The sequence below is a fragment of the Cheilinus undulatus genome, linkage group 10 (assembly GCF_018320785.1).
Source record: "Cheilinus undulatus linkage group 10, ASM1832078v1, whole genome shotgun sequence".
Lineage (NCBI taxonomy): Eukaryota > Metazoa > Chordata > Actinopteri > Labriformes > Labridae > Cheilinus > Cheilinus undulatus.
The window spans coordinates 48506521-48635138 of NC_054874.1; the positions used below are offsets into that span (position 1 = coordinate 48506521).

At 39.1% G+C, this 128618-nt stretch overlaps 2 protein-coding genes, 1 long non-coding RNA gene and 1 pseudogene across 4 annotated transcripts; all 4 read right to left on the reverse strand.

Moving 5' to 3' along the window:
• The window catches only part of LOC121516234, a 227414-nt pseudogene extending 189976 nt beyond the window's left edge, over nt 1–37438 (reverse strand).
• Nucleotides 37439–46802: 9364 nt separating this feature from the next.
• LOC121516848 lies at nt 46803–51911 on the reverse strand. The gene is made up of 3 exons (XR_005992515.1): nt 51876–51911; nt 50971–51047; nt 46803–47014 (listed from the first exon to the last, which is right to left on the reverse strand). It is a non-coding gene; the product is annotated as an uncharacterized LOC121516848 (long non-coding RNA).
• A 1530-nt stretch (nt 51912–53441) lies between these two features.
• On the reverse strand, nt 53442–76784 carry LOC121516347 (ubiquitin-conjugating enzyme E2 D3-like). 2 transcript variants are annotated; one of them, XM_041797592.1, is made up of 8 exons: nt 76408–76784; nt 61149–61212; nt 61029–61060; nt 60122–60199; nt 56651–56756; nt 56068–56161; nt 55677–55727; nt 53442–54049 (listed from the first exon to the last, which is right to left on the reverse strand). In XM_041797592.1, the coding sequence occupies exons 1-7, from the start codon at nt 76429–76431 to the stop codon at nt 55679–55681; spliced, it is 447 nt and encodes a 148-aa protein (XP_041653526.1). In that variant the 5' UTR covers nt 76432–76784; the 3' UTR covers nt 53442–54049; nt 55677–55678. The 2 variants fall into 2 exon arrangements, with proteins under 2 accessions (XP_041653526.1, XP_041653527.1); XM_041797593.1 differs by lacking the exon at nt 55677–55727 and having other exon boundaries at nt 76408–76781.
• Nucleotides 76785–78252: 1468 nt separating this feature from the next.
• Nucleotides 78253–121667, reverse strand: nfkb1 (nuclear factor of kappa light polypeptide gene enhancer in B-cells 1). The gene is made up of 23 exons (XM_041797788.1): nt 121398–121667; nt 118540–118583; nt 116930–117011; nt 109861–109901; nt 108180–108278; nt 94307–94458; nt 94063–94226; nt 93518–93676; nt 92511–92615; nt 88579–88670; nt 88042–88180; nt 87046–87186; nt 86817–86939; nt 86209–86370; nt 83639–83768; nt 83394–83508; nt 82824–83025; nt 82577–82746; nt 82395–82497; nt 82073–82212; nt 81053–81122; nt 79690–79853; nt 78253–79597 (listed from the first exon to the last, which is right to left on the reverse strand). The coding sequence occupies exons 2-23, from the start codon at nt 118576–118578 to the stop codon at nt 79391–79393; spliced, it is 2799 nt and encodes a 932-aa protein (XP_041653722.1). The 5' UTR covers nt 118579–118583; nt 121398–121667; the 3' UTR covers nt 78253–79390.
• Between the last annotated feature and the right edge of the window lie 6951 nt (nt 121668–128618).

Consider the following 128618-nt stretch of genomic DNA (forward strand, 5'->3'; position numbering starts at 1 on the left):
TTTTAAACTGGTATTCTGACTCAAATTTGAGGCTAAATAAATATTGCAACTTTGGCGATTTGAAAATTGCAGCAGGCCATAATGGGATTTAATCTAATTTTGATTTAATTGCCCAGCCCTAACCTTGACTGATTATTGAAATGGCTAATCCCTAAATACACAAGTATTCATCTGAAAAAAAAGTCTTCAGCTTGTTTTAAAAAGTCACATTTTTATGATTTACTTTTTCTAATGTACATAACCGGTGTCATGGTCTAACTGGTGTTGGATTTATTGATGACACTCTGATAAGCACACAACTAAAATGCTCTATGACAGCAGCATTTGCTTGATATTTTACTTTTTAACCCCAAAAATGCTGTCTAAGCAGCATTACTGTCTAAGGAATGCCAGTAACTGAAATCACAGTTTTGAATTAAAAATATGCAGGTGAATAATTTGACTGTTTTATCGTTGTATTAAAACAGTGAAGAAGATTTTAAAGTTTTAAAGTGTTCACAGCATGCTGAAGTTTTGTAAAGGCGGGTCTAGCGTGGGCGTTCAGAGGATTATCATGTTGAAATCAAGCTGAAACCGTCCTTATGTCTGCGCTCTCCCGGATTTTAAAATCAGTAGTGATCTGAGAATCGTCTCGTGTTCAGCCAGTTTCAGATCGGTGCGAACCCACTCCTGAACTCCTCAAATATCTGTCTTTTGCACTCTGCGTCGCCCTCCCTCCTTTATCTCCCTCTCTTCTATCTTTACGCCCCCTCTCTCCCCTTCTCTTTTCCTCTCTTTCTTCGTCTCCTCTTGTTCTCCTTTCAGCCGTTTTTTCCTCTGTTTTATCTCGCTCTGCTTTCTGTCTCCTTCGGCCGGCCGCTCGGTGCCAACGGTGCCCGGGAGTGTTGGCTCAGTCCCAGTGTGTGCGTTAGTCTGTGGTTGTGTGTGTTTGTGTGAGTGCTGGGGGATGTCGGGGCGAGAGACTAGAGGTCAAAGCCGAGGTGAGGTGAGCGAGTGAGTGGGTGGATCGGAGGGGAAGAAGCGGTGCCAGCTGGCAGCGGATCAAACGCCAACAAACTCTCCAACCTGTCTGGATATAATCACTATTACTGCTCCTGTTATTGTTATTATTTTATCATTATTAAAGGCTGAAGAGTGCCATTAATAGTTGTCATGTTCCATAGAGTGGAAGCTCAAAAAGGCAGGAGGGTGGAAGAGTTAAAAGAGGACTACTTTCAGTGGCGGATGAATCCCTGGGAGCAGACACAAAAACATCCTACAGTATCTACAGTGCTGTGAAAAAGTATTTATCTTCTTCCTGATTTCGTTTTCACATTTGTCACACACAAATGTTTCAGATCATAAAACTAATGTTAATTTTAGACAAAAAGTCAGTTTTTAAATGATGGTTCATTTCCTTAAGGGAAAAAGCCATCCAAACCTACCTGACCCTCTATGAAAAAAGTCATTCCCCCTTGTTAAATCCTGAATTAACCACATTTTTATGAAGCCAAGTTCAGTTTGACTATCCCCACCCAGACCTGATCACTGCCAGACCTGTTGAATGAATAAACCCCTTAAACAGAATGTGTCTGATAAAGTGAAGTAGGCTAAAAGATCTCCAACACATCATGGAGCCATCTAAAGAAGAACACATGGGAAACAAAGTCACTGACATCGATCAGTCTGAAAGGGTTACAAAAACATCTCTAAGGCTTTGGGACTCCAGCCAGCCACGCTGAGAGCCATTATCCACAAATGGAGAAAACTGAACAGTGGTGAACCTTCACAAGAGTGGCCGACCTACCAACATGACTCCAAGAATGTATGTATGACCCATCCAGGAGGTCCCAGTAGAACCCAGAACAACATCTAAAGACCTGCAGGCCTCACTGACTCAGTTAAGGTCAGAGGTCATGATTCAACGATCAGAAAGAGACTGGGCAACAATGGCATCATGGGAGAGTTCCACGGCTAAAACCACTGCTGAGCAAAAAGAACACAAAGGCTCGTCTCACATTTGACTAAAAACATCCTGATGATCCCCAAGACTTCTGGGAAAATATTCTGAGGACTGACCAGACAGGAGGGGAACTTTCTGGAACGCTAACCCCCATCCTCTACAGCCCCACCCACTTTTACTAAAGTTACCAACTATGGCGACTAGTGGGTAAAAATGGAGGGAAAAAGCCTCAACATGGAGCATTACATCATCTGCCTTTGATGATGTCATCCTTTAAAGCCTTGTTTTGTAAAGGTTGACATCGTCTTCAAAGGATGACATTCCATCACTTGCTGTAATTGATGGAACCAGGAATTCTCCTCTCCAGCAGAAAATCCTGAAGGAGAATGTCTGGTCATTAAGCTCAAGCACACTTGGGTTATGGAGCAGGACGATGATCCCAAACACACCAGCAAGTCCACCTCTGAATGGACTAAAGACTACATGAAGGTTCTGGAGTGGTCTAGTCAAAGTCTGGACTTAAATCTGACTGAGACGCTGTGGTGTGACCTTAAACAGGCCGTTCATGCTGGAAAACCCTCCAATGTGGCTGAATTAGAACAATTCTGTAAAGAAGAGTGGGACAGCACTCCTCCACAGTGATGTGAAAGACTCACTGACAGTTATCACAAACACTTGCTTTAGTTGTTGCTGCCAAGGATGGAACAACCAGTTATTAGGTTTAGGGGACGATGACTTTTCTCATAGGACCAGGTAGGTTTGGATGGATTTATCCTTAATAAATGAAATCATCATTTAAACACTCAGGGAGTAAGAGAATACGTATTCACAGCTCTGTACACCGCCTGTCTGAGAGGCGTGGTACTCCCTGGGCTCGTCCCCAGTCTACTTTGGTCATTTATAAATGTGCGTTACCTTGTCTTTCTCCACAAAGTCGACGTATGAAGTCCTCTCGATCTCCACAGGCTGACCCTGCCGGTCGTACAGCGCCAGCACAAAGTGGAAGAAGTTTGACTTCCTCAGATTGGATGGCGGCTGCTTCTCAAAGTGAGCTCGGGCTAAACCCACGCCACTGAAACACACAAAGACAGTATTTTCACATTGGACTACATAATCATACACATGCCGATAAATAAATATAAAACCAGCTCAGGAGAAGAATCAACCCGTTTCTTAAGGAGAAGTTAAAAATTAAAGTACAGAGGTTTAAGCATCTTATTCAGGAGCTAAAGTAAAAAGCCAAATGTGCAGAACGGCCTTATTAAAATGCAGAGAGCTTGTGTATTTCCCAGGAGATCAATAAAATGGTCTTAATATAAATTATTACATAATAGACCATATTCCCACAGCGGCCATGATCCTGTGACCTCCTACTCAGGCCTAGAAGCTCAAATGTTATTTTGTTTTAGTACATGTTGTTTGTCATGTAAACGTTCAGATTCTGACTGCTGTTGTTGTGATTTCACGATTAGAGGACAAACACTAATACTAGTGTGAGTATTAGACAGAGCAGACCATTGTTAATGTTAAAATGCATACTCTAGAGCAGTGATACTCTTTTAGGGATGATTTGTGGCTCTTTTAGAACTAATTTAAAGTATTATTCTCCCAGAAAATCTCAATCAAGGGAAACATTGACCTTTGAAATAATCCACTGCAAGTCACATTAATCAGTTTTGTTTCTCCCACTTATACAGAGGGCTTTAATCGTCAACCTTTATTTTTGCCTGTATATTTACATTGCCCTTACTTGCAATTGTTTACCTATTTTTTCCTTTTTTTGCCACTTTCAATCCATTTGTGGTGATTTTAACCCATTTTTGCAACTTCTTTTTTGCCATGCCCCACCAATTTTTGCCACTTAAATAAAATTTTTGCTCTTTTTCACCAGGTTTTCCACTTTTACTCTGCTTTTTGAAATTTGCATTTTCCCTATTTATTAATTTTGTGCCACTTTTTTGCCAATTTAAGCTGCCATTTGCCATTAAATGCTTCTTTTTCCCATTTTTGCCACCCTTTCCTGCTTTTTCGCCCATTTTAGTCACTTCACTCCGAGTTTTTGGTCACTTTTAGAACATTTTTGCCACCTGTTACTCATTTGTTGTCACTTTTCACCCATTTTTGTCACTTTTCCTCCCCATTTTTACCCCAGGTTTTGCTCCTTGATGCCTATTTTGCCCCTATTCACTCATTTTTTGCCACTTTTTTGCTGCTTTTTGACCTTTTTGCTATCTTTGACTTATTGTTATTGCCACTTTAAGCCGTTCTTTTCAAAGAAAAACTCCTCCAGCGACATAGGTTCTTTAGGGACGATGTCACGTCACAGAAGAAAACTCCAGAAAGTGGCAGGAAGTGGTTCATAGAGAAGCACCATCAAAATGCCAAGGTTTGGCATTTTTTATTACCGTGCCAACTGTTTAAAATGTGAAAGACACAATTCTGAACTCTGAAAAGTAGTGACAAGCTCAGATAAAAACAACAATAAAAAGTTTAAAAAGCTCATGGAGAAAAAGCAACGGGCACGAATATGAGCAGAGTCCCACACCGCTCACATATAGGCCAGTCTGGTTTGGTTCAGTCCAGTTTGTCCCAGTCAACCCTGATCTTCCTTGTCTTTCCATCCAGCCTCACTCATGATGGTAAACCTGTCTTTTGTCAGAGATCTGAATCATTTGTCTGATTAAAATGACAAAAATGGAAGGAAGAAAACTGGCTCTCAAACAGGAACCAGCTCCCGTCATTCATATATAAGAGCTGGCTCTTAGAACAGGCTCATTCATGAATGACACATCATTACTTGGCTGTAAACAGATATACCAACTATCCTTCCCTATGCTGACTGTCCTTTGTTGGCAGCTTCTCCAAAAATTCATTACTATAGATGACTGGCAAAAATGGAGGGAAAGAGCCCCAGCTGGACCAACATTCCCTCCTCTGCCTTTGATGATGTCACACCTTTGATGAGCTTTAGAGAGATGAGGTCATCATTATCAACATTCATTCCAGTCTAAAGGCCCAAACATACTCGGGTGGAACGTACGTAGGACAGACTCCGCAGAGGTCCACGTGGACGTCCGCAAGGCCTATGCATGCAAAGCTCAAATTTTACGACCGCGCCGACTCCACTCCAGTTTCACACAGAACACTGCTTGGCATGTATTTTTCACATCGACCCGCATTAAATGTGACACCGACCTGCATTTTGTTCCTCTGTGCAGCGCTGACGGATGAGCGGTGGCTCACAGAGTGGAGAAGGAGTGGGGCTAGGCGCCCAACTAGATCATCAAAGTTTTCATGTGTCATTTGGAAGTATTGAAAATGTTTTTCCATGTCAATACTTCGCATGTCCTTCACCAACATGGCATACTCCCCTTCCTCTTCTCTTGTGGCATTTAATGGCCGTACATACCACCGTCTCTTAATTTTATTGCTTTGCAAAGCCAGCAGGCTTCGTCGGTGTAGGACACCATGACAGAAAAATGTAAACAACTCCCAAGGATTGTGGGAAATGTAAGATTTCACGGAAATCTCACAGGAAACTGCTATGCGGCAGTGCGCACGACTACGGAAGCTCTGATGACTGCGGACGTCCCGCATGGAGTCTGCTCTGTTCACAGTACGCTCATGTATGTTCAGGCCTTCACAGTCCCACAGGGTTTACTGTCTCTAAGGTACATCAGTATTTCCTTCAAAACGTTTATGAAAAAACAAGGGAGAAAAGCGGTCAAAGAGTCTCAGCTAGTCTCTTAGCTCAGCCCCAGACTCCTCTACACTCTGGTCTCGGTCCAAGACTCCACTAGACTCTGGTCTCGGTCCTAGACTCCTCTAGACTCTGGTCTCGGTCCTAGACTCCTCTAGACTCTGGTCTCGGTCCTAGACTCCACTAGACTCTGGTCTCGGTCCTAGACTCCTCTAGACTCTGGTCTCAGTCCAAGACTCCTCTAGACTCTGGTCTCGGTCCTAGACTCCTCTAGACTCTGGTCTCGGTCCTAGACTCCTCTAGACTCTGATCTAAATCCTAGACTCCTCCAGACTCTGGTCTCGGTCCTAGACGCCTCTAGACTCTGGTCTCAATCCTAGACTCCTCTAGACTCTGGTCTCCGTCCTAGACTCCTCCAGACTCTGGTCTCGGTCCTAGACGCCTCTAGACTCTGGTCTCAATCCTAGACTCCTCTAGACTCTGGTCTCCGTCCTAGACTCCTCTATACTCTGGTCTCGGTCTTAGACTCCTCTAGACTCTGGTCTCAATCCTAGACTCCTCTAGACTCTGGTCTCGGTCCTAGACTTGTCTAGACTCTGGTCTCGGTCCTAGACTCCTCTAGACTCTGGTCTCGGTCTGTTCTCATCGGTATCACATGACTACAAAAAACCTATAAAAGAAAAAAATCTCTGGGGCGCAGGTGGCTGAGTGGTTAAGGCGCGCCCCATGTACGCGGACAGCCCGGGTTCAAATCCAGCCTGAGGCCCTTCACCGCATGTCTCTCCTCCGCTCTCATCCCTGTTTCCAACTCTATCCACTATCCTCCTCTATCAAATAAAGGCACAAAAATGCCCAAAATAAACCTTAAAAAAAAAAAAGACCAAAGACCAAAAAACCAGCGTCTCTGGTGGGAGGGGCTACAACACATGAAGAAGACACAAGTGAGGGACACATGATGCAGTTTAAGGGAACTGGAGTGGATAAAGCTTTATGATGAGCTTGGGAAATAATTCAAATGTTTGTTATTTTAAAGATAGAAGAGGGAAAAATATCCTTAAATAAATGGCTTTTAATTCCCAGTCTCGATGGTCGACCTTATAATGGCGACTATAGAGAGCTAGGGAGTGATCCGTCTTTGATTCAGAGGTGTAAACCACGCCTCAGCCTCATGTTTCAGGATGTAAAGACTTGAAATGAGAGTGTAAACAGTAAAACAGCCCTGAGTTAATTTTCAGCTGTTGATTTAAGGAGCGTCGGATGGAAATCCTGGCTAATCCTGAAATAAAATCGATGATCCTGCAGGAAGCGACCTCTGCTCTCAGCCCGGAGACGCTCTCTGAGTCCGAGGGGGAAACGCTCAAAGCAACAGCCGAATATTTTTACATCAATCTCATTTTCCCGCTCGTTTTGTTTCCTAAAACACTTTATGATCAATATGATGGCCCGGGCGCAGATAAATATTTATTCATGCTCTGGGTTTGTTTTTGGAAGTCGGCCTGCTCGCTCTCAGCGTATGTGCGTTTCCTGCTCTGGGGTGTATTCCCCAGACGGCAGATTAATACAGCCGTGACCTTTCTGCACCCCCATTACCAATGCTTAATGCCTCATTTGTAGGCCGGTTTGTTGGAAGCTAATTCTTCTGACTGTGTGGAAGGATGGTGGCGTAGAGGAGGAGGAGAGCAGCTCAGGTGAGTTGATTTAAAGGAGGCTTGCCGGGAGTAAAGTGTCAGAAAACACAACGGTGTTAAAACAGAAAATAACATCACAGCGCGGCAGCCTTCAACACCTCACAGCCGATACCTTCAACCAGGAAAACACATCCAGGAGCATCTGTTTTCATCAGCGCTGCTATTTTAGAGTAGGGAGCAACAGAACGAGACAAACAGGGGATAAAACAAAGAAGATTTCACTGAAGGATACTGGCACATCGTCTGCAAAATTTTCAACCATCATAAACACAACGTGAGGGTTTGATGATGCACTGATGCTGGGAAGAAGATCATTTTTACTGTTTTATTTTCCTTCTATGGCTCAGGTCAAGTTATGAGTCATTGAATAAAATACAAAATCTACAGACACTACCAACCACTAGGGGATATATCTGTGTTTAATAACTGAAACACATTCAGAAAGTACGTCAGAGTAAATTTATTTAGATCCCCTTCACTTTTGTTCTAATGCTACAGTTGTTCACATTTATTTTATTTTATTTTTTGCAAATGTATTAAAATAAAAACAGAGATATCTCATTGACATCAGTATTCAGGGCCTTTACTCAGCTCTTAGTCGACGCTCCTCCTGGAGTCTTTCTGAGTGACCCTACAAGCTCTGCACACCCGGATTGTGGAATTTTTCGCCATTCTTCTTTTCAAATCCTCTCAAGCTCAGTCAGGTTTGATGTGAATTATCGGTCATTTTCAGGTCTTTAGAGATGTTGGATAGGGTTCAGGTCAGGGCCCCTCTAGGACATTCACAGTTTTCCCTCCTGTGATGTCTTGGCTGTGGTCTTAAGCCTTTTTCACACCGCTGCGCAGCAACTCCAGTCATTTTAATGAGGGAAGGGCGGCAAACGGGAAGCGGTTTTAACCTCAGCGGAAGGACCCAGAAGCGGTTGCCGCCCACGTGAATGCACACAGATTTTGCCCTGCCGCTCGGACTTCAGATTGTTGAACTTTTTGGCGGCAGCCACCTGGCAGCAGCCAATCACATCGAAGGAGGGAGAGAACCCGGAAATAGCAGGCTTCGTGGGTCTAAGCAAACAATGGAGGGGCTCATAATGTTGGTGTATCCTGAATATCCTTAGCTCTACAACACGGCTCTACCGTCGTACAAAGACAACCAGAAGAAAAACTGTGGAACCAACCACTGAAACGTATTTTCTAGGGGAAATTATAGTACATTATACATGTTTTAAATCTACCTGGCTTTGCTGTGACATTCAACGTCATTGGCTTTAAAAATGCTCGGCATTTTGGGGGAGGGAGGCGGTTTTCAGGGTAGTTACCGCGCGGTGGTGTGTAACCGGCTTTAGGGTCACTGTCATGTTGGAAGGAGAACCTTGGACCCAGTCTGAGGTCCTGTAGAACAGGTTTTCATTGAGGATATCTCTGGACTTTGCTCCATTCAGCTTTCCCTCAACTTTGACCAGTCTCCCAGCCCCTGCTGCAGAGAAATCCCCCACAACATAATGCTGCCACCACCATGCTTCACTGTTGGGAGGATATTGGACAGGTAATGAGCGGTGCTTGGTTAGAACTGAGAACAAACAGTTTGATCTTGGTTTCATCAGACCAGAGAATCTTGTTTCTCACAGTCTCAAAGTCCTTCAGGAGCTTTTTAACAAACACTGAGGAGACACAGGATCTCTGGAGCTCAGTCAGAGTGACCATCAGGTGCTCTAGAAGAGTCCTGGTTGGTCCAAACTCCTTCCATGTGAGAATTCTGGAGGCCACTGTTTTCTTGGGAACCTTCAGAGCAGCAGAAATGTTTCTGTGGCCTTCCCCAGATCTGTGCCTGTCAACAATCCTGTCTCTGAGCTCCTTTGACCTTTGGCTTGGCTGTGGGGCCTTCTATAGAGACGTGTGCCTTTAGAATCATGTCCAATCAGTTAGGCTAAATCTAGCACAGGTAGACTCCAGTCAAGGTGTAGAAACATCTCAGCAACGATCAGAGAAACGGAGGAACCTTTAAGGGTCTGAATGCTTACATCAATGTGGTATTACGGTTTACATTTCTATTGAATTTGCAATAAATGTCTAAAAATGTGTTTTCACTTTGAGGAACTGAGAGTAGTTTTTTTTCTACTGTAGCATCAGGTTGAAACATGAGAAAACTGAAAAAGTGAAGGACGTCTAAATACTTCCTGAATGCCCTGTATTATTAAACACATGCTCTAAATTGCACAGTTAGAGGAAATGAACATTCGATTTTTTACAGTGCAGCTGAACGTGCCATTAAACATAAAAACATGCAGATTGGCCCTTTAATATCAGCATCATGCGGCTGCTGCTTTATAATAAATTCTCTCCGACTCTGATTTTTTAGTTGTATTTGTAATAAAACATTCTGCAGACAAAGAAAAGAAACAAACGGCGGTTTGGACAATAAAACAGAGACGAGTGACTTGCTGGATCTGGCACCTGTTTCATCACAAGCATCACTTCCACCACTAAACCAGCCCATTATCCCAATTACACACGCTGCTATCCAGCAGCCCATCGGCCGCCGCTCAGCCTCTCGTCTCTGCTCTGCCTCCACTCAGAAAGCTCGTTAGCATTATTATTATTTCAATTATGCTAATTGTGCTGCAGCCACTCGTCGCCGCGCCGCGTATCCGGCTGTTAGCACTTGGCACAAGGTGTAATAAAAACAGTATCGATGGCACACGGCGCGCTCGAACATGCCCGGAGTGTAAATCACACGCCAACAGGCAGAGAGGAGGAGAGTAACACAGACACGAAGAGAGAGAGAGAGAACAAACACGGGGAGGCAAACGAGGGCCAGAGATCTGCACGGTTCATCACAAAGCCTGAAATTAAAGGTCAGTGGGAGTCGTGTCGAGCACTCTGCAAACAATTACTGAGGGAGAAACCGCTGCTGTCAGTTCATATCACACTCCAACACTAGACACAATGAATGGATGAGCCCGCTTATGTTTGGGTGATCCTAGAGGGTCTCAGATTAACAGACACCCAGAGATCCCAGCAAGGAACCAACCAAACTGGTTCTACACCAGACGTCCTCCACGTCAAACTCCTGATGCTTCTCCCTAAAATTATTAAACCTACAAAACTTTATTTATTATTTCAGAAGACAATCCAAAGTTTCCTTGGACCAGTGACCTGCTCAACTGGAGAGTCACAATCTAAACCTGGGTGGGACAGGAGGCTCGGACAAGTACTAGATAAGAAAAAAAAAAATCCCAGTGAGCTAAAACTCACCTTTAAGATGTTTGTCAGATGTTTGTCAACTCTGTCAGATGTCTGTCAACTCTGTGAGATTTCTGTCATCTCTGTCAGATGTTTATCAACTCTGACGTTTATCAACTCTGTCAGATGTCTGTCAACGCTGTGAGGTTTTTGTCAACTCTGTCAGATGTTTGTCAACTCTGTCAAATGTTTGTCAACTTGGTCAGATGTTTGTCAACTCATTCAAATGTCTGCCAACTCAGTCAGATGTTTGTCAACTCATTCAGATGTTTGTCAACTCTGTCAGATGTTTGTCAACTCATTCAGATGTTTGTCAACTCTGTCAGATGTTTGTCAACTCATTCAGATGTTTGTCAACTCTGTCAGATGTTTGTCAACTCATTAAGATTTCTGTCAACTCTGTCAGATGTCTGTCAACTCTGTCAGATGTTTGTCAACTCTGTGAGGTTTTTGTCAACTCTGTCAGATGTTTGTCAACTCTGTCAGATGTTTGTCAACTCTGTCAGATGTCTGTCAACTCTGTCAGATGTTTATCAACTCTGTCAGATGTTTGTCAACTCTGTCAGATGTTTATCAACTCTGTCAGATGTTTGTCAACTCTGTCAGATGTTTATCAACTCTGTCAGATGTCTGTCAACTCTGTCTGTCAGATCAACTCTGTCAGATGTTTGTCAACTCTGTCAGATGTTTATCAACTCTGTCAGATGTTTGTCAACTCTGTCAGATGTTTATCAACTCTGTCAGATGTCTGTCAACTCTGTCAGATGTTTATCAACTCTGTCAGATGTTTATCAACTCTGTCAGATGTCTGTCAACTCTGTCAGATGTTTATCAACTCTGTGAGGTTTTTGTCAACTCTGTCAGATGTCTGTCAACTCTGTCAGATGTTTGTCAACTCTGTCAGATGTCTGTCAACTCTGTCAGATGTTTGTCAACTCTGTCAGATGTTTGTCAACTCTGTCAGTTGTTTGTCAACTTTGTGAGATTTTTGTCAACTCTGTCAGATGTTTGTCAACTCTGTCAGATGTCTGTCAACTCTGTCAGATGTTTATCAACTCTGTCAGATGTTTGTCAACTCTGTCAGATGTTTATCAACTCTGTCAGATGTTTGTCAACTCTGTCAGATGTTTATCAACTCTGTCAGATGTTTGTCAACTCTGTCAGATGTTTGTCAACTCTGTCAGATGTTTGTCAACTCTGTCAGATGTTTGTCAACTCTGTCAGATGTTTGTCAACTCTGTCAGATGTTTGTCAACTCTGTCAGATGTTTGTCAACTCTGTCAGATGTTTGTCAAATCTATCAGATGGTTGTCAACTCTGTCAGATGTTTGTCAACTCTGTCAGATATTTGTCAACTCTGTCAGATGTTTGTCAACTCTCTTAGATGTTTGTCAACTATGCCAGATGTTTGTCAACTCTTTGAGATGTTTGTCAACTCTGTCAGATGTTTTTCAACTCTTCTAGATGTTTGTCAACTCTTTTAGATGTTTGTCAACTCTGTCAGATGTTTTTCAACTCTTCTAGATGTTTGTCAACTCTTTTAGATGTTTGTCAACTCTGTCAGATGTTTGTCAACTCTGTCAGATGTTTGTCAACTCTGTCAGATGTTTGTCAACTCTGTCAGATGTTTATCAACTCTGTCAGATGTTTGTCAACTCTGTCAGATGTTTATCAACTCTGTCAGATGTTTGTCAACTCTGTCAGATGTTTATCAACTCTGTCAGATGTTTGTCAACTCTGTCAGATGTTTATCAACTCTGTCAGATGTCTGTCAACTCTGTCAGATGTTTATCAACTCTGTCAGATGTTTATCAACTCTGTCAGATGTCTGTCAACTCTGTCAGATGTTTATCAACTCTGTGAGGTTTTTGTCAACTCTGTCAGATGTCTGTCAACTCTGTCAGATGTTTGTCAACTCTGTCAGATGTCTGTCAACTCTGTCAGATGTTTGTCAACTTTGTCAGATGTTTGTCAACTCTGTCAGTTGTTTGTCAACTTTGTGAGATTTTTGTCAACTCTGTCAGATGTTTGTCAACTCTGTCAGATGTTTGTCAACTCTGTCAGTTGTTTGTCAACTTTGTGAGATTTTTGTCAACTCTGTCAGATGTTTGTCAACTCTGATGGTTGTCAACTCTGTCAGATGGTTGCCAAACAAAGACAGCCACTGAATTTCAAGCACTTGAAGTCAAACATGAGTGTAAAGGTACAGTCCAACTTTAAATCAGTAAATAATTCATATTAAATCTTACCTGCAGAAACAAAACAAAAATTCTTTCAGCACCCCGGCAGTGTTCAGGACTCATACACACTCACTGAAACACACACCGTGACATTAATCAGACTAGAGATGGAGTGTGACCGCCGTCTGAGTCTTTAACCAACACCGCACACCGACCGACTACACACTCACATAAATAAAACACACACACACACACACACCCACACACACACACACACGCACACAGGCCTAATGAGGCATAGAGCTCTGCACTAACATAAACACACACTAACAGTTAATACACACTCTAACAAACACACACTAACAGCTAATACACACTCTAACAAACACACACTAACAGTTAATACACACTCTGACAAACACACACTAACAGTTAATACACACTCTAACAAACACACACTAACAGTTAATACACACTCTAACAAACACACACTAACTGGCTGCTGCTGTGTTAATCAGATCAAACATAGATGTTTAAAATCTGACATTAAATCATCCTGACAATATACCCTCACTGACACTGTTATATGGTCTAGGGCTGTCAGTTTAAGGTGGTCTAATATCAGGGATCCAGGCCAGATCAAAGTCTACTTTACCCTAAAACCAGATTAATCTGGTCAATGTGAACACAAGCTGTACTTGGGGCCTGAATGCACGCTCTAATGTCAGGTACATTAACATGAAGAGTTAAAAAGTAAGCAACTAGATTTTCTTCCAAAATCGTTCAGCCCTGCCCGAGCTGAAAAAACATTATTCTAATAAGGCCAGCTATGGACACAGGCTCATGGGTCATGAAGCTATTTTCAGTGGGTTGCAGATGTTTTCTTAGAGATAATTATCGGGCAAAAAGTCTATGATGTGCTTTTTATTCTGAAGGATATGTCTATGTATTTGTCTTCTCACATCTTTTGTTCCATCTGAAGTTTAATCTGCCCCGTTTCTCATTAAAACATGGGGTCAGGGCAGATGTAGGTCAGTTAGTAGAGCAGTAGAGGCTGTAGTCCTCAAACAGCGATCACAGGATCGATTCCCAGGCTCAGCACGTTTCATCAGGTCTTCCTCGATTCTCTCTCCTCATTTTTCCTGTCTCTCAGCTGTCCTAAAAAAACCAAAGGCAAAATGCCCAAAAACAATATTTGCCAAGAAAAAAACCCCACTATGTTATGATTGAAGAAATTTGGGAGCTGATTTGTCGTTACGATGGCGGTGGCAAGTTCTGAAACTATCAGTGAAACTGCTGCTTTACATCTAAGAGTTTTTTGTGTCAGCATACAATAAAGAGAACTTTCTCTGATTTTAACAGCAGCTTTCTGAATTTAAAGGTGCAGTTTTAAATGTGATTCATTCACTCTTTATATTAAGAAATTAATTCAAAATGATTTATTTTATTTTGTTTGTTTGGCAGCCATCAGTGAGTCAAGGTTAGTTTTGAGTTTATATTATACAAGGTGATAAAAAATGTTTTAAAGCAGACGTCAGAACAAAACGACAAAAGGAAGAAAAAAACTGATTTATCCAACTTGAGATTAAATCTTAGACAATAATACAGCCGTCCTTTTCTGGCTCTGCCTGCCTTGTGTTTTTATATTTCTATGTGGGGGGAATAAATGATGGGAAATTCGATTTTTTATGTATTTTGCTCGTATTTTAGGTTTCCAAAATATGAATAGAATGATTTTTAAAAAGTCAATCTATATTGATATTTGCTCTGATGTCAGTAAAAACACAGATCTGATGAACTTTCATGTCAAATTTACAGACAAACTAAAATTCTTGTGGATATTTGGACACGAGGAACCAAGGAAAGAAGCGAACCAAAACCAGGATTTAAGTGGTCCTGGTTATTTAGTCCTCAGGAGGGTTTATCAACAGCTTTAAAGCGGCTCAAACAGACTCAGATCCAGATTTCCATCCACAGAGAAAAGAGGTGAAACAGCAGCCTTAGAAAAAACTTTAACCCAGTTTGACTCCACCAGTGAGGACGGCTGCACTCTCAGACACCAGAAGGTCTGCCTCACTAATTGCTGTGTTCGTCGAGTTTGGACAGTTAAAATATGCACATATTGTTCACGTACAGCACGGCGTGCTGATTTATGCAAGGTTGCACAATTACCCACACACACCTTCACTCAGTGAGGCCTCACACACTCACACACCTGTTTAGGTAGCTCTTATCAGGCGTGTAATGTAAACTAATGCAGGCTGAAGCACAGAGAAACCACTACAGGACCAGGACCATGACTGCAGGACCAGTCAACTCTCTATCAGACCATGTCAGACTCTCAACAAAGCCAAACCAGATTAGATTCTTTTATTTGAATGTTTAGGATAATAAAGAATTCAGAGTAGATCACATCCTTTATAATTCATCTGAAAACAAACCTCACAGTGAAAGTTTACCCAGAATTCACCTGAATGAAGAGTTTCTAACAGAGTAGTGAGTGGACGTGCAGACGTGAAGAGAACACATGCTGCAGCTTTATAAAGAGAATGAACCTGTTAACAGAGACGACAGACTCCGGTGTTGTTCACACACCTCGTTAGTAATCTGAAATCCTGTTTAAGCAACACACGAACAGGGATTTGTGTTAGTCTTGGTCATTCAGATATCAGGTTATAATCTTTAATGCTTCATATGGACTAAAGCACTGGTTCTCAACCTGGGGTCTGGGGACCCCTAGGGGGGCACGGGGCCCTGTCTGCTCTGAAGTAGTCAAAATTAGATGTTCATATTTTATTTTTAAAAAATCATGATTAGAACCCTAATGTAAAATGGCGTATGAGGGCCAACCTCAGAGATTAAAATATGACGAGAATCTGAAGATCTCTGGTCAAAATTTGGGAGGGAAAAATCCAAACTTTTGAGATTAAAAAGTTTTACATTTGCACGATTTCAGAGTTTCAAATGTCAGGAATTAACAAGAAAAAAACAGATTTCAGAGTTTTTTAAGTCTTAAATTCTGTTTAAGTTTTTTAAATCATAATTTTACTTCACAGTGTAAAGTAATAAAATTGGCAAGAAACCAAACAGACAGTGGGGCTAACCTGGGCACCCTAAATGCCTTATCAGTGACCGGCTGTTTGCCTTGTCATCCATTACTATAAAGATGTTATGTTTTGTTTTTTTTTACTCTAGTCAATAATCATAATTCAACCTTCATTAGCTCAGTATAACTAACTTTACTACACTAAAAGGGAGGGGTGTAAAAGTGACCCCATCAGCATGAGCCGAGTCTCCGTTTTCAAAGATATTATCAGTTTACAGTGACGAGGACGATGCTTTTTAAAAAGTCTGCACTCTAGAACCCGACATCAAAATGTCCCGTTTTCAGATGTTAAAAAATAAACAATTTTACTATTTTTGGCTTAAATTGTTATTATGCAAATATAACCTGAGAAAAACCTGTGTTTGGGTATATGAGCTTTGCTTTTCAAAAAGTTTGCACTTTGGAACCTGCTGTCAAAACTTCCTGTTTTCAGGCGATCAAAAACAAATCGAAAAAGCATTAGAATTGTACTATTTCTGTCTTAAAATTTTTTTATGCAGACGTAACCTGAGAAAAACCTTAATATAGGTATAAGAGCTGTGCTTTTTAAAAAAGTTTACAATCTGGAACCCATAACCAAAACTTCCTGTTTTCTGGCGACCAAAAAAAAAATTGAAAATGCATTTCAATTTGACTGTTTTTGGCTAAATTATTGGTTTACATGTTCACATTCAAACATGTGAATGGGGCCTGAGAAAACTGTGGATGGGAATTTGAGCCGTGCTTTTTTTTTTTAATTTGCACTTGTGATCCAGTTGTCAAAACTTCCTGTTTTCAGGTGCAACAAACAAAAAAATGCAACAGAATTCTACAATTCTTGGTTAAAATTGCTCTTAGTGTACAAATGTAACCTAAGAAAAATCTTAGTATGGGTATAAGAGGCAGGCTATTTAAAGAGTTTGCACTCTGGAACCCATAACCAAAATTTAAAAACTTCCTGTTTTCAGGCGACAAGAACAAATAGCAAATGCATTCAACTTCTTTTTTTTCTAAAATTGTTAACGTACAAATATATGCTAAGAAAAACCTGTGATTTGGTATTTGATATGTGCTTTTTCTTTAATTTGCAGTCCTGACCAGATTGTCAAAACTTCCTGTTTTAAGGCAACCAAAAACAAACAGGAAATAAATTAGAATTTTACTATTTTTAACTAAAACAGCTGTTATCCAAATGAGGCCTGAGAATATACTGTGTTTGGGTATAAGAGCCGTGCTTTTTTAATTCATTCTGATGATGTATGATGAGGTTGAAGCTTTCAGCTCTCTCTTTTGTATTAATTCATGCCAATTTTGTGATTAAAAGAAGCTTTCTGGGTTTATTTTGGATTCAGGACAGAACGTTCTGCAAACACAGGGACTGTGTCAAACAGAAAAAGACCAGAAACCAGTAAAACAAAGTTATCACTACTATCCCGACTCTAACTCTGTCAATAAGGCTCTTATTATAAATTTTCTGTATATCATAGCGGCCTCCTGTGAAGTCTGGTCTGCTGTTCGCTGCACTGTCAGACTGTAAACACGTCAAACAACGAACTAATTAACACACACTCGCTCACACACACACCATCTCTCTCACACACAGACGGCAGCAGCGAGGAGCGCGTGCAGAAGGCCCTCCGTCTAAAGACTAATTTGTTGGTAATTGCAGCATGACAGGAGCAGCCATTCCAGCATCGAGCCACCGGTTTCCCAGAGCCGGTCGCCCTAATTAGGAATGACACACACTATTAAGGTGCACAAATGGAAATCAGTCAGCGGGCGTTTCCTCCCCGACGGTACCGCCGCCGTTGAGACCACAGCGACACAAACCTCCCACAATGCATCTGTGAGGGAAAACCTGATAACTTTAACAAAGTCTCTGAACTTTTTTTGAATTTTAAAACAACAGAGAAGAATCACTAGATCATCATTTAAACACCAAATAGGTTTTAAATCGCAGAATTCTGACTTTAAAATGTTTTCGTCACTGGCCCTAATCATCTCCCATAGATCTGAGGGTTTTAGCACCACACAGTTTTTTATCTGATAACTCTGAGTTTATGTTTAACCTATAAAATTGACTGATAAACGGACCCTAGGATATTCAGGTGTTCTCTTTAAGTTAACGACATTAAATTAATGATTTTTAAATGGAATTTGGTGCATAAAGCTGTCAAGTCCTCAGTCTTTTCTCCACTCTGGTCCCTGAGGTGCATTCTAGGTTCAGTAAATCTGGTCCAGGACTGTGACCTGCTCTCTCTCCTGTGGTTAAACTATCTGACAAATAGAGACAAAGTTTAAAAACTGAAGAGAAAGTCTTCATCAGGTTGTAAAAAGGTGGATTTGTCATAAGGAATGTGGTGCTAAAGTCTGTCTGCAGCAGTAAAAGCAGCAGAAAACTACATTTCCCTCATTCATTTATCAAAGTCTGGTCCCTGTGGTGCATTCAGGGCCTTGTAAATCTGAGTTTTCACATGTTTTCTGGGTCTTTTCTGGCTTCACACTCTCCTCTGATTTATTTTTTGAGGTTTTGTTGTGATGTTTTAATATTTTACCCCTCCGCTGGTAGGATGGATGGAGAGCCGAGCGATTGCAGCTGCGTGTTTTCTCTACTCAGCTGTTTCCTGCTCCACACATCCTTTACCCTCACGCTGCCTTCACAGGCCTGGCTCATTACTGCGGTCACCTGCACCTCTCAGACGAAGCTCGGGGTTAATTGTTTGCAGCTTTTTTTTGATGCGTCGCTGCTTCTGATTAGCCGAGCGGCCGCAGACGTTCAGCAGAGGCTGCGAGGAGACGGAGGAGCCGTGCTCGAGTGTCGATGGTTTATTTACAGAGTCAGCTCCACTTCCATCACCACAGTGACGAGGGCGGGAATTTACAGGCAAACACAGCATCTGCTCGCCGTTTAATCACAGAGCGGGGTTTTGAAAGCTGCATTCAGGACAGGTAAACGGCTCCTCCTTTAACAGCTGTTAAAGGAGGAGAAAGTGTATGGAGTCATTGTTGTCACAAAACTCAAAAGTCGTTTTTTTTTTTTTTTTTTCCCTCTGTGGCGTACGAAACTTTCTCTGCATACTCAAACACATTTCTGCTTTAGGGTTTTTCTGATGAACTAACCAATAAGAAACAAGTAGAGGATGGACCAATCACGTTAACTCTGCCTTGTTTCGTTTCAGTTTCACATCCGTCAGGAAGTGAGGTGGAGTTATAGGAATAGAAGCGGACTGAGATGATGTGTGTGTGTGACAGAATGTTGGGACTCAGTGAGATCAGAGCAAGCGTCTCCTGGAGAACAGCATAGCAACAACGGGCAGAGGTAACGTGATTGGTCCATCCTCTACCTGTTTCCTTTTGGTTGGTTCATCAAAAGATCAAAGAGCAGGAAAAAAGTTTAGAACTCAGAGAAAAGTTTTGTATGTCATGGAAAAAATTCAGAGAGTGTCAGCTTCGGAACAAGCAGAATCAACCTGAAAACAAAGAAGGGTCTCTGTAGCTCACTGAAAACATTTTTCTTTTACTTGAAATGAGAAATTTTAAAAAGGGTAAAAATTGAGAAAACAAAACTTAGAAAAAACTACCCTCAGCCGGTCAGTGGTTTTCTGGCATTTTTCTCTCAAAAAAATGGGAGAAACTGTCGTTGTTCCTGTTTTTGTTTTGTTTTTTTCGTTTTTGACCAAATACTCAAAAAATGGCAAAACAAGCAGTTTCAGCATTTTTTTTTACATTAGTCACAAAAAAACGACAACACAAATAACGACATTTTTAAAAATGGGGTCAAATTTTTGTTTTTTTTCAACTCCATTATTTTGTTTTCTTCATTTAATGAGCCATCCAATGTGTTTTACAGTATGAAACACAATGAATGGCTCTTGTTTTCACCTGGAGGCTTTTATTTTGAAATGCTCAACTTTCCCAGTGGTCACATGATCTCCTTTTCTTCAAGTATTTCATCAAATGAAGAAAACAGTATAATGAAATTGAAAAAAAAAATGGACCCAATTATTTTTTTTAATGTTGTTATTTGTGTCTTCATTTTTTGTGACCAAAATGAAAAAAATGGAAAAACGCCTCATTTTTCCATTTTTTTCCATGTTTGGTCAAAAATGAAAAAAAATTGATTAATGGCTTGTTTTTCCCATTTTTGGTCAAAAACAGAACAATGAGAGCTTCTCCCATTTTTTGAGTCTGGTTTCAACCAGGAAATGGATCTGCCAGAAAATACACTGCCCTTGGCCGTTTAGGCAGATTATATTAATGTGGGAATAAAAATATGGAAAACAAAAAACCAAAACAAAACAAAAAAAATGTTTTTATTTTCTCTTATCTATTTAACGTAAGGATTGTAAAAATGAAAAACAGTTTTTTTTTATTTTATTGTTTTTGTGTTCTGATTAAAAGGAAGATCAATGAATGGAACATTGGCGACATGTAACATTTTTTTTCCCTATAAATGGGGCCAACTGCAAGTGTGTAAAAAAAATGTTACATCACCAGTGTTCCATTCTTTGATTTTCCTTTTTTTGATCAGAACATAAAAAAAACCATAAAATCCAAAACAAAGCATTTTTCATTTTATGGTTTTTGTGTTACAATCTAACATTCTTTTGTTCTCCTTTATATGTAACCAGCTGCAGGTGTTTTGGAATAAAGAATGTTACATCTCCAGTGTTCTGTTGTTTGATCTTCTTTTCTGATCAGGACACAAAAAAAGGAGATGAAAAATAATACGTTTTTGTTGTTTTTTTTTTTTTTTTCAAAAAATGAGGGGAAAAAATTGTTCATTCTTTAATTCCCAACTAAACTTGATATTTGGATTTAATGTGGTGTTTTATTTCATTTTTTATTTTAGATTTCTCATTTTAACGTAAAATTCTGTTGGCTGTAAAATTCAACAACCAAGGAGAAAAGTTTGAGCATGAGGAAATTTAAGCAAGCAACAAAGATGTGAGAGCTAGTCATGCTTTCAAAACGCTAAAATACGCTCTTGAGTTTGCAGCAATAATGACTCCATAAAAGAGGTTTGTCTTGCTCGGTCCAGGGGAGTGAGATGTTAAAAGAGGGAGATAAAAACAGAAAGTGATCGGTTGAGGCTACGGCTGACCGTCGCTCTGATTTACACCTCTCTGATAAAAAGTCTCCCTGCACTCACATCCATCACTGCCAGACTCCACTGATCTGCCTCCCCCGCCTCACCCGCCCTCCCACCCGCCACCGGGGAACGCCGAATGATTGAGCCGATGACAAATGACGCCGCCGACGAGGTAGGGAATCCCCCGATTGACGATTACTCACCTCCTCCAAACACTACCTGAACTCCCCTGCCTCCCCCGCCAAGCCTGGGAACCTGTACTTAATAACCCAGCATCACCCCCTCACCCCCCAGCCTCTCTTTAACCCCGCAGGACAAAGATAGGGCGTGGAGGGCAGGATCACTCACTCTGCTCACTATTTTCTCTCTTTTTTTACTCTCTCTGCAGCAGAGTTGGGGGAGGGTCGGGGGAAATCTGTTCACCTGACGCTTCATCACACAAACACCTGCCAGCACTGCATCTTAACAAATTTCTGCCTCTCATTGAGTCCAAAAAGCCTATTTTTTTCCCCTAAAAACAAGCTCAAAACGGCTGCAGACAAATTCATCCTTAAAGCGGGCAGATTTCACGTCTTGAGTGATTCTAAAAACATGGGAGACATCGGACAGAAGGAGCTACTCTCTGTTTTAATTCACAGTGCCAGTTCCTCTGAATTTAAAACCTATTCATGAATCTCTATCACCTGTTTTGTCCTGACTAGTTCATCTTTGTAAAATTCTATTGCAATGCCATACTGTCCCTGTTTTTATGGGAAGAACTCGGGGCACGTAAAATCCTTGAATTGAAGCATTTCGGGCTGCATTTGTTGTTTTACAGGTGAGTTTATTATAGGACAAGCTCAATCAAAATTGATATCTCAAAATTGATATCAATCTTCTCCTTTTCTTATTTAAAAATGTTGTGCTAAGTTTCACGGCTGTGTTTTGAGACTGGAAAAAATACTTCCTAACCTTGCAAAGCAGATGGATTTGCCCGTTTCCGTGTTTCTCACTGGTGAATCTGTCTTGCAAAGCTCCCGTCGTGATGTAGGCAAGCAGCAACAAGAGACCGGTGCAATTATAGCGGAAGACATTAGCATGGATGCTGCTAAAGCGCCAGTTTTATCAAGACTTGATGTCATTTCATTGTAAAAAGAAGAACACAGAACAGCAGTGAGTTGTTTTCTTTTCAAAAACCACAGAAGTCGTGGCGCGCCGGTAGTCGAGTGGTTAAGGCGCATGCCATATACGCAGGCGACCCGGGTTCGAATCCGGCCCGTGGCACTATTTCCTGCATGTCTCTCCCCGCTCTCTCCCCTGTTTCCGACTCTATCCACTGTCCTATCAAAATAAAGGCAAAAAATAGATCTTTAAAAAAAAACAGAAGTCGTGTACTGACATGTCTACAGTCGCCATAGTTCACGTTGTGCTGTTCTCTATGGAGTTTACTCCTTGGTAACGGCTACATCACGTGTTGTGTTGATCTGATTGGCCCGTAGAGATGTGACAGACAGAACGTTCATCCAATCAACCTCTGAGTTTTTTTTCACAGGCTCTGCCCTTTCCCAAATGCCGTCTATGAGAGGTTTTCCAGAGAGATGTGTGAAACACATCCATTTGGCGTGTCAGGTTAAATACTTCCTGTTTCATGGCGAATGAAAAAATTGCCATGTCTGTGTTTTTTATGTGACTTGAGGTGACAACAATGACTACAACTGTTTTTTCCATATTCACATTTATGGGAAGTTATTCCAGTTTTTACAGGCAGACATTTTTGCCTTCCCACAAACGTAATAAATTCAGGCAAGAGTCATTTTTATTTAGTTATTCGGTTTGCAGTTAGCATCTACGACGTTTGTAGGCAGTTATCATGTTTGTAGGTGTTACAGGGTCAAATAGTGTCGCAAATATGAAGCCAAGGGCCGAAACATCAAAAGGGTTTTTTACTAACTGAACAAAGAAAAGTTATATGGATGTCATCGCCGCTTTAATTTCTCATTATTTTATCATTATGATAAGAAGTTGAGGTACTTTAGTAATTCGATCCTCACATGCCACAAAGAAATGTTCCACTCATCGGCTGACTGATTATTTCCCTGATAAATTTTGATGCAAAAGATCCAAATCTTTCATGCAGCAGTCTAAACGTAAAGATTACTCTGTTATTGATGCCATTATTGTAGATATTTATACAAACATGTCTGAGGATCATGAAGTTTCTGTTCTATTAACACCGAGGATCCCTGATTGTTTTAAAACACACGGTGTTGGAGACTAAAGAACACTGTGATGATTTCAGCATACAGAAATGTCACCTTTGCTGTGTAATGTGTGTGCTGCTGTGCTCGAGTTTGTTAGAAAAAAAAACCTACCAAACACCGGGTGTTTTCATTTCCTCTCTGTCCGTATCCCTGGATCAGGAGTCAACATCAACCCTCTCTTTTCTTTTCTCTCATTGTGATTCAGCTTTCCAGAAAGGAAAACTCAGTTTCCAGGATTTCCAGGATGCTTTAAAAACACAAACACATCGACTGAATCTGCAGCTGATTTTTCTCCAGAGAAACAGATTGATGTGGAGTCAGCAGCACAAAGAAGCAGCCATAAAATACAATCACATAAACCAAAACTCTGTCTGCAATCTGATTTTCACTTTAAATGCTTCATCTGCCTTAAAGACACAAAAGGACTTCAAATCCCTTTTTAAAGGAGCATTCTGGAGCCTAAACTTGCTCCAGATGCAGATGACTTCTGCAAACTTTGTCACTGATTAAAACTCACATTTTTTAGGCCTTAAAGAGTTGAATTATCACCCTTCATATACGTCTTTATTTATAGATACCTGTCCTTGTAGTTATTTCCCCATCTGCCTGGATTATCAGAGCTAATCTTCTGTTTTCTGCAGCTTTTTAAACCTTTTCTGCTGCATGTTTGCTCGTCTGAATCTGATTTGACCTCAAATATTTCTTATTTATCTTGTGCAACTCACTCTTGCTCTGCAGAAGAGTTTCCCACCACTGAGATCTGTTGTTTTCTAGTTTTTTTTTTTTAGAGTTTTTCAGAAACAATTAAAGCAAATCATAATCACCAGTTTCATCTCACAGAACAAAAAGTACACTAAAGAGTACAGGAAAAATGTGAAGGCCATTTCTGTCGTGTTGTCTTGATGTTTGTAATATTTTGGTGTTTGACACCGTAGGGGCCATATGGAGTAAAGCAGGGGGCCACATGTGGCCCCTGGCTGCCACTTACCCACCCCTAGGCTATGTGGCGAGGGAGCAAACAGGCGTCTTATACTCTTATGTTTTTAAAAGTCCATCGTGCATTTTTGCATTTTCCCTCTGCAGGATAATTTCACTTTTTTAAAGTATTTTATTGAATTGTGATGCAGACGTCCGGCAGCATGCAGATAAAAAAGCTGCATTTATTCTACATGTTGACAGGAACTAACTCCCTGCATATCATCACAGCGCTGCAGGATTCTGCTGCACATCAGCGAGGAAAACTGTTAACAATTGAGGACAAAAATGTTTGCACACAATGATGCTAACTAGAAGACGCCTTTCTCCCCTCTCCCAAACCACTTGGTCCTCCCCAGCACATTAACCTCTGAGGCAGACCCACCTGGTGGTTGCCACACACAATTTCTACAGAAATTGTTTGATATTTTCAACATTGTACGAGTTATCATGAATTTGCATGATTGCATGAAAGATTAAAAACACATGGGCATGAAATTTTGGACCTTTCAGAGAAACAGATCAGTGTGACAGTGGCAGAAATCTGAACAGATGCTCACGTTTTGAATATTCTGTGCAACAATTCAGTTTTTTTAGATTACTTGTTAGTATTATTGTAATTATTAATAAATGTAGTATTGTAGGAAGAGCCTCAGAGGAAAGCGCTGAAAGTTGTCTTATTAGTGGACGTCTGCGTCTCTCTCTTCTGAAAACTTTCCCACATTTTTGTCTCCAAAATGCAGATAATTTTCCTTTTATTTGCATTAATCTTAAATTTGAAACATGCACATTTCTGCAGTGTCTTGTGCAGTTTTGACTTTGTCCCTCTGAATCCGTGCTGAATGTCTAACAACTTTGCATTTTCTCTCTGCAGGACTATTTCACATGATTTAAATCTGTTTTATTTATTGCAATACAGATGCTGTTTAAGGAGGTTGCACTGACTCTACATATTTAAACAGATTTGGTGCATTTACACACACAGCTGCACGCTAACCAGAAAGTCCTCAGAGAAACAGCAGAAGAACCTGACTCTGATTGAAATAAATGTGAAGTTTCTGAGTTTAAAGGTGATAAAGTCTTCTGAGCCTTTGTCTTTAAAAGTTTATTTCTGATTTAAAATCTCCTCATTAATCAGAGCTTTGAGGGTTTGAAGGGAAATTTAAATCGATGCAGATTGAAGCGATGTTTCCGCTGCTGAAGCTCTCACACGCTGATGAATGAACACATCCGTCAGCATGCAAACAACCTGCAGCTCATCCCATTCACTCCTGTTCATGGAGGAATTCAGCACCAAAATCTGCACAGTTTTAAGGTTTTTAACTCTAGAATCTGCAGATTGAAGCTATTGAATCAGGTCATTTTTTAATTTTTCAACTTTTTTTAAACATGCAGCTTTTTGTGCATTAATTTAAACTAGATCTTGCCCATTTATATGAAGATTTTAGGATATAACATGACATTCTTCAGTAACCTGTACATAACTGTTTGTAAATACTATTCATAATTAGTAAGTCAACATTTTTATAATCCATATTTTGTATTTATTAGTGCTCTTGCAATACTACTTTTATTTCTACTCTATTTCTATTGTGTTTGTATCACCAATGGCCTGCTTTGTCTAAGATACTTTTTGCTGCTGTAAATTGGAATTTCTCCTTGTGGGACTAATAAAGGAAAATCTTATCTTAAAAATAGAGTCAAATATTATATATATAAATATATATATAAAACATTTATATTTATATATTTATGCTGATTTAAATAAAATAGAACCCAGGACTAAAGTTGAGAACAAAAAGACATCTTACAGTAATATAATAATTAATTTCCTTTTATTTAAGTGTATTTTTATTGTTAGTTCAAATCAAACTTTATCGATACTACAGCTACAAAACGAGACATCTAGGCAAACAAGACAGGACAATTTGTTGTTTTTAAATCATCAAAAACACTAAAGAAAAACTTCCTCTGCAGCTCTTTACTCTTTATTAAAAGTTTCAACGTCTCTCTCTTGTTAAAAATCAGACTAAAGATTATTAAAACAATCAAGATTTAAACATTTTAGATGCACTGGTGTTTAAGAGTAAGGAGCAGTTTTTAACAGCAGTGTACAAAAATGTTGGCAATGTTTTTGTGCAATTTAGACTGCGTGTAAGAAATTGTTAGAGTTTTAAATCTGTCATGCAATTTCATGAATTTGTTCTGCTGAGAAGCAGCTATAAATTCATGTTACATGAAGACTCTCAGCAGCAGAGAAGTGGCTGCATTTACGCTGCATGTTAACAGATCCATCACATTTCTGCTGCTGCTGCATGATAACCAGAACAACTTCATCTCCAAAGCACAGAAATAAACGTGGCGACGACAGGAAGATTCACTCATTATACATTTGATGCAAAAAAGAAAAAGCTCCAAAATGTCATATTCACATGAAAATATCTTACTTATTCCACTAAATATTTGTAATTCTGCATTTCAAAGATCTGCCATTAAACTGTTGATTTTCATGGATTGATCGGCTCATAAAGACAGCAGATCTGAGCGGTTTAAAATATTAAATTACACAGACAACAGACAGAAACAAGGCTGCAGGGAACAGTGAGGTTTTCCATTTAAAGTCTACAGATAGACAACAAAAAAAGTCCAAGACTTCCTGTTCAGATGTTTAAACCTCCACAGAAACCTAAACTCTGAGATGACCTCATTGTTACATATATTAGAGATTATTTTCTCTTTATAGCAATCATAAAATTAAAAAGAGTGGAGATTAGGGCTGAATGATTTGCAAAATTAATGTAATCGCAATATTTTTCCCAAATATTGCGATTGCGATTTAATATACGATTATTTTTGGGTTAATCTTGTGTATTTTTCGACAGATTCAAGCAATAAATTGTCACTTTTTTTGTCACTTCTCACCCATTTTTGCCACTTTTCACTCACTTTCTGCCATTTTTTACATTTTTTGGCCATTTTCACCCTCTATGCCACCTTTTTGCTGCATTTTGCTCATTTGAGTCACTTTTCACTCATTTTTTGCTACGTAACAACGACTTTTTGACCATTTTTTCCACCTGTTACTCATTTTTTCTCACTTTTCCCCCATTCTGATCACTTTCTGCCCTTTTCTACACCCAAATTTTGCCACTTTTCACCCAGTTTTTGCCATTTTATGCCTATTTTGGTCATTTTCACCCATTTTTGCCAGCTTTTTTGCTACTTTTGATTAAGAAAAACATAAAATATAAACAGGAGGATTTTTGTAAACCGTTTTAAAAAAACTGACACTTGAATGTTTGCATGATGTGCATGAAATCTCTGCCGCTGCACAAACATTGATTTATTAAACTGGTATTTTCCACACATTTCAAGTTAAAGAACTATTGCAACTTCTGCTATTTGAAAATTGCAGAAGGCCATATTGCAATTTAATCTTATTTGCGATTAATTGCCCAGCCCAACCAGTCGACTCTGATATTAACATTTCCATCACATGCATAAACATCGCACCGGTCGTGTGCAGAATCTCTGTCGAAGGACATAAACCTAACCACCCACTGCTGCTCAAATCTGGTGAAACTTCTTCAATATTTCCTGCAGCTCATCTCGACTATGCATGACAAATTTATTAGGAGGCTGGCAGGAAAAATCTCAAAGTCAGGGAAATGTTCCTGCTGTTCACACATGCAGAAATGTTCAGAAGTTTTCAGGAGTTTTGCTTTGAAAGGCCCGAGGATCTGGACAGGTGCATGGAGGAGAATGTTCTTTAAATTTGACTGGATCTGCCTTAGAGCCGGGACAAGTTTGGTAGTTTGGCCTTAAAAGAAGTCAAGCAGATTAACCATAGATACAGATGAATAGCTGTGGTTGCTGCAGCAGCGGTGCTGATATGTAATGGATTTATTCCTGTTAACACTGGCAGTAAATGCACCTTGCTTTATCTGCACACTGCTGCACCGTGTCAGTGTTGCAGTGAATTAAGATATCTTTAAATCATGTGAAATTATCCTGCAGAGAAAAACCACAACGTTGCATGACGGACAATTTAAAAACTATGGATCATACTCTGATTTACAGGAAGAAACATGGAGCCAGAAAGGTTCCAAAACCTTCAAATATTTAAAAATGTCAAATATAAGATTTATACAAATAATCCAGACTCACTGGAAGAGAGAAAAGGAAAATTATCGATGCTAGGAGACATAAATGTTAGAAATATAGAGGAGAATCATGCAAACACAGCTTAAAAGACACCTTTCACCCCTTGCCCCTAGCGTCACCTCTACATTTTGCACACTCACGTCCAGGTTCCCAAAGTGTGGGTCAGGAACCAACCAAGGGTCATGAGAAACTAAGGTGGGGTCATGACTGCCTTCCAGGAAACATAAAAACAAAAAACTGCTAGTGATTTTAGACGGTAAACTATCATTTCTGTTAAATTTAAGCATAAATGAGTTTGACAAAAAAATGTTCAGAAAGTGCTGGAATAAAAGTCAAGTGTTTGCAGGTGATGGCGTGAAGATGCACGCAGCACGTCTCTGTTATTAAATTCAGCACTAAATCAGGATATAAAAGGGATTTTCTTCAGGCTGTAGTGTTCTTTTCTCAGTGATAGGTGAGCCCTTAACTACCTCCAGGGACAGCAACAGGTCCCCCGTCTGCTTATTGTGAGGGGCCCAGAATTTCAGAGCTTCTGCTCTGCGTGTCCCAATTATTGTTGGAACGGAGGGTGAAGGGTTGCACGGCCCTTTAACCCAAGATTTCCAGGAGGCAAATGCCAAACTGAGGGAACAAAGAGGCTCTAAAACAGGAGTGAAATTAGCAAAAGTCTTCTGAAATCAGAGCTGGAGTTCTCCGAGGATGCAGAGGTTGTCTCAGCGCTGATACGTCTCTGTGATGGTTTTGTATTTTTTCTTTTGTTTCTGCAGAAAAATCTCTTTAACTGCACACTGCATTGATATATCAGCAACAAAAATCTTTAAATTTAGCATTATTAATGAGATCACCTCAGAGTTTAAGTTTCTGCGAAGGTTTTAAACATCTGAAGGTAAAATCTTGGACTTTTTTGTCGCCTATTTTCAGACTTTAAATCAAAAACCTCACTGCTGCCTCCACCTTATTTCTGTGTCTGTTTTATGTGTAATAAAATATTTTTGCTATCTCTAAGAGCTTAGAGTCACTAATAGATCCATGGACAGATTAACAGTTGGATAGTCTATCCTAAAAAGGAAAATTGTTTCTAATAAATTGATTTTTGCATTGTTAAATGAGAAATGCTTCAAGGAAGATCTAAAACATTTCAACGTGAAATTTTTCAGCTTCCTTTCTCTTTGCATCAAACATTGAATCTTTCTGTCATGTCTGTGGATTTCTCTGATTTGAAGAAGTAGTTCTGGTTAACATGCAGCAGAAGTCTGCAGCAGTGATATGTGTTGATTTGTTTCTGTTAGCATGCAGAGCAAATGTAGCTCCCTTTTCTGCTGCAAAAAGTCTGCATGAAACATAAATATATTTCTGTTATTTTGCACAACAAATTCAGGAAATTGCATGACAGAGATAGAGGTTGAAGACAAATTTATCGTGTGCATCTTTGGGATTTTGTCCTGCAGAATACTTTCATATGGCTTTAACATATCTTTGTTAAAGGCAGACTTTGTGCAGCAGCATGCACTGAAAATGTGAACAGAGACAATTCTATCACACACTGCTGCAGCACGTTAACTACAACCACGTACTCTTCTTTATCAACTCAGACGGATTAAATGATTAATTCACTGACGCAAAAAGCAAAAGTCTTAAATTTCATGTTCAGGAGTTTTCAGCTTGAAAAAAATGACAGAAAATAATTCAAACCAGAATTAAAATAATAAAAATGTGTTAGAAAAGCAGCAGGTAGAACCCCTTCCTCTCTGTTTTCTTCTTTGAGCTCAGATTATTTAAACCAATCTTACATTTCTCCACCATTAATGCTGCTGCACAGAAACCAGAGCAACTACAACTTTAAATCCACCGATCAATCAGAGCGAAATAAACCAGCTACTCTTTCCTTAATGACAAACTTATTTTTAAACAAAATTATTCTCTAACATATTTATGAAAGTCATCTCTCTGCTTTTGTTACAGTCTTTCCGCTCCTTTTGTCCCATTTGGGGTCTCAGGGGTCTGGAGCCGATCCCAGCAGTCATCCCGGACTGGTTGACAGGTCAGGGTGCATACACTCACATCTACGGGCAATTTAGAGTCACCAATTAGCCTGACAGTCTTTGGACTGCAGAGAACATGTAAACTCCACACAGAGAGACCGTGTCTGACGAGGATTCAAACCGTCTTACAGCAAGACGGAAGCGCCAACCACTGCGCCAACCACTGCTCCACCGTGCAAAATAACCTGCAGCAATAACGCTGACATCTTCATGTTTGGGTTGGTGCATGTATGAAAACAGCTGATTGATCATTTCTGGCATTTGCATTGATCAGTTATTAATGAGTTGACCATCTCTGTCTGATTCATTCAGGTCAGTGTTACTGAGGCTCGATCCCTAACCGGGTCCAGCTGGCCCTTCTGGATCAAGTCTGAGAGAATCATTCATATGTGATCAAGCTCTGTAAATATCCATCAAACCTCCGACTTGCTGTCTTTTTAAAAGTGTCGGCATTAAAACAATAAACGTAGAGTTTAAGGAGAAGTAACTCTGACTTTAGCGCTCCTGCTTGTCTGATGGGAAACGTGTTTAAAGTCGTGAAATCCAGAGGATTTTTGCAGAATCAGAATGCAGAATCTTGGCCAGGCAATATGGACAAAAGAATATAATCTAACTTTTTTCAGCTGAACGTCGATGCAGAATAGAAATGTGGATATATTTTAAAGAAATTAGAAACAGTTGTCAGAACAGCAGACTGAGAAACTTTGAGACTATTTTGGAAAAATCAAACAAACCTGTTCAACCTGATACCGGGACATTTTTTTATCATCCAAGCTGTAAGCAGACTCTGACTCTGTCTAAATTGTGCAACAGTGTTGGCAACGTTTCAGTATGCTAATGTTTTCGAACATCTTAAACACCAGTGTGTTTTAAAATAAATCTCCATTACTGTCCTGATCAGTGTCAACAAAACTCTCTGATTGTCTTCAGTCAGAGTTTTAAGCAAAAGAGAGAAATGTCTAAATTACACAAATACGTTGGAAACATTTAGAAAAGAGGAAAGAACAGGAGAACAGAGTTCGTCTCAAATCTGAGCTGGAGTCACCGTCTCAGCGCTGATACGTCTCTGTCATTGTTTTGCATTTTTCTTTTGTTCCTGGCTGTTTCTGCAGAAACATCTTTAACTGAACATTGCACTGATAAAAAAGAAAAAATTCCACAATATATAAAATAGGCTGATTTTTTCCAACATATTTGTGCAATTCAGAAATTGCTTTCTCTCTCTTTGGTTAAAAACTGACTGAAGATTATTTCTGATGCCACTGATCACTAAAATAATGAAGTCTGGGGTTTAAGAGTCAGGAACAGTTCCACAACTTCACTAAACGGCAATGTTGCCAATGTTTTTGCACAATTTAGACAGTGTGTTAGAGTTTGCCTGCAATTCAGTGATTTAGTTCTGCAGAATGACTGAAATGTATTCCTGTTCCGTGCAGAAAAGTGAGCTGCAGCTACTGCACATATTACATCCTGTACATTTCTGCAGAAAGATCTCATCTCTAACTGTACATTGCGTTTATAAATGCTACAGAAAGATAATATCCTGCATCATTCATCTGCTAATCTCAGAGTTTAGGTTGTGACAACTTCAAACATCAGAATATGAAAGCTTGGACTTCTGTGTCGTCTGTCTGCAGACGTTTAATCAAAAACAATCAGGATTTAATCATTCTTAAACTTTCTGACATCTGCAGATGGAAATGTTTTAGTGCAGTTAAGAAAGTGTGTGAGAGATTGCATGCAATTTTATGATTTTGTTCTGCAGAATAACTGAAATGTTTTTATTTGATAGGATGCATTTGTGCAGCAGCGTGCAGAGAAGTGAGCTGTAGTTTCTCCACTCCTGAACAGAAACTCATGCATGACCGTTGCAGACTTCTACTGCTGCAACCAGAACAACTTCATCGCCAAAGAAATAGAAAAACAACTCTAACAAGACGATGGCGGGAAGATTCACTGACTATGTTTGATGCAAAAAAAGAAAAAAAAGGTCCAAAATGTACGCTCACAATCCAAATGTGCTGATTTCATGATGCCAATACTAAATAAATTCTGCCTTAAAAAGATTCCACTATTAAAGTGTGATTTTTTTCTGTTTCATCAGAGTTCACAGCTCATAAAATATTAAATTACACACTAAAAGGACAGAGATATATTGCCCAATGGCTGCAGAAGGTGAAGCATGTTTACATGTTAGTTACAAATAAAAATGCCCCCTTCTTGAGTCGATAGACACCAGTTACTGAGTATCTTGGTTAAAATGCTCACACCCTCATCAGTCAATTGTATCTGAATAGTCAACATTATTATTTGATTAAATAGGTTACGTGTATGATTTTTATTTATTTATTTGTTTACAACTTTGGAAGCGATTTATTTTTGTGAATATCACTTGTGCTCTATTCAGACGGTGTTATTGATACATGATGAAGGAAGCCCATCTCAAGATGTTTTTTTGTTCCTTTGTGATGTTAATTGCCTGTTAATACATCAATAAAGGCAATAGAGTAAAAAAAAAAAAAAAAGACAGATATGAGGCTGCAGGTAGCAGTGAGGTTTTGATCCAAAGTCTGCAGAAAGTCCAAAGATGTCACGCTCAGATGTTTGAACTCAACAATGATCTAAACTCTGAGATGACCTCAGTAATGATGCACAGTTTTATATTTTAGAGACTTTCTTGCTTTATCATCAGTGCAACGTGCAGTTAAAGACGAGAAGTTTCTGCAGAAAGAGCCGGAAACAAAAGAAAATGCAGACAGAGACGTATCAGCGCTGAGGCGGTGACTCCAGCTCTGTCACCCCTCTCCTCTTTCTTTTCTTCATGTTTCCAACATATCAGAGCTATTCGGACATTTCTGTCTCTCTGCTAAAATTCTGACTGAGAGCACGAGGGAAATTTAAAACATCAACAACAAATCTGTACAGTAATGCTGTCTTTTCTTAAACACCAGTCTCCATGGCAGTAGTTACAAACAAGTAATTCAGGCACCAGTTCTGTCACATTTAGATTACGGAGCGGTCATCTAGTCAAATACAACACAAAGTAATCTGCACAAGCTACAAGTAGCTCAAAATAAAGCAGCTCGTACAGAACGACATCAATGCATCATCAACTCATCTGGTTAGATGTTAAAAGTAGATGACATCACTCACTTTTATCTGTCATAAAACATATAATTATAAAGAAAATCCCAGAAGTGCTCTCTAATAAATGAACATCCTTTTCTGTAGTCGGCAGGCGTCAGAGGGCAGATTTGGGCTGCAGGACAAATGTGATAAAAGGAACGGTTCATTACAGAGAAATGGTGGCATGGAATTTATTACCAAGCTTTTTCATCTCAAATAGTAACAGAAGTCACTTTAACAAAAAGTCTAAAATGCATTTGTTTACATGTGGGATAATGATGTTAGGTGCTTCTCACTGCTGGTCTGACTTATGAGGAGAGTTCTGTTTTTTCTCTATTTCTATTGATGCATTGGTTTTTTTTTCTGCAATCAAGAAGTAAATAAGAGAGCTGCTGTATGGAAGGACTGTTGGTGTGAGTGTTGTGGAGGTGGTTTACGTTTAACATGGAAATAATTTTAAAATGTAATACGAGGAGCCCAGGAAGAATAGCTACTGCGTATTAGCTCTAAAGGTGGATCCAAACAAACAAACATTATTTTAATCATTGGTGCCATCATACATGATCTTCAGATTTTTAACCTAAAGAGACAGCGACGTCTAAAACGCACAAAAACGTCACAAACATTTAACTGGTGAGGTTTTGTTCACTTTAAGGATTTCAGGGAGTTTTCCTTAAATTTTTAAAACAATATTTTACCCATTTTAGTTTGTCTAGGATTTCTCTTTTTATGCTGTTGTATCAATAAAGTTTGATTTGAACTCTTAATATAAATACTGATAAATGAATGTAATTAATAAAGCTCAGCTTTAGGCCTGGTTTCTACTTCCCTTTATTAAATCAACATAAATATGTAAATAAATGTTTGACCTGTTCTTCCATGTAGAAATAGAATTCTATAATCTCTATAAATTAACAAGCTCTAGTTTAGATTAATGCATAAAAAGCTGCATGTTTAAAAACCCAAAAATGACCTGATTTAGCTGCTTTCTCTCTGCAGACTCTAGAGTTAAAAACCTTAAAATTGTGCAGATTTTGCTGCTAAATTCCTCCATGAACAGGAGAGACTGGGATGAGCTGCAGCTTGTTTGCATGCTGATGGATGTGTTCATTCATCAGCAGCGGAAACATCGCCTCGGTTTAAATTTGATTCATGAGGAGATTTGAACTGAGAAATAAACATTTAAAGACAAAAGCTCAGAAAACTTGATCGCCTTTTAAACTCAGAAACCTCACTTTTATTTCAGAGTCCTTTCCTCTGCTCTGATTCTCATATCAGGACATTTTAGACTCAATTCTTACATCCAGGTCGTGATTTTTTTTTTCTTGGCCTTTATTTTTGAGTGAAAGTTGATTCCTCTGAAGTCTGCGTGGAGGTTAAAGGTGAAACTCTAGAATCACTTTAACTGGACTCATTTCCTCCATCAGATGCTTTATAAATTAAAAATGACTTTCAGAAATTCCACTTTTCAGGATCTGTGTGGGTGTTCAGGAGGAAATGTCCACGCGCCTCTGAGGGAAATGAAACCTAAACAGAAATGTGTTCCTGCTCTGTTCTCAGATCTCTAAATTAATCAGGGATCAGGGTTTTCTTGGAATAATCATCGAACTGAGCTCCAAATCTTCCGCAGAAGAAGCGCGTCCTCCCGCGGACTCTGCGCTCTTTACGCGCGGCGTGGCCACCCCGCGAGTCTGATCTGTTTCAGTTACGGCTGAATTACAGGAAGAAGGGACGATGATACAGTTTTACATGAGAGTCACTGGAATGACAGGATGCTGGAGGGAAGCTCCAACAGTCCGCGGGCGGCTGGTGAAGCTGAACCCGGCGGAGAGGAGGAGGGAGCCGGCGTGAGGAGGCTGCCGCTCAGCGCTCTAGGTGCAGGGAGAGATCGGCCATTAGAGGAGGTTTGTTTGTGTTTGGTGACTTTATTTTATCTCTGGAGTTCTCTTTCATTTTTCCTTGATTATAAATGTTTGGGGGTTTTTTTTAAGTTTTTTAGTTTAAAATGAGTGAAAACCGGACAAAAACCAGGATGCGGTTTATAAGAGCGCCTTTCTCTCTCTGCATGTTTTATTCTGCAGGTAAAATCATGCAGACTTGTATGTCTTCATTTAACTTTGCAGAATTTCTCTCTGGCTGCTGTCTGGATGAACGTTGGCGCGTGCATCCGGCTGTGATTGGTTTGTTTTTATCGCACAAGAAGAATTTCAACGTGAAAATAAAAATCAGAAAGTGTCCGCGCGCTCTGCTCCGTCTTTGCTTTAAAGTTTGGATGAATGTGCGCAAAGACTCCGGCCTCTCTCTGCAGCAGCAGCTCTGGTTTTATGGCTCCAACTTTAATGAAGACAGAACTCTCTCTCTGACCCGGACCTGCAGCCCTCCATGGCTCTGCTGATGTTACTGCAGTGAATAAACGCCTCACAGAAATCAAACTACACATGAAGATGTCTGTGATACTTTTCATCTTTGATCAGTTTTCATTTTCCTCATCCTCGCCTTTTTGGTTCAGAAATAAAAACATGGGGACTTTTAGTCCTACAAAAATTCTCTCCAAACGCATCCAGAGTCTCTTAACTCCATTATTTCCCTCATTTTTATTTAAAACAGCCAATCCTGGAACATTTCAGCCCCTCATAAACAAGTTTATCTCTAAAATGCTGCAGAAACTCCCTGAAGACTTCACTTAAATGTCACCTTCACGTTTTCTAAATTTGGGATTAAAATCTGCACTTTGACCTTTCTCCTGATCACCTGGAGGGTCTTAAAAATGTCCTGGAACAGTCAGGATAAATCCTGGACCAGCCGGGATTTATCCTGGATCACGTTTACCCCAATACAATCCTTGAAATCTCTGAAGTGTTCAAGGAAGTTTCTCCAAAATGCGCACGCAAGATTTCTCTATTTTTGATTTAAAAATTGAATTTTGATCTTTCACTTCCTGACCTGGAGGGTCTCAAAAATGTCCTGGAACAACCAGGATAAATCCTGGACCACGTTTACCCCAATAAAATCAGTGTAATCTATGAAGTGGTCAAGGAACTTGAAGTTTCTCCTTAAATGCGCACTCAGGATTTCTCTATTTTGGATTTAAAAATTGAATTTTGATCTTTCATTTCACCTGGAGAGCCTTAAAAACGTCCTGGAACAACCAGGATTTATCCTGGATTTATCCTGGATCACGTTTACCCCCATACAACCCTTGAAGTGTTCAAGAAACTCGAAGTTTTCCCTCAAATGCGCACTAAAGATTTCTCTATTTTAGATAAAAATCGGCTTTTGGAAAGCACTCGCTGGGGTTTAGTTTGCTTGATTTTTTCTCCTGGAGCAACGACAAGTAATCCTGGACCTAAAGGGACCTGCAGGACTCGAACCTGAGCAGGACTTGGGAGTTTTCTAAGTGTGGCATTAACGCGCCGCTTGGCACCGCGGTGCGCGCAGAGACGCGCGGTTTTCGGTGATATTTTTTACCTCTGGGCCGCCGTGTTCGCGTCCAAAATCCCTGCGCCCTGCATCCAGGAGCGGACGGGGGTCATGCCAGTGGGGAGCGGCTCCTCCTTCATGGTCAGAGCCCCCCTGGGGAGGCTGTCCTGGATGGAGAACATCAAAGTGTCCTTCTGGGAGCTTCGTCTTCACCAGAAACAAGAAAAGAGAAGAAGAGTAATCCTCCCTGTAGCAGCCACTCCAAAAAAGCCAAAGGACCACCTGGATTAAGAAGAGGAGCGATGAAGAGGAGGAGGAGGGACACACAGAGCGAGCGAGCTTCCCCAAAGTACCGATCCAGAGAAGAGGAGCGCGGAGCCGGGCATCAGAGGGAGGCGAGCAGCCGCGGAAAAGTGGGATAAAAAAAGAGGCGAGCGCTTCAAAAAGGAGAAAAATGAAATGATTAGCAAACAAGAGGGAGGGACGGACCGAGGAAGGCTGCAGCTCCCGGGGGAGCCGAGGGATTGGGCAGCGAGAAATCTCATCCCCCTCCCTCCCCGGCTCTTTATGGCTCCTCTGTCCCGGCGGAGAGCTCCTTCTCCCGGGGTCCGAGGCTCGGGAGCTCCCGGGGGACCCGCGTGGACCTGGAGAGGGCGGAGACATCGCCAAATAAGGGCAGCTCATTTGGATGCTGGTCACACCCCTGGAGCCTGATTGGTGGAAACGACCTGTGTCGTCATTGTTTACTCCAAATAAGGGTTTCCGCGTGTTCGGCTGTGTGCACTGTAAAAAATGAGGCTTCAGTGAGAGATAAAAACAGGAGAGAGCTGATGGAGGTGTGAAACCGCTGCAGCGTGGAGGATTTAACCAAGAGACCGAGGAGGGTTAACGCTCCAGAGCCTCACAGATTCATGAAGCTTCACACCATTCACAACATTATTTTCCCAGGATCTTCAGCGGCACCTGGGTGTAATGCTGCAGGACCTCCAGGCGGTGGCTGTAGTGTGCATGTGAGCGCTGTTAGCAAAAACAAGAGAAGAAGAAAGCGATGGCACTGCCCAGATGGTGAAGGCGCCAACTTCACTTCTCTGAAGAAGAACAACCCGTTTATTTTGGAAACGAGAGGGAAACAGATCAACAATGCTAAATCTGTTAGCCTGTCAATAGCAATCTCCATTATGTGTTAGCATCAAGCTAATAAACGCCATTCTGTCAGTGTAGAGTATTTGCACTTCACTTCTGTCAGCAATTTTCCTTTAAATTAATGTTGACGGTTTGAAAATCTGATTCTACGAGAACGTAGAAATTCATCCGGATCGCCTGGAGAGTTTTGACGAATTCCCCAAACTTCCCTCCAAAAACCTGGAACATCGGAAAGAATCAAACACGGATAGAACCGAAAAGAAAAGATCCTCAGAATTCAAGGAACGCCCTTGGATTCAAATCCGTACCAGTGAGAACATTTTACTTCCTGTGGATCCCCTGGAGAGCCTTAAAAATTCCCACATTATATCCAGTAAAATCCTGGAACAATGATAAGGAATCCTGGAACGCTTTAACCCTTCATTGAAACGTCTTCAGAGATGAAGGACGTCCCTCCAGAGTTCGGCTGCACTGTAAAAATACCAGCTTCAGATTCAGTTTTAGAGCGGATGTTGTGGAATAATCTCAAAAGGCTTACCTTCTCATAACCTGGGAACTAGTTTGGAATATTGGAACTTTTTTTAAAACAGGAACTTTTTGATGATACAGAACCTTAAATAATGAAGACAAAGATTTATTGACTCTGGGACAGATATTGAGAAAATTCAGAACTGGTTTAGATGTGCATCAACTGAAAACTGGAATTTTATTTAAATTCTGGAATCTTCAGTTAAAACTGGGATCGTATCCTGGAAAATTTAAATGGCCTTGAAAATCGGGACCTATTTTTGGAAAACTGACAACTTTGAACATTTCTCAGGAACTTTAGATGCTTTATGGAATATCTGGATCATTTATAAGACAACTGGGAGCATGATTGGAAATCTGAGTTTGGTTTTGGAAAATTTGGGACTTTCATTTATCTAAAAATCGAGAATTTTTTTTGTATTGGGAATGTTTTTAAAAAGATTGGAACTTTATTGGAAACTTTGGACACTTAAGAGGGAAAAAAGAACTTTTTTTTGAGATCAGGGCCATTTCTCGGAAAATTGCTCACCTCATTGGAAAACTTGGGATTTTTCTTTTAACCTGATTAAATGCTGGAAAATCGTAATATGAGAATTGGGACTATTTTTGGAAAATTGAGACCTTTTGAGAACTTTGAACATTTTTAGGAGGAATATGGGCCATTCATGGGAAAACAGAGATTGGGTTTGGAAAGTTAGGGACATTTATTTGAGAAGCTGGGAATTTTTCTTTGAAAATGGGTAAGTGTATTTGGAAATTGGGAATACTAATTGGAAAAGTGGGAGCTTATTGGAAAATTTGGCCATACACTTGATAAATGGTGACTTGTATTGAGAATTTGGACCATTTTTGAATGTTTTCTTTTCAGTTAGAATTCCTCTGTAAACACAAACTTTTGTGAGGATGTTTTTCACAAATGGGATTTTTTTTGGGGGGGGGGGGTTATGGAAAACTCGGCCCTTGAGGAAAAACAGGGAGATGTTGGAGATTGAACCTAATCTCTGGAAAACTAGAAACTTTTTGGAAACTGGTAACTTTCAAAGACTGGGACTATGTCTCAGAAAACTGGGAAGTTCAGTGGAAAATATTTTATCCTTTTTGGGAAACTGGGAAATACTGGAAAAAATAGAAACTATATTGTAAATTTCAATGAGAAGGTGGAACTCTTGAAAATCTGGTGTTTTGCGTTCATAATTAGGACAGTTGTTATTGAAAATAGAGCTTTTTTTTGTAAAATTGGGACCATTCATTGAAAAACTGGGAAAAGTATTTTGAAACTGGAAACTTTTTAAACAAACGTAGGAATTGGAACCTATTTTTTAAATAATCTTTTAATAGTAAATCAGGAATAATTGTTGGAAAACTGGGAACTTTTTTTAAAAATGGGACTCTACTTTTGAAATTTGGGAAACTTTATGGAATATTTGGGCCCTTCAGAGGAAAACAGGAAGGTATCTGAGATCGGACAATTAATCCTAGACTTTTTGGAGATCAGGAACTTTTCAGGATTGTGACAATTTCTCTTCTTAAACTACAAAAATCATTGAAAAGTTGGGGACGTTGTTCAAAAACTGGGATAAATGCTGGAAAATTGGTAACTTGCGTTGGGAAGTGCATTGGAAATTTTCTGGCAAACTGAGACTTACTAGGAACTGGAAAATTGTGATACTTCATTGAATGTTGGACCATTTAAAGGAAAACTGGGACCATTTATTCGACAACTAAGAACGTTACTAGAACAGTGAGATTGGGAATTTTTGGATGACTGGGAAAGTTATAATTTTTTTTAAACCTGGAAGTCTCACCCCCTCCCTCCCTGGAGAGCTCCTTCTCCTGGGAGTCTCTGGAGCTCCCCTGGGGCCGACATGGACCTGAAGGATTTGAATACTGCTCAGACCTCTGAGTGTGATTGGTGGAGATGAAGCACTTTAACTGGTCTAAATAAGGGCTTACTCTGTTTGTCTCTGTGTACTGTAAAAAATGAAGCTTCAGTTTCAGGTTCAACAGGACGGTGAGGGAAGTTCTCTCAAACACTCAGACATGTTCGAGTGTATTTAACCTGCAGAATGTGCAGGAATCTGTTCACCTGGTGAGTTAAAACCACTTCCTGTTAGCCTGAGCAGATTTAGACATCAGTCTTTCATTCCTGCAGAAATCCCTCGAACACATCAGAGCTGACTCCGTCACGTCGGTTTTAGAAAGTCCAGGCCTGTATTTTTATGCTCCTATCTAACCTACGCTGATGTAGTCCCACGTATTCTTAATAAAAACAGGTTTTCTCATTAAAATGCTTCATCAATGACATGATTATAGTGATATCAGATATGTTCTTTATTCTGTTTTATTAGGCTGTTGAAAAGGATTTTTGTAATGTAAAGGGGAAGAATGCATTCACTTCAGAAAGCATAAATTAGTGTTGTATGTTTTTTGTCGTAACAGGATCAGAATCTCAGGTTTAGAGAAAGCATTTTGCTATGAAAACCTGCATTCAATAGTTAATGAAGTATTCTGTGTATTCAGTGGGTTATAAATATTTCAAGCGTGGAGAGATAGTAGATGATGTTCATTTTGAGCTGCAGCAGCTCCTGCTAAATGGCGTCATTCTTGGTGTCTTTCACCTTCAGATATTATCATAAACTAGAGGAAAAGTGTGCATTTGCGCCAAATGAGGAGCGCGTAATATGTACAATAATTTACAAGTTTTCAGCATTCGATACTCAGCCAGTTACAGGAAGATGGGGGTATGTCGCCACTTAGCAAGATGTTGACATGCTCACCTCTGGTAACCTTGCACAGCAGATGGATATGCCCATTTCCATGTTTCTCACTGGCGAATCCATCTTGCAAAGCTCCTGTCTGAACCGTTTGGATCCGGTTAGAAAGTGACAGGACCAATCAGCGACGAGGGGCGCGGTGGAGTCGTGACGTAAACAAGCAGCAACAAGAGGCTGGTGCAACTGTGCATGGATGCTGCTAAAGCGCCATTTTGATCAGAACTTGACGACATTTCTTCTTTTAAAGAAGAACAAAGAACAGCAGTGAGTTGTTTTCTTTTCAAAAACAGCAAAAGTCGTGTACTGACCTGTCTACAGTCGCCATGGTTCGCGTTACGCAGTTCTCTATGGAGTTCAATCTTCGGTAACGGCTAAGTCATGTGTTTTGTTGCTCTGATCGACAGAATATTCATCCAATCACCCTCTGAGTTTTTTTCAAAGGCTCTGCCTTTTCCCAAAAGCCGTCTATGAGCGGTTTTCCTGATGGATGTGTGAAACAAATTCATCTGGCATGCCAGGTTACACCTCCAGCTGTTTGGCGTAGATTCTATCTTTTGTCTTCAGACATTATAATAAACTAGAGGAATATCTTCTATTGCATTTGTACCAGAAGTACATTTTTAAATATGTACAAGATGGACAAAAATGTGCATGTTTCATGTTTTCATTGTTCCATATACAGTCAGTTAAAGGTGGTCCCAAGTAAAGGGGGCATGTCGCCACTTAGCAAGGTGTTAGGTGCCCCCATGAATAAACTGATACTCAGACCATAATTCAGTTAGATATTTTTATCCAGCTATAACTGCAGCTGGACTAAAAAGGAGTATTAGGGACTTTCAAACAGCAGCTTTGATTGGAACTACCATCCCACGACCTGTTGTCATCAACTTGCAACCTCCCACCATGATAAAGCAGTTAAGTAGTTTATACAACAGTCTTTAGATAAAAAAAGCATGCATATGCCTTTTTAGGGTGTTATCAGTGAAACGATTAAAATCTATGTTGATTTTTGCTAGCAGTGTGTCACTTTTTCTTCTCTCTTGGGTCCTGGGGGGGCTCAGCTTTTGTTAGGTACATGTAGGGGGATCCTATAGTTGGGAAACACTGAACCAGAGGAATGGCACTGCATTTGTACCAAAAGCAAAGTCTGTAATATTTACTAACTGTGTAAAACTTTCACAGTTTTCATGATTTTAGTGTTTGATATGAAGCCAGTTATGGGAAGGTGGTCCCGTCACTGTCGCCACTTAGCAGGGTGTTGACATGCTCCCTTGAGTTAACTGATTCTCTGACTATAATCCAGTTCAGAATATTTATCGAGCATTAACACTAGCTCAACTAAAAGGGGAAACCGCAGCTTTCGTTGAAACGACCACCCCTATCCCCCACAGCCCACTTCTGGGCCCCGACCCATCCATTGAGAACCCCCGCCGTAGAAGCCGTCAGGCTGCAGCAGAGAGCGAATCTCCTTCATCCAAACACTCCGGATCTACGAGACTGTAATACTGATCTGATCAGGAACACGGATCTGTATTCACTTCCTCCAACCTCACAGACTTCTGCAGATTTTGGAGGATTAACTGGTTTCATGTGGAATAATCTCCTCTGTCATCCCGCGTTCAGGCTGACTGACACCGGAGGCGTGTAAATTTGGCACCAATTTGTGCTCTTTTTTTTTTTAAGACGCACGGACATATGGCGCTCACACGCTCACATTCAGACACGGGGAGGAAAGCTGCTAATAAGACGGGTTTAAATCATACTGATGTAGAAAATGTGGCTTTAATTCTAGGACGAATGAAAAAAGAGAAACAGTAAGGCCTCATAATAATACTATTACTAATAACAACAATAATACTAATAATAATAAAATATGTGCTGTTTTGGGGGTTGGTTGTCATTTCTGTTGGGTTTCGTGGCACGAGCAGAATTCCTCTAATTAAGCCCAAACTCTCGCGCAGCGCTGATTAAATATTTATCCTCCTTTAGCCCGCCGCCTTCCTCAGGGGACACAGAAACGTCTGGAAAGCCTGGAAAAATATCTGCACGCGCGGAGAGAAAAAGTCAATGAGACGCTGCAAACATGCTGGAGATGAAGAGGAAGAGGAGGAGGATGAAGAAGGTCCGGATTAGAAACCAGACGGCAACAGGCTTGAGCTCTGCTAATGAGATATTATTTTAATATTATTAATCAAACTTCATGTCTTTAATTATTCTAATAACATAAAGTCAGTAATAACACTCCTAATTAATACAAATACACTCCATGATTTTATAAAATGAAAATGAAAATGTGGTCAGAAAAAAACATCAATTTAAACATCCGGTGTGACTTCTCAGCTTCTTCAAATAAACTATTTTTTGTTTTGTTTTTTCTGCTTTATTTCTATTTTTGATTGAGTTTAAAATACTTTGCACCTGTAGCTTTTTACCCTTTAACTTCCTTTTCTATTTCACTCTGAAATTGACTCAAATCCTCTTAATTTGGGATTAAAATCTGCCTCTACAAGAGGATTTAACCTCCTCTTTATCACCTTCAGACGCTTAAGAACGTCTAATATCTTCCTTGAAAATCCTGGAGCAATCGAAACAGTCCTGGAGAAGTCCTGGAAGTCTTGTTACACCGTATAACCATTGATAGAATCCCTTAAAGGAAGTTCTTAAAAAAGTTCTCAAAAATACTTTGAAGGTTTCTTTATTTTTCATGAAATTGTGCATCTACTTGAGCATTTAACCTCTGCTGGAGAACCCTAAACCTTCCTTAACATCCTTGGAACAATCGGAGTTAGTCCTGGAAAACTTGTGACCCTTTATGACCAAGCTTTAATCGCTCAACTGCTGAAGGATGTCTACCAAACCGCCCCCAAAAACTGCATTTAGAGACCTCTCAAAAACTTTAAAACTTCAAAAGACTTCCTTAAAATCCCTGGAACAATCCCAAATAATCCTGGAACACTTAAACACCCCTTTAGCCATCCTTGAAATTCCTTAATTCCACTAGGATTGTCTTTCAATCCACCCATGAAGTCTTAAACACACCTCAGAGCTCTGTGTTCTGTTTCTGGATCCTTGAAAATATCAGTTAAACGCTGTTGAACCAACCTGGAACACATTGTGCTTCACCTGAACCCTTTGGAAAGCTCCTGGAACTCACTTAAGAACATTTAAGTAAGCCTTAAAGCTCTGCCTGCCTTCTCTAGATCTCCTGGTCTCTTTAAAACAACCAGATCATCCATATCCCTTTGTAGACCCTGAAAAGTCCTGGAACATCACTCACCACCCTGTGGAATACACCTGGAAATCTCCTAAAGCCTCCCTGGACATCTTTTAAGGCTTTTAAAATCTGCTAAAGAACCCAGAGAGCTCCTTAAACTCTCCCTGGAGCCTCCATAGAACCACGACACCTCTTAAAGATCACCTTAGGCCTGTTAAACGTGATCTAACTCTGCGTTTAAAAGCCTTACATCTCTTTAAAATGCCCTGAAAGCTCCTTGAATTGAGCCTGGAACTTCCATCAGGACACTGAACTCCATTACCACCTCCTGGAACGTTCTTTAATTCCCTTCTGAACCTCTTTGACATTGTTAAACACAAACAGGGCCTCCCTAGAAAGTCCAGGCTATTTCTGTAAGGCCATGAATCTAAAAACAACAGATAACAGCGAATGTAGCTCAGTGATTGTAGTATAAAGACACCTGTGACTGGAAGGTCCAGTCACTGGTTCATCAGTATTCCTGGCTACCATTACACCATGAATACAAAAGAACACTCTGAGAAAAGGTTACACAAGGTTTACACATAGTGCATGTGTAAATCTGCCTAAATCAGACCGTCCTCACAAACTGAGCGGGCGTGCAAGAAGGAGACTAGTGAGAGAGGCCACCAAGACACCTATGACTACTCTGAAGGAGCTCCAAGCTTCAGCAGCTGAGATGGAGAGACTCTGCAGACAACAACTGTTGGCCGGGTTCTTCACCAGTCAGAGCTTTATGGGAGAGTGGCAAAGAGGAAGACACTGTTGAAGAAAACTCAGATTCAATCTGGACTAGAGTTCACCAAAAGGACTGTGGGAGACTCCATGGTCAAGAGGAAGGAAGTTCTTTGGTCTGATGAGACCAGAATGGAGACGCCAAACACTGACATCACCACAAACACACCATCCCCACTGTGGAGCACGGTGGTGGCAGCATCATGCTGTGGGGACGCTTCTCAGCAGCACTAACAATGAGCCGAAGCATACAGAGAGAGCTGCACAGAAATGGTTACAGACAGCATGGGGAAAGTTGAAGGGGTTCAGTAGATTTTATAGGGGCTGTATGATTTCTGGTACTTGACTTGTGTCTGCAACCCCCTTATGGAAAATTAGTCCATGTACTTTATTCGAAAAGGTTTACTTTTATCCTGTTTTTGTGTGTCTGCACTTTGTTATATTGCCATTTTTTGTTGTAACCTGCTGAGGGAGTACAGACGTAAACTAGAAAAGCACTCAGAGAGTGCAGACCTCCGCCATTAGCCCTATCTCCCAGTAGTAAAGAATCCTTTAAACAATTCCTGGATCCAGACGGTGATCCAGATCAGTCCCAAAGTCTAATCAGTTCTTCCTTATGCCATATCTGACATTTCCTGAAAATGTCATCAAAATCCATCCATAACTTTTTGAGTTATGTTGCTAACAAACTAACAAACCCTGCTGATCACAGATCCTCCTTGGCGGAGGTAATGAGCAGTTTAGCATGTTTGTATTTCTCTTTTATACGTGTGTTTATAATGTGCACCATCCCATTAAATAAACTAATAAATAAAAACCAGCTGATACTGAATGGACAATAAATAAAGACAATAAATAAAGAAACTGCTCTCCTACATTGGAGGATTCAGATTAGTGATTTTTCGCTAACAACTTTCTGATAAATATTTAGTTTTCTGGCATCACAGAATGTATTTACATTAAATTATTTTTCTATTTCAGCACATATAAATGTTTTCTTTGTTTGAGATTTTCCTGTGTATTTACATTATTGGAATCAGCTGATAGATTCTACAAATATCAGCTAAAAGCTGAATTATTTAAATATTTATTTTCCTTTCTAAAATCAAATGATAACTAACAGGATGAGAACAGAATCAAATCAGGAAATATTGAAGGTTTTTCACCCTTAATTTTCCCTCACGAAACATTTTTGTTTGCTTAACATTTTTATGTTTTAAAGTTGTTGGGGTTTTTTTCTGCTGTTGAGAAAATATTCTTCTGTTCCGTTAAATGTTTTTGCAGTGGGCCTTCAGGGCCACCGTACAGACACCTAACACAGACTGGGATTTTATATAAATCACAGTAAAGTGTCCGTGCTTCTCTGATGTTAAAAGAGCATTACTTCTAAAATCTGACCTGCGTGTTGAGGAGCATGATGAATCTGACAGGAACACCTGAAGGAGCTCTTAATCCGGATTAACCTGCGTTTTAAATTCTTTTTCTGGATGACTTTATTAATTTGGAGCCGGGTGATGAAGAGCGCGCTCTGTGGAGTGTAAAAACACAGATGGCACTTTGTTCTGTTTCACTGCTGCTGCAGATAAATCCGCCCGCTAACAGCTGCAGACAGCACGCTCCGTCTGCAGGAGGAGGGCGCCACCCGGTGGACAAAGAGCTCAGACAGCGTGCACGGACAGAGACGGGTCTAAAGAGGAATCAGAGAGAAAAGAGTGACAATAAAAACACAAAAACATGAAGAATGGTGCAGCTGCTTTACAGGGTAGCTGATCTTAAATAGACTCAGAGAAGAATTATTAAAGACAAAATAATCAGCATGAGAAAAAGATAAAAGGTCTAAAACTGAAACGTTTTTAAATTTGATGCCCTGGTTGTTACTGATTTATAGAAATAAACAAATCTGCCGTCCTTGAACATCATGAGAGCAGAAAAAGGAGAAATACTATAGGAGCAAAGAAAAGAGACATAGCAGGATAAAATAAGAAAGAGAAAAGGCATTTAATGCCAAACTTTTGCATCATTTACTAGAAAATATCTACGTGTTTACATCTATAATAGTGCTGCAGTAAATGTCGAGGTTTTAGGATGAACAGGATGTAGGGAAACACTAATATTCACATATTTACAGCTGTGTTAAAATAATAACAAACATATCCTCTTACTTTTATTCGTGAGTGAAATGTTGAATTAATGGTTCAAAAAATGTCTGCCTAGAACTAAAGCTGAGTAAAAAGTCTGTTTAACCCTTTACCTACTGCCATAGCACCGGCGATGTGTTTAATATGTCCCTAGTTTTATTACCCGAACTCCGTCAAAGTTTGTCCGATCAGAAAAATTCCAACAGTGTTGGAAAGCTGAGAACTGTGGCCATGCGCACATATATGGCTCATTACAGTACTCGCAACAATATAAGATATTCCTTTATTAGTCCCACAAGGGGAAATTCCAGGGGAATGACGTGGGAATTCATAGCAAAACACCTGTTTTTTATTGTTCTTCTTTTAACTGCTGACAATTCCATATAATGTGCAATAATCATTACTTAGATGTTGGAAAGTCAAGTTCAAGTACTCCTGGGAAAAAAGGGACCAAAGCTCTCAGACTTACAGCCATAATAACAAAATATGGCCAAATCACCATTTTAAACTCAGTAGGTAAAGGGTTAATAGTAAAAATGCTCATCAATCACATGATAATCATTGAAAATGTTTACCATGAAGACAGAATCGTGGGTTTCAGGGTGTGCAGATGGTTGAGTGGTTTAAGGCGCTACCCGTGTACACAGGTAGTCCGGGTTTGAACCCGGCCTGTGGCCCTTTACCGCAAAAACAAATCTTAACAAAAATAATAATACAGAAAATCTGATCTAATTCAATGTGTTAACTATTTTTATATTGTAGTTTGAGCTCTGACAAGTTTGACTAAAGTTTGTTTTTTATATCATTTGTCTACTAGGGTGAAACTTCCACGTCTATTTGTCGGTTGAAATATATCAATGATTTCATTTATTGATCAGAAGCAGAAAAAAAAACTTTTCACCAGCCTCAAAGATTTAGGCTTTTCAGAAAACATTCAGGACTTAAGACCTGTAAGAAAGGTTAGAATACTTCTGGATTTTTCATTAGTTTTTATTTTTATTTCATTTTCACTTCCTGTTTTAGTTTTCAGTTTAATTTTAAATTGTTCTTACTGCCAGTCTGTTAGTTTAGTTTAGCTTTTATTTAGCAAAATTGTTTAGTTTTTATTCATTTTAGTGTTTTCTGATACATGTCCGGGCTGAGTGAGTGTCATACATTTCTAAAATCATATTCTAACAGGCTTTTATTCACTTATTTATTTATAGATGATGTTTGAATTCATCTCCAGACTTAAACTACCACTATGTGAAGTTTTAACCAATCAGATCAGGCCATTTTACCCCTCAGACCTGGCTGTAGGTGCCAGGCAGTACGGTTGTGTCAAAAACTAAAAGCAAGGATGCTTTGTCTCGATTTTTATTTTAGTTTAGTTAGTTTTGTAATTACACTTAAGAGTTTTAGATAGTTTTTGTTTTCTGGTTAAGCTCATTTTTTTTAGTTTCAGTTAACTAAAACGATTTTTGGATTTGAGGTTTAGTTAAATAGTTAATTTTAGTTAATTGGCTGTACTCTGCCTTTGCTGTAAAGGTTTACTAAATACCTGCAGAAAGGCCTTTAAGTTTACAGCAGAGCAATACTGACCTTTATAGAAGTCTTTTATTTTCAATAAGAGAAAATATGAACAGCACTGTAAAAACTTTTATTACTACATATTTTTATAATTAGAGTTGATAAATTCAGGTTTTTAAGCTCTCATTATTCTCTGTATTTCACCAATAACCAGGAAAATAGACTCATGATCACATTTATGGATAATTTCTTATTACCAGCACGTGCAACACTAGAGTAGACGTGTTCATGTGACAGTGATAGAGGCTCAACTCCTTTACATTTTTCAGTTTTGTTATTTAAAAGACTAAATAAAGGAAATATCTCCTCCACTCGCCCACAGGTTAACCACTAAGGACTCGTGTTGATATTAAATTCCTGTTTTATGTCAGAGGGTCATGTGACCCAGCCAGTGATTCATACGGCCTTTAATACATTAAAATAATACTGAAATATAATCGTATCATAAAGCTGTGAAATCAGAAGCCAAGAGTCCGCAGACACAAATAATCCAGATCTCTAAAAAAGACAGACTTCCATCACTGCTGCACATGTTGCTCAAATACATCGACAACATTTGGAAAAGTGAGAGAAAGTGGTGAAGAGTCTGTTCTCTGTGCTGTGGTCAAAAACCAGACTGAAGATCAGGAAGGTTCCAGACTTCCTGATAATATCTGATCATTGATCAGGGAATGAAGAGCATACAAGATCTGGACATCCTTCACATGTCGTCAGAGTTTTTGTATAATTTAGACTATCAGAGAAATGATTCTTTCCCATTATCGAGCGTCTCTGACCTCTACTTTCTGCTGCTGTGGAATCAAACAGGTTTCAGTAAGTTTGATTTTGACTAGAATCATTAAAAAGTTTTGTTTTATCATTGTGACAAACATTTGTTGTTTCGTCGTAGAAAAAAAAATCCAGATATCACGTATCATCGCCCAGCGCTACTACATACTTTTTAATGTCTGAATGTGGTTTTTATACTGGAGATCAATTAAAAACATTTTTTATCTGTTTGACAATATCCAGCAGCATGAAAACAACCCTGCATTATTTTACTGCCAGAAAGAAAAAAAAACTCAAATTCAAGAAGCTGAAGCCCAAAAGTGAAATTAATAAAAATCACTAAAACAGATATTTGATCAGCATCTTTAGGAACCATTTTTATTCTATCCACTTATCTGTCAATCCCTGCAGCTTAGTAAACATTTTTTAAAAAGTAAAAATACTTCAAATATATCCTAAATAATTCAAGGTTGAATGTGATAAAGTTAAAATAAGAAAAGAGGTAAGAGTTTGGAGGAAATAAACATCCTGATATCAAAAACAACAATGAAATCTGGTTCACCAGGCAGCCTGTACACAAAAGTCAACATAACATCATAAATACAACATTATCTTTTTTAATAAAAATGATCAAAATTATAAAGAACTATTTGAGGCTAAATGCATAGACTATGATAACACTTTTTAAATAATAAACTGCTCTAAACAACTGCGGAGACAATGGAAAGACGACTCTGGATGTCAGACGTTTAACTGAAGGATTAGAGCGCCATCTAGTGGAGGAAAAAAGAGACTACACCCATCTAACAACAGCTGCTGCAGCTGTGACAGCGCTGCTGATGTACAACCTATGGCATTATAATAAAAACATAATAATAATGCATGTCTACATTTCTTCATCATAAATTTACCTGCTAATCTGTAAATACTTTCAGTGGAAAACTCTTTCAACCTAGATTTTGAAAAAAAATACCAATTTTAATACTGCATCTTTTTTCTGTTATTTTACTATATATATATATATATATATATATATATATATATATATATATATATATATATATAAGTATGCATTTGTATACTGATTTGGCAACGTTAACATGTTTTCCACCTCACTGAATTGTCTATAGTCTATTTAAAAACTTTGGTTTAGTTCAATCTTTGGTACCTGAACTCTGGAGTAAAGGTGAGTGAAGTCAGTCAGCGATTGAGGATTTCACACAAACTCAGTCCTGGATGTTCATCCTGGAAAAGAAGTTCATTTTAAAAGAGCCAAACACACACGTTCACACATCGGTGTTATGGTTTAAAGGGTGACCGTGTTGACTGGTGACTTGGCTGTGGTAGTCACCACAAACCTGAAGATTTTGAGTGTTTTTATTTATCCCACTTTGCTAATTCTTTAAATTAAGTTAGATTATCATGTATCAATCACAGTTTCAGGACATTTACCGTCCTTAACATCTGCTGTATCCATGTTGACCGACCGCATACACTTGCGGCCGGAAGTAGCTAGTCGACACGGTCACTCATTAATCCGTAACACCGGATGAGTTGATGTTCCTTTTTGACAATAAATCCCTCATCTGATCCAAAATAACTCCAGTCATGACTCAGTTAACCCCCTTTTATTTAAAAATAAGCATGGTCATAGTCATACAGGCTATAAATAAAGTTTTAGATGGACTATTAATGACAAACAGCTTTTATTGTTTGCGTTAGCTCGTTGGCTAATGTTTAGCTACAGAGCTGCTGAAAAACTCAGGTTTTAAACTCCTACGAGTCTAAAATAAACAAGTAGGTACTTTTGTAACTTCATTGAATAACATTTTACTTGATAACACCGTATTTTCAGAGTATTAATACTATACTGAGTATACTGATGTCTGTGAGGAAGTAGCTAGCAACAAACGGAATTTTCACTTTAAAAATATCAAACATTTAGGAATTTAAGAAGACAACAAAAAACATAATGCGACTCTGTGACGCAAAAAATATACCAGAAAACTCTATTAAGACATTTCTATGTTTAACAGCACCACTCCTGTTGTACTTTGTGTCAGAGCACCTCACCTTGTCCTGGTCTTCACTTCCGGTTGAAACTCCCGCCGAAAACACCTTCTAATGTCAGGATGAACTGTGAAAGTTTTCAGGTTAAATCCTCTAAATGTTCATATTTAACTTTCGATAGACCTTTAAAACACGTTTTTTCTTAGTTTAAATCTCAATTAATCCATTTTTATTGGGAAAAAAAAGAATTTATATTTTTTATGATTAGATTAAGACTTTTATATTTTTCTGCTGACATAGTGATAAATATACGGAAGCCCACGTTTGCCTCCTGTAAAAGAAAAAAAAAAAGTTAGGCAATTCTTAAAAAAAATCTTAAATCAAAATCATGAGAAGGTAAATCACAATTATGACATGTACAGTGCTTAACAAATTCATTAGACCACCTGTCATAAAAACGAGAAAACGTCAATATTTTAGAAATCTTTCAAAAAAACTGGTAAAACTTAAAACTAAAACTAAAAACGTTTTACCATTTTGAACAGGAATGAGGAATTTCAAACTGAATTCACCTTTTTATACCCAAATTTGTGCCGGTTCACTGGGCTTCTCTGAGAAGTCAGAAATTTATCAAGCGTAACATTCAACCACTAAAACTCATTTTTCTCTTCAGGAATGGCAGTAAATAACTATAATTTGACATATTAATCAAGAAATATTAATGTGCTTTACTATTTTTTTCAGTTGTTTTGTAAATCAGTAAATTTGAAAATTCATGGATGACAATAATAATTATATTTTAGCATTAAAAATATCATTTGGGTTAAAGAGCTTCTACATATTGGTGTATTAACCATTGCAGAAACATAAAAAATGATTCTGGTAATTACCAATGCTGTTAATTTTGGGCAGCTGTGGCATAAACCTTACTTTGGGTGGTGGTCTAATAAATTTGTTAAGCACTGTAAGTCATAAATTGTTATGAGATAAAATTCAAAATGAGATGGAAAGTCAAAATGATTAAAAACTCAAAATTGTGAGATAAATTGAAATTATGAAATTAAAGTCAAATTGAGTTAAAGTAAAATTGAGATTAATAATCACAATTATGATATAAAAAGTGAAAGTTATGAGATGATTCAAAATTATGATCTAACATTATATCAAAAGTTAGCTGAGTCACACAGATAAATGAGAAAACAGATTAGATAGTAAGTCATGATGTACAAAAAGGTAAAATTGTGATAAAAGCTCGATTATGAGATATGTCAAACTATGTTGACTTCTTTGACAACTTACCACCATGTACCATCTTCTTTACCCCCCCCCCCCAAAGTTCCAGTTCCAGCAACAGGAAGTGATGCAACACGTTGACTGTGGTACTACGTAACAAAAGCATTCGACCAATCAGAAGCACTCATTACTCAAAGTTTAAAGGTTTTGGAGAGTACAACAGGTTTGGTTTTCTAACCCAGAACTAAACTCAGGCGCTGGTTCCTAAAAAGGTTCCTGGGGACATTTCCTGCCGTGGAAAAGTTCCCAGCAACTAAAGTCACACATAAACACATTTTTATTCTTAAGTTGCAGAACAAGACGCTCATAAATAAAGACAAGCACATCCAGGGAAAGTGCAATTTGTCCAACTTTATTGAGAAAAGAAAACATCACAGAGCTATTAGTTGATCAATCAGCCATTGAGAGCTTTGAGTTTCATCTTCAGTGCAAAAAGAGGAGAACAGTGTGTGGATGATGGATGAACTAACGGCTCTCTCGTCTAAAAACAACAAAAAAAAACAAGAAAAACTGAATAAAACCAAAACGTCTTTTCTTTTTTTAAAAAGGTGTACAGATCTCAGCAGCACATGAACCAATCACTGACATGCATTAAATTATTTATTGTAACAGTTCTCCGTCGGCTCCGCTCCGGTCTGAACGAGTCCGCTCCGGTTTGTGGTTCGTTTTTGTTTTTTTTTGTTTTGCAGTTGGCACATTCACAGCAGATTCAGAGTCCTCGGCCCTCACGGTGTTTTAATTTATCTTTTTTTGTTTTTAGAAAGCAGAGAAAAGGGCAAATCAAGAATTTAAAAGCGTTTAAAGGTGAGGAAGAGGACAAACAGAAACGTGAACAAATTGCTGTTATTGGCTGATGAAGAGGAGGAAATCAAAGAGTTTGTTCCAGCAGTAAGGAGCATCACATGGCGTATTTATGAGTCCATTCCTGAGCTGTCCTGTTGTACCTGCACACACAAACAAACACAGGTGAGTCCAGGTGAGACCACAGGTGAGCACGGAGCAGGACGATGCCATGCCTGGAAACACACTCACTCAAAGCTGCAAAAACACACGTCAAATTCAGGATCCAGACTAAAACGCTTCTCTGCTACGATCTTGTTTTATATTTATTTTTTTTAAAGCTACATCGCTCTAATACAGGGGTGTCAAACTCAGTCACAGAAGGGGCCGGATTCTGAATTTAGGTCTAACCTGAGAGCCAAACAGGGTCAACATTCAATCATAAATTAACAACCTCATTTTCACCATTCATTAATTACAAAAACAAAACAAACAAAAAAAACTTTTGAGATTAAAAGGTCAAAATGAGAAGCTCAAACTCTGAGATAAAAAAAAACAAATATATGTGTACATTATTAAATTCAAAATGTTTTAAAAAGCAAATGTATGAGATAGAAAGTACAAAATTGTGAGTTTAAAATGTCAAAGTATCAGTTTAAATTATACATTTTGAGTCTAAAAGGTAAAAAAAAAAAAAAAAATATGAGATTAAAAGTCAAGTAAGGAGTTGGAAGGTCAAAACATGAGATTAAATTTGAAATATTTTGTTAAAAAGGTCAAAATATCATTTAAAATCTAACATTTTAAATCCAAAAAGGTTGAAATATGTGAAAAAGTCAAAATTATCATTTAAAAGGTTAAGATATGAAATAAAAAGTCAAAATCATAGGTTTAAGTCGTAATTCTGAGATGCAGAATTGAAAATATGAAATGAAAACAAATTTTTTTTCCCCACATTCCTGACTTTTTATGTGATAATTTTTACTCTTTACTTTTTAAAAATTTTTTTTGACTTAACAAGGATATTTTAAATAATCAGGGTTAAATTTATATCTTTATTGTGGAGGGAATTTGCAGACCTCATACCGGTGGGCCAGTTATAATGAAAATAAAATACGATCACGCGGGCCGGGTATAATTGTACCACTGGCCAGATTTGGCCCCCGGGCCTCAAGTTTGACACTCCTGCTCTAATGTATTTCATTAACATGTCAGGCTGCACTGCTGTTGGGATTCTACAATATGAATCAAAGCTATCAGGCCGATTCTGTTGCTGATGCTCGCTCTCACAGCGCTACAGTCATGAGCATTTATTTATCATTTATTTATTCCACCAGAACACGACTTAGCAGTGTGAGTTTTATGCCAGTTCCCAGGCCTGACACCACATTTCTTTGTTGTTTGAGTTAAATTACACCCAACTCCCAAGCAGGTCCAAATCTGACCCATGGCTTCTCTGCTGCACCGCATTCCCTAGACTCCCAACACTACCCACATTCCTGTCCTCTACAATAAAGGCAAAAAAAAAGGCCCCAAAAATAAATCTTTAAACTGGAGCCAGTGCATTATAGATTTCAATCATTTCCTCAACAGGTTTAAAAGTTTCAGTCACCAGTCGTCTGTGTTTCTGATTTTTTCCATCATGGAAATAAAGATTTCAGTCAAACACATGAAACAGCAGCTCAGGCTGCGTCTTCATAATCCGAGCCATGCTTTGCATCAACGTGCTTCAGTCCGCTCAACATCCACACGTTTCTGACAGAAACATCCGGCAGGCAGCTGAGCTCTTACCCTCACAGCATGGCATACTTCTCTGTCCACTCTCTGGCTAGTCTGTTATACCTGAGACCAACCGGCAGGAGAGTCCACAGGTTAGAAACCTCCCTAGCTACTTTCATTCTGTTAACCTTTACAGGGCCCTGCAGCCAATCAGAGCCAAGATTTCGGTCTTCATGACCATCTGAGTTTTTATAAATCAAATTAATGTCTATTTAAATTAAGCATCTACCTCCAGAGCTGTTGAGAACAGCAGAATTTTAGATTTTCTCCTTTCCTCTCTTGGTTAGGTCAATTAGAAGTCCACACTACTATACATTTTCTGTCCGACTACTCTCTCTACCTTTGGTTTGACTCTTGTTTCCAGTCTCGGCTGTGATTTTATATTTTACAATCATGGACTCACTTGGAGGGGTCTGTTTTGTAGATGCGGGCGATCTCTGGCACTAGCGGGTCGTCAGGGTTCGGGTCACATAACAGAGAACAAATGGACAAAAGGACTGTGGAGAGAAAAGACGGACACTGTGAGGCATCTACATTACTTTTAAATTAAACATCACATCAATATCAATCAGGCCTTGATTTCACTATTTAACAGCCTTGATGTCCATGCAATCTTCTTTAATAACACATAAAAGCCTGGAATTAACCAGCTTCTGCAACAGCACCATCTAGTGTTCATGTACTGGCATAGTAAAACCTGATTCTACCAAACTCCAATGTAAATAAAACATTACGTTCTTATTTCTAATCAGAAAACATTTTTATTTTTCCAGCCATGTTGTTATGATTTTTTTTCTGAAAGCGGTTTGGATCTTGGCCCTTAGATAAAATACTCAGGGACCCCTGCACTAGTCAGTGTACATCTGGGTGCTTACTGGCTGCTGGAACACACCTTGTGTGTTTCTTACAGGAAACTCCATTGGCTGGCTGTGACCGTTAGTACAGTTTAACCAAGTACAGTGAAAAACCCTCAGTCTATTTCTTACCTTTAGAGATAGTTAATGCTGGAGACCACTGGGATCTCAATATATCCAAGCAGATGCTGCCATTACTGTTAATATTTGGGTGATAAATTCTTGTTGTGAAGGCGACCTGATGGGAGACAACAAACAAAAAACAAACAGTTTAATTTAGCAGCCCCTGAATCTCTGCAGAGTATAAAATCTATGTGACAGATTCTAACCAACACTTCTGCACTGAATCTATGCCTTGGTATACGCTGCAGGTTCAATATTTATCAGCTCCAGCTCCAACACATATGCTGGAACAAGCAGAGCATTCTCAGAGTTTACCTGGCGTACTGCTAAGCTACATGGACTAGCTGACACACCAAAAAACATTTGCAAGAGCCACAATCTAAGTGGTGAAAAGTGACAAAAAAGGGTAAAAGTGGCAGTAAAAGAAAAGTTAAAGGTGGAAAAAATGGGTGAAAAGGGTTAAAAAAAAAAGAGGTAAAAAGTGGTTAAAATGGGTGAGAAGTGACAAAAAAATGAGTTACAAATAGGGCGGGGTAAATAACTGCAAATTAGATTAGATTTTTAATGCTGAAATGTGTCAAAATACTGATTTGATACAATTTTTTCGTAGCAGAAATTTCATGCTTTACACATTGTTCATATATAAATGTGTCTTTTTTTCCAAAATAGTTAAGTTAAATCCTACTTTTCCTGTTCGTGTATATGATTTTCTTAATCAAAATGAGAATAACAAAAAACTATCTTAAGTACAGCAATCAATACCAAATTTGCAATGTGAGCCAAAATTACAATTAGATTTTTTTCCCAAATCTTTTTTCCATAGTTTAATTTATCTAGTATTGCACTGGTTATAATTCAGAATGACTTTTTGCATACGTTTGTTGAATACATAGATGAGGAACCTTAAAGTAATCACATCACAATATTGGGGAAAAAATAATTGGCATCATATTATTTTCTCAAATCATCCAGCCCTAGTTACGAGTGGCAAAAAAGCGGCAAAAACGTGGCAACAAAGTTTGTGAAAGGTGACTAAAATGGGCAAAAAGAAGTGGAAAAAAATGCAAAAAGTAGGACAAAAGCATCAAAAACAGGATTTAAGTGGCAAAAATATAAAGTATCAACAAAAATGGAAAAAAGGGGAAAATTGCTAATAAGGGCAATGGAAATATACAGACAAAATATCCAAGTCATCTAAGACAATTAAAGCCAACTGTTTCAGTGTGGGAAACAAACTGATTGATGTGACTCGCAATAGATAATTTCAGAGGTCAAAGTTTCCCTTTTTCTGATGTTTTCTGGGGGAATAATATTTCAAATTAAGACATAAAAGAGCTACAAATCATCACAAAAGAGCCACATGTTGAGAAACACTGTCGTAGGTCAATACGGCGAGGATTCACTGCAGAAGTATAAACCAGGCTTTAAAAACAGAGCTTGAGATGTTACAGCTTCTCTCTTTCATTCAAAGACTAAAACAGTTACTTATTTTTTTAAAAAGTAATGACTGTGCTTCAAATTGAGCATTAAAATAGTTTTTCAAGTGTGAAAACATTTCAGCAGTGTAGAACAGCTGAAGTTAAGACTGATCACCATGATTACTGTTAGATTAGACAGGGAGTATTAGAATAAAAATAACATGGTTTGTAAATCTCAATTCAAGCATAAAGAAACAACAAAGAGCCAAACACCAGGAAGCTCCTGTTGAAGAACTTTTTAAGCAGCAACGTCACTTGTGCTGAATAAACTTTGTTCAGGAGCTTCCTGGTGTGTGGTCAGTCTAGTTTACAGCTAACAGACTTTTAATGTGAATTAGTGCTGGTAAAATTAGATTAAACCACAATATGACCTGCTGTAAAATGCAGACCATGCAATATTTCTTTGACCTGAAATGTGTGGAAGTACTAATTTGAAACCATTACTTTACAGCAGGAATGTTATGCTCTACATATTATGCAACACTCAATGACTTTTTTAGTATGACTCACTAAAGTCCTACTTTTCTAGTTCATGTAAATGATTTTCTTGATCAAAAATAGCATAAAAATGACCATGCACCTTTAATATGGTGATTAATGTCAAATTTATTGTATGAGCCAAAATCACAATTAGATAGTTCTTTCAAAATCAGTCAGCCCTAGTTTAATTTACCCATCAAAGTGCTGGTTATAGTAACAATGATTTATTGATTGTGTTTGATGTCAAAATATAAGATGAAGAACCTAAAAATAAAAATATATTAAATTGTTTTTGCAAATCGTTCAACCCTAATATGAAAGAAGAAATATAAAATAATTTGTTTTTAAAAAGCAGTTTTCCAATTACTGTTAAAAATAGAAAACAAAACATTGTTAAAAACCTGAACATGGTCCATTTAGGCAGTTCATAATAAATCGGGAATAAAAAAGGAAAACAAAAATAAACATTTTTTCTGTTTCAGAAAGAATATTGAATGAATGTAAAATTATTTATTTTTTGGGTCGTTTTTGTCTTCTGATCTTAAAAAGGAAAGGGTCGTCTGTATTCTGTTTGAGATTCATTTTTTGATCAGAACAGAAAAAATAAGGTTATAATTTTTTTTTTTTTTAACAAAACAGAAATTAAAACAGAAAATAAAAAACAGTCAAAGTGAGTTGAATTAACATAAAGTTTGTTTTCATCTTACTGTTTTTGTGTTCTGATCAAAAAAGGAAGATAAAAAATGGAACACTGGTGATGTAACATTCTTTTTTCCGTTATACGTTCAGCAGGTCACACATAAAGGAAAAAGAATGTTACGTCACTAGTGTTCTTTGATCTTCCTTTTTTGATCAAAACACAAAAATAAGATAAAAAAAACTGAACCTTTTTTTAGATGAGTTTCTTTTGGAATGGGATAAAAGAGAAACAGATTTTTTTTTGTTTTTCGTTTTATGTTTCTCAATTTTCTATGAACTGCCTGAAAGGCCACAGTCAGGGTTTCTTTTGTACACCATGTTTTGTTTTCCTACTTTCAGACAGTAGTTGTTGGATCCAGCACCCATAAAGGGATGTTTGAGTCTTTTTATTAACCACTTACAGCTGATTTCAAAATAAAACTTTCTGAAATGCTTTGATAAAGACAGAACCCGAACCTGGCTCATAAACGAGAATATGAGGGCGCAGGAGAAATGTATAAACAGAGAAGAGAAAGAGTGAAGACGATGAAAAGCAAAGAGGAAACATGAAGAGCACTGAAGGAAACAAAATGAATCCAGAAAAGAGGAAATAATGTGCATGGAAACAAAAATAAAGTCAAAGTCAATAAGGAAAGAAACAGAATCCTGTCTATGTATACCTGCTTAAATGCTAAACTTTTAAGCATCATAAGTCTGGTTTAAGAGAAGAATGCATTCATAGATCACACTCAAACAGCAGGCAGATGTTTAAACCTGAAATAAACAAATATTGAGAATATTTCTGGATTAAAACTGTATGTTTAGGATACGGTGGAGCACTGACCTTGGGTGGTTTGAAGGGATAATCTGTAGGGAAATGAATAGTCAGGAAAAAAACTCCGCCCTGATAGGGACTGTCAGGCTGCAGAAGGAAAAATAGACAGCAAAGGGCATTAATTTACTTGTTTACATAACTAAGAAGTACTACTGTGGTAACTATCGGAGAAAAAATGCAAATAAGAGGAGCTAAAAGTTCCAACTAGATTCTTTTCTCTTAAATATTGCAGCTGATGGCCATACGGTGATAAATCTACTGTTCATGTTCTTCTGCTTCCATCAGGTACACCTCATGAAATCACTGAGCTCCGAGTGCTGAGTACTGGACGGTATTTGGTTAAAAAGCCATAGTAGTACTTCTAAGGATGCACAGATCTAATCCTGGTCTTAGATAGTATCCTGGTCCTGGTATATGAATTCAGTTCTATACTGCTCAATTTAAACAGCAAGCATACACGTGGGCTACACCGCTATAGTATCCATCACTTGGACTCTGTTAAGTTCACATCTCCTGGTCATCATCTCTGATTACATATGGACCATCTCAAAGACCAAATTAACTGAACTTTGGGGTTAGGAGTTCTCAGATCTGGGCCTGAGTCCCTGATGTGAAACAAGCTTTTCTAGGTTTCTTTTTACGGTTGCATCGATGTCTAACATGACTGTAAACTTTGTTGTTCCCTTCACAGTGACAAGACAGATTCCTTCCTAACTTAAATGTAAAGGTGTCTTCTAAGTCTGATTTTCAGAATAAAACTTGATGACAAACATGACAGCATGTTTGAAATCTAATCTTGCTCCTTAATGTAGTGATAATTTCTCTACAGTTTTATTTCTGGTTGGATTTTTTTCACTGAATGTTAGACTGTATTAATTTTGCAGAAACTGAGATGTGAGAGCGGTTAGATACTCACAGGTCCCATAATAGTAGCTTGCCAATGAAACACTGCAAAAGGAAAAAGGGAGATTAATTATATCTATTCTGTTACAGCTTGTCTTTGTTTGTCTTGGTGATTTTAAATAAATCATCTTACTGTCTTCACCGACAGGCCCGGCGGAGCACTGAGCCGGAGGATCTCTGGACAGATCGGTTAGTTCCTGAAAGACAAAAAGAACGTACGATTAGAGGCAGAACCACCACCTGGTGGTTAGAAGCCTCAATGAGGGAAACAGGTAGAAGTACACAGGTAGGTGAGGATGGAGGACTGGGGTTTTTGACCTTGTACCTCCAGAATCTATACTGTTCACCCTTGAATCAGGATGGTGCTAAATCTGAAGAAAGTCTCTTTAAGTTTTCTTGAGGTATTGAGTTCACAAGCAAGGGGACATGAGGAACATGGGGCCCAGTTACCCTGACCTTTGACCTCCAAAACCTTAGCAGATCATCTCTGAGTCAGAGTGGACCAGGTTTTACGTTTGCTGGTACTTGCCAGCTTTTAGTCCGTTTCACAGGCAGTTGTCCTACAGATAAAGTTATTAATGGCTAAAATATCCGGCTGAAAGATATACCAACCATCAAATAAGTCAAAAGTGAATAATTACATATTTTATATTGTTTTATCTAAAACAGGGATGTCAAACTCAAGGCCCAGGGGCCAAATCCGGCCCGTGGTGCAGTTGTATCCGGCCCGCAAGATTATCTTTCTATTATAACTGGCTCACCAATATGAAATCTGCAGATTTACTCCAGTATAAAGGTGAAAACTGTACCTGAATGGTTTAAAATATCCGTGTTAAATTATAGAAATCTGAAAAAGTAAAGAGTAAAAATAATTAGATAAAAAGTAAGGAAGGTGGGGAAAGAAATTAATGTTGTCATTTCATATTTTCAATTTTGCTTCTCACAATTCTGACTTTTTTCATGTTTTACCCTTGTCACATCATATTTTCACCTTCAAGATTCACAATTTAAAATTCTAAGTCATATTTTTACCTTTTGAACTTGTAATTTTGACTTTCTATCTCAAATATTTGCCTTTTAAAAACAGTATTTTGCCTTTAAATGTTGTGTTTTGATAACCTTGCAAAGCAGATGGATACACCTGTTTCCTTGTTTTTCATTGGCAAATCCATCTTGCAAAGCTCCCACCTGAACCGTTTGGACCCGGTTAGAAAGTGACAAGACCAATCAGCAATGAGGGGCAGTGCTTTCAGGCGCAGCAGAGTCGTGACGTAAACAAGCAGCAGCAAGAGCTGGTGCAGTTATGGAGGAAGAGATTAGCGTGGATGCTGCTAAAACACCAGTTTTATCAGAACTTGACGACATTTCTTCATTAAAAGAAGAACAAAGAACAGCAGTGAGTTGTTTTCTTTTCAAAAATGACAGAAGTCGAGTACTTATATGTCTATAGTCACAGTGTTTCGCATTATTACTCAGTAGCAGCTCACGCGCAGCTCAATAGCAGCTATATCACGTGTTTTGTTGCTATGGTTGGCCCGTAGAGATGTGACAGACAAAACATTCACCCAATCACCCTCTGAGTTTTTTTCAAAGCTTCTTCCTTTTCTCAAACATTTCCTATTGAAGCTTTACCAGATGGATGTGTGAAACACATCCATCTGGCTTGTCAGGTTAGTGTTTTGACCTTTTGAACTAATAAGTGTGACTTTTTATCTCAGACTTCAAGCTTTTAAACACAGCATTTTGAACTGTTTTTATCCCAGAATCATTTATCAGCGATTATTTTTTAATATATTTTACTAATTGTGAAAATGAGGTTGACAGTTTATGCTTAAATGTTGACTTTGTAAGGCTCTTAGGTAAGGCCTGAATTCAGAATCCGTGATTGACTTTGTCACTTCTGGCCTAAATAGTCCGGCCCTCAGGACTTCTCATTGGAGCAAATCTGGCCCCGGACTCAATTTGAGTTTGACACCCCTGATCTAAAAGACACTAAGGAGTCAGAGTGGGAATTGCCCCCCTTGCTGCCCTAATGTTTGAAAAATTGCAGCTGAAGAGCCCTTTAGTATGCTTCTATGGTAGACAAACAATCAAGTGCCCATTTTGGTGCCTTTTGGGTGAGCAAAATTTGACAAATTGCCCTCTCTGTGCCCAGAAAGCCCTACTACCCACCATTACGATACCCTAGGTCGTTCTTACTCGTCACATTCGCCCCTTACTCCACCATAAAGGTGTGAACTTTGTTATTTTTTCCAACAGATTATTTTCCCATGTCCCTGGTTATATGATAGGTCATCCGGAACATGACCAAGGTTATGTCAATCCTCCTTCACCCCCTATGGTGCCCTTAGGCAGGTTACTCACTACACCTACATCTTACCTCAGCCCCAGTTTGTGGTCCAAACATGCCTAAAGTTCTGCACAGGACTCTATGTACAAGTGAACTGAAAGATAACCCATTAAAAATGCTTCTGGTCTTGGCCATTACTGGTGTGGATGCAGAAGATCAGTTTGTCCACAAAGCCATTTCTTCTGCCCATTATAAAAGCCTTCTCTGAAACAGCAGTTAAGTTCATGCCTCGTGATTTCTGATGGGCAGTTGTCAACGGGGCCAATATTAGCTGATTTTAACTGATGAGTTGGTGCATCACTGAGGAAAATATTAACCAAAAAAATCGTATTAGTATTAGTTATCGTAGTTTTATGTCAAGTAATCTGGGAAATCAATGCTATCACTATGATTTTAGTTTCTAACAGAGCCATTTAAACATCAGGATTCTGCACTCATGAGAATGTACTCTCCTATTTATCCCCGTCTATATTCTGCAGGTGTTCTTGTTCCTTCTCTTCTTCAAACAAATCACTCGTATCATCACATGATACACGTGTGCATCAGGTGTGTCCGCTGTGGTTATGTTTTGCATTTTGTTCTGCTGGTCTGTTTCCTGTTTGTGACAACCGTCTGTTGATGATCAAACACAACACGCTGCTTCCTTCAGCTGCTCTGAGGAAACACGACAACCAAACCAAACGGAGGGAAAGTTTAACCACCAATGCTCATCTCCTTAGTGTCACTAACAGCTGTCTGATTCCCCTGCTGCTCTGTATGGCTGATGGAGTATTCTAATTTCATACAGAGAACATGATTATTATATACACAACACTTTTAAAATTCAAACAGCTGCCTTTCTGTCATCTTTTCTCGCCCCGTCGTTCTCTAGCTAACCAGAGATGGAAGTAATGGTCTCCTCCTGCTCCTCACCTAAATCAAAGTGAGAGCTGGTTTGGTGGGAGGGGCAGAGCACAGAGCTGCTGTAAAGGACTGAATGGAGGGTGGGCTCCATTTACCACACAAGAACACTAACAGACAGGAAGAGTGCTACACAGCATGCTGCAGGGGTCGTTTAATCTTGTTTTCATCAGTGGTTTAAAGAGGGAAACAAAGGCCAAAGGTGGAAAAAGAAAGTTAGAAATGGGGATATACTGGTTTTGAGAACTGTAAAAATGGGCAGAAAGTTGCAAAATGGGGTTAAATGTGGCAAAACGAATTTAAAAATTAGGAAAAAGGGGTTCAAAGATTTAAAAAGGTGAAAAAGAGTAAAAAAAAAAATTGTACCCACTGCACCACTTTTTTTTTTTTTTTTACATTAGTATCCTAGTCATGACCGCTCTCCCCCCTACATTTACTAAATAGAAGTCATGCAGTATTACCCAATAAATAAATATTTTCTCAGGAAGTATTACTGTGCACGCCTCGTATACTCATGCTTGTAATGGAAGGCTTTACAAACACGTTAAAATAGCTTAAGCTGCTAAGTGAGCTTTAAAAGTTTTAATTCCTCTGGTTTGTAAGTATGAAGACAATGGAGAAAATCCAGTTTGGCTGCTCGAGGATGCACCATGTCTCAGATCTGACAGAGTTAAAAAGACTGTTGAATCTTCATGTGTTCCAACACATGTTCTATCTACAGGCACGCCGTCTGTTTGAAGCAAACCAAATGTCATCTATAAAACCCACAGAAACTACAAAAATCAGAACAGGGCAATAAGAAGACAAGACAGCCTCAGTGTACCAAATCAAGGAGGTTTATATCCATGATGATAAGACTTCAGCTTATTCTGTCAAAATAGTCATTAAAACATGAGAAAACCTCCAGCTCAGAGCTAACTCTGCCCACTTTAGACTTTGGAAAAATGCACAAAAATGAGCAGTTTGGTAAAAAGAGGGGGAGGGGAAAGGGCAGGGTTTTCCAGATGAGGAGGGAGTGACAGTGACGTCCCCTTGCCAGAAATAGGTCGTTTCCACCAAGCAGTCCGGCTCAGTTCAGTGTGGTACGGCACACATTTTTTTGCGTTTCCACAGAGCAAAAGTTGGAAAGGGTCCTAAAAAACCAACCCGTACCGTCCCACTTTTCGGTACCCTTCCGTAGGGGTGCCAGTCTTACCTATCTGTACCAAAAAGGTGGAGCTACATTGACGTCACGTCAGCGCACGACTCAGCTGCTCGCCTCCAGGCTTCAAACATGGAAGTCTGCGCTGTGAGGGGCAGGTAAAAATGGGAGAAAAATGGACTAATATCTGCCTAAATGGGAAATATTTGGACTCGACGGCGATCCAAACTGTTTCCTAGTCTATGGATACTGGTATCTGGCCACAAACCAAGTTTCCTGACATTTATCCAGACCTGATTTTAAGAACACAAAGCAGAGCCCAAAGGCTCACAGCCTGATCCATCCGCGATGGATGAGAAACTAAATTCATGCTGAAGTTTTGTGAATACGAAGCCTAAGAACAATTCATTCTCATCTGTGGCTAGTTGTTAATCTACTTCTTACGTTAGGTAACCTGTGAAAACATCACTCTGTGGTTGTTGAACGGGCTCGTAAAACTTCAGGCTGCAGCTTATTTTAAAATGAGATCAGCACACCCCGGATTTCTGACTTAATCTAGCTTGATTTTAACACCAGCTGAACTTTAACTTTATTTTTAATGTGGCAAATTCTCACAGTACAACTCTAAACTTTCATATTTTGTCGTATAAACTTTTCTAGACTAGATATATTCGCATATTAACGTAGCGTTATGACTCAAACCGTCTCTGTACACAAATTCATCAGCTGAGGATCTGTACTGACAGCAGTTAGCATCATTAAGATGTAGTTATTTTTTTAAAAAAGCACTTTCAGCTAAAATAAAGCTGTTTACTGCTTATTCCCGACTGATTTCTGTCACTCATCCTTTCTATAACTCTGCTGCTGGACCAGCAGACCCGCACTGTCTGTGACTTCACATTCATAGCTTTTACAGCCCCGCCCACCCAAGCGAGGGCACGGGTGTCTGTGGAAACACAAACTATTTGGGGGTTTAGCGTACCAAACCGAACTGAAACGAACCAGACCCCTGATGGAAACACGGCTAAAGTGACACAGAGTCCCGGAGCACTGCTGCCTCAGAGCGATCTTTAGAGGTGGAGGATTTTTCCCCTTCAGAGTCCCCTGAAGCAGGCTGTCATTTGGTGGTGGACTGTGGTGGTCCTGAGCACTATCTGTTTAGGCCATTGTCTCCAGCATCGGCGTTACTAAAGCCGGAGCTCTCAGAGCCGAGGCAGGAGAGGATGGGAGTGGTCTCTGAATGGTAAAGATGCATAAAGGCGGTAATGTTCTACCTTTTATATAAAGTTTGTGATGTAGAAACCTATGGATAGTAGGCCACACCTTGTCAGAAAAGAGTTTCTCAAAGCAGATGTCCATTAGAGCTACTTTAAAGCCACAAAATGCTGATTTTTATCAGTTCGGTACAAATGTCATAAATAACACCAGCATTGATGTTTTATCGTAGTTCAGTCAGATACGTCAGTGTGTACACTGACGTATCTGAAAAAAAATGTTCAAGTGTTACTACCTCTTTAAAATATTAACCAACACTTGTTAAGCTTAAAAACAGGGATCTGAGCATGCAGATGGCCTACCTGTGGCCCATTTGCATATCATTCTTTATCTGGATGAACGATATCAACATGATATCAGTATATTTGCTTAGTAAGTCAAACGTTGGTATTGACGGTGACATTTCTGCCCATACAGATGAAATGAACACAGAGCTCCACAGAGGGCTCCATCTATACCACATGTATTTCAGGAGTAGGACACGAATGATTTTGAAGTTATCGTTTAAGTCAACTGCATGTAAACAACAGGACGTTAACTTGTTTTGTTGCTGTTCGGGTATTTGACATTTAGGACACAAACAACCCCACGTGCATTGCCCTCATCATCAGGACTTTTTTCTTCTGTCAGCAGCTGCATCAACAATAAATATGATATGTCATGAACGTAGCATGCTTAGAGAGTGTCTGAACATGTGAAAGATGAGGAAGATGCCTGAACTGGTCTGTTTGTGTGTAAAGTTCTCCATCAGCCAATGAATGAACAACAAAACAGAGTCGAAGTGGAAGTGAGAGGATTTAGCAGAAGTGAGTTTGTGTAAGAAAAGAAAAGTAGAGCAGCAGAGGTGAACAATGCAGACAGAGAAGTCTAGGCCTGTTGTAGCCTGAGATAACTTTGGACAACTTTAATAAAGACTTCCTTCATGTCGTTGTTTTGTTTCTGCTGTTATTAAAAGGCCATGTTTCTCTCCATGTCCCCTGCACACGCCGCATGCATGAGGCAGTTTTTACCAGACATGTCGGAGCTTGAAAATAGTCGACCCAGTAACTGTGTGGGTCAGTGATGTCGGGTTTCAGCTTGGCAGGCACTGAATCAAACTCTAAATACGACCCAGTCCTTCTCCAATCAGCTCAGACACAATCCTTCGAGAACATTAAGACTCATTTCTTACAGGGAAATACCAAAACATGACCTTTTATATTTCTTCTTCACTTGTTTATGTGAAGAAAGCAGGTTTTTCCTGCTGTTGGGAGTGTTTTAATCTCATAATCCTGTTTATTTTAAAGATTTAACTCCTAGAAAATAGAAGCTGCTGACTTTAAATCCAGCAGCTTTAAGATGAAAATGTACCTTCTGCAAATATCTGTTATGTTTGGATTTTTGTCATGTTTATTACATGTTTGGAAAGCATTCAATGTGGCATTCACAGAGCAGGTAGTGCACACAAATGTGATCAAATATCACAGAGCTACCGCAATAAAATCACATTTTATATTGAGGTTTAATAATCAATTCTCTTTTGGGGAAAACAGCAAAATGTTCAATATAGGTTTTGATGTGGACTTCTTTCTTTCCACTGACCGAAGATATGACATATTTGTTAGTCAAATATAAATCCAATAGATGTGCAGTATCCAACTTTGAATACTATTAAACCTTCCACAAATTTTCCTGCGTAAAGGCATTACTGCCATGTCAAAATAGGAGGAAAAAAAAATCACATTATAAAAGGAGCCGTCCTGATCAAGTACTTGGTTCAGTCCTTTTAGAACATGCTACATATTTTAGGTCAAAAAAACACAAGGACGGGGCGCAGGTGGCCGAGTGGTTGAGGCACGCCCCATGTACGCGGACACCCGGGTTCGAATCCGGCCTGAGGCCCTTTACCACATATCTCTCCCCCACTCTCATCCCTGTTTCCGACTCTACCCACTGTCCTCTATCAAATAAAGAAAAAAAAAATAAACAAAAAAAAAAACAAACCAAAAAAAAAAAACACAAGGATACCCGGTGCTTATTACATGGACACTAAAAGTGGACTATAGTTGCAATGTTGTTCACACACTCCATTAGTAAACTGAGTTACACTAGAACAGACATTCACATTAGTTTAGATTTATTTTTTCTCTCCCTCTGTATTCAATGGCCTAAGTGTGCAAAAATGGCAGTACTAATGCCAGAACCTCACATCTTTTGAGTGCAATCAAGGTAAAGACATCTATTTTATCAGGAAAACCTGGACTACCAGAACACACATGCTGCAAAGACGTCAGATGATTGACTCAAAAGCTATACGGAAATCACAAATCACATCCAAATCAAAAATGAACAAGCCTTTTCACATCTTTATTTAGTTCCTACAGGCCTTTAACCTTGCAAAGCAGATGGATTCACCCATTTCTGTGTTTCTCACTGGTAAATCCATCTTGCAAAGCTCCCGTCTGAACCTTTTGGGCCTGGTTAGAAAGTGACAGGACCAATCAGCGCCGAGGGGCATTACTTTTTGGGCGCAACAGAGTCATGACGTATGTAAACAACGAGAAGAGGCCGGTGCAGTTATGGCAGAAGACATTAGCGTGGATGCTGCTTAAGCGCCAGTTTTATCAGAACTTGACAACATTTCTTTGTCAAAAGAAGAACAAAGAACAGCAGTGAGTTGTTTTCTTTTCAAAAACCACAAAAAGTCATGTACTGACATGTCTACAGTCACCATGGTTCATGTTATGCAGTTCTCTATGGAGTTTACTCCTCGGTAGTGGCTATGTCACGTGTTTTGTTGCTCTGATTGGCCCGTAAAGATGTGACGGACAGAACGTTCATCCAGTCACCCTCTGAGTTTTTATTTTTCTAAGGCTCTGCCATTTCCCAAACGCTGTGTATGAGAGGTTTTCCAGATGGATGTGGGAAACAAATCCATCTGGCATGTCAGGTTAACAGGCCTTATCGATCAGAAATTACTTACTGACAAAAACACAACAGAAACTACAACTATTATTTATCTCTGTAAAAACAATTAGCATTTTGCATACATAAGGTATTCCAATGTGTAAAATTCATGTGAAACCCATTTTAGGAGCGCATACATCCTCTTTTCATTATTTGGGCCATAGTAGACTATTTTTTCTTTCTTGTTGTGCTTTAGCTGCTCCTGATTGGTCACTTCCACCAAGAAAACAACAGGAGAAATTGGAGCACCATCATTGGCCTAAAGGTTGACAGGAAGTTGTTTCGGTTTATTTGCAGTATCAATGTGGAGAATGGTTGAAGCATTGCCAAGTTTGTTCATTGTAAAATCTTAATAAATAATCATATATTCATGGATTAAGCTATGTAGATTTGTAGTAGTAAAGCCCTGAAAAAACTATAAACTATATGTTTTGGTAGCTCACATCACAAATAGGGATGGAGATTGAGACCAAGGTTCTTTCAGACCTGATTCTACATTTTGTAAATCTAAAAATTGACTAAATTTTAGTTTATTGCTACTGCAATCAAGTCTGGATGGTTCTGTGACAACATCTGATGCAAAAACAAATCAGTTCTTGAGAGGGGGAACACATGCTTAAAGGACATCAAGACTGTTCATCAAATCAAAAATGCCATACCTTCAACTGTCAGCTTTAAACCCTAAACCCAATGTTCTTTGCTGAATTTTAAAGCTGACAGGCTGATGTTTTCAGTCAATATAGACTGGTATTCAAAGCTGATATAGAACAATATTTACAGTTGATACTGCAGATTATTACAACAGATATAACCTGATTATTACAGCAGAGACAGACCGATATTCATGGCTAATACAGGCTGTATTTTACAGGAGTTTTAACAACAGAAGATAGTACAAACTGGAACTGTGACTATTGCCAGTTCAAAATTACCAATAAAACAAACCTATAAATATGCATTCACTACTTTATGGTGCTTTTTCCAGTTGAACTAAACCCTTACTTGGCAAAACAAAAGGTACAAACCAAACCATGACCTCTGGGAACCGTTACACCCCCAATCAGTCTCAGTTGATTTTAACTCGAATCACATTAAAGTTTTAAATTCTATTATTGTGACACCCAATCTCCAGAGACAGACTTTTATTCTGAAGGCCAACCTTTGTGCTGCTGACTTGTAAACGCAGCATCAGAAACAGACAGAGACACACGGTCAGTTCTGATGTGTAAGCAGAGGATCTATTTTTACTGTGGACAGCAGAGTCGGAAAGATCAGGATATAGCAGCGCTGCTTATAGAACCAACGGTGGGTTTGTGTTTCAGACCTGCAGCTCTTTGCCCTGCAGCCAAACTGGCCCTCTGAGAGAGAGTGTTGGTATGTGACATACAGGCTCTGCACACACGGCTCATCTTTCAGGTTTGACTGAGTTTAGGAGGCGAGAAAACGGGCAGGAATTCAGAGAGTGACGGTGACAGAAGCAGCTGTGGGGGTGGACACGAAGCCGGGTTAAAGTACAACATATTATTAGTGGTAATTACTGCAAATCATGTCCCGGTAAAAACACCCACGGAAAACCTCCAACATTCACTGGTTCTCCGATCATTGCCTGCAAGACTGACTGAGATCAAGAGAATCTTCTGAATATCAGGCCACATTTATGCAACACTGATTTGATCTGAAACTTCAAGTTAGTGGGAATCTTTTAAAACACTTACTTCTTTGGAATACAGAGTCTCTATAAAAACAAAGACTTCGGCACCTGCTCACAGTTGTTCCAGGCAGGATGCATGTGTGAGTAGGAGGACTACAACAACAACAATGGAGGCCTCCAGAGTTCTTTTTGTGCTGCTCACTACCAGATAAAACTTTGTTCAAATTCACTCTGTAGTTCAGGCCCGTGGTTCTGGACTGGTGGGTCAGGACCTCATACTGGGTCACAGACCTCTTTCTAGTGAGTTGTGAATGTGTGCCAGTAAAAAATATATGCAAAAAGTTCCTGTACAGAAACAATCAAGTGGATAAACAGTAAATTCATATGTTTTCTATGACTAGCTATTAAGTAGAATTAATCTCAATATTTACTAATCTCATTTCTTTGAATATCTAATTTGGTTTTTCTAACGGTGAAAACTCCTTGAGAAATTACAAAATTGTCTAAACTGGTGGTGGGCAGGAAACCAGTATTAATACCATCACCAGTAAAAGTTCTGCCATCGTTTGGATTTTTGCAGCAAGTTTTTTGCTGATTATTGAGTTTTACTGCTAAATATTACAATAGTAGTGTAGGGGGCTGCATCACAGGCTCTACGCTCTATCCGAGCAGCGTGCCGTAATTACGGAACAGCCTGCTATTGGCTGACAGCCCTCACAAGGGGTAAGCATTCTGGCAGTTAGCATTCGAGCTAGTGGTAATAAATGATCGTAGGTCGAATAAAATGGATAAAAAGACGTTCAGTATGAGGTTTACTGGTGTGGATTTAATCATTTATGTCACAAAAGTCACCCACGAGGGATTCAAAGGCATCTATAGCGTCAATGGGAAGGCACAACGGCTAGCTTCACCAGGAAAAACAGGAGAAAGAGGCAACGATTTATGGTTCAAGCGTTATCTAACTTCTGATAAACTGTGTCACTTCTTGCCATGTATGACAGCCTCGGCATTTTTACAATCACACTCAGAAAAAAACTGTCACACAGACACCATTCTTTGCTGCTGCAGTGGCTCCTTTGCTTCTTCTTTGCTGCTGTAAAAACTGTAGCCCCTGAATGCAGTGTTTTCTGGAAGCAAAAAAAAAAGAACTGATTTCTGGTTTATAGCGCTAACATTTAGCATGCTAAAGATTGGATCAGTGCATAAACGTGTGTACTCACCGGTACCAACACCTGCATTTTAAGCAGTAACGGACGTATTTCTGATACTGGTATCGGAATCGGAACAACCCTCGCTTCAATGCTCGAATTGTACCAAACACAGGTTACATAAAAAAAAAAAAAAAAATCACCCATTTGTGTCCGTGTGAAAGGTTAGCAATTTTCAGGTTCTGTAAAATGCATAACCAGCTCATTCTGGAACCAACTTTCTACCTCCAGCTCTACTCGTGTTGTTGACAAAATTCCACAACTCGCTCCTCTTTCTCCAATGTTCCACTGGCTCTGAGCAGGCTTGTGTTTATGTAAAAGTATACGGCATCTGTTTGGAGACGCTTCCCAGTCTGCTCACTCTTATTGGCTGTAGACGGTATTCAGTCTGCAGCTGAAAATATTACTTATGTTTGATATTTACAGGATCGGGGAGGCTTCAACTATCAGGAGCGGTAAAATAATCGTACTTGCAGAGATAGTTAAGATTCATCCCCTACCCTGCACATCAGCCATCTGACGATGAGAATGAACTGAACTTTAAAATATTGTAATTGATGGAAATTTCACACCTATTGTGATTTTTATAAAATCTTAAGACATTTTGCAACCATAGGTCACTCTAACCCAATTATGCTGTTTGTGATTATGTACTGATATAAAAAATATTTTTGGTCATTTCTTCTGCAGAGTTCATCAGGGTGACCCTTGAACCACAGGACGTAAAGATTTTCACCGTTTTCTGAGAGGAAAAGCCTCTTATGGTTCCCTAATTCAGCTAACTGGAACACTGAACAAACAACAATAAGAAAACTAAACACACATTTAAAAAGGTAGGGCTGCATCAGCGCATGGAGCATGGTTAAACATGGGTGGCGGCAAAAACCAGCCTTGCTGAGAAAGATCGGCAGATATCGTGGCATGAACCGATGTCAGTAGCCGATGTTTATCTGTTGTGTACAATGAGTTTAAAGCTGCCATCTGGTAAACCTAAGTGTTAAATCTATGAGATATTTTTACTGGACAAATGAAGTCGCCTGCTGTTGCAACACTGATCTGTTGTTTTGATACTACAGGAGAAAATAATATAAGAAGTGATGGAAAAAAATATATGTAGCAGCAATCAATTATTAAAGTTTTTGAAACCTCAGCAGAGGCCGTAACAGCATCTGCAGATAGTAGCAGAATAGTTCATAAAATCAGGTGGCAGGTATGAAATTTTCAGCTAATATTTATGAATAATAAATATACTATTAACACGGTAATACCGTATACCAGGGTATTAAAAAATAGCCACAGTATTGCTTTAATTACCCTCATTAAGACGGTGCCAAGTAATAAGTGGCTGTTCTTAATACATGTCTTGAAAATATGTGTCAAAGTGTGAAACGTGCACCGCTCGCTGTAATGTGATCCATGCTATTGCGATTTGAAAATCATCGTAATTCTTCTTTCTGAATTCTTTTATTGATTTTATAAGTAGTCATGGTCAAATAAGTTGGCTTTTTTAACCAAAAAAAAAACTCCATCATGGTTAATAAAATGTGACATTTTTAACAAAAAAAACTCTCTTTAATATCAAAGTGAAAATAGATTTCTACACAGTAATGTTGATGAAATTAAAATCTGCATGAATATTCCCCCCTTTAAAGTGACTGACTTAATACAACAGAGGTCCAGACAACTGGAGATATTAGTCTCAGTTAGTGAAATGGGGATCAGCTGAGTGCAGTGAATGTGTCTCAGTGATTGTAGTGTCTGGAAGGTCATGTCACTGGTCATCAGTATTCCTGGCTACCATTACACCATGAAGAAAAAAGAACACTCTGAGCAACTCAGAGAAAAGTTTACTGTGAAGTCTAAGTCAGAGGATAGAGACAAAAACATTCCAAGTCTCTGACCATCCCCCAGAGTTCAGTTAAATCCATCACGAAGAAATGAAGGAATATGTCACCTGTAAATCTGCCTACATCAGACCGTCTTCACAAACTGAGCGAGCGTGCAAGAAGGAGACTAGTGAGAGAGGACACCAAGACACCTATGACTACTCTGAAGGAGTTCCAAGCTTCAGCAGCTGAGATGGAGAGACTCTGCAGACAACAACTGTTGGCCGGGTTCTTCACCAGTCAGAGCTTTATGGGAGAGTGGCAAAGAGAAAGACACTGTTGAAGAAAACTCAGATTCAATCTGGACTAGAGTTCACCAAAAGGACTGTGGGAGACTCCATGGTCAAGAGGAAGAAAGTTCTTTGGTCTGATGAGACCAGAATGGAGCTTTTAAACCATCAGACAAGACGCCAAACACTGACATCACCACGAACACACCATCCCCACTGTGGAGTATGGTGGTGGCAGCATCATGCCATGGGGATGCTTCTCAGCAGGCAGCCCTGGAGGGCTTGCAAAGGTAGAGGGAAAAAATGAATGCAGCAATTTCGGAAAAGCCTGCAGGACAACCTTGTTCAGTCTGACAGAGAACTATGGCTTAGAGAAGATTTATTTTCCAGTTAGACAATGAGGCAAAGCATGCAGAGAAAGCTACACAGAAATGGTTTAAAGACAACAAAGGGGATGTTTTAGAGGGACCGAGTCTAAGTCCAGACCTTAATCCAATAGAGCTTTAAAAGGGCTGTTTAAACCTGATTGCCATGCATCCTACATCATTTTTGGTGTTTCCCGCAGTCTCTTGTGAACGAAGATCGTTTTGGAAACGTTGCTGTCTGTACGTGGAACTTTTTGGAAACGAAAACGGAAAACGAAGCAAAACGTTGTCGTATAAATGGGGCATAAGATCTATCCACACAGACTCAGAGCTGTGACTGCAGCCAAAGGTGAGTCTACTAAATACTGACTAGAAGGGGGTGAATATTTATGAATTTCTTAAGTCCAATTAAAGATATTTACAGATTTTTTTAGGATGTGCAGCAATACTGTATTTCATCTTTTTAAGCAATCATTTTAAACTAGTTTTCTTTCTTTAAAAAAGCAGGAAATGCTCTGGTCATTTTAATGTACGTGTTGACATTGCACAGCTTAAGGTGTCTGTGTGACATTTGGCATTCAGTCCATGCGGATTCACTTTAAACTGACTTTGTTTTTGTTCTGACTTTACAGTAAAAGTAGTGACATACATGTGTATTGGTATGATTTTTGGTCCACCTTCCCCAGGGTTAAATCTGTGTTTTCTGCTCAAAAAACAAGATAAAAGTTGTTTTTCATGGCTACAGCATGGGAAGAGCACTAGATGAATTTCACACATGATGGCACAATTAATCTAATCTGAATCTTGAGATTTTAAAAACATCAACTATAATACTTTATCTGTTAGTATAGTTTTCATTTAGGTACAACAATCCTGTGTCAGAACACCAGTGTAAAATAAACCTATGGCTTATAAATGGTGGAAATTTAAGTTATTCAGTGTGAACTTGAGAATAGTTTCAGCATGAAAACGGCTGATAAAAACATTAAAAACAAATGCTAAACACAGACAAAAACAGAGTTATGTGAGGGTAAAATAGCAGCAGGTTTGTCAGTTATTTAAAAGAGCAGGAGTCAAAATTAACCTGAACAACATTTAAAGGCCCGAGTCTGAGACAGAGAGGCTAAAGCTAACGTCAGGTCAGTGAAGTGAGCCATTGTTTTATTGAGATGATTACACACGGAAAAGGAAGAGAGATTAGCACAAATATATACCCTACATACATGAAGAAGACACTATCAATATATATAACATAAAGGTAGCTTAGTAAAAAAAAACGGTTCAGAAAATTTAACGGTTTTTGTGAAGCGTTGTCACCTAAAGCAGCTGTGAAGAACATGCTAACGCTGCTAGCTGACATTAGCTGCCAACAAACATTAGCTCTAAACAATAAATGTCACATTTTAGCTGCTATTGGAGGGTTAAAATGATAGTAGTTACCTTGCTGATTCGTTTTAAAGCCATTGTGTCGGTGTGAAGGGACCGGCTGTCGAGGAGGAGGAGAAGGAGGAGGAGGAAGAGGAGGAGGGCAGGCCAGCTAGCTGATGCTAACTACCTAGCATCTAGGACTGTGCTAGCTTTGTGGTTAGCTCGAGGCGCTCAGCTAGCTAGCTGTGCTACACATACGCCGGTGAACCGTTTTCTGTAGATCTTTAAAGGCCTTGTTCTTCGACTACAGCTCGGGTGTGGAGACTGACTTCTCAGCAGGTCAGCCCAGACTTCAGGCTGACACTCGAATAACGGAGTGGAGAGACCGCAGCGGCTCAAAATGTCTTCCGTTACACAGAGAGCAGCTGTCACAGCACCGGGAGCAGGAGGTCTCACTCCGATTCGATTTCAAAGCACCGAAAAAGGACCTGAAACAACATGGCGGCAGGAAATACGACCGAGTTGTAGTCCACTGTACAGAATGGAAGAAAAAACAGTGTCTATTTAACCCTGAGATTGTGTAAAATTAACTGTTAAACTCAGGGTGTTTAAATAAACAGAACACATATACAACGATAAAAAAATAATATATAAAACCTTTTTTTTACCCACTTTAACATCATTGTCAAAATCAAGACTACTCGCCCAATCTGGTACAATTATGTCTTCATTTACTATGTGTGAATTTTGCAGACTGACCCGTGATAAATAAACCAAACTTAACCTGCTCATTGATATCAAATATTAATACTTTTCTTTATGAACTGAACTATTTGAAATCCAGTTTGAGTGCAAAAAAATTCCTGATGGCTATAATCTAAAAACTTTTTTCATATACTACATGCTAATTGGACTTCCTTGAAGGGGATTATCACAGCCTTGCATGTGTTAATGATCAACTTTTGTTTTTTATGTCTTTTCTTTCAAGATCTTCATAAAATTGATGCATACAAGATGTTCTAGACCAAAAATGCCATAAATACCAATGAAAATGCAATACACAACAAAATCATTTTTTGCAATATTTTTTTTATATCAGACCTGCTCTTTAACATCAAATATTGATTACTTTTTAGGAATTTAACCCCTTCAATTCAAGATAAAGAACTGATGCTTGTCTCTTATAGAACCCAAACCAACAAAATATTTTCATAAACTACATGCAGTTTGGATTTCCTTGAAGAGGATTATCACAGCCTTGAGTATGATCATAATAAGCAACAACTTTGATTATTATGCACTGCCAAATATGGTAAAATGGCTGACATTTGGTGATGAATGGGAAAATCTGCAAATTTATAGCAATGACCCCAAATGAAAGCCCAATACCATAAATGCTTAGCACCGCCTAATTTTTTTATGATTTTGAAGCTTAATTTTTTAAACTTAGAGATGTTTCTCATGACTGAAATTTGGACTGGTAGTTCATAGCATAGTAGCCTGTCATACAACAAGTCTAAAATACAGATTTATCATCACTTTACAGGGACTTTAAAATTTTAAAAATCATTGTTAATTGGCATCTTTTATATGAAAATTAAAAGGATTTTTTTTAATTGAAAATTAACAGTTCCTCTCAATGTGGTTTTAAGAGTGGCCCTAAGCGCCATTATAGCAAAGTATACAGCATCCCCAGGTTTAATTAGACCAGCATGTGTTCATCAAACTGTTGTTGCAAACACCTAATAAGTCAAACACAAAATTAAATCCTTTTTTTTTCAGTTTTGGGTTTTTGCTAAAAAGATGAAGAGACTTTCAAGTATGAATTAAAGTTAAATATCCAGGCAATTTTACTGCACACTAGTTTAAGATCAGTCTAAACAGAACACGTGAGCATAATTAAGAAAAACCGTAAAATCTTAAATATAAAAAAACACTTTATTTAAAAAATAACAACTGAACCAAATAAAGCTGGTGTTAAACTGTACAGCGAAGGGCAAAGATATAAATATCATCAGAAGATTTGGTTTTAAATTGAACTTCTTTTCCCACAATGCCTCATGTTTCTTGTTTTCTTTTTACTAAAGAAGCCAGGCTCCATGTTATCAGACTGAAAGAGACGTTTTAAAACAAAGATCAGAACAGTTTTCTGAGTGGAGGCAGAAAAGAAAACGCCCTTGGAACTGAAAATAAAAAAACACTAAACAAATAAAAATCAAACATGCACACTTTAGAAGGACAGTTTCACATTCTTTTAGTCTGAACACATGAATTATATGTTTAAACTGACATGTGAGGATATGAAACCATCCATGAGGGCGATCAGCCTCTCTACAATCATTCAGTATTTATAGCACCTTTCCCTGCAGACGCCAAACATCTGCCACACATAAAAACACATTCAACTCTGAATTTAGTTTATGTTCAAGAGTCAATGAGGGTTCAACTCAATTACAATCCCAGTCAACTCTATTCTTTTTAACAGGCTGATTTTTTTTGTCAATGTCTTTAGTTCAAAGTTTGAATGGTTGTATTTCTTTAAAGAAACATTATGTCAACACTGGTGTATCTGTGATTACAGCAGTCTTCTCATGACAGGTTTACTTTAACCCTGGGCCAACAGTTTGCCTGCAGAGCCATACCCTTCACCATTAATACAGACCCTTGAACATTCCTGCTCTATAAAATCACAATCAGCTGTAGGAACATAAAATAATTTGGACTGTCTTGAATGTGAAACAAAAACCCGATTTACATTCTTGTTTGAGCTGTTGGAGTGTAGTGTGGGCTGAAAATATCAAACCAAATATTTAATTTTTAAATTTCCCGTCAGTTAAACAACTGTGAGTTTGTCTTAGTTGCTAAAAAAAATAAACGTTTCCTGTAACATGGGGTTAAAAATCAGACCTATTTCATTAAAAACATATTAAAACCTTTGTGAGGGAAAACTTTCAGCCCTGAAATCCAACATGGAGAGAAGAAGAGACCTCTGCTGGACCGCAGACGTCAACAGATGGATTACGAATATCTGGATTCAGATAAACCCATGATGTCATCATGCCGTAGAGAGCTCCACCCCGCTGTCACAGACCCCGCTGTCAATCTGAACGTCCACCTTCAGGTCCTGAACACAAGCGCTCAGAGCCCCAGTTGCCACATGGTTATCATGGCAGCCCAGCGCCTCCTCAAGGATACTCAGTGCTCTGCACTCCCCAACTGACCTCAGACCAGCCAGAAGGTCGCTGACGGTCCCACCTGAGACCTGCAGGAGAAAATAACAAAAAATCCTGTTAGAGTCCTCGGCCCATCATTGGCCCCCAGTGTTAGAAAATGTGTATGTTTCTGTTTCTGAACCTCGTAGCTGTCCAGCAGTGTTTTCGCAGGGGACGGGCTCAGTCTGAAGGCTGTGTTCAGGATCCCCAGACCCAGACTGTGAGCCAGATTCTCCCAGCATCCTTCACTCTCCAGAGAGCGACACACTTCCTGTCTCACCTCCATGTCCAGACTCGACAAGTCGCCTACACACAAGCAACAATAATATACTTTATTATAGAGATGCAAGATCAACCATACTGTCTGAACTTTTTACTGTTCCATTCAAATCTTTTAGTCATGTGACCAGAGTAGAGGCCTGGTGGTGGGCTGGAAGAGGACATTCTGCACTGATATGAAGTAATGTGCCTTAAAGTTCCATGGGTAAGAAAATGTGAATACCACAGGGCTAACTTCAAAGAACAACACCATCTTTATAAATTCTATAAAAAACTTCAAATGATGACTTCATCTTTGTAAATTCTATTTAAAACTTCAAAGGATGACATCTTCTTTGTAAAGTCTAATAAAAACTTCAAAGGATGACATCATCTTTATAAAGTTTGTTAAAAAGTTCAGTGACATCATATTTATAAAGTCAATTAAAAACTTCGAAGGATGGTATCATCTTTGTAAAGTCAATGAAAAACTTCAAAGGATGACATCATCTTTGTAAAGTCAATTTAAAACTTCAAAGGATGACATCATATATTTAAAGCCAATTAAAAACTTCAAAGGATGACATCATCTTTGTAAAGTCTCATTAAAAACTTCAAAGGATGACATCATCTTTGTAAACCCTATTAAAAACTTCAAAGGATGACATCATCTTTTAAAGTCTATTAAAAAATTCAAAGGATAACGTCATCTTTGTAAAGTCTTTTAAAAACTTCCAAGCGTAACATCATCTTTATAAACTTTGTTAAAAAGTTCAGTGACAACATATTTATAAAGTCAATTGAACACTTCAAAGGATGACATCATCTTTGTAAAGTCCAATAAAAATTCAAAGGATGACATCATCTTTATAAAGTTTGTTAAAAAGTTCAGTGACATCATATTTATAAAGTCAATTAAAAACTTTGAAGGATGACATCATCTTTGTACAGTCAATTTAAAACTTCAAAGGATGACATCATATTTGTAAAGTCAATTTAAAACTTCAAAGGATGACACTGATGATGATTGACATGATTTCTGTTTACTACCAGAATCCCAGACCACCTCAGCTAACAGGGGGGTGTTTAATGTATGCCAGTACTCATTGCATCTACACAACAAATCCAGTAAAGACATCCCAGACCACCCCTGTATTCAGGCAATGAATGTTATTCTAACTGTGTGGCAGTAAGACAGAAATGACCCCTGCATAGAGAGAGCTTTATTATATAAACATGTAACTCACTTTGAGTAGGGCTGAAGTCTCTCTGAGGAGTTTTTGGTTTGTACTCTTTCCCATTCAGCAGCTCCAACACCTACAAACACACCAAAAACATCCCATCGCAGGTTTTTATTTTACTCAGTACATTTTTATGATGTTAATATGTTGTTTTAGTTCAACTGAAACCAGACACCAATGAACAAACCAACCACACTAATTCTATCGACAGACTGCAGGTCGTTTCAACAGACCCAAAGTGAGGTGTTAGAGGGTCAGAGATTCAGAGAATCTTTAATTTGAAATGAGAAATCCAAAATCAGGAAACGTGCTATTTCCAAGCAGTTGAGATTAATTTGGAGTAAAAAAGAAAAGCAAGTTTTCATTTGCTGTTTCTTGTTTTGTGTTTGCTGTTTCTCTTTATTCATTCTTCAGAAGAAATTAATAAATGAAAAAGGTTTTATAAATGTCTTTGTGTTCTAATCAAAAGAGGATGATCAAAGAACAGAACACTCGTGATGTAGCATTCTTTTTTTCCCCAACACCTGCAGCAGGAAAAGAAAAAAGAATGTTACATCCCCAAAGTTCAGTGCTTTCTTTGATCTTTCTTCTTTCTTTTTAGGTCAAAAGACAACAAAAACAAAGATTAACAACCATTTTTCAATTCTAGAGAAAATAAAAAATTATAATTGAAAAACAGTTCAGTTTATGGTTTTCTGTTTTTTGATTCCTAATATAAAATGAACTGCCTGAAAGGCTGAAGGGTGTGGTTTTCCACATTTTGTTCCCTTTTTTAAAACTATAATTAAGAAATAATTTGTTTCTTGATTTTGGATTTCTCATTTAAATCAAAAATCCATTGGCTGTGAAACACACTGACCTAGGACACCTGAAGAGTAAAAAACCTCCTCCAGGCAGCATGTGGATCGGTTTCTCACTGGTCTTTTTCTCTTCAGACTGAAGTTTGAATGAGACTTTCATTTTAAACCAATCAAGACTGATCTAAACCTAGAAACTCTGCAGCGTCAGTCCATGATGGCGCTGTACCTGCGTGTTGGCAGCCATGTTGAGGGGAGTCGTTCCTGGGATGTAGCCTTCATCTTCCTCCTCCTCATCCCTCTCCTCATCACAGCAGTCATTGTCTCTGAAGAACAATGGCTCAAAGTTCTCTCTGTGAGGGTCGGCACCTAAAAGAGATGAAAATGTTGGCGTAAACTCTGGCATTGTTAAAGATATAGTGAGAATATTTCTGTTATCTAAATCCTCTAAATCTCCATAACTTCCCTTCCTTCCAGTGTTTATGCTAAGCTAACTGCATCCATTTTTCTGCTCTCTGCTAAATATGAGGACCAGAGGATCCTGGTCTCACCTGCAGCCATGAGGAGAGCTGTTAGTTTGACAGAGCTCCGCCCCGCTGCGATGTGGAGGGGGGTGGAGCCGTTAAAGGTGCAGCTGTCCACCTTGGCGTTACCCTGAAGATAAAAACACATTAGATCATCACTGTTCAAGAAAGTTGCATCCATGCTGTGCTCTTATTGGTCCACATCTGACCTCCAGCAGCAGGCATCCGGCCAAAGACACGTTGTCTGCCTCGGTGGCGAGGTGGAGGGCGGTCCGTCCACAGCTGCGTTCCTGAGCTTCCACGTTAGCCCCGCCTTCCAGGAGCTCCCTGAGAGAAGACAGCTGATTGGACAGAATGGCCAGGTGGATGGCACACAGACCTGTAACCATGGAAACAGAGCTTCATCAGACGCTGGTTTTGTGTATGAGGGCGTGTCTAGCATGTGCGTTTGTGTACCCGCTGTGTTGGCGTGCTCCAGCAGCCCTCTCAGCTCTCGTTGTTGCAGTAAAAAACGGACCATCCCTCCGCCCTCCAGCTGGGACGCCAGGTGGAGAACCGTGTTGCCATGACGATCTGTAAGCGTAGGGTCGGCGCCGGCCAATAGCAGCGCTTCCACCGTCTCCCTCTGCTGGGTGATCACGGCCAGGTGCAAAGGAGTCTGGGATACATGGAGGCAGAGAGGTCAGCCTGAACTCATTGTTGACTTATTTTCTTTAAACAATAACTATCGAACACAAACATCTGTTTGCTTTATTTCTTCATTTTTTATCAGTATCTGAAAATGTCCATTTATTGAAGACTAAAACTAAACTTTAAAATATGAGTAAACTCATTTTTTTAAGTCATAATAATACACTTATTTGCTCTATCTGATGGGACACACCCTTGCCTACGGGATGCGATTTGCTCCCTGCGTTCTGTCTTCATAGAAATAACATCCTTGTTGCTAAAAGCCTGAAAAACCTCACTGAAGGAGTTTTTCTTCTAAATAAACCACAAAAGAAACTGACTGTTGAGGTTTAGTACCTGGTAAAGATGGTTCCTCATGTTGAGCACCTCCTCGCCCGGCAGAGCAGAGACGACTTGGGCCAGACTCTTCAGCGCCTCCTGCTGGCTGTGGAGAACTGCTAGATGGAGCCCACTAGGGGAGAAATACAGAAACACAATCAGAGATTTGAAGGATGTAAAAACATTAAAGATACAACTTTAAATAACCTCTTAGTGCTACATAAAGACTCAAAGTTTAAAATATGTGTCTGATGTTTACTGACGTGTCTCCATCCTCGTCCTGGGCATCCATCAGGGGGCGCTGTGGAGCCAGGAGGTACGCTGAATCTCCAGTAACTGAGTACTGAAAGAGAGCCTGCAGCTGTCTGCTGGTCTCCTCAAACAGACGCTTTTCTGAAACAAACATATTTAAAATAAACGTTTTCAAACAGAAATTATACTGCATTCCACATTATTATGCAAATGACACTTTTCTCTTATTTTCCTTAATATTAATGCAAATGACATAATATTTTTCAAGTCATCAGCCGTTAGAGCATAATTTAAATTTTTTTGAAAAAACTTCTTAATGATAACCATTATTTAAAGAATGAAAACATGGGATTTTCATGAAAAATTAAGCATGATCATCGTACTGTGAAGAAATTTGTGGCCGATCCAGAGCACAGATGGGTTCATGCAGATAAAGGCATAATGAGGAAAGTTTCTGACGGACAAATTCATGGGATTAAGAGAGCAGCGGATAAAATGCAATTACAAAGCAGCAAACAGGTATTTGAAGCTGCTGGTGCTTCTGGAGTTCCACCAACCCCAAGGTGGAGGATCCTCCAGAGGCTTGCAGTCATGCATAAAAATACTATTCAGCCCCCCCCAACCAATGCTCAAAAGCCAGAAATACATGAAGACTCATTTTCAAACTGTCTTGTTTACTGATGAGTGCTGTGCAACCCTGGATTGTCCAGATGGAGGAGTAGTGGATGGTTGGTGAATGGCCACAATGTCCCAACAAGGCTGTGATGTCAGCAAGGAGGGGGCGGAGTCATGTTCTGGGCTGGATTCATGAGGAGAGAGCTGGTAGGCCCCTTTAGGGTCCCTGAAGGTGTGAAAATGACCTCGGCAAAGTATCTAGAGTTTCTGACTGACCACTTTCTTCCATGGTACAAAAAGAAGAACCATGCCTTCTTAGAAAAATTTTCTTCATGCATGACAATGCACCATCTCAAAGAACAGCTCTGTCATTGGCTGCTATGGGCATAAAAGAAGAGAAACTCATGGTGTGGCCCCCATCCTCCCCTGACCTTTAACCCTATTGAGAACCTCTGGAGCATCCTCAAGCTAAAGATCTATGAGGGTGGGAGGCAGTTCACATTAAAACAGCAGCTCTGGGAGGATATTCTGACATCCTGCAAAGAAATTCAAGCAGAAACTCTCCAAAAACTCACAAGTTCAATGGATGCAAGAATAGTGAAGGTGATATCAGAGAAGGGCTCCTATGTTAACATGGAACTTGGCCTGTTCAGATGTTTTTGATTGAAATAGCTTTGATTTCAGTAAATATGACCTCCTAATGCTGCAGAGTCAACAAATGACCATTTTCAGTTCTTTACAACCAATAAAATGTTCTAAAACTCTCTCGTACTTAATAATGTGGAACAGTGGATTTTGAGGTTTTTATTTTAAAAAAATTACAGTTATCATTAGGAAGTTGGTTCAAAAACATTTGAACTATGCTCTAACGGCTGATGACTTGAAAAATATTCTGACGGTCATTTGCATTAATATTAAGGGACAATAAGAGAAAAATGTCATTTGCATAATAATGTGGAACGCGGTGCAAATTCATCTTATATAAATGAAAATCTTATATTCTTGAAAGTTTATCTTTTCCTTAATCGTCATTTTCTGAAGACAGGTTCTTTGAACATTCCCTTTTAACAGACAAAATTTAATACAAATTTAGACAGCATCACCAGAGATAAACATTTGAGTTATATTTATATTTGAAGTTTATTATCGAGTCCTACAGCTCTTAAACTCTTAGAGCACACTGAGGCCATTTTTGGTCCTTGTTTGTTTGGCTTTCTTATTTTTTCCACTGTGTTAATAATAAAAACATGAATTTTGGAGAGGTTTTTTTTTTTTTAATAGAGTTTAAAAATTTTAAAATCAGAACTTGGGGTCAATAATGATCTCTGTCGACTTTTTCTACCCACACAGGCTGTTGGTGACCAAAAATGTCCAATTGAAACCCATTAAAACCACAATTTTTGATCCTCCAGCCATCACAGTAAAAAAAAACAAAAAACAAAAAAACAAAAATTTATGACATTAGGCTTTTTGTCTGGAGTCATTGCTTCAAATTCACATTTTTTCCTGTTTGTCAATAAATGTCAGCCTTTTGACCATAATTGGCACGAGGGGAAATTGTGTGTTTTTACTGGTTTCCTATTGGGGTGCTATTACAACAATTTAATACATTTCAAAATAAAAAAATGCTCTTTATGAACATATTCAAGGCTGTGATATTGACCCTTAAAAATCAAATTTGCATGTAGTATATTAAAAATATTTCAGTTTTTGTGTGTTTTGGATTACATAGGCTACACCAGGGGTCTGCACTTAAACTGCTATTTAAAGGGTTACATTTCTAGAAATTAATCAGCATTTGATATATGTGATCAGGGTGATCCTGAATAGAAAATAATGCAAAAAAAACACTTTTATTTGTATTGTTATTTCTGTGTGGTGTCCGTTTTTGGTCACAAACAGCCTCAGTGTAACTAAGTTTTATCTGCAGGTTAAATATATAAAGACTGTGGATCTGATTGTCTACCTCTTTCTGGCTCCGGCTCCTCACTGGCCCCTCCCTCTTCCATCCTCTCCCTGACCTCTGGGCTGTCTGTTTGGGTCGAAAGTCTTAGCATCGCCCCCGACCCTGAGTCATTGTCGGGATCGCTGTCGTCACCGCTGTCGTCCGCTGCTTCGCCCTGAGAGACTGAAAAAAAACCAACATGGTTTTATACTGAGTAACTATGTTAATCCTAGTTAACCTGGTACAGGTTTATTTCACGATAACTGGGGTCTTTTGGGGTGTTTAAGTTGATTTATTAGTTTATAAGGCAGAACCAATTCTACTTCTTGCAGCATCTACGGTGAATATAATAGATAGTGGTGCATTAACAATATCCACAGCCATGTTTGTAATGTTTATCTCTGACTCAGGGCTGTCAAAGGATCAAGGATTTCTCCCCTTTCAAAATAAAAGCACAAGGTGTCATATTTTTAACAAGGAAAAACTGAAATGGACAGGGCAGAGTTAAACATTAAATAGTGTTTACGCAATGTTACTTGCATGTTATTCCCTATTTTCTCTTCCTGTCTGACTCTATCCATAAATCTATAAAAATACATCTTAACAAAACCACATCTAAAGAAACTCACCACTCCCGCCGTGTTTCATGCCTCCTCCTCCTCCTCCCAGACCACCTGAGTAACCTGTAGAGTAACCTCCTCCTCCTCCCCCTCCTCCATAGGTGTTGTAGGTGTTGAAGCCTTGAAAGTAACCTGGTGGACGAATCAAACACACCCACAACCCCAGCTGTTACTGGCTCATGTCAGACGGCGTCAAGTTTTTGTTTTCCAGGTTTTTTCAGGCCTGTGCTGACTTTACCTCCTCCTCCGGCAGAGCCTGGTCCTCCTCCTGCGGCAGGTCCTCCTCCTCCTCCTCGGTACAGACTTCCTCCTCCGTGCCCGCTGAAGTCCTGGAAGTTCGGTAACGTCTTCTGTCTCTTCCTCTGCACCTCCTCCTTATCTGCACATGAAAACAGACAAATCAGAAGAAAATGGACGTGGAGAAACTCACAGGTTTGTTTCCTCTCAGCACAGCAGCGTGCTTGATGATCTAACAGCTGGTTTGTACCTAAAAGAGTCAGTAGAGGGCAGTGTTCACGTGCACTCTCACTCAAGCTCTCCTGTATATATCAACCCCCTCTGACCCAGCAGGATCATTTTTCTATTTTCTAAGAATTTTCATGGAAATCCCAGGGAATTTGTTGGGGTCTTTGGGGGAATTTTACAATGTCTTTATGGAATTCTGGGAAATGTATGCAAGTTTTTGGGAATGTAATGAGGCATTCTGGGGGGTATTTGCTTTAACTTTTTCAGGAAGTTAAATGTTATTTTCAGGATTTTGGATTTTGGAATGGAAAATGCCCAAGATTTCCAGAATTTTTAATAGGAAATTGTGTTAATGTTTGGTCTGAACACGTCCTTGTGGTCCAGCTGTGCACATTTGTGATCATCATTTTTGGTCTTAACTACTTCCTGTTCAAAGACGAGTCTGAGCTTTCATACTAATCCAGTCCTCCTGATGCTACATAAGAGGGAGAAACTAAAAAGACAGATAGATAAATACTTTATTAATCCTGAGTGAAATTCAAGAATGAAAAAAAAGAATTAAAACATGCATTCAGAACAAAAGCTCAGCTCTCAGACCCCACTCCTGAGTCCTAACCACGAACGCTTCCACAGAGCTGAACAGTGCAGACAAGCTAGCGCTGCTGGACATGGTGCTATTACTGTCCTGGACCATCAGGAAGCAAAAGACCCCAACTAACCAGCCTCAAAGCTTCCTGACCCCCTATGTGGGGGAAGCTTCTAGACCTACCTATGATCTGTGGGTGGTAGGTGAAGGGTTTGGGCTCGCTGGTCTCGTTGTCGGACTTCCTCTTGAGCTGGACGAACACTGACGTTGGTTTCTGAAGGTTCTGGTCTCGGTACTTTGGAGTCTTGAATACGATGGCGAACTGGTGACAAACAACACATAAATGTTACATCTACTGACCCGGCAGTTTTAATACAATCCCAGTTTGAAAAAAGTTAGGTCGCTGTGTAAAATGTAAACAAAAATAATGATTTTCAAATCTCACAAACCCATATTTGATTCACAATAGAACATAAGCAAAATAAGATACCGATACTTTACTATTTTATAAAAATATTAGCTCATTTTGAATTTGATGGGAGCAACACATCTCAAAAAAAGTAGGGACAGGGCAACAAAAGGCTGTAAAAGTAAGTGGTGCTAATGCAAAACAGCTAGAGGAGCATTTTACAACTAATTAGGTTAATCACCAACAGGTCAGTAGCTAGTCTGTGTATAAAAGGAGCATTTTAGAGAGGCAGAGTCTCTCATCATACTGACCTGTCTGTGAACATCTGTAGGGGAGAAATCTCCCAAAGCCTCCCAGGTCAACCCAGACTCATCTTCTTCATAAAAGCGAACCTGGATGTCGTCTGGAACAACAGCAGAGAGCATAAACAGCTAATCATCTCAGATACATTATATAAATCAGACGAGAGAGGTTTATTTCTCTTTCCTTCTCTGGGGATGATTGTAGTATGTTTAGTCACAGAGTTTGTTGTTGGGTTAACCTCAGTTATAACCACTGTGAGCTTTACAAAAACAAGAATCAAACCAAAACACACAGAGAAGAAGAAAGAGGCAACAAAAGCAGCAGGACTTAAAATAATCATCTCTTCCTCCTCTGGGATTTACATATGGAAGGGGAACTCCCTGAAGTTGGACTTCCTCCAGCAGAACAAAGCTCCAAAAACTGCTCTGACCAGGAAAATTCCATATGCGAGAAGGATTCACTTCACTGCACTCAGACAGATCTCAGAATACTCCTGTAGTTTCAGAGAGTGTGAAAGAGAGGCTAGTGATAAAGGTATTAAATCATAATGTCCTGAAATTACATTTTTAGGTGAAATGGGGAAAACTGTGAACAGTGGTGAACCTTCCCAGGAGTGGCCGACCAAAATGATTCCATTACCGCAAGGACAACTCATCCAGGATGCCCCAGAAGAACCCAGAACAACATCTAAAGACCTGCAGGCCTCACTGACTCAGTTAAGGTCAGAGGTCATGATTCAACAATCAGAAAGAGACTGGGCAACAATGGTATCATGGGAGAGTTCCAAGGCCAAAACCACTGCTGAGCAAAAAGAACACAAAGGCTCGTCTCACGTTTGACTAAAAACATCCTGATGATCCCCAAGACTTCTGGGAGAATATTCTGAGGACTGAGCAGACAGAAGAGGAACTTTCTGGAACCCTGACCCTTGGTCCTCTACAGCTCCACCCACTTTTACTAAAGTTACCAACTATGGCGACTATTTGGTAAAAATGGAGGGAAAAAGCTTCAACATGGAGCATTACTTCATCTGCCTTTGATGATATCATCCTTTGAAGCATTTTATGTTTTTTAAAAGAAAGACATCATCTTCAAAGGATGACATCATCTTCAAAGGATGACATTATCTTCAAAGGATGACATCATCTTCAAGGGATGACATTCCATCCTTGCCTTTTGCACACAGACCAGTCTAGACCACCAGTAGTCAATCCAGTCAAACCAGTACCCCACAGATTTATTATCTAAACGCCACATCAGCTCGGTCTTTGAAAGCATGTCCACGCCAACATGAGGGAGAAAAGCTGTTCAGACCAGCAGTCAAACATGGTGGTAGTAGTGTGATGGTCTGGACCAGGACCTGGACCACTAGAACCATGAATTCTACCCTCTAGCAGAAAACCCTGAAGGAGAATGTCCGGCCATCAGTTCATGACCTCAGTCTCACGCACACTTGGGTCATGGAGCAAGACTATGATCCCAAACACACCAGCAAGTCCACCTCTGAATGGACTAAAAACTAAAGGAAGGTTCTGGAGTGGTCTAGTTAAAGTCTGGACTTAAATATGATTGAGATGCTGTGACATGGCCTTAAACAGGCCATTCATGCAGGAAAACCCTCCAGTGTGGCTGTTTTTAGTGTAATTTTATTTTTTGTGCTTATATTGAATCTGATTCATTAACTTATCGTGCCGTTACGTAACATGCATGTATTGTTCTGTCCTTTTTATGTGTTTTGTATTGTTTTGTTTTGTTTTTGTTCTTTTTTGTTCTCTGGACCCAGAGTCTATAATAAAGTTTTTGAATTGAATTGAATAAACAGAACACACACTCCTGCATAATGTCCACAAAGTGTCCAGCAGGTGGTGATATCAACTGAGGAATAAAACTACACTGATAAGGAGTTTCTTTCCCCTCTGACGTCTGTGGGACATTCTGACTGAAGAAAACTGCGAAATTTTCACCCGATAAGAAAATATTTCACATTTTTAGAGGAGAAGGTATGGTGATGTGATGAAACCATGACTGAGGTGAAAGGTCGAGTCTCTAGCTCACATGTGGAAGTGACAGTCTCTCCTAGATTTCAGTCATAGGACTGGTATCATTAAACCTCCTCTAAATGTTCCAGTGGTACATTCTGTCACTGCCACACCAACATTTACTTATATAAACTCTCCCCAAAATTCAGTGAAAATGACAGATCATTTCTCCAAATATCAAAACAAATTCACTGAAATTTCCATTGAAATTACTGAAAGTTTCAAAGGTCCCTTGCGCCAAATTGCCACTAAAATTCCCAAAAATTTAAATTGTTTTAATTCCCATGAAAATATCAAAATATTGTAAAGCAAATTTCACAAAAAAATAAAAATAAAATATTGAAAATTCCTCACTAAGACCAAGAGAGTGGACCACATCACTCCAGTACAGAGGTCTCTACACTGGCTCCCTGTCTCTCAGAGAATAGACTTTAAGATCCTCCTGTTAGCTTATAAAGCACTGAATGGTTTAGGCCCAAAATACATCAGAGACCTTCTAGTCCAGTATGAACCATCCAGACCACTCAGGTCGTCTGGTGCAGGTCTGCTCTGTGTCCCTAGAGTCAGAACCAAACATGGAGAATCAGCGTTCAGTTACTATGCTCCTTATATCTGGAACAAACTCCCAGAAAACATCAGGTCTGCTGAGAGTTTGAGTTCTTTTAAATCAAGGTTGAAGACTCACCTGTTCACTGCTGCCTTTGACCAACAACTTTATCACTTTTCAAATTTTCTATTTTCGCTCAAACTCAGCACTGTAACTTTTACTTTTATATGTGTGTTTTTATCTTTTTTGGGTTTTATGTGTTGTTTTTATCACCTTTTACGTTCTTCTTTTAAAGTGTTTTAAGTTAAGAGCTTGGAGCTCAGATAAGGATCTGGTATTGGCCAGAAAAATGAAACTGTCTGGGACAGAATTTGGTCTCCGGACTAAGGATGAGAGGAACCCAGGTTTTTATCTTTGGTGGATCTTATTTGCTGTTTTTTAATCTGATTGTTTTTTTCCTTTGTCAATTAATGTATTTTAATGTCCTGTGTGAAGCACTTTGAATTCCCTTGTTGCTGAAATGTGCTATACAAATAAACTTGCCTTGCCTTGCCTTGAAAATTCACAAATAAATTTCCCAAATTTTCATGAAAATACCTGAAAATTTAGAAGCAAGTTTCCCCAAAATTTAAGCTAAATTCCCCCAAAATTACAATACATTTCCTACATTGCCTAAACATTCCAATAACAATTCCCCATTAATTCCTGAAAATTTAAAAGCAAATTCCCTCCATAATTTATTATCAATTTTCCAAGAATGTATACAAACACTTCAAAAAATTCCATGAAGAGTACAGAAAATTCCCCCAAACATGTAAACAAATTCCCCAAAATTTTAAAGGATGCCCCCCAATTATATCAAAATCCCAATCAAATTTTCAAAAGTTGGACGGGGAAATTCCCATGGAAATACATAAAAAGTCTTGAAGCAAATTTCTCCCAAAAAATTCATATAAAATTCCCCAAAAAATAATAAAAATAAAGTTCCCAAATTTCCACAAAAATGCTGAAAAAAATTCTAAACACTTTTCTCCAACATCCAAATAGATCAATTTCCATTTAAATACCAAAAACAGTCAAAAATAAAACCCCCAAACTTCCACTGAAACTCTTCTAAACATACAAATATATCCACAGAATTTCCGTGAAAATACTTGAAAATTTTCAAACAAATTTCCCCAACTATTACAATTCCCTAAAATTTAAATTAAAAATCCTGAAAATGTACAGCAAATCCTCCCAAAATTTCCAGCAAATGTTAAAGGAAGCCAAACTGTAACGTCCTCATATGTAAATGCAGGATTTTAGAAGGTTAAGGTTTCTTCTTTAAGGTGTTCTTTGGTTTGTTTTTTACCTTTTTGGACTTTGTCACAGAGTAGGTAGACTTCCTCTCCACCACTCACACAGCCAGCTGTTCGATCCATCCTCACGATCTTCAGGTTGGACGCGTTTGGAGCCTCTGTCAGTAAAACATGGTCAGTTTAGACGCTGCAGACAGATTAGTTTCGTTTAAGTGGTTCTGAATTTCTGTTGCTCTTTACGTTTTTATCACAGAAGGACAGAGAATATTACCTTTTAATAGTTAAACTGGACAAATTTCTATTTTGTGATAAAATCTAAACCTTTCTTTACTTCAGAATTGATGGTGGACAGAAAAGCACATCATGCGTCTTTTTTCTTTTTAACTTAAAAGTAGAGAACTGCTTTATTCAGCAGACACATCTGAAGGAGTGACCTCATCAGAGTCAAACAGATGGCAAACATATTCTACTGATGTGTACATTCATATCTGATAAAACAAGGTAATAAGGCTCTCTGTTTAGCATTTCCCTGTCTATTTTGGCCGAGAGGCATGCAAGGCTGGCTGGAAAAATAGCTGAGTCCTCAGTTCTCTAGATTCTCTGAGCGTGGGACGTGCATATCGAGTGCATGAGACGGCGCTCTTTAGCCGGCAATGTGAATCTGAAGTGAAAGTAGAGCAGGATCTGCAGTCAGAGCGTCTGCAGAGGAAGCAGCAGCATACGGAAGCCAGCAGAGCGGGAAGAGGGAAATGAAACCCAGCGACCGAGCACAACTTCATGATGAGCATCAGCCAGAGAATTATAGTTGAAGAGGGAGTGATCAGAGCTCCGCCCAGAATAAAAACACAGGATAGAGTTCTGGGTCTTCTCAGTACACGAGGGAAGGTTTCTCTGAAACTAAGTGTCTGAAACTGTTCTGATCTAAAAAGCAGCAGTTTGATTCAGACTCTGCAAACTTTCTTCCCCCACTGTTGCAATAATGCACACACACCAACCTGGACCAGTCAGAGATCAGTGACTGCAGACTGTAATAAGTCGTCGTGTCACTGTTAGAACTCACTGCTGTCGTAGATCGGGTCAGACACGACGGGCTCGAGCCGTCGGGAGAAGCCGCCGTCACTGTCGGGGAGGAACGCCGTGAACATGAGGCGAACTACACTGAGGTCCATTTCTTTGGCCTGAACAGCCGCCGCCGAGCTGATCACACTGCGCTGGTGGTCTGAAGATGGGGGAGAGAGGGAAACAGAAAAGTTCTAGTTCTAAAACCTTTCTACTTTTCAAATCATGTCCAACCTTTCTAAACTCCCAGCTTTCCCTCAAAGACTCTACATTTTCTTTCAAAAATTTAGGAATAGGACACGATTGTCAAATATCCGAATAGTCTTTAAATTTTAAAATGTAGGCGTATACATGATTTTGGATAGTTGATATGGATAAAATCTTTAACAGGCTTTAGAAGAAGAAATCATCCTTTAAACATCCTAATCATCCTGTTTCATGAATTATCCTCATTTTGTAAAAGATATCTTCTTTCCAGCATGTTCTCCTTTTAGTCCAGCTCTATCCCAGGTCCACGGATACCTGGACCAGGTGTTCAGTTCTTACCTGTGAGCTCTCGTGGTCCTCGGACTTCCCCCTGCAGGGCGTCGATCTCAGGGTGGATGGAGACTCCACCGTTGTGTCCCATCCTGTAGGCCTCCATCATCCTCTCCTCCAGAGTCTTGGCTACGTTCTTCTTCGTCACATGGAGGATGCCGAGGTTAGGGAAACTACCGCACAACAAACAGACAGGTGAGTCATGTGACTGGTTTACTGGATTTACTGGACAGTATTCGGGAGTCCTGCAGACCTGATAGTTGAGTCTTTGGGCTGTAAGTCAGCCATACAGATCCCTTTATCACACTGTTTCCCCACCAGACTGTGAGCATGAAGCTGGGGGTGGGGGGTCAATGCCGTGACCAGCTGGACCACCACCCGGGCCGGACCTTGGTAGTTACTGATCTGAAAGACACCACAGACCACAGACTTCAAAATACAAGTTTAACTTCTGAAATCTGCAAACCTGCTTCAAAAATCTGCAGTACAACCTGAGACTTCTGGTTTTATAAGAAGGCTGAATCTTTAGAAATATTATAATTATGCACAAAATGTAAAACTTTTTTACGGGCAAAACAATCCTTGGATAACTTTATAGTGATTTCATAATCCCTTATTCATTGTTTGGGACAGTTAGCACTTAGCAGGTGTTGAGACCATTTTGTTGCTTTAATGGTCTTTTTTTGTTTGTTTGTTTTATTTTTTATTATTTTGAATGCATTAATGCTAAAAACATACAGTGCTTGACAAATGTATCAGACCACTTGTCATATTTGTCTCAGAGACCATCCAGCATCATGAAGTGCTTTAATGCGGACTCTTTCATTTTCAGTCAGCTCTCCACGTTTTACCATTTTGAACAGGAATGAGGGATTTCAAACTGAATTCACCCAAATTTGAGCCAGCTCACTGGGCTTCTCTGAGAAGTCAGAGATCATTAAGCATAACATTCAACCACTAAAAGTCATTTTTCTCTTCAGGAATGCAAGTAAATAACTATAATTTGGCATATAAATCAAGAAATAATAATGTGCTTTAATATTTTTTCAGTTGTTTTGTAAATCAGTGAATTTGAAATTTCATGGATAACAATAATAATTATGTTTTAGCATTAAAAATATAATTTGGGTTAAAGAGCTTCTACATATTGGTGTATTAACCATTGCAGAAACATAAATGATTTTGGTAATTACCAATGCTGTTAATTTAGGGCAGCTGTGGCATAAACCTTACTTTGGTTAGGGTTAGGGTGGTCTAATAAATTTGTTAAGCACTGTACATTTGGTAGAGTATAAGCTTTTTTTCAATAAAACTTTGAAATATTAACATCAGAACTTGTGACGGGTCAATAATAATATCTGTCAAATTTTTGTACCCACTCAGTCTGTTGGTGAGCAAAAATGTCCCATTGAACCCATTAAAACCACAATTTTAGATCCCCCAGCCATCACAGTAACAAAAACATGCATTTATGATAAGAGGCTTTCATTCTGGAGTCACTTATGCAAATTCACAATTTTTCCAGTTTGTCAACAAATGTCAGCCATTTGACCATATTTGGCATGAGGGGAAATTGCCCATTTTTTCCTGGTTTCCTATAGGGGCCCAATTACAGCAATTTATGAAAGACTTAAAATTAAAAAAAAAAAAAAAAAAAAAAAAAGAATATAAATCAAAGCTGTTGCTTATTATGAACATATTCAAGGCTATGAACATCCCCTTCAGGGAAATCCAATTTTTAATGTAGTCTATGAAAAATATTTCATTTTTTTGTATTCAGTTACATACTGCAAGAATTTTGCACTTAAACAGGCATTTCAAGTATTAAATTCCTAAAAATGAATCAATATTTGGTATTTTTAATCGAGTCTAGCCATGCTTAAAAAACTAAAGCAAAAAAGGGGATTTTTTTAATGTACTGTATTTTTACTACTATTAAACTATGGTATCCATTTTTAGTCACAAACACCCAGACTGTAACTATTTATTAAAGAAAAAAAAAAAACACCACAGAAAAATCTGACTTATTGCTCATTACTAACATATTCAAGGTTGTGATAATCTCCTTCAAGGAAATCCAATTTGCATGTAGGAAATGAAAAATCTATTTCATTTTTGTGTTTTTTTTACACCACAAACGTCAGGGCTTTTTGCACTTAAACTGGCACTTAAAGGGTTTAATTAAATGAATCAATATTTATTATTCATGATCAGGTCTGCTGTTGCTTTAAAAATAAATGCCAAAGACTTTGAAAATATGACTATATAGCATTTTTATTGCTATTTTTTTTTATTTTGAGACCACTTTTGGTCATAACAGCCTCAGTGTGACTTTCTTTTCAGCACCTAAGGGTGAAGGACGGTACATACAGTTGAAACCAGAAGTTTACATACACTATATAAAAAAAGGCACATAAACTTTTTTTCTCACCGTCTAACATTAAATTAGATTACACTTTTCCTGTTTTTGGTCAATTAGGATTACCAAAATTATTTCTATTTGCTAAATGCCGAAATAATGAGAGCGATAATTTTTTAGATATTTTTTTATTATTTTCTTGAGAGTCAGAAGTTTACATACATTTCATTAGTATTTGGTAGCATTGCCTTTAAACTGTATGACTTTGGTCAAATGTTTTGGATATGCTTCCACAAGCTTCTCACAATAGTTTGCAGGAATTTTGGCCCATTCCTCCAGGGAGAACTGGTGTAACTGAGCCAAGTTTGTAGGCTGCCTTGCTCGCACATGCCTTTTCAGCTCTGCCCATAAATTTTCAATGGGATTGAGATCAGGGCTTTGTGATGGCCACTCCAAAATATTGACTTTGTTATCCTTAAGCCACTTTGTAAACAGTTTGGCAGTATGCTTAGGGTCATTGTCCATTTGGAAAATCCATTTGAGCCCAAGCTTGAACTTCCTGGCTGATGTCTTGAGATGTTGCTTCAGTATTTCCACATAATTTTTTTTCCTCATGATGCCATCTATTTTGTGAAGTGCACCAGTCCCTCCTGCAGCAAAACAACCCCACAACATGATGCTGCCACCCCCATGTTTCACAGTTGGGATGGTGTTCTCAGGCTTTCAAGCTTCCCCCTTTTTTCTCCAAATGTAACGATGGTCATTATGGCCAAAAAGTTCAATTTTAGTTTCGTCAGACCACAGAACATGTCTCCAAAAATTAAGGTCTTTGTCCCTGTGTGCATTTGCAAACTGTAATCTGGCTTTTTTATGTTTCTTTTGGAGTAATGGCTTCTTCCTGGGAGAGTGGCCTTTCAGCCCATGTCGGTACAGGACTCGTTTGACTGTTGATAATGACACACTCTTACCAGCTTCAGCCAGCATCTTCACAAGGTCTTTTGCTTTCGTTCTTGGGTTGAGATGCACTTTTCGGACCAAAGCACGTTCATCTCTGGGACACAGAACCCGTCTCCTTCCTGAGCGGTATGATGGCTGGACATTCCCATGGTGTTTATACTTGCATTTAATTGTTTGAACAGATGAACGTAGCACCTTCAGGCATCTGGAAATTGCACCCAAGGATGAACCAGACTTATGCAAGTCCACAATTCTCTTCCTGATATCTTGGCTGATTTCTTTTGATTTTTCCCATGACATTACACAAAGAAGCAGTGTGTTTCAGGTGTGCCTTAAAATACATCCACAGGTGTGCCTCTAATTAACTCAAATGTTGTCAATAAACCTATCAGAGGCTTCCAAAGACATGACATCATCATCTGGGCTTTCCCAAATTGTTTAAAGGCATAGTAATCTTAGTGTATGTAAACTTCTGACTCTCAAGAAAATAATAAAAAAATGTCAAAAAAATTATCGCTCTCATTATTCTGGCATTTAGCAAATAGAAATAATTTTGGTAATCCTAATTGACCAAAAACAGGAAAAGTTTAATCTGATTTAATGTTAGACGGTGAGAAAAAAAAGTTTATGTGCCTTTTTATATAGTGTATGTAAACTTCTGGTTTCAACTGTAGTTTCCATTTGTCAATAAAAACTGAACCACTGAAAATCAACATGAGATCTACGGGGAGTTGTTTAAAATCACACATATTTGTCTTGAAGTGGAGCTGAAGTCATCAAACAGGAAGCTGCGTTTCATCAGATCAGAGAGGTTTGATTTCTCCACGGATGACTCACAGAGAAAACTCATTCGAAGCATTCGGTTGTTGATGTGGTTGAGAAAAACTTTCTCGTCCTGACACGGATGACTCATAGCTCCCCTCCAACGCAACAACGCCAAACATCAGAGACCTTTAGAGTCCGTGGTCGACCACGATTCGGCCGTCTACCGCTTCCTTTTCACCGCTCAAAGATAGAAAAATAATAACTTCAAGGCGTTAAATTCTTTATGACTGGCTCTAAAGTAGAGCTGTCACTGTTTCAGACCTCCAAATGATTCAAATAAAAATCAAACAATGCTCTCAATGATACCAAACCAACGCAACTGACACTGGCTAATTTCTTAATTTTAATTTTAATTTAAATAACTTTAATTTTCAAAAAATCCAGCACTCTGTGTTCACTGTACACAACATTTGAACATTTCCATAACGAAGCATTGGGAAATGTTTTCCATGACCTGTAGCCAATGCTGGCCATGAAGGGGGTAAGGGGAAAGCTTCCTGGGGTCCAGTCAAACCGGGGGCCCATGGAGGTGAGGAAAATCATGATCCACTGTAAAGTCAAACTTTGATACTTATGTTTTATTGTTAATCTGAATAATAACCGCTCTGATCAAAGCAACAAAACATTTAATTTATTTATCTGCGCTGGAGCGCAATCTAGCCTTTTCACAATGTAAACCCTTTTGTAAAAACAGAACAATAATCATTAATTTTTACTGGCAATGGTCATATTAGACTAGAGCTACACCATGATGAGGAGAAATGTCAGGATGGCAGAAAATATAGTATAAAGCTGCAAAAATGAAAAAAAAAAACAGGTTTAAAGACACAAATAGAGGGAAAAGCAACAAAATTTAGTAAAAAGTGTCAAAATGGGTGATAGAGGTAAAAGTGGCAAAAAGAAGTGAGAAGTGGGCAAAAAAAATTACAAAAATGGGTAAAGAGTGGCTAAAAGAAGTGGCAAGAATGTGCAACTAGTTGTAAAAAGTGGAAAACTATAACAAGAAGAAACAAAAAGTGGGGTAAAAAAGCAAAAAGTGGCAAAAAATTAGGTGAAAGTAGCAAAAATGTGTAAATACTGGAAAAAAAGAAGCTGCAAAAACGGGTAAAAAGTGGAATAAAAGTAGCAACAAAAATGGGTAAAAAGTGGAAAAAAGGAGCAACAAAAATAGGGGAAAAGTGGGGAAAAAAGAAGCATACAAATGTGTAAAAAGTGGAAAAAAAGAAGTGGCCAAAATGTGTAAAAAGTGGGAAAAAAGAAGCCGCAAAAATGGGTAAAAAGTGGAAAACAGAAAATAAGCAGCAAAAATGGGTAAAAAGTGGAAAAAAGAAGCAGCAAAAATGGGTAAAAAGTGGAAAAAAAGAAGCAGCAAAAATGGGTAAAAAGTGGATAAAAAGAAGCAGAAAAAATGGGTAAAAAGTGGAAAAAAGAAAATAAGCAGCAAAAATGGGTAAAAAGTGGAAAAAAGAAGTGGCAAAAATGGGTAAAAAGTGGAAAAAAAGAAGCAGCAAAAATGGGTTAAAAGTGGAAAAAAAGAAGCCGAAAAAAATGAGTAAAAAATGGGAAAAAGAAGCAGCAAAAATGGGGAAAAAGTGGAAAAAGGAGCAGCAAAAATGAGGTAAAAAGTGGACAAAAGCAAAAAAAATGGGTAAATAGTAGCATGAATAAACACTCCGAACATCTGAACCCAGAACTAGTTTGACACCCTTTAACACTAAACTGAGGTCTTAGCCAGGATGCTACTGCTGATTAACTGTCATGCTTTCTCCAGGGGCCCAGACAACTCTGTGGGTCGGCCTGCCTGTAGTCAAACTAGCAGAACGAAACCAAAAACCGTAGTACTAAAAAGTGGAAAAAATAAGTGGGGAAAATGGGTAAAAAGTGGATAAAAAGAAGCAGCAAAAATTAGGTAAAAAGTGGAAAAAAGAAGTGGCAAAAATGTGTAAAAAGTGCAAAAAAAGAAGCTGCAAAAATGGGTAAAAAGTGGGAAATAAAAGGAGCAACAAAAATGGGTAAAAAGTGGAAAAAGAAGCAACAAAAATGGTTAAAAAGTGGGGAAAAAAAGCAGAAAATGTGTAAAAAGTTAAAAAAAAAAAAAAAGGAGCAGCAAAAATGGGTAAAAAGTGGATAAAAAGAAGCAGCAAAAATTAGGTAAAAAGTGGATAAAAAGAAGCAGCAAAAATGAGGTAAAAAGTGGGGGGAAAAAAGCAGCAAAAATGAGGTAAAAAGTGGATAAAAAGAAGCAGCAAAAATGAGGTAAAAAGTGGGGGGAAAAAAGCAGCAGCCAAAATAGATAAAAAAGTGGAAAAAAGAAGCAGCAAAAATTGGGTAAAAAATGGACAAAAGAAGCAGCAAATATGGGTAAAAAGTGGATAGAAAGAAGCAGAAAAAATGGGTAAAAAGTGGAAAAAAGAAGCAGCAAAAATGTGTAAAAGTGGAAAAAAAGAAGCAGAAAAAAATGGGGAAAAAAAATGGATAAAAAGAAGTCGAAAAAATGGGTAAAAAGTGGAAAAAAAGAAGCAGAAAAAAATGAGTAAAAAATGGGAAAAGGAAGCAGCAAAAATGGGGAAAAAGTGGAAAAAAAGAAGCAGCAAAAATGAGGTAAAAAGTGGACAAAAGCAGAAAAAATGGGTAAATAGTAGCATGAATAAACACTCCGAACATCTGAACCCAGAACTAGTTTGACACCCTTTAACACTAAACTGAGGTCTTAGCCAGGATGCTACTGCTGATTAACTGTCGTGCTTTCTCCAGGGGCCCAGACAACTCTGTGGGTCGGCCTGCCTGCAGTCAAACTAGCAGAACGAAACCAAAAACCGTAGTACTAAAAAGTGGAAAAAATAAGTGGGGAAAATGGGTAAAAAGTGGATAAAAAGAAGCAGACAAATGGGTAACAAGTGGAAAAAAGAAGTGGCAAAAATGTGTTAAAATGTGCAAAAAAAGAAGCTGCAAAAATGGGTAAAAAGTGGATAAAAAGAAAATAAGCAGCAAAAATGGGTAAAAAGTGGAAAAAAGAAGCAGCAAAAATGGGGAAAAAGTGGAAAAACGAAGCAGCAAAAATGAGGTAAAAAGTGGACAAAAGCAGAAAAAATGGGTAAATAGTAGCATGAATAAACACTCCAAACATCTGAACCCAGAACTAGTTTGACACCCTTTAACACTAGACTGAGGTCTTAGCCAGGATGCTACTGCTGATTAACTGTCATGCTTTCTCCAGGGGCCCAGACAACTCTGTGGGTCGGCCTGCCTGTAGTCAAACTACCAGAACGAAACCAAAAACCGTAGTACTTTGTCATTTCTTGTTTTTAAGACCACAAACATCTTACAAACTCTTACTTTCCACTCATGTTTTCTCTGCAGTTAGCTGGTTAACTGGCTTGCATGTTATCTCACCTTTCATTTATACAGAGCTGTTTAACATAGAGGAAATCAGATGTAGAAAATACTGTTCTCATCTTCCTGCTCTGTGTGTTTTTCTGCACATTGTGTCTGCAGATATTTGCCTGCAGGAACGTTGCAACTGCCACTGTAAATAAATTGAGCCCACTTCCTCTTCCTCGCTCAGCCGGCCAATCGAAACGCTCCTGCACACAAACTGAGTTCTTAGAAACACACCGGCTGTTGGTGTTTGATGGTTTCCTGACTTGGGCATGTTCAGATTACATTTCTGATGCGTTTGGGACTTTAGGTTCAAACAGACAGGTGGAGTCTGAAGAAGAGGGTTTAAGCATCGGTTTGTTAATCTGGTCCATTCTGATGCATGAAAACCGACAGCAGACACCGCACAGCTGCAGGATGAAATGTTTGACATTAATACGAAGAAAATAAAGGGCAATTCTGGTATTTTTTGCATGGTTTCTCTTTAATGCATTTTACAGGTCTAATTCAGATATTATAAAGTAGATTTAATCAGCCTGCAGCCACTACACAGGCTGGAAAAGCTGCAGAGAAATCCTTAAAGCAAATGTACCGTACTAAAATATGCAAGGTCATCAAAAATGTTCAGCACTTTAATCCAGTGGTTCCCAAATGTTTTGATCCATCCCGCTATGCCCAGATAAGATTATGTTTGGCCAACGCTGCATATGAATTACATTGATCATATGTATCATAAAAACACCAGCCTGATGTGCAGAGAGAGAGGAACGCTCAAAGCGAGCCCCCCCTCGCCGCCCCGCAGTTTGAGTTTTACTCCGTAGCGCTTCCATGTAGTACTGGATGGGGTGGTGTCACGTGACAGCCTCTCACGTATCGTGCTTCTATGGTGCATTAATAGAGAGATTTACAAGGGGACGAAACCAAAATAACTGTGACAGCAGGTTGGCTCTAAATGTCGATTTTAATTATTTTTCTATTAATCGTCCAGCACTACTCTCTATATATCCATGAATAAAACCCTGGTATCAGGACAATCTTTCTGAACTCTGCAGCCTGTACGTGTATGAACCTAGAAAGGGATTAGTAAAAATTCTAATTAGATCTTTTGTTAAAAGCAAGTGTCTGTAAGCTGATTATGTTGAGTTATCCTCAATAAAAACAATTTAAACTGACGTGTATTTTTCCCCTATTCTTAGACACATGTAGGGGGTCCCTAAGGAAAAAAGGGTCAGGAACCTCTGGCCTAGTGGTCGCTCCCATGTAAGCTGACAGCCAAGGTTTTAGTCCGGCCTGCTGCTCCTTTCTCCCATGTCTCGTCCCTCTGACTCTATCCACTGTTCCTGAATATCATTTTTAAAAAACACATTAAAAAAGCTACTTGGTAATTAATCTTCTTGTCATTTAAAGGAACTTTAAAAGCAAAATAAATAAAACCATGATTTAAACACCTCTGATTCTCTCCTCTAGCTCACACCACCTTAAAAATAGGTCTGTGTTTTTGAGCCTGAGTGGGAGCTCTGACCAGTTTAACATCTCTGAATGTTAAAACTTTTTATCTGTAGGCTGAATCGCTAACTTCTAAAGTCGATGACGCAACTGCACTTCCTTATAAATGCACGTGGGTGTCAATGAGGAAATTCCCAACAGACATGAAACACCACCGAGGTGTGTGTTAAAAGTGTGTGTTAGTGTGAGATAAACTCGGACAGGTCCGGGCCGGTAGGAGACTCTCCTACAGAAAAGATATTCAACTCAAAATATCCACGAGTTTCCGAGTGGAGCTATCAGGATCCTGCTTTTGTCATAGTAGCAGGATTTCTGTAGCTGAATTTAGCACAGCTACGTTTCACTAGGTCTGTCATTACAGCCAAATGTTCAGTTTCAATATAAATTTAGTAAAAATCAAATACTGATGATTACTGCTGATATAACTGCTACACTTAGAACCCTGACCTTTGACCTCCAATATCTAATCAGCTCATCCACGAGGGCCAAACCACAGGGCATAAATATTTGGATTAAGTGGATTTATATGATGATTTTTCAGTATCACAGAGCAGCTTTGTGAGTAAGACAGATCCTCATCATCGTCACCCTCCTCCTCCTCACTGGTCCAACCAGAACAACACAACAGGAGGGGTTTTCCCACCATCAGCCATAACACACTCACACAACGACAACATTAACAACACACCATACACGTGTGACACAGGGGCGACACAGGAGGAACACTTCCTGGTTGATTCTGATGACCTCATGGCAAAAAAAGGTCAGCAAATACTCTAAATACTTCACTTCTCCTTCACCTAGCTCTGCTAACTAACACCCAGAGGCATCCTCTTTATATACATCCTGATTCCTTTATCAGAATCTTTGACACAAACAGAGTAGGACTGCTTCATCATCATCCAGGTGAGTTTACAGGTGGGCAAACAGAAACTCAGCATGTGCTGAGAAAAATCCTTACATTTAGATAAGATTATCAATACCACAATGGGAAATCCCAGGGCAGGTTTGTCTCAATACTGTGACTTTATACTCCAGATTCATTTCTAAATAATACTGACACCAAACACAAACATATCCAAGGTCCCCACTATTGCATCATTTCTTATTTTTAATCACCAAATACTGTCAGCAAACTCCTGCACACAGTCGAGGTTGTCCAGAAAGATAACAAATGTTTTGGTAGATACCCAATTGAAAATCAGAAAACTGTTGAAATTGTGCAAAAACATGTGCAACATTTGCACTAAATGCCCTGGAAACAAACTGATGTGAATGTTGGTGCTATGTTGGCAGAAGTACAGGCCCCAGGTAGGGTCTCCCAAAGCAAACAGGTCCCAGGACAGGGTCTAGACAAATGGGGCTTTTCCACTACGGCTTTTGGCCGCGCCGAGCCAAACCATGCCGTGCTGATTTGCATCTCCATCACCAGTTTGGTCGCGCCGCACCGCGGTCAAGCAGGCCAGCCCCACCTTCAAGCACGCCCATTCTCACTGCCCAATCCAAAAATATGATTGTTAATTTTCTGCTCTTTAGGGACCCACAAATCAACAATAAGGAGATTGTTCTTTAACTTATATGCAGAAAAATGTTCTTCTTTGATTGTAAGCATGAATTATTGTTATTCTACTGATCTTGGATAAAGAGAGAGAAAGAGACAGGGAGAGACAGAGGGAGAGAGAGAATGTAAAAAGAGCAGCTTCCAGAGCTGTCGGTCTACAGTTTGATTTTGCTTTCAAACGATGTAAAGTCATTCAGATCAGACAGTGTAGAGAGATCGAGGAGGTCTCAAAACACTGTGTCATCAGCTCTAGACGCGCCCTCAAATGGGTAGCTCGGTTGTGGTGGAAAAGCAATTCCTTGCTGCGCTGGGCTGCCGTGCCGAGTCAAGCCGAGCCGCGCCATGTAATGGAAAAGCCCCATTAGAGCGATCGGAAAACCTCAATGAAAGCTTCAGAGGAGGAAACACAGGAACAGGACAGGAAGCCAGACTTGGGAGCTTGATGGTGAGCGTCTGGTGCCAGGGTTTTACTCCACAGGGCCTGGTAGGAGTTAACACGAAGCAGCCACCCTGGGGCCCAACACCCGGGTGGATAGGATGTATGTAACAGTAAACCCAGGTAAACCCAGGTAAACCCAGGTGGCAGGCAAAGGCAGTAGACTTGGCATGCTTAGCCCTAATAGTGCAGACAAGGACTTCTCCTGGTCCCCTCCCTGTGGAGGTCTTCCAGGTATGTCCAAGTCCTAAGCATGCCTTAAAATCCCCCAGGAATAGCTGAAAAAGTCACAAAATAAACCATGTTTCCTTAAGATGAGGCTGAGTATATGACAGAGTCTCCTCCATATCCATTTAAATTTAGCTTGGTTTCTCCCTCAGCTAGCTCCTGGTAAGTCTGCCATGAATGGTTCTGACACTGTCGCTAATAATCAGATCTAAAGGCAGCACAGACTGAATGATGTAGCTGATAAGGGACTGTAGGAAGGAGGGAGTGGGTGTGGCTTATCCCAGCATTTATGACTTCATAGATAGTAAAGACGTGATGACATCAAAACATTTCTATAAATTCAAGAGTTGATGAAGCTCAGCTGGAACCCTATTTTTCACTGTTTATAGAGCAGAGCAGAATACCTGAAATTAACCTGCAACAACCTGAAATTAAGGACATTAACATCTGCATTCATCAGGATGTACTGTCTGTTAACGTCTGAATCTTGGGTGCAGCAGTATGACTATAGCATCATATTCCATACTTTTTCATCTTCATTCAGTACAGCCAGAGCAGAGACGGAGCGTCGGACTGCAGCAGGAATCTGGGGATTTCCCGTCTCTTTGGTTTGGTTGGAACATGTGGGAGCTTCAGACTCCAAACTAAACATCAACAGGAACAACACAACGTGAAATATAAGCTCCTGGAAGTCTATGACACTATTACAAAGAGGGTGATTGTCAGGAAAGTTTGCTATGTGGGTCATTATGGATCATAAATCAAGAAGAGCCACAGAAGAAGCCACAGAATAAATCTTAGAGCTGAACTCCTGTTTGAGCTGAAACGGCATTTAATTCTGAGGTTAAAACTGACATGCTCTTCTCACAGCAGGAGAAACACAATGTTTGGATAAATCTGTCCCCTCTAGAGCTGTTGTTACTGCTCAACCGAAGAACCAAACTGTTGAAAATACCTCTGCTACCTTTTATCTAATGCGATTGAAGGTTATTAGTTGGGTTTACTTTAGTTTTGTTTATTTATCAAGGACACACCAACATTTTAGTCTCGCCTCTGTAACAACAAATCATCTACCTTTCATCAGATTTTTTTTATCACCAGTAATCTCATTTTAGCCCGTCCTGGTCCCATCTTCCTCCTTGAAAAAAGGTTGTTAACGAACATTTTTTGTCATAGTTTTGTTAACGAAGTTAGCACTGGTGTAGGCACACAATCCTGATTAAATGCTCCAAACTGGTCTTCAAATGCCTACTTCTAGTAGTTATCCAGAGGTTGTCAGCCTATACGCACATATAACTGAGTGAGTGAGGATATTCAGCTCAGAAATGAGGACTTTCAGCTGAAAAGAAGATTGAAGACCAGCAGCACTGCTAACATCATCCTCATTCTGCAAATGTGTGACAATGTTCACTGTTGAAGTGTGAGGTTGCACTAGAAACATCCCTGCTCTGCTCACAGATCCCTCTGCATCAAATAGTTTAGTCACAGCTGCAACAAGTGCATGCCATAAGTCACATCGTAGGATGTGCTAAGTTGCTCATATAACCAGAGGCACGTCGGGCTGCTGCTTCTGTGTTATTTGAGGGAAACCACAGAGCGAGAGTTTTCTCATTTCCTTGACTAATCTATGACAAAAGTCCATCTGATATCAACATCAGTAATCAGAGAACTGAGCACTCAGAGTCTGTGTCTCCTGCATGTAAAACACTCACACTACAGGTGATGCTGCTGCTGCCACAGATGCAGCAGCTCAGTGTCCATGCTCATTAATGCCAAGCCCACCTTAAGAGAGTGTATTCCTGCTATCAGCAGCACCTCGTCCCTGTGCCCGTTAGGGCCGTGGTCACATACAGTGCTTGACAAATTTATTAGACCACCTGTCATATCTGTCTCAGAGACCATCCAGCATCATGAAGTGCTTTAATGCAGACTCTTTCATTTTCAGTCAGCTCTCCACATTTACCATTTTCAACAGGAATGAGGGATTTCAAACTGAATTCACCCAAATTTGAGCCAGCTCTCTGGGCTTCTCTGAGAAGTCAGAAATGAATCAAGCATAACATTCAACCACTAAAACTCATTTTTCTGTTCAGGAATGACAGTAAATAACTATAATTTGACATATTAATCAAGAAATAATAATGCGCTTTACTATTTTTTTTTGTTTTTTTGTAAATCAGTAAATTTGAAAATTCATGGATAACAATAATAATTATATTTTAGCATTAAAAATATCATTTGGGTTAAAGAGCTTCTACATATTGGTGTATTAACCATTGCAGAAACATAAAAAATGATTTTGGTAATTACCAATGCTGTTAATTTAGGGCAGCTGTGGCATAAACCTTACTTTGGTTAGGATGGTCTAATAAATTTTTTTAAGCACTGTATACAGGCTGTTAACAGCACAGGCGTGACTGTTAAACTCACATCATGTAGACTGAATGATGATGATTTTCACAGTAGCACAATTAGATTACCTGTCTCTCCACCTTTCCTGTTACTCCCTGTATGTTGACTTTAGGAATTAATGAAAATGTAATTTATGTGCTAAAAGAATAGACTGTATTTATCTGGTCTGCTTCGTTTATTTCTTACAAAAATTGTGACAGATATTGCAAAAAGAGGAAATGTCACGTCATTTTTCCACGATAGTTCAGCTCTAGTTTTAATCACTTCCTGTACGTTATTTTCAGTCTCGTCTTTGCATGTGGAAAAGATCTTCAACCTACTCCTTGAAATGTTACCCAGATGAATCAGCTCACAGCTTTTTAAACGTTTGTTTCACCTTCACCTCTGAGTCTGATCTGACAGACATCACACATGAACAGAAGCCCAACAGTGTGAGCTCTGCAGGCAGAGACAGGAAGTGTTACCTTGACAGTGGGGTAGGTCTTCCTGTTCTTCTCACTGGAGGCACCGGGCAGACCGCCATGAGATGGACCCTCACAGCCGTACCTGAACCTGAAACCACGCTGCAATGCAAATAGAAAAACTGTCAGATAAAGGTTGATAATGAGCAGATCAGTCTGTGAAGAGAGGATGAAGCCAGAGTGATGTAAGACACATTAGCGAAGGGGGGGGCTTTGAGATGGATTCAAGGTAATGTCAGAGCTCTGACACCAGGATGACAGTTGTTCCTGTCCTCAGCCTTCGACGATGTATACCAGCAACCTCTACCTTATGTTGACTGTTCCCAGGATCCAGAAAGACCCAACGAGCATTCCATCCTCTACCTTTGGTGATGTCACCCGAGTGCTATTATTATGTATAAGAATGATGATGTCATCCTTTAAAGCCTATAAAACATTCCATCCTCTGCCTTTGGTGATGTCACCCTAGTGCCGTTATTATGCTTTAAAAAGATGATGTCATCCTTTAAAGCCTATAAAACATTCCATCCTCTGCCTTTGATGATGTCACCCTAATGCCTTTATTATGTATAAGAATGATGATGTCATCCTTTAAAGCCTATAAAACATTCCATCCTCTGCCTTTGGTGATGTCAACCTGCCTTTATTATGTTTAAGAATGATGATGTCATCCTTTAAAGCCTATAAAACATTCCATTCTTGCCTTTTTAAACATCTCGGGCTTGTAGTTCTATCATTCCTGCCCTAGGCATAACCCGTATCCTTTGTCGGACCAAAACAGAAGAGTTATAAGAAAGTTCAGTATACTTCATCCCTCTACCACTATTAGAACACATATTGCAGCAATCTTTACCTGACTGTCCTTTGTTTGCAACTTCCAAAAATTGCCAACTGAGACTGAATATTTGGTAAAAATGGAGGAAAAAGCCCCCAAATAACATCCTATTCTCTAACTTTGATATGCTTTTGAAAAATGAGTTTATCCTTTAAATTATGCATAACTCATATCCTCCTTTGAACCGAAACAACATGCGTGTGCACAGAAAGACATTAACTATACATCCATCCATCCATTATCTACACCTTTTATTAGGCCTGCACAATTACAGTAAAATCAGATTTGTAAGATGCTCCGGTATATAAACCATAGTCTGTTTTTGAAATCTCTCAAAGGGGAGAACGCTCCAAACTGCCCTCCTGAGTGATAATTTCCATTTTCTTCAATAAAATCCACAACATAAGTTTCTGTGCTGCTGTTTCAGTACTGTCTATTTTGGACATGTACCAACTAGAATGTGGTAGCTGAGCTCTCAGTCTGCAGTGACGAGATAGACTAGCAGTCCGTGAATCGCCCTGCCCTCTTCTGTGTGTGTCCTGTTGTCCTTAATGAGTGCTAATACTCCCCATGTTCTTTAAATGCACCATCCTGAAAAATGGTTAAAAAGTGACACCATCCTCTCCTGTGTGGTCTGTGGTTATATTATGGTTTTTGTTTTGTTCATACTGTGTGGTCGTTATGTATTCCTGCATGTTTTGGACAGTGAGGCCCAAGTGGCTGTTTGCAAACAGACCTCTGAACATCCAACAGTCACTTTAATGTTAACATGATGGTTTCAGGCACGGCCTACTTTAGGGTTCAAGGAAAAGGAAGAGGTGCTGGAGGAAAAGAGCAGGTGAGTTTTACCTGCTTTGGCTGCTCCACGATCTGCAGGAACGGTCCATCCACTGAAATCAGAGAGCAGATTTAGGGGGTGGCATTCTGGAATGGAGCGCTAGATCAAAACAGTAAAAAAAATGGACAAGTAGAGACGCACTTTTTGGCTCCGCCCACCTCTGCTGCTTCTAATTTTAAACTGAGCTCTCTGTTTGATACGAGCGGCCTTCATCAGGCATACCATTTACTGAATGGTAAACTGTGGTGATTAAAAAATAATAACCCACCTTCGGGTCTGCAGGATTTCTATTTCTGTTGCTGTGATAGCACAAAGGTGTTTGATTTTTACTTCAAACATATCAAAGTTCATATTTCCTCTATTGTGACAACCTTTGTGACTGCAACTGTGAAATAAAGAGGTCAAGGATTTAAAGAATGCACCAGACTCAAGATTAGTTCTCCAGCCTGATCAACCAGCTGACGTTAAAATCACTGCCAGTGACCTGATTTTTCTCTACAATTATTTTTGCCACAGACACTTCCTTCCTCTTCAACATGCTGACACGCAGCACAACTACAGCTGGAAGAAATACTCTAATTCCTTAAGTAGGAATAACGATACCGCACTGTAGAAATACTCTGTTTCAAGTTAAAGTCCTGATAGCAAAAATAAAAGTTGTCTGTATTTATTATATCTTTGTATTTTAAAATAACTGTCTGGAAACAAACAGGGAAGTGAGAGAACGATGGACTCCACAAAGCACAGAAACTGGCACGTCATGAAACTTAACTTTCACTTTACTAGGTTTTATTTTTTACAAATTCGTTTCCAAAGAGAAAGTTCAGTTTCTGTAGAGACCGAGAGGAAAACTGTTTTAGTCATCTACAGCTGCTACAGAACATAAAGCCATCACAAAGAACAGAGCCATCATAAACCTGTTGTTCTTATTATTTAAATGAACTGTCTGACATCAAATCAAATATTAAACATGACAGTATAATAGGAGGAACAAAAATAACATCAGGAAAAACCTCACAAACAAACATTTTGGATGAATACCAGTTTGATGCTTCTGGTTTGCGGCAACTCAAAGTTAATCAAATTAACTTACTAGCCGTCCCAGGGCCCCATAGGGCAGGGAGGAGGACTGACACAACCCCGGTGCTCTGGATGTCTTTGCATATAGCAGGAGCATGGGAAAATAATCTGTTTAAAAATAACAGAGTCTTCACCAGGGGTGTCAAACTCAAGGCCCGAGGGCCAAATCCAGCCCGTGGTACTGTTGTACCCGGCCCGCAAGATCATATCATATTTCTATTGTATGTGGCCCGCTGGTATGAGGTCTGCAGAGTTACTACAGTATAAAAATGTAAACTTAACCTTTGAAGGGTGATAAAGTAAAGAGTAAAAATATTTAGATAAACAGTCAGGAATGTGGAAAAGAAATCAATTTGTTTTCATTTTATATTTGCAATTTTGACTTTGAATTTTGTGTTTTAACCTTCTGACCTAATAAGTTTGACTTTCATCTTAGATTTTGAGCTGTTGAACTTGTAATTTTGACTTTTTTAAATCTGAAAACCATTTATCATCACTGCTTAATTAATTTTCCCCATTTTTTTTACTGGTGTAAATGTCAGTTTATTGTTAAATTAGACCTTGTTAGGCTCTCGGGTTAGACCTAAATTCAGAAACCGGCCCCTGCTGTGATTGAGTTTGACACCCTTGGTCAGCACCTTTAAGGCAGAGTCTAGGCCTAAGGCCTTGGTACCCAACCTGGGGTCCAGGACCTCTGTAGGGGGGGCGCCAGGGAACTGTTTTTGTTAAATTTTTAGGACATTACAGCAGGATACAGAATCAGTCGAGTAATCAGTATGTCAACGTGTCTATACAAATCCCCTGAACATTTCACCAACCCTTCCAACACCCACTCCTCCCACATCCCACACTGGTTATGGACAAAGTGCATGGCTGATTACAACACAAGTACTGATTACATTAAATAAAATTCATACAAAATTAAAAATATATTTAAAATAATAAATAAATAAATAAATAAATAAATAAAAATATATTTACAGTGCTTGACAAATGTATTAGACCAACCTAACCCTAACCAAAGTAAGGTTTATGCCACAGCTGCCCTAAATTAACAGCATTGGTAATTACCAAAATCATTTTTTATGTTTCTGCAATGGTTAATACACCAATATGTAGAAGCTCTTTAACCCAAATGGTTATTTTTAATGCTAAAATATAATCATTATTGTTATCCATGAATTTTCAAATTTACTGATTTACAAAAAACTAAAAAAAAAAATAGTAAAGCACATCAATATTTCTTGATTAATATGTCAAATTATAGTTATTTACTGTCATTCCTGAACAGAAAAATGAGTTTTAGTGGTTGAATGTTATGCTTGATTCATTTCTGACTTCTCAGAGAAGCCCAGAGAGTCGGCTCAAATTTGGGTATAAAAAGGTGAATTCGGTTTGAAATTCCTCATTCCTGTTCAAAATGGTAAAATGTGGAGAGCTGACTGAAAATGAAATAGTCCGCATTAAAGCACTTCATGATGCTGGATGGTCTCTGAGACAAACAGGGAAAGACATAAAGTGTTCTCACAGTGTGGTCAAGTCTGCTTTGGAGTCAGTCGCCCAGACTGGTTCTTAGAAAATACACCAAGGAAGAGGCAGGAAACCAAAGTTAACTGAAGCAGATGTCAGACACCTCAAGATTTGAAGTACTAGAGACAGAAGGAAGAGCACTGCTGATCTTCAGGCAGAGATGAATGCTTCTAGATCAGAGTCTGAGAAAGTCTCCAGAATGACCATAAGCAGACGACTGAGGGAACAAGGCTTAGAGGGAAGAACAGCTGCTAAGAAGCCATTGTTGAGGCCTGCAAACAGAAAGGCCTCAGATTTGCCAGGGAGCACAAACACTGGACTGTTGCTGACTGGAAGAGGGTACTCTGGACGGACCAGTCCAAGTTTGAACTCTTGGGTCAGCATGGTCGTGTTTATGTCCGCAGAAAAGCTGGAGAAGGTTTTGATGCCAGATGCACCCACAGTGAAACACGGTGGAGATTCCATTATGGTATGGGGTTCAATTGGTGGATATGGCATGGGCAAATGAGTGAAAATGGACGGTATCATGAACAAGAACATCTACTACAACATCTTAGTGCATCATGGAATCCCTTCTGGACTGAATCTGATTGGTCGTGGGTTCATATACCAACAAGACAATGACCCCAAGCATACTTCAGAGCTGTGCAGAGACTATTAGACCAAGAAAAAGGAATCTGGAGTACTGGAACTGATGGACTGGCCAAGTCAAAGTCCGGATTTGAATCCTATTGAACAAATTTGGGATTTAGTAGATTCAAAGATTGATGGCACAAAAGTTTCATCTAAAGCAAGTCTGTGGGAACAGCTAGAAACTATCTGGAACTCAATAACAAAAGAGACTGTGGAAAAGTCCATAAAAACAACGGCAGCAAGAATGAAGCTGTTATCAAGGCCAAGGAGGCCATACAAGATATGAAGTTTTTTGGTTATTATGTGTGAAAAAGGACTATTTAGTTGTTTCAGTTTGTTATTTGCCAAATAAATAACAATGACATTTTTAGTTAGTTTTTTAAAGATTTCTAAAATATTTAGGTTTTTTAATGATAGGTGGTCTAATAAATTTGTTAAGCACTTCATATGTCTAAACAAGCAAACTATTAGAGAAATATGTGAAAAAATAACATACTAACTCAAGAAAATAAGAATATACAAAAAGTGAATTAACATGAGTAACAAAGATGTTGATATAGTCATAGCAATCTCTCTCTCCTCCCAACCCCCAGCCTCTAGTCCTGTCTAAGACGTTCCATCAGCACTGTCAGGTGTTATAACAATTTTCTCACTTATGAAGGTTAACAGGGGGCCCTATGTCTTTTGACAAGTTATTGAAGAACTCTTGACAGAAAATCATTTCTCTAATTGTTGATACTGCAAGACCTCCTGAACCCACATGTTGTGGTTTGGAGGGGAATTGTATTTCCATTTCAAAAGAATAATGCGCCTGGTAAAGGGAATAACTCGCTTAGCCGTCGTGGGCAATTACCTGTTAGAGAAAGGCCAAAGAGCGCGGACAAAGAATTTGGTTGTATGTTTTTGTCTAGAGCCTGCTTGAGAGTGTAAAATATGTCAGACCAGAAGCTTGTTAACCTTGGGGAAGTCCAAAACATGTGTAGATAATCCGCTGGAGATTGTTTACAACAATTACATACATCACTGCGATAAGGATATATTCAGTTTAGCATTGGTTAGGTGCGCTCTGTGCAGCACTTTACATTGCAAAAGGCCATGCCTGGCACGTTTAGACATTTCTCTCCACTGGCTTTCAGAAATGTTCATCCCTAAGTCACTTTCCCATATCTCTTAAAGCTGTATACTGGACTTGTGGACTCAGAGGGGTAATTTTTTTCATAGGTAACAGATATCAGCCGTTTTTGTTCAAAATTCAAGAGAAAGAAACTGATCAGTTTCTGCTTCAGGGGGGTGGTTGGTAAAGCACGTTACCTGTTTCTGGATAAAGGGTCTTATTTGGAGGAAATGAAAGAACTGGCTAGTGGGTAGAGTGAACTTTTATGACAATGACGCAAAGGAAGAGAACACTAATTTTTCATACAGATCATTAAGTGTTTTGACCACACTCAAGAGGCTGGGAGAAGTATGATTGTTAAAATTAGATTTGGACATACTAATGGAAATCATGGTATAACACTTATGAATAATTCATAGATGGTTGTTGGGTAAGAGAAATTGTATTAGGGCTATTTGTTTGGATTCACACAAAAAATAATCACAATTTCTGTTAATTTTGGCCACAGAATATCATTTTTTTTTTGTGCTAGTCCTGGGGGGGGCTCAAGTGTTCTTAGGTACAAGTAGGGGGGGCTGAACTTTTCTTAGGTACAAGTGGGGGGAGCTCAATTGTTCTGAGGTACAAGTGGGGGGGGGGTCAACTGTTCTTAGGTACAAGTGGGGGGGGCTCAAATGTTCTTAGGTACAAGTAGGGGGGGGCTCAATTGTTCTTAGGTACAAGTAGGGGGGGGCTAAACTGTTCTTAGGTACAAGTGGGGGGGGCTCAATTGTTGTTAGTTACAAGTGGGGGCTCAATTGTTCTTAGGTACAAGTGGGGGGGGCTCAATTGTTCTTAGGTACAAGTAGGGGGGGGATAAATTGTTCTTAGGTACAAGTGGGGGGGGCTCAATTGTTCTTAGGTACAAGTGGGGGGGGCTCAATTGTTCTGAGGTACAAGTGGGGGGGGCTCAACTGTTCTTAGGTACAAGTGGGGGGAGCTCAATTGTTCTGAGGTACAAGTGGGGGGGGGCTCAAATGTTCTTAGGTACAAGTGGGGGGGGCTCAACTGTTCTCAGGTACAAGTAGGGGGGGCTCAATTGTTCTTAGGTACAAGTGGGGGGGGGCTCAATTGTTCTTAGATACAAGTAGGGTGGGGCTGAACTGTTCTCAGGTACAAGTAGGGTGGGGCTGAACTGTTCTCAGGTACAAGTAGGGTGGGGCTGAACTGTTCTTAGGTACAAGTGGGGGGGGGGCTCAATTGTTCTTAGATACAAGTAGGGTGGGGCTGAAGTGTTCTTAGGTACAAGTAGGGGGAAAAAAAGGTTGGGAACCACAGGCCAAAGGTACTGTCTGGGCAGGTAGTGGGGTTGCCACGAGCCCCTGCTGCAGACATCCATAAGCACATGCACTCCTAGATGTTACTGAACATCCTTGGGCCCATTTATGTCTCAGCTGCTGGTCGGTAAATCGCGAGGGCTCACTGCTGAAACAGTCCTCTCAATGGTTTATTTTCACCTCCTGAGACCTGAGCCTTTGTTAGGGGAGCATCTTTAGTTTCTTCCACTTATTAGGGATGACTATGGTCTGATAAGTTAAAACATCAGTCTTGATGTATTTAAATTAATATTAAAGCAACCCCACCCCCAGCTTCCTTGACAAATTCTAGAAATTTCCCAAAAAAATTATCCAAAATTCAATGAAAATGATGGAAACACCCCAACCCTCCTTAAAATTTTCTAAGAAAAGTCCTGAAAATTTCAAATGACAATCCTAAACCCCAAATTTCCAATCCAATTCCAAAAAAATTGGTAATAAATTCCCCATATTCACATGCAAATGCACAAGAAATTGAAACAAATTCACAGCAATAAAACTCTTCAAAATATACAAACATATCTTTTAAATTTCAATAAAAATATGTTGATAACTTCCAAGCAAATTCCCTAAAATTTCCAAACCGCAAATTATCCCAGCATTTCAAGGAAATACCTCAAACTTGAATGAACATTTTGGGCAATTATAATTCTAATACAAAAATGGATTACTATAATGTAGGAAAGCCAAAATGTCACGCCCTCATGTGTGGATGCAGGGTCTTAGGAGGTTAACATACTTTTTCATTATTTTTGAAAGTCTCTTTCTTTATTTTAAAAACTGTTTCTCTATGTCTTGACATTGTTCCTCTTCCAAAAGCGATGGCTAAAAGCATTGGATGGCAGTAAACGCACATGCGCCATTTAAAGTAAACTGCACATGCATTAACAGATGTCCAGGAAGTGCAGGAAGGTTTCTCTCCATTCTTTCCATCTCTACCCAAAGCTCATGACTACAGGTGAGGTTTGGGTCAAAGACTGACTAGTTTATTTAAAGCTCTGCCTTCAATGTCAGCTCCCTCTCTCCACCAATCCACCACCCATCCTCCCCTCTCTCATAACGCTGAGAATAGATTATTAATGTACTGAGTGAGGGCAGATGAGCGCCCATCTTTGGGTAATTGTTAATGTAGACATCCCACCTTTATCACTATATGTGTTGATGTGAACTGTCTGACTTTAAACATTATAATGAGTTAAATCCTTAAAATTGTTTTGTTGGACTGTAATAGCTAAGAGGGAAAATTTGAACATTAAAATATAAACAACAAAATAACTAACATTTTAAAAACAGAATCAATAACCAACAAAATGACATATACAGAAAAGTAGGGTTTCTTTGATGACGGTGTAAAGGTGTGAGGCTCACCTGTGTGCAGTGACGTGTTCTGAGACATCACAGGAAAATGTGTGAACTCCCACGAAGGATCCATCATTAAATTATCAAAAATCTGAGAGAAAAATCAGACATGAAGTCAGACTACTTTTTTTAAAATCATCACTCACCTTTTCCTGCCAACCCACGTGTTAAATTTTCAGGTGAAGTCAGAGCGAGCTAAAGTTTCAATGAAGCAGAAAACACACATTTTTGTTTTTTTGTTATCCAGTCGTGTGTGTAGGATCAGTAGCACTGGAGCTAGCATACTGGCTAACAGCACCCTCACTCTGAGCTGAAAAGTGTCTGAAGCTGTTATTCGCTTCTGATGTTTAAATTATTTATTCATGCTACTTTTAAACCATTTTCACTACTTTTTTCTGCACATCTTCTTGTTGCCACCTTTAACCCTTTTTTTTTTGCTGCGGTTTGTAGAGGTGGGAAGTAATGAAGTATAATCCTGTCTATCTCATTAACCCTTTACCTACGGAGCCAGCGCCGGTGATGTGTTTTATATGTATTATTACTGTAACTCTGTCAAAGTTTGTCCAGTTTGAAAAATTCCACTCGTGTTGGAAAGCTGAGAATTGTGGGCATGCACACATATATGGTTCATTACAGTACTCACAACATTATAACATGGGCATTCATAAGAATACACCAGAAGTTTGGAGAGACAGCTACATGGATTCTCAACACTGTAACTCCTCGAAAGTTTGCCCAATTTAAAAAAATCCAACGCTGACAGAGAGCTGAGAATCTGTGCTTTCTGAAATTATATGATGTGTGGTATATATATTATGGTAATGTTGAACAGCACCACAAAAACGGCAGCTTTGGCAGAAGACAAGTGAGAAAGGAAAGTGAAGAAAGAAAGTAAAAGGAGAGCGAGCGAGAGTGGTGTTTTGTTTTCAAAAAATAGTGTTAGATAGTGGCATTGCGTGTCTGTGTTTCATTACACACATTTATAATGTCAGGAAGACCATTAAGAACGGTAAAACAGTCGCTACGGTTCATAGAGGAGGACAGCGATTTGGAGGATGCATTTTCTGAAATGAGGTATGTGAAGAGCATATATAGTTCTCTTTTGCACACCCAGAGTCCTGGACTCAAAAACTGACTGGTGTTTGTTCTAAACATGTATAGGTTCACATTTCAAATGTCCAATCAAAACTTCATGAGCAATAACAACATTTCTTCTCATAAAAGCCATGAAAAACAAATGTTTTTCTTGTTTTTCTTCTTTTAAACTGCTGACAATTCCATATAATGTATAATAATCATTAACCAGATGTTGAAAAGTCAAGTTCAAGTACTACTGGGAAAAGGGACCAAAGCTCTCAGACTTAGGGCACTTCCTGACTATTTTACAGCCAGAATAACAAAATATGTCCAAATCGACATTTTAAGCCTCAGTAGGTTTAGGGTTAAACTGCTTCATTATAATTTCTGTTTGCAAGAATGCTCTCTTCAGCTGACACTGTGAATATGCTGAAGAACAAACAGAATCGATCTAAGGGTGATAAATCCAGTTAAACTATCACAGGGTAAACTTCTATCTACCCTGTTTCCTTGTCTGCTGAAACATCTTCAGGTGAGTTTACCTGGTTTGAAGGATGGAGGTAGTGGTCGTCTCCAGCCATGGTGTCTGCAAAGGTCAACCACAACATAAACAACCACATTCAGCAATAAATACACAGTCTGATCGTGTTAAAATGAAATAGTTGATGACCTTTAGAATTTTAATACACTAAAGATTAGAGCTTTACTGTGTAAGTACAACCCTAGTTCCAAAAATGTTGGGTTTCTGTGTGAATGGAAACAGAATGGAATTATTTTCACATCTCAGAAACCCATATTTGCTTCACAGAAAAACATAAACAAGATGTTAACACTGAAAAATATTTGCTCATTTTGAATTTGATGGCAGCAACACATCTCAAAAAAGTAGGGACGGGGCAACAACAGGCTGGAAAAGTAAGGGGTACTAATAAAAACAGCTGGAGGAGCATTTAGCAACTAATAAGGGTAATTGTCAACAGGTCAGTAGCATGACTGAGTATAAAAGGAGCGTTTTAGACAGGCAGACTCACTCAGAAGTATAGACTGGCAGAGGTTCACCAATCTGAGAAAAACTACGTCTTAAAATCGTGGATCAATTTCAGAAAAATGTTCCTCAATGTGAAATAGTAAACACTAGGGCTGGGCTCAAAAAGTCGATCTTCCAATTCAGATCGATTTTTAATTTAAATTTTTGATAGCGATTCATTTGATTCAAAGATTGATCTTTTGTTACTGACTGTTAAGAACATGTTGCACTTTATTATGTTGATTGATCAAATGTGTTGGTCAATAAAAAGTATTTTCAGGAAACAAGTTTGGGGTCAGTTTTTAGTGTGAACTTTATTATTTTAAATATTGAGCCTAGTTAAAAGGTTTCTTATTGATAATACAACCGAAAATATAATTTCTGCCATTAATTCTCTAAGACCCGCTTGCATATTCACGCAAAGCAGGTACTGTAGCTAAAATATCCCTCAATGAATCAATATTGAATCGAATCGGAAATCGAATTGAATCAAGACCTTGTGAAGCGAAATTGAATTGATTCAGGAAATCAGTGGCAATACCCAGCCCTAGTAAAGACTTGAAACTTCCACAGTCTACAGTCCATAATACCATTAAAGATTCAGAGAATCTGGAGAAATCTCACTAAGGGACAAGGCTGGAGGGGCCCTCAGGGGCCACTGCATTAAAAACAGGCATGATTCTGGACTGAAATCACTGCATGGGCTCAGGAACATTCCAGAAATCATTGTCACTGTGCCATCCACCAATGACAGTTAAAGCTGGATCATGGAGAGAAAAAGCCATATGTGAACAGGATCCAGAAACACCGCCGTCTTCTCTGGACCAAAGCTCATTTAACATGGACTGAGGAAACATGGAAAACTGTTCTGGGGTCAGAGGAAAGCACAGACGCCGTGTCCTGTGGACTAAAGAGGAGAGGGAGCATCCAGCTTGTTCTCCTGGCTCAGGTCTAAAGCCTGCATCTCTGATGGTATGGGGTTGCATTAGTGCCTATGGCGTGGGCAGCTCTAACATCTGGAAAGGAACTATCAATGCTGGAAAGCAGAGAGAGATTTTAGAGCAACATATGCTCCCATCCAGACAACGGCTCTGTCAGGGAAGGCCTTGACTATTTCAGCAACACAATGCTAAACCACATACCATATCCATCACAGGGTAGAGGTTAGCATCCTTTATTAAAAGAAAGGGACTCCAGCAACTGGTCCTCTCAGTTCCCAAACATTTAAAGACTGTTGTTAAAGGCGGATGCTACACAAAGATAGACGTGGCCCTGTCCCTACTTTTCTGAGATGTGTTGCATCAAATATTTTTCAAGAAATGTTGAAATGTCTCAGTTTCAACATCTGATGTTTATATTCTATTGTGAATAAAATTCTATTGGTTTACATTTTAAACAGTGACCCAGCTTTTTTGAAATCTTGAATGTTTCAGAACATTCGACATTCAGTCAGAAACACTGATATGGATTCAAACTTTATATTTTATGTTTTTATAATATTGTTTTTTACTTTTATGAGTATTTTAATAAAAAGAAATTCTGACACTTGTTGCTTCTTAGCATCGCGCGTTCACGCACCATTATCACATGAACGCGCTTGTGTTAGCACTCTGGCTAACAGCTAGCAAAACCGTTTACGCGCGTCGGTGTTTAGCCGTCCGTTTAGGGAATTAACAGCATTAAAACTTAACAGAGGCTCATCACGTATAGTTGCTCAGGAAATGTCTGTTTCCCTTGAAATGGTCTTGAAGGAGACAAACCGCTGTGTGTCCTTGCTAACTTGGAGCTAGCCTCTCTTGGTTCCGGAGGACGCCATACAAAACTCCGCTACAAAATCCGACCATTAAACGATTCGACACTTTTCACGCTAAAATTAAGATTAACAGGAAATATTTTGGAATGTTTGGGAATAAGACTAATCAAGCCTTGCTTTCGGCTTCGGTTAAATCCACATTCAAGCCTAATTTAGTTAAATAATCAAGCTTTTTCTCCGGTTTGTCCCTTCAGCTACGCTGCCTTCTGCCCAAGTTAAAGCGTAGACAGCGGAAGGACAATCAGCCGTACAAGTACAGTAAAAGGGCATTATCTTTGATATATAAGCCGAATTTAAAAGCTATAGTCACACTGCAGAACAAAACGTTTATACTGAAATAAGTCGTTAATGTGAAAGCCGAAAATAAATCAAACTTTGAAGCTTACATGTTAAAGATTGAGTTTAGTACGCGGGTGTCAAAGTTACCTGGTCACTAATAAGGAAGTGAGCAGCACAACAAAGCAGGCTGCCAACTGTTGTAACAGGTCACATTAACGTTATAACATTTAATACACGTAGACAGGTGTGTAGTTACCTGGCTGGAGTTAACGTGCTCTTACCTGGTTATGAAGGTCAGTTTTCGGTCTGGTTCTCTACATGAACTATGAGTGACAGTCCTCAGTCCACTTCACATTATCTCCTCATGCCCATGCTGAAGCAGCGGATCCATTTACAACAACCAGCTTAATTAGTGCGTCATGACGCAACGCCTCTGCGTCATTACAGTAAATAAAGGTAAGAATGGTTAAATATGGCAGAATAGTTGATGTTTAAGTCCTGCAGGTGAACATGAGTTTGTCTAAGTTGTTCTTAAAGTTTGATTTCCTTCCCCTCTGGAAATTCCCTCTGACGTACAGTAAGCCAAAGAGGAGCCAAAACGGCAGAGGGCTCACTCCGATGCGAAAGATTTAAGACTATCTTTAAATTAAACTTGGGCTGTCAAGATTAATCACATTAATGGCAATTAACTAAGATCCAGGATCAAGGCTGTCCATAAGGGGGTACAAAGGGGACAGTTTTCTGGGACCTGGCCAAACACGGGGCCAATGGAGCTCAGTGAAATCGGGGGCCATTTCAAAAGTTAAGCTTAACCTGAATAATGACCACTTTTACCAAAGCATGAAAAATATTTGTTTTTGTTTTTTTGGTCTTTACTTTGCTCTCAGACTTAGCTTCTTCATCTTGAGCTCCTCATCCTCAGCTCCTTCATCCTCAGGTCTCTCATCTTCAGCTCCACTGTCACCTGTACTCAAGAGCAGAAAGGCCCATAGGAAGGCCTACAAAAAGTGTTTAAAATGTGAAAATATGGCATTAAGAGTTAAAGTTGGGAGTTTAAAAGGTCAAGATTTGATTTTAAATGAAAATTTGTGAATTTAAAAGGTCACAATATGAGAAAACAGGTCAAAATTGTGAAATTAAAAGGTCAAAATGTGGAATAAAAAGTCCAAATCCTAAGTTTCAGTCATAATCTTGGGATGCAAAATGAAAATATGAAATGAAAACACAAATTAATTTCTTTCCTCATTCCTTACTTTTTATGTTATCATTTCTACTTTTTCAGATTTTTATAACTTAACAAGCATTTTTTTAATCTTCAAGGTTAAATTTACATTTTTATACTGGAGGAAATCTGCAAGCCTCATAGCACTAGGCCAATTCTAATTATGATATGATCCTGTGGGCTGAGTAAAACTGCACCGTAGGCCGCATTTGGCCCCCGGGCCTTGAGTTTGACACCTGTGTTTTAGAGTATGTGCATCCAAACATTTGAGTTTACTGTGTTTTCTTGTGAGAAATCTGATAGTTTAGTCAGTATTCTCACTATCTGGTGACAACATCGTTTTTTTCCTGTGATGATAAGTTTGATTCATAGTTTCTCTACACATCCTGAAAATTAAGAGAAAATCACAGCATTGTTTTCCTCAAATACCATGTTGATAAGCTTACATCTATAGAGAGCAAAAGAATATTATCCCTATGTCACAGTGAAATTATTAAGATAAAAACTCTGTAGGTTAAGCACGCTGTCTTTAGGCTTCTTTATCAAACAACAGAAAAATAACGGTCAAATTACATCGATTTTACTGTAATAATTAAAGCTTAATAGAAAAAAGCTCCAAAATAAAAGCAGAAGAGGACAGAATGATATCCATGAACATGGTTCTGGATGTTCAGTGTGAGTATCAGCAGAGATAGAAGAAGCACTCCAGTGTTATATTAAAGTAAAAGCAGCACTACAGTGTAGAAATACATGGTGACAAATTGAAATGAAGGTAAAAGCTGCTAGATTACATATTGCTGTTAAATAATAAATGTCCCACAATTTCCTCTGAGATTTTAAAGTGCCACACAAATGTAAATAAAGTGATATTCCTTAAAAATGTGTTTTTGTGAGCTTTTATTCTTAAAAATCACAGTGATGTGAGCATCGATCCCAGAGAAACACCAGAGGAGAAACAACACTGTTGTGGAGACCATGGTACAATAGCTGAAGTGCATAGTGAGCCCTCCTGTCCTTTATAGACGATCTTCGGTAAATGATTGCCCTACTGCCCCCTGCTGGTCAAACGCAGCAAAACCACAGTCATAGATTTTATTTACACTCTGACAGTACATGATTATAAAAATGAACTGAGCTTCTTTACTTATGCGTTTTTAAGGTTCTTTGTGAGTTAAACCTTTAAAAAAGAAATTATAGTAAAAAGTAGTAAGAAGATAACCTGAGTAAATATAAAAGTCAGTTTTTAAATGATGATTTTTTTTTTCTACCTGGCACTATGTGAAAAAGTCATCGCCCTCTAAACCTAATAACTGGTTGTTCCATCCTTGGCAGAAACAATTGAAGCTAACATTTATGATAACTGTCAATGAGTCTTTCACATCACTGTGGAGGAATGTTGTCCCACTCCACATTGGAGGGTTTTCCAGCATGAACGGCCTGTTTAAGGTCATGCCACAGCATCTCAGTCAGATTTAAGTCCAGACCTTGACTAGACCACTCCAGAGCCTTCATTTAGTTTTTAGTCCATTCATAGGTGGACTTGCTGATGTGTTTGGGATCATCGTCCTGCTCCATAACCCACGTTCTCTTGAGTTTGAGGCCATGAACTGATGGTCAGACATTCTCCTTCTTATTGTTGAATCATGAACTCTGACCTTAACTGAATCAGTGAGGCCTGCAGGTCTTAAGATGTTGTTCTGGGTTTTTTTTTGGGGGGGGGGGGGGGGGGGGGCCCGGATGAGTCATCCATGTGCTTTTGGAGTCATTTTTGTAGGCCGGCCACTCCTGGAATGGTTCACCACTGTTCATAATTTTCTCCTTTTGTGGATAATGGCTCTCAGCGTGGTTGGCTGGAGTTGCAAGCCTTAGAAATGTGTTTTAGATTACATAGAGACAAGAGAAGTTGTAGCACAAATCCATGGGCTGCAGCGATGATCCATGAATGCTCAGTTAAAATAAAAGTAACTGAAGAAACAGGACAGACACCATGATGTTTTTAGTTCTTAGATGGTCTTTAGTTTATTATGAGTCAACACATTTAAGAATCAGTTATTGTAACATTTATACTTCATAGATATTTAACTTTTTCAACATTCATGATAACCTGAACGTCACATCGAAGAGCTTCTGTAAAACAATTAGTGCAATTTACAGTTAAAACTTTACAGTTAAAATAAAAAAACAGCTTCTGTCTGCAAAAATATACATCATCTATTAAAAAAAAACCTCAGGTAAAAACAAGTTACAGCCAAAAGAAAAAGAATCTTCTAGAAGACGTCTGGAGGCACGTTAGCTCAAAAACACCAAACACGTTAAACATCAGAGCACTGAGGGTGTCGAAGCAATTCTACGAGGCACTACGCACACCGCCACCTGCAGGCCGGACCCCACCTGACCTGGAGGGCGGGGCTTAACAACGACAGCAGAGTCGGACGCTATGAGGCACGACGGACGCAGAAAAACACGCTAAAACACATTTTTTACATTCAGCGACAAAAAGGAGATAATGGTTTTTAAAAGGACAAAAATACGTCTAGTCTTCTGGATTTAAAAGTTAAAGGGAGAAAGGGAAGATATATTCTTTTTATTCTTCTATGTCTGGTGTTTTTCTAAAGCTTTTTTTTAAAATTCTAGTGTAGAACAAAAGAAAGAAATTTCTAAAGCAATGAGATTCAGCAAATGTGTAGACGACTAAACAGTAAAGTTGTCAAACTGTGTTTGATTTTAAAACGATAAAATCTCATTGGTTTAATGATCAGTGATGATAAAAAGTACCAAAGCTTTAAATTCACTTATTTATTCATGAGAGATTAAACTCCTGCAGTCTGACGACTTTGTGCCATTCAGACGGCTGCAGTTTGCTGCGGACTGCCATGGAATCAGATTTGTTTGATTTTTACTAGAATCACATAAAAATGTTAAAGTCTGATGTGTCAACCTTTCTCTCTGCAGGTGGTGCTAGAGGAAAATCAGAGGGCTGGGATGAGAAAATGCAGTCGCACTGTGGTAAAGTTATACCTACCACCCAGGAGCTGTTTATTTAGGGTGATAGTTCTGAGAAGTGTTGACATTTTAAAATCTATCCATGAGACGAACTCAGACATCAATAAGTGGGTCAGAATTAAAGGTCACATATTTTACCCCCTTAAGACAAGTTTATATTGGTAGTAGAGGTCCCCAGAACATGACTGTGAAGTTTGTTGCTGAAAAAACACTCCAGTGTTGGATTTTTGCATGTCTAAAACCTCCTCTGTTTCAGCCCTGAGCTGTCTGTCCCCACCCCTGACCACGCCCCCTCAGGGAATGGATGTGGTTTAATGGATGTGATCCTCCTCTCAGCTGGAGAGGAGGCGGAACTTTCTTCTAAGCATGGAGGGCCAACTGAAACTGGGGGCGGGGCTAACTCCCCACATGACATCATGAGGGGAAAATCTGAGAACGGCTTGTTTCAGCACATATTTTCTGAAAGGTGGAGAAAGAGAGGGGTGGGGAAAATGGATTCTTTCTTCTTGGGTGGATTGTGGAAAGCCCAAAAAAGTGTATTCTGCATAATATGTGACCAAAACGTCCTCATCCAGTCTAAAGTGTGCAAGAAAAAAAATCTGATTGGGAATTTCTTTAATTTTTGATGATGAAATTGTGAAATTTCCCTTTATTGGTTGCCTTAGACTTGATTTTTGAATTTTAAGTAAAAGTTTGAAAACTTTGCAACCTTTATTGTTGCTGGAAATTTAAGAGCGATCATACAGCTGCATGTAAAAGAATTTCAATATCATCAAAAAGTTCATTTAGTTTTATAAATTCTACACTCAGAAATATTCTGAAGATTTATGTATTTCAATTGCAAATAAAATGTCCACCCATTTGAATTACTTAGATTTAACATAAACAGACAATAAACTTTATGTGCTGCATATTTGTCACTCTAGATCACTCTATATTTATGTTAAATCTAAGTACTTCAAATGGATGGAAATTTTATATGCAATTGAAATACATAAATCTTAAGAATTAGGCCTAAATAATTCTGTGAGTGTAGATTTGTCTCCCACAGAGTGAAATATTCCATCCCATATTTTGTTCTAATCTTCTCATTATGTCGTACAGCTCCATGAAATAAAATATCTATCTTTAAATATTAGAATATTGGGGAAAAGTCCAATTTGGACAAACACTGTTCTTTGCTTTCTTTCATAATGTCCAGTTCTGATCGAACTGCTGCTACAGCTGCATCCCAGCTAATCTTTACACCGGCCGCCATTGTTAACAGGCTTGCAGTCTCTTCAACAAAACCACACCTGTAGCCCCGCCTTTTTCTCCTCGCATGATGCTGATTGGTCAGGTGATTTTGGAACAAGCAAATCACTTCCACTTTTCAAGGCTATAAATGTACCGCGTTCATACTTTGTAGAAATATGGTTTAGGATGATTGTTTTTTAAAGCTTTGGTACTTTCTGACCCTTTTCAACAGATGGATGTAATCACAGTGGCTCCGCCCCCTTCCTTTACAGTCGATGATAAAAGCAGCAGTTATTGATCTTTAACAGCGACGGTCTGGCGGAGCGTAAAGGCGACTGCTGTAATTACACAACACTGAACTACAGTACTACATGTGTGTAAGAAAACATGACAGTGAGCTGAACTACTCACAGCTACGTCGACTGTCAGTCTACACAGTCAGCAACAAAGATTAGAACAGTTAATACCAGCCATGATCCAGAACCCAGGGCCTGATTCACTCAGTGATTGTGCAGCTTTGTGCATTTAAACTTGTGCAGACGAGTCAAAAAGGCTCTGGCTAATCCACTAAAATGCATAAAGGGTTAAACGCTCCCTTAACTGTGCTGCAGAGCTAACGGCTTCTCTGCATTCTGCTGTTTGTGTTTATTTCAATGCTCCGTTAGGCAGACGTGTGGGGGGAAATATCCTCTCTTCTATGTAAATCAGACTCAGGAACACAGACCACCCTCTTCCTACTTCCACATCTACTGGAGCCACGCTGCATGGTTACGCCATGAAACAGGAAGTGTTTCGAACTCTCTTTATTACTCTTTTTGCTGACTAGCACTCTGTACCTGGGCATGGTTGCATTCTGATGCCACAGAACATCTTTAACTGGATGCATGCCTGAGTATGTCTGTATTCAAGCACTGCATTTCAAAATAAAACACTGCTGATGGTTTAAACAACGAGCAAAGAAACAGCAAGTCAACCTTGAAAAGGCAAAGTAATGCTTCATGCTGTTTGCTTTATTCTTCTTTGAACCTGTGATTTGGTGATCAAGCTGCTCCATACATCGAAACAGATCTAGTAAGTCGGCATGCACGCTATCAACTGGAGCTAAACTGCAGCACAGACAGAACAGGAAGGACAAGGACTGTGTGGAAATCGCTCATTACAGCAAGAGAATTCTGCACAGCTTTGGAGCTATCAGCGCCACTCTCAGTGAATCAGGCCCTCAGTCTCTGATCAACATTCATCCAAAGCCAAAAACACTCACTGTTTATCTGTTCTATTAAAAATGTGACCATTTTGGATGAAAACAGCTCCCTTCAAATACTTTTACTCCTCTTATAACAGATCTACAGTCCGGTTTAAGGCTTTGAATGAAACCAAGATTGGTAAATCTCAGCTCCAACAGAACTATTGTTAAATTCTAGCACCAAAAACTTCAAAATAAATCAGAAAAAAAATGACTAAATCACAACCAAAGTCCAGTCATCCAATACTGTTGTGGCTACATAAAGAGCTGGGACCTTCGGCCTCTCCATCCCTCGTCTATGCCGGCGTTTCTCTCCAGTCTGCAGCTCCAGGAATGTAAACGAAGTTCAGGAAATCCTCCATCTCTTTGTCTTTGTCTCTCTTTAAAGACTGGCAGCTAGAGCTAAATTTGAGTTTTTGTTACACAGAGAGCAAGAACTGGGAAAAATTATGATCTTTAGTTTGAATCGGTCACATCTATGTTTTTAATTTTAAAGAAAAAGTTGCAGAAAATTTGATCATTAAAATTTGATTTTTTGGGGTGTAAAAGTGGCAGTAAAGTGAGCTAAAGTAACCTTATGTATACATGGTTTTATGCTATTAAACAAAAACAGCATCACCGCTGGAAATCAATGTTTTAAAATGTTATAATTCTCACATTAATGATTTAAAATAATCGTATCACAAAAGGGGTTTATCTAGAAATTGGCGCCAAGTGCTGCCGTATGATTAAAATCAGCTGACAGCCAGCTGATTCACGCCTAGCTTGGCTAATTGCACTCTGCCACCATTTTTAAGC

Coding starts and splice junctions, on each gene's coding strand:
- nfkb1 (XM_041797788.1), bottom strand. CDS start 118,578: ATGGCTGGAGACGACCACTACCTCCATCCTTCAAACCAG. Junction 86,940..87,045: donor AGGCTCTGCCGGAGGAGGAG/GTAAAGTCAGCA, acceptor TTCGTCCACCAG/GTTACTTTCAAGGCTTCAAC. Junction 82,747..82,823: donor GGAGCACGCCAACACAGCGG/GTACACAAACGC, acceptor CCATGGTTACAG/GTCTGTGTGCCATCCACCTG.
- LOC121516347 (XM_041797592.1), bottom strand. CDS start 76,431: ATGGCTTTAAAACGAATCAGCAAG. Junction 61,213..76,407: donor CTTTAAAACGAATCAGCAAG/GTAACTACTATC, acceptor TTTGTCTTTCAG/GAACTAACCGATCTGTCCAG. Junction 56,757..60,121: donor ATCCCTTCAAACCACCCAAG/GTCAGTGCTCCA, acceptor GTCTCCCATCAG/GTCGCCTTCACAACAAGAAT.